Raw genomic sequence first — 104,894 nt, forward strand, 5'->3', positions numbered from 1 at the left:
GAAAAGGTTAAAAAAGAACCCGAACTAGGATTGCACTGAAACTGCAGCGAACGGTGGTGGGTTTGAGGATGGGGACGAGAGGAATGTGCTGAAAATTCTGCTTCTGTGAAGCATTTTTAGCACAAGAGCCTGCTGTGTCAGGATTTCAATACAGACAGCTTGGGCAGAGTTGGATTTAGCCGGCCTGCTGCTTATGTGAGGAGGAGCTAGCACGGTCCGGGGAAGATGTTACTTTTCCCTCACTGCCAGGTATCTAAGGAAACTTCGGTGGCACCTAAATAATAACTGTGGTATTTGTAAGGTGGCTACTATGTGCCAGGCACCGTGCTAAGCGCTGGGGCGGGGGCCGGGGGGAGATACAAGTAAATCGGGTTGGACCCGTGGGGCTCGTAGTCTTAGTCCCCATTTTCCAGATGAGGGAACTGAAGCACAGAGAAGTGAAGTGACTTGCCCGAGGTCACGCAGCAGACAAGCGACGGAGCCAGGATTAGAACCCATGACCTTTTGTCTCCCAGGCCCGGGCTCTAGCCACCCCAACTTAGCTCACTTTTTGACCCCTATGCCCCAGTAGAAGTGAACCAGATCACACCCTAACAATCAATCAATCAATGGTATTTATTGAGAGTTTACTGTGTGCATAGTACTGTACTAAGCCTTAGAAAGTACAATTTGGCAACAGAGACAATAATCCAGCACTTAGAACAGTGCTTTGCACATAGTAAGCGCTTAATAAATGCCATTATTATTATTATTACTATTATGGCATTTATTAAGTGCTTACTATGTGCAAAGCACTGTTCTAAGCGCCGGGGAGGTCACAATCCCTACCCAACAACAGGCTCATAGTCTAGAAGGGGAAGACAGACAACAAAATAAAACTAGTAGACAGGCCTGAGTTCTAACCTCAGCTCCACCACAGTGTCTGGCACATAGTAAGTGCTTAACAAATACCAATATTATCATTATTATTATTATTATTATTGTCTGCTGTGTGCTCTTGAGCAGGTCACTTTGCTTCTCTCTGCTTCCATTCCCTCATCTGTAAAATGGGGATCCAGAATTCATTCATTCTTTCAATCGTATTTATGGAGCGCTTACTGGGTGCAGAGCACTGTACTAAGCACTTGGGAAGTACAAGTTGGCAAAATATAGAGACGGTCCCTATCCAACAGCGGGCTCGCAGTCTAGAAAGGGGAGACAGACAACAAAACAAAACATGTAAACCAAATAAAATAAATAGAGTAATAAATTCATTCATTCATTCAATAGTATTTATTGAGCACTTACTGGGTGCAGAGCACTGTACTAAGCGCTTGGGAAGTACAAGTTGGCAACATATAGAGATGGTCCCTACCCAACAGTGGGCTCACAGTCTAGACAGGGGAGATGGACAACAAAACAAAACATATAAACCAAATAAAATAAATAGAATAAATATGTACAAGTAAAATAAATAGAGTAATAAATTCATTCATTCATTCACTCAATCGTATTTATTGAGCACTTACTGGGTGCAGAGCACTGTACTAAGTGCTTGGGAAGTCCAAGTTGGCAACATGTAGAGACGGTCCCTACCCAACAGCGGGCTCACAGTCTAGACGGGGGAGACGGACAACAAGAAAAACATATAAACCAAATAAAATAGATAGAATAAATATGTACAAGTAAAATAAATAGAGTAATAAATTCATTCATTCATTCAATCGTATTTATTGAGCACTTACCGAGTGCAGAGCACTGTACTAAGTGCTTGGGAAGTCCAAGTTGGCAACATCTAGAGACGGTCCCTACCCAACAGCGGGCTCACAGTCTAGACGGGGGAGACGGACGACAAAACAAAACATATAAACCAAATAAAATAAATAGATATGTACAAGGAAAATAAATGGAGTAATAAATATGTACAAACAACATAACCTCCTACGTGGGACATGGGCGGAGTACAGCGCTTAGTACAGTGTCTGCTACATAGTAAGCACTTACCAAACACCATCCAAAAAATAAACAGAGTTGGTAGGCAAGTTCCCAGTCCACGAGGGACGAATCCGGGCCCCTCGTGGCTGCTTCCGACTCCCTCCTGAGCCAGGCCAGATCAAAGTCCCCTCGCCCAAGCCGGGGCCGGCAGCCAGCACAGCGCAAAAACATTTCTCATCCTCTGATCTCACCCCCAGAGCTCGGGCAGGAAAGGCAGCCAAGAAGCGTGAGGCCCTCACGGAAGAAAGTCGCTCACCGGTGGCTCTCCAGGGGGGCCACGGGAGTTCAAGAGATTCCTGGAGTTGAGGGACGCCCCCAATCCAGCAGAAGAGGACTGGGGGAGACGGGGGTGGACCCCAAGTTGTGCAGTTCAGTCTCCCACTCCCTTCTGCGTTGCCCTAACACGCTCCCTTTCCTATTTTATTCCGTTAGTATGTTTGGTTTTGTTCTCTGTCCCCCCCCTTCTAGACTGTGAGCCCACTGTTGGGTAGGGACCGTCTCTCTATGTCGCCAGCTTGTACTTCCCAAGCGCTTAGTACAGTGCTCTGCACACAGTAAGCGCTCAATAAATCCCTTCAAGGCCCTACTGAGAGCTCACCTCCTCCAGGAGGCCTTCCCAGACTGAGCCCCTTCCTTCCTCTCCCCCTCGTCCCCCTCTCCCTCCCTTCCCCACAGCACCTGTACATGTGTATATATGTTTGTACATATTTATTACTCTATTTATTTATTTATTTATTTTACTTGTACACATTGATTCTATTTATTTTATTTTGTTAGTATGTTTGGTTTTGTTCTCTGTCTCCCCCTTATAGACTGTGAGCCCACTGCTGGGTAGGGACTGTCTCTATATGTTGCCAATTTGTACTACCCAAGCGCTTAGTACAGTGCTCTGCACATAGTAAGCGCTCAATAAATACGATTGATGATGATGATGATGATGACGATGATTGATTGATTCCCCGCCTCCCAGCCCCAAAGCACTTGAGTCCATATCTGTCATTTTATATATCTGTATTGATGTCTACCTCCCCTCCAGACTGTGATCTCATTGTGGGCAGGAAATGTCACTGTTTATTGTTGTATTGTGCTTTTCCAAGCGCTTAGGACAATGCTCTGCACACAGTAAGCGCTCAATAAATACGATTGAATGAATGAATAATGGGGCTTGGTACTTTCGCCTTTCACTAGACAAATGAGGTAGGTGTTTGGATCTTCTAGACTGTAAGCCTGGCGGGGGAAGGGATTGTCTCTTTTTATTGCTACATTGTACTTTCCAAGCGCTTAGTACAGTGCTCTTTACACAGTAAAAACTCAATAAATAATAATAATAATAATGATAATAATAATAATAATAATAATAATAATAATAATAATAATAATAACATTTGGAAGCAGCGTGGCTCAGTGGAAGGAGCCCAGGCTTTGGAGTCAGAGGTTATGGGTTCAAATCCCGGCTCCACCACTTGTCAGCTGGGTGACTTTGGGCAAGTCACTTCACTTCTCTGGGCCTCAGTTACCTCAACTGTAAAATGGGGATGAAGACTGTGAGCCCCTAGTGGGACAACCTGATCACATTGTAACCTCCCCAGTGCTTAGAACAGTGCTTTGCAGATAGTAAGCGCTTAATAAATGTCATTATTATTATTATTATTATTATTATTATTATTATTTGTTAAGCGCTTACTATGTGCCGAGCACTGTTCTAAGCGCTAGGGTAGATACAAGGTAATCGGGTTGTTCCACGTGGGGCTCACAGTCTTCATCCCTGTTTTACAGATGAGGTAACTGAGGCACAGAGAAGTTAAGTGACTTGCCCAAAGTCACACAGCTGATAAGTGGAGGAGCCGGGATTAGAACCCACACCCTCTGACTCCCAAACCTGTGCTCTTTCCACTAAGCCACGCTGCTTGAATGAATGAATGAATGATCTGGGAGTACAGAAAAAGACAATCAATCAATCTGTGGTGTTTACTGAGCACTCACTATGTGCAGAACACTGTACTAAGCACTTGGGAAAGTATTATTACTATAGTATTATGGTATAGAGAAGCAGCAAGGTGTAATGGATAGAGCATGGGCCTCAGAGTCAGAAGGTCATGGGTTCTAATCCCACTCCGCCACTTGTCTGCTGTGTGGCCTTGGGCAAGTCACTTCACTTCTCTGGGCCTCAGTTATCTCATCTGTAAAAAGGGGATTGAGACTATGAGCCCCACGCAGGACAACCTGATTGCCTTTTAGACTGTGAGCCCACTGTTGGGTAGGGACTGTCTCTATATGTTGCCAATTTGTACTTCCCAAGCGCTTAGTACAGTGCTCTGCACATAGTAGGCGCTCAATAAATACGATTGATGATGATTGCCTTTTATCTATCCCAGCACTTAGAACAGTGCTTGGCACATAGTAAGCGCTTAACAAATACCATAATAACAATAATAATAATAATAGTGGTATTTGTTGAGTGCTTACTTTGTGCCAGGCACTGTACTAAACACTGAGGTGGATACAAGCAAATCTGGTTGAACATAGTCCCTGTTCAATGTGGGACTTAGGGTCTTGATCCCCATTTTACAGATGAGGTCACTGAGGCCCAGGGAAGTGAAGTGACTTGCCCAAGGCCACACAGCAGACAAGTGGCGGGGCCGGGATTAGAACCCATAACCCTCCAACTCCCAGGCCCAGGCTCTGTCCACTATGTCATGCTGCTTCTCCTAGAAGTTAGAGATAGGGTAAGGCCATAGAGATATGGGGCCAGGGTTGTTCCTTCAGGCCTTTCCCTTCCTTGTGCCCCAGGCCTGTTCACTGATCAATCAACTCCTTACTACTAATAATAATAATTAATAATGGTATTTGTTAAGTGCTTACTATGTGAGACACACTGTTCTAAGTGCTGGTGGGGGGATACAAGGTGATTAGGTTGTCCCACGAGGGGCCCACAGTCTTAATTCCCATTTTCCAGATGAGGTAACTGAGGCCCAGAGAAGTTAAGTGACTTTCCCAAAGTCACACAGCTAAGTGGTGACAAGTCCCCTCCTCCCCCTCTCCATCCCCCCGCCTTACCTCCTTCCCTTCCCCACAGCACCTGTATATATGTATATATGTTTGTACGCATTTATTACTCTATTTATTGATTTATTTTACTTGTACATATTTATTCTATTTATTTTATTCTGTTAATATGTTTTGTTTTGTGTCTCCCCCTTCTAGACTGTGAGCCCACTGTTGGGTAGAGACCGTCTATATGTGTTGCCAACTTGTACTTCCCAAGCGCTTAGTACAGTGCTCTGCACACAGTAAGCGCTCAATAAATACGATTGAATGAATAAATGAATGAATGAAGTGGTGGAGTGAGAATTCGAACCCACAGCCTCTGACTCCCAAACCCGGGCTCTTTCCACTGAGCCACGCTGCTTCTACTAGTCTTTTGTAGACTATAAGAGATCGTTTTAGGCAGTGCTTGGCACAGACTAAGTGCTTAACAAATGTCATTATTATTATTAGTAGTAGTAGTAATAATAATAATAATAATAATAACAATAATAATAATAATAATAAACATAGCAGTGTGTTCTCCCTGCTGCCACCTAGTGGCAAGACAATAGGAACTCAGATGAGTCTCAATAATGTCACCTAGAGACCAGGATAAAATTCAGTCATTCCATCGTATTTATCATCATCATCATCATCAATCGTATTTATTGAGCGCTTACTGTGTGCAGAGCACTGTACTAAGCGCTTGGGAAGTACAAGTTGGCAACATATAGAGACAGTCCCTACCCATTTATTGAGCGCTTACTGTGTGCAGAGCACTGTACTAAACGCTTGGAAAGTACATTTCGGGAACAGACGGAGACCATCCCTACCCAACAATGAGCTCACAGTCTAGAAGGGGGCGACAGACAACAAAACAAATCAAATAGACAGGCATCAATAGCATCAAAAATAGATAAATAGAATTATAGATCTATGCGCATCATTAATAAAAGTCTTAAGGATAAACAGGGAATGGGGTTTTTTCCTCTTCAATCAGTCAGTCAATCAATCACTAAAATAGTGGTATTTACTGAGCGCTTACTATGGGCAGAACACTGTACTAAGCGCTTGGGAGAGTATCGTACAAGTGAATTAGCAGACGTTCCCTGCCCATAGTGAGCTTACATTCTGGAGGACAACAAGCTAATCATGTTGGACACAGTCTTCCCAGTATCTTCCCAACACTGTCCCAACATCCATCACTTCGGCCGCCAATGGGCTCTGTGAGGAAACAGGCTTTCTATGCATTTTTTAAAATGGCATTTGTTCAGTGCTTCCTATGCCCTACTGAAAGCTCACCTCCTCCAGGAGGCTTTCCCACATCAATCCCCCCTTTTCCTCTGCTCCTCCTTCCCTCCCCATCGCTCCAACTCCCTCCCTCTGCTCTACCTCCCTCCCTGCCCCACAGCACTTGTGTCTATATGTACATATTTATAACTCTATTTTATTAATGAGGTGTATATATCTATAATTCTATTTATTTCCATTGATGCTATACTTGTTTTGTTTTGTTGTCTGTCTCCCCCTTTCTAGACCGTGAGCCCTTCAGGGAGGGATTGTCTCTATTGCCGAATGGAACTTTCCAAGCGCTTAGTACAGTGTTCTGCACACAGTAAGTGCTCAATAAATATGATCGAATGAATGAATATGTGGCAGGCACTGTTTTAAACTCTGGGGTAGATACAAGGCAATCAGATTGGACACAGTCCAAGTCCCATGTGGGACTCACCGACTTATTCCCTACTTTACAGATGAGGGGAACGAAGCACAGAGAAGTGAAGTGTCTTGCCCACAGTCACACAGCAGACGAGTGGCGGAGCCGGGATTAGAACCCAGGTCCTTTGACTCTCAGGCCCGTGGTCTTTCCACTAGCCATGATGGGTAGCCAAGTGCTGCACCCCTGCCCATCTCGTTTCACTCCGTGCCCAGCGGGAACACAACTGGCAGAGACTAGAGAATGTGAATGACGCTCCAACAAATCTCTAGCACTATAATCAGCAATTACAGCACACAGCTTCTCAACTCTTAAATTCCTGCGCTTAGAATAGCCCATAGTAGGCACTTAACAAATACTATTATTATTATTATTATTATTATTATTATTATTATTATTGTTATTATTAAATCTCAAGGCCAAGGTCAACGTTGCCTAGTGGAAAATGCCTAGTCCCCGGAGTCGGGAGATCCCCATTTCTAATCTCAGATCTGCCCCTGACCTGCTGTGTGTCCTGGGGCAAATCACTTAAGCTCTCTGTGCCTCAGTTCTGGATATGCCAAATAGTACTGTATGGGGGTGTTGGATGGGCTTTAGGTGCCCTGTACAGAGAGCTGAGGCGAGCTAACCACACTCGTTGGAGGTAATCCCATCCAGGGGACATCGTTGGGCTGCTTGGGCAAATTGGAAAAGGAGCTAGACAAAGTAGAGACAGGAAAAGAAGGTGAAGGTAAATTCTTTAGGATAAAAACCTATTCGAAGGGTGACACGCAGCCTAAAAACTAGTACAGTGCTCTGCGCACTGTAGAAGCTTAATAAGTACGATTGATTGAATACATTAATGAATGAATGAGAGAATGAATGAATCCTCACCGTACCTCGTTCTCGCCTGTCCCGCCATCGACCCCCGGCCCACGTCCTCCCCCGGGCCCGGAATGCCCTCCCTCTGCCCCTCCGCCAAGCTAGCTCTCTTCCTCCCTTCAAGGCCCTACTGAGAGCTCACCTCCTCCAGGAGGCCTTCCCAGACTGAGCCCCTTCCTTCCTCTCCCCCTCGTCCCCCTCTCCATCCCCCCATCTTACCTCCTTCCCTTCCCCACAGCCCCTGTATATATGTATATATGTTTGTACATATTTGTTACTTTATTTATTTATTTTACTTGTTCATATCTATTCTATTTATTTTATTTTGTTAGTATGTTTGGTTTTGTTCTCTGGCTCCCCCTTTTAGACTGTGAGCCCACTGTTGGGTAGGGACTGTCTCTATATGTTGCCAACTTGTACTTCCCAAGCGCTTAGTACAGTGCTCTGCACACAGTAAGCGCTCAATAAATACGATTGATGATGATGATGATGAATGAGAAACAGAGCAGCTTCCGAATGAGGCCCATCTGCTCCGAGGCCTTCTCTGGTGGTCCTCATTTTCTCTTCTCCCACTCCCTTCTGCATTCCCCTTGCCCTCGGATTTGCATCCATTACTCACCCCTCCCTCAGCCCCACAGCACTTTTGACTGTTTATTAATTTACATGAATGTCTGTTTCCCTCTCTAGACTGTAAGCTCGTTGTGGGCAGAGAATACGTCTGTTTACTGTTGCATTGTCCTCTCCCAAGCGCTTAATACCATGCTCTGCACACAATATGTGCTCAATAAATACGATTGACTGACTGACTGATTGATATATCCGTCACTTATTTATATTAATGTCTGTCTCTCCCTCTAGACTGTAAACTCCTTTTGGCAGGGAATGCTGTGGGCAAGGAGGGTTTAGTACAGTGCTCTGCACACAGTAAGTTCTCAATAAATACGATTGACTGATTGACTGATTGACATATCCGTCATTTATTTATATTTATGTCTGTCTCCCCCTCTAGACTGTAAACTCGTTTTGGCAGGGAATGCTGTGGGCAAGGGGCATTTAGTACAGTGCTCTGCACCCAGTAAGTGCTCAATAAATATGACTAATTGTCATTTATTTATATTGATGTCTTTCTTCCCCTCTGGACTGTAAACTAGTTTTGGCAGGGAACATTGTGGGCAAGGAGCATTTGGTACAGTGCTCTGCACACAGTAAGTGCTCAATAAATACGATTGACTGACTGACTGATTGACATATCCGTCATTTATATTTATGTCTGTCTCCCCCTCTAGACTGTAAACTCATTTTGGCAGGGAATGCTGTGGGCAAGGAGCGTTTAGTACAGTGCTCTGCACCCAGTAAGTGCTCAATAAATATGACTGACTGTGTCATTTATTTATATTGATGTCTTTCTTCCCCTCTAGACTGTAAACTCGTTTTGGCAGGGAACGCTGTGGGCAAGGGGCGTTTAGTACAGTGCTCTGCACCCAGTAAGTGCTCAATAAATACGACTAAGTGTCATTTATTTATATTGATGTCTTTCTTCCCCTCTAGACTGTAAACTCGTTTTGGCAGGGAACACTGTGGGCAGGGAGCGTTCAGTACAGTGCTCTGCACCCAGTAAGAGCTCAATAAAGACCACTGATTGTCTCTGCCGCTTCTCTGCTGTGTGACCTTGGGCAAGTGGGTAGGGATTGTCTCTGTGACCAAATTGTACTTTCCAAGCGCTTAGTACAGTGCTCTGCACAGAGTAAGAGCTCAACAAATACAACTGAATGAATGAATGAAGTCACTTCACTTCTCTGGGCCTCAGTGACGTCATAATAACAACAACAATAATAATAATAATGGCATTTATTAAGCGCTTACTATGTGCAAAGCACTGTTCTAAGTGCTGGGGAGGTTACAAGGGGATCAGGTTGAACCATGGGGGGCTCACCGTCTTAATCCATTTTACAGATGTGGTAACTGAGGCCCAGAGAAGTTAAGTGACTTGCCCAGAGTCACACAGCTGAGAAGCGGCGGAGTCAGGATTTGAACCCATGACCTCTGACTCCAAAGCCCCTGCTCTTTCCACTGAGTCATGTTGCTTCTCACATCTTGAGACCATGAACCCCAACTGGAGCAGGGACTGTGTCCAGCCCGATTTGCTTGCATCCACCCCGGCACTTAGTTCAGTGCGCCACACATAGTAAGCGCTTCACAAATACCATCATTATTAAGAGGAAGGGTACAAATGACTTCTGAGAGATTCACGGATCCCGGGTAAGCGCTTACTACAGTGCTCTGCACATAGTAAGCGCTTCACAAATACCACAATTGTTAAGTGGAAGGGTACAGATGACTTCAGAGAGATTCACGGATCTCGGGTAAGCGCTTACTACAGTGCTCTGCATATAGTAAGTGCTTCACAGATACCATAATTGTTAAGTGGAAGGGTACAGATGACTTCAGAGAGATTCATGGATCCCGGGTAAGCGCTTACTACAGTGCTCTGCACATAGTAAGCGCTTCACAAATACCATAATTGTTAAGTGGAAGGGTACAGATGACTTCAGAGAGATTCATGGATCCCGGGTAAGCGCTTACTACAGTGCTCTGCACATAGTAAGTGCTTCACAAATACCATAATTGTTAAGTGGAAGGGTACAGATGACTTCAGAGAGATTCATGGATCCCGGGTAAGCGCTTACTACAGTGCTCTGCACATAGTAAGCGCTTCACAAATACCACAATTGTTAAGTGGAAGGGTACAGATGACTTCAGAGAGATTCATGGATCCCGGGTAAGCGCTTACTACAGTGCTCTGCATATAGTAAGTGCTTCACAGATACCATAATTGTTAAGTGGAAGGGTACAGATGACTTCAGAGAGATTCATGGATCCCGGGTAAGCGCTTACTACAGTGCTCTGCACATAGTAAGCGCTTCACAAATACCATAATTGTTAAGTGGAAGGGTACAGATGACTTCAGAGAGATTCACAGATCCCGGGTAAGCGCTTACTACAGTGCTCTGCACATAGTAAGCGCTTCACAAATACCACAATTGTTAAGTGGAAGGGTACAGATGACTTCAGAGAGATTCATGGATCCCGGGTAAGCACTTACTACAGTGCTCTGCACATAGTAAGCGCTTCACAGATACCACAATTGTTAAGTGGAAGGGTACAGATGACTTCAGAGAGATTCACGGATCCCGGGTAAGCGCTTACTACAGTGCTCTGCACATAGTAAGTGCTTCAGAAACACCATAATTATTATTATTAAGAGGAAGGGTACAGATGACTTCAGAAAGATTCATAGACAATAATAATGATGGTATTTATTAAGCGCTTACTATGTGCAAAACACTGTTCTAAGCTCTGGGGAGGTTACAAGGTGATCAGATTGGCCCACAGGGGGCTCACAGTCTTAATCCCCATTTTACAGATGAGGGAACTGAGGCCCAGAGAAGTGAAGTGACTTGCCCAAAGTCACACAGCTGACAGCTGGCGGAGCCGGGATTTGAACCCCTGACCTCTGACTCCAAAGCCCGTGTTCTTTCCACTGAGCCACGCTGCTTCTCAGTGCTTAGTCCAGTGCTATGCACAAAGTAAGCACTCAATAAATACAACTGAAGAATAATAAGCGCTCAATAAAAACGATCGAATGAAGCGCCCACTATGTGCCAGGAGATGCACCGTGGCTCAGAGGAAAGAGCCCGAGCTTGGGAATCAGAGGTCATGGGTTCTAATTCTGACTCTGCCACTTGTCAGCTGTGTGACTTTGGGCAAGTCACTTAACTTCTCTGGGCCTCAGTTACCTCATCTGTAAAATAGGGATTAATTAAGATTATGAGCCCCCCGTGGGACAACCTGATCACCTTGTAACCTCCCCGGCGCTTAGAACAGTGCTTTGCACATAGTAAGTGCTTAATAAATGCCATTATTATTATTATTATTATTTTAGACTGTGAGCCCACTGTTGGGTAGGGACTGTCTCTATATGTTGCCAACTTGTACTTCCCAAGCGCTTCGTACAGTGCTCTGCACACAGTAAGCGCTCAATAAATACGACATTATTATTATTATCATTATTATTATTATTATTATTGTTATTTTCACTTCTCTGGGCCTCAGTGACCTCATCTGTCTAATGGAGATTTAGACCGTGAACCCTAAATGGGGCAGGGACCGTGTCCAGCCTGATTTGCTTGCTTCCACCCCAGCGCTTAGTCCAGTGCCTGGCACATAGTAAGCGCTTCAGTTCCCTCATCTGGAAAATGGGGATGTAGACTGTGGTCACCTTGTATCCCCCCTCAGTGCTTAGAACAGTGCTTGGAACATAGTAAGAGCTTAATAAATGTCATCATTATTATTATTATTATTAGAGAAGGCTCCGCAGGGCGCCACGCCTCTCTGAGGTAAATCTGGGCCGCCCCAAGATGGCGGAGGCCCCCCGGCCTTGGCGCACGTGCCTTCCCCCGCCACCCCCCCGCCGTCCCCGTGCGCGCGACCCCTCGACGCCTCCCGATTGGTGGAGCGCCCGGGGATTCCGCCGTTGCTAGGCGACGGGGCAGGCGTCGGGCCGCGTGCCGCGCGCGGAGGGCGGGGCGGGGCGGCGGGGCCTGAGGCGAAGCGCGCAGTTGAGGCCTGCGGCGGGCCGCGCCTCCTGAGGGAGGGAGAGGAGCTGGTCGCCATGCCGAACCGCCGGCCCACCCGCAACGCCTACTACTTCTTCGTGTTGGAGAAGATGCCCGAGCTGCGAAGGCAGGGCCTGGCCGTGTCCCGCGTGGTGGACGCCATCCCGCTCTGCTCCGCAGACTGGGGGGTGAGGGACGGGCCGGGCCGGGCCGGGCCGGGACCCCCGGAGGGCGGCTCAGAGGGGTCGGGGCCACTGACGCCGCCTCAGGCCCCGTGGCCTCCATCCCTGGCCCCCCGACATCCCGGCCCCCCGACATCCCAACTCCATCCATCCCACCCCCTTCCCTCCCACCTCCCTCCCTGCCCCCCTCCATCCCTGGCCTCTCCAACCCACCTCCCTCCATCCCTGGCCCCCTCCATCCCACCTTCCTTCCTCTTCCTTCCACCTTCCTCCATCCCACCTCCCTCCCTGCCCCCCTCCATCCCTGGCCCCTCCAGCCCACCTCCCTCCATCCCTGGCCCCTCCATCCCCACCTCCCTCCATCCCACCTCCCTCCCTGCCCCCCCTCCATCCCTGGCCCCTCCAGCCCACCTCCCTCCATCCCTGGCCCCTCCATCCCACATTCCTTCCTCTTCCTTCCACCTTCCTCCATCCCATCTCCCTCCCTGCCCCCCTCCATCCCTGGCCCCTCCAACCCACCTCCCTCCATCCCTGGCCCCTCCATCCCACCTTCCTTCCTCTTCCTTCCACCTTCCTCCATCCCAACCTCCTCCATCCCAATCCTGTCCATCCCCCCTCCATCCCACCTCCCTCCATCCCACCTCCCTCCATCCCAACCCACTCCATCCCACCTCCCTCCATCCCAGCCCCCTCCCATCCTTGCCCCCTTCCATCCCCGGCCCCTCCATCACATCATCATCATCAATCATATTTATTGAGCGCTTACTATGTGCAGAGCACTGTACTAAGCGCTTGGGAAGTACAAATTGGCAACATATAGAGACAGGCCCTACCCAACAGTGGGCTCACAGGCTAAAAGAGTGGGCTCACAGTCTAAAAGACTGTGTAAAACTGTAAAAGATCACAAGTCCCTCCATTCATTCATTCAGTCGTATTTATTGAGCGCTTACTGTGTGCAGAGCACTGTACTAAGCGCTTGGGAAGTACAAGTCAGCAACATTCCGAGACAGTTCCTACCCAACAACGGGCTCATCCCACCTCCACCCATAACCCCCATCCTCCTAGCAACCTCCCCTTCCTCATCATCAATCGTATTTATTGAGCGCTTACTATGTGCAGAGCACTGTACTAACGCTTCCTCAGCACCAACGCCCCCTCCCCTCCAATCCAGGGTTCCTCCATGCCCCCCTCCGCGGTCCCTGTGCCCTCTATCCCAGCCTCTGGCTTTTAGGGGAGGAATAGGATCACCTGGGAATCAAGGCTCATGTGTCTTTCCAATTTGGCCTGTTTAAACATTTTTTCCGTCTTCACCTTGGTTTTTTTTTTTTTGTTATTTTCACCTCTCCCTTTTCTCTTCACCCCTGCCCTTCGCCTCCCCTCTCCCGAAGTTGCTAACGGAGGAGGAAAGGGAGAAATACGTGGAGATGGCGCGTCAGTGGAAGGCGAATCTGGGAAAGTCCCCAGAGAAGCAGGTAATAATAACAGTAATGTGTTTTAACTGGTTACTCTGTGCCAAGCACTGGGGTAGATACAATACAATCAGATCGGAGCACAGTTCCTGCCACCCATGGGGCTCGTAATCTAACAGGAAGGGAGAACAAGTGTTTAGAGGAGAAAGCCGAGGCCCAGAGATGTTGCGACACAACCAAGATCACACAGCAGGTCAGTGGGAGAGCCGAGGTTAGAATCCAGGTCCTTCCACTCCTGGACAGATGCCGTTGCTAACTGTTTTTGAACCATAATAATAGATCCCTTCACTGAGTTCGGTGGAAGTGGAATTTTGGGCCTGGACTGTTGAAGCGTACACGGTTCTCCTCAGTTTTGAAAGTAAACAGAAACCATCTGGAATTCAGCTTCGGTGTTTTAAAAATAAAATAGTTCTAGGACAGTTTTTCTGGGGTGGTCTTGCCCCTACCCACGTTGGGGCCTTGCTATCTCTGGTGACTAGTAGCCACAGCCTCACCCCAAGGCCCTTTGCTGTGTGCCCAGTATCTTCACTTGCTGCCAGGCCACCACATCATCGCCCCCAGAAAATCTGCTTTCTGGTCACTGGACTGTGACTGCTGGCCTTCCTGTTAGGGTTTTTTTATTTCCTTTTATCCCTGGTTCTCCCAAAACGGGGTTGCAATCTTGCTAAGCCCCACATTAAGGACAACTCGCATTAAAGTAAGAACCGCCTGAATGTGCACAACCATTTCATCCGGCTTCGCGTTTTATGCCAATTGTGTGTGTTTTTGCAAGAACAGTCCCTAATTCCCTGACAGCATTCTGTCCAAAATGCCTTTTGATAACACACGTTATAGAAGAGCTGAGTCTAGTTAGGTTTGAATCTTGCAAAAGTAGCAGATAACAAGGATGTCAAACCCAGAAGATTTTGGAAAGGTGGGTGTGTGTGTGTGTATCTATACACAGGAGAGGCACGTACATATAGAAGAAAAATAAAACTTGTGCTCCTTTGGCTTAAATTTCATTATGCCACATTTCCTCCCACTTGCCCCTCCCCTCCAAGTAACAAAATTCCATTTCTAGATCTTAAGGAACTGCTAAAACACAGTGCACAAATACAGCAGTACTATGGGAGGGAGAGTGGTGGCTACATTCTAGTCCTCGAGTCCTCTAGTCTTCAGGATACTTTTTGGAAATGTTAAACTAGTTAAGAAAAATTGAGTCTCCAGGAGATTTTTGATTTTGCAAAGGCCTTTGGCTTAGTAAGGCAGGTGAGTTTGTTTGGCACATTATTCATTCATTCATTCATTCATTCAAGCATATTTGTTGAGCACTCACTGTGTGCAGAGCACTGTACTAAGCGCTTGGGAAGTACAAGTTGGCAACGTATAGAGACGGTCCCTACCCAACAGTGGGCTCACAGTCTAAAAGGGGGAGACAGAGAACAAAACCAAACATACTAACAAAATAAAATAAATAGAATAGATATATACAAGTAAAATAGAGTAATAAACATATCAACAAAATAAAATAAATAGAATATGTACAAGTAAAATAAATAGAGTATTAAATACGTAAAAACATATACATATGTATATACATATACATACATATTATACATATATATACATTATGGCAACCCTGCCAAAACACCCTGATTGGAATTGATTAAAAAATGATGTGGGACAGTTGAAGGTGTAGAGGAGAGTTTGTGCTCTTCAGGCTCTATATTTCATAAATTTATTTATATTCAATCATTTATTGAGCCCTTACTATGTGCAGAGCACTGTACTAAGTGCTTGGGAAGTACAAGTTGGCAACATATAGAGACAGTCGCTACCCAACAGCGGGCTCACAGTCTAGATTTATTTATTTATTCATATGGTCTTTATATTGTCTTAGGGGATGCCAGGATCCCACCATCAAGCCTTCCATGACTAATTCCCTACTTTCCCGGTTTTACAAATCCACCCTCAATCTCCGGCACTTGTTCACTTAGACCCATCCTGAGCACTTTTATGTATATGCTTAGTCTGTTGTTCACTCAGTTATTTTCTTTGCTTACTTTTGATCATCAGCCAGTCAGTCAGTGGTATTTATTGAGCGCATGCTGTGTGCAGAGCGTTGCCCTCAGTGCTTGTGAGAGTACAGTACACGGAATTGGTAAACAAGTTTACCAACAGAGAAGCAGCGTGGCTCAGTGGAAAGAGCCCGGTCTTTGGAGTCAGAGGTCATGGGTTCGAATCCCGGCACTGCCACTTGTCAGCTGTGTGACTTTGGGCAAGTCACTTAACTTTTCTGTGCCTCAGTTACCTCATCTGGAAAATGAGGATGAAGACTGTGAGCCCCCCGTGGGACAACCTAATCACCTTGTAACCTCCCCAGTGCTTAGAACAGTGCTTTGCACATAGTAAGCGCTTAGTAAATGCCATCATTATTATTATTATTACCCCACTAGGATGTAAGGTTGGTGAGGAGAGGGAACAAGTCACCTTCTCTGTTTTGTTTTCCCATTGGGTACTCATTAAGTACAGTGCCACTACTGAAACACAGTGGTTCTAAAGGCAGACTTAGAGTTGGTAGTAAGAATGAGGAATATAAATGGTTTAAGTTTTTTTAAATTGCTTTTTTCCAGGTTGATTCATTTAAGTGAACTACACCTCTTTTTGTGGAAAATTTTGTGTTTGCAGATTAGACTCTGTCTTATATTCTGGGTCCTAGGTATTGTTCTGTGGTTGTCAACTACCCACTGTGGCTGTCCAAGCAAGACGGTAAATGTGGAGACGTGCAGCAGTCAGTTGTATTTATTGAACGCCTACTGTGTACAGAGCACTTGGGAGAGAACAACACAGCAATTCATTCATTCATTCAATTGTATTTATTGAGCACTTACCGTGTGCAATGCACTCTACCAAGTGCTTGGGAGAGTACAATATAACAACAGACACATTTCTGCCCACAACGAGCTCACAGTCTACAGGGGGAGACAGGCGTTAATAGAAATAAATTAAATATTAAATATATTGCTGTATTTTATATAAATTATTTTTTAAAAGTATATAACAGACACATTCCCTACCCACAACAAGCTTCAGCAGCCATCGCGAATGGGTATCGATTCTTGAGCAAAAAGAGGCAAAGGTAAATCAGTAGGCTAAATAAAGAAGGGAAATTTGAGACGTTCCAATCTTTTCTGCCCTCAAGATTCACTGGATTACTCTTGAGCTGTGCATTAAGCACATTCTTGTTACCGGGAGAGAGGATGAGACAGCGGCTTATTGTAGTCTCTGACAAGATTTGGTGATTAACTGTCTTTCTCTCTTTTTTTTTTTTCCTCCCGGCCCTAGAAATGTGCTACAACATCCTCGGAGAAACCTGGGCCAGCCTATCTGCCCACACCTGCTCGGCAGAATTTGCTTCCCGATATGGACAGTCTGTCTCTGAAGACTGATGAGGGTACAGTCACCCAAAGGGAAATTGCGTTGTTGAGTTTGGATGCCCCCCGGGAACCCTAGTGTGTTAAATAAAACGCTACCTAACATATTAAAGTCCTTGGGTCGAAGGGTATGAAGAAATGCCAAGATGATCCAAGTGGCAAATAGTATTTCCCGAACTCTGCAAGTTGAGAAACTGAGGAATGAAAAGTTCGGTGACTTGCTCTGGGGTCAGCAACCTCATCAATGGTAGTTATTGAGCGCTTACTGTGTGGAGAGCATTGTACTAAGCGATTGGAAGAATACAGTGCAGCAGAGTTGGTAGACACATTCCCTGCCCACAACGAACTTACAGTCTAGACATTATACTATGCTGGCAGAGCTTGGAACAGAAATCTGACAACCAATCTGTCTAGTTCTTAAAGTACTCAAACTAGTTGTCGTTGCAGTTATCCTGTAGGCCAGTGCGAAAGAGGAAAGTGGGAGAAAATGAGACTTTGGGAGATTACGTCACAGATATTATACGTTAGAGCTGTCCAGTCCACAGTCTAGCTGTGATGGGTCGTATTTCCGAAGTCGTCATGCAGATAATGGAGTAGGAATAGTATTTATTAAGCGCTAACTGTGGGCAGAACACTGAGCTGAGCGCTGGGAGAGAATCCACAAGTGGGAATCTGAGTCCCTGTCCTCTCTTGGGCAGTGTAATTTCAAGATTTGCCTGCTGTTGCCACCGCTCATTTAGTGGATAGAGCTTGGGCCCGAGAGTCACAGGGTCATGGGTTCTATTCCCGGCTCCATCACTTGTCTGCTGTGTGGCCTTGGGCAAGTCACTTAACTTCTCTGGGCCTCAGTCACCTTATCTGTAAAAACTGGGGGTTAGGGGTGTGAGCCCAGTGTGGGACAGGGACTGTGTCCAGCCTGGTTAACGTGTATCCACTCCAGTGTTGCTTGCACATAGTAAGTGCTTAATAAGTGCCAAAATTATTGTTGCCTACCCAGTCCTCCTTCAGCTCATCCGGTTGGAGTTCCTAATACGTTGTCTCCTCTAATACCAGGAGGTGGATAAGTAGCAATATGTCGCTTGGCAATTTTAACTAAATTTTATATGGGGCATTGAAATTTCAGTCTTCACATTACGCTGTTCATCCATGTCCTCAGTAACTACTGTGTAGGGAATGATGTTATTAGGGAGGCACTTGATGGCCGAGAAAAGGAGCAAGATGTGCTCCTTTCATTCATTCAGTTGTATTTATTGAGCACTTACTGTGTGCAGAGCACTGTGCTAAGCACTTGGAAGAGGACAGCATAACAGTAAACACCATTGAGGCGTGGATAATCCAGTGGGGGAGACCAAAGCGATAAATTGACAAAGTGGTTAAGCCTGAGGGAGTAGAAGCTAGCCTTGAGCAGATGGTTAAAAGCAGCACCAAAATGTGGATTGTATATAACTTTTTATTTTTTAAGTCAAAGACCCAAAAGAGGGATTTGAGGGATGGTACAGACTTAGGAAATGATCTGATTCCAGTCCCTTGACTTGCCTATTTATTCTTTCAGATGTGCTTGAAAGAACATTTTATTTCTTGAATATATTTAGTCACGGTGAGCTGCCTCCTCACTGTACAGAGCGCTTCCTCCCGTGTGAGATTGGCTGCGTTAAATATTCCCTAAAGGAGGGAATTATGGAGCAGTTCCATAGCTTTATAAACCCTGGTAAGCCATCAGGAAGAGAAAGGTTTTGGAGGGGAAGGAGGGGAGGGAAAGGAGGGGTGTGTCGGGCTGGTTTCCAGGCATGGACCTCAGTTTCCACACCTGTTAAATGGGGATTAAGACTGTGAGCCCCACGTGGGACGTGGACCGGGTCCAACCTGATCATCTCGTATTCATTCATTCAATCGTATTTATTAAGCGCTTACTGTATGCAGAGCACCCGTATCTACCCCAGCGCTTAGTACAGTGAGTGGCACATAGTAAGCGCTTAACATACCCTAAAAAAAGCAATGGGTTTGGGAGAGGAAGTGTTTCTGGCCTAGTAATCCTGCCTATGTTTGGTTTATTCTAGGTGAGGTGCCTCGAGGCTTCCGGTTTCATTGCCAGGCGGCAAGTGAGTATGAAAGAACGGATGGGTCTTAGGGCCCAGGTGATGCTGCTGGTCATTAAAGCTGACCCTTAGTCGACTAAGGGCAGCAGATTGAGTAGTGGGAACTATGCATCAGCGGAGACAGACGTTTCAGCCTGGAAAATCTCCCAAGAATTTACTTGGGTTTCCTCACATAAGAAGCCAAACTGGGTCTGGTTTCTGCACAGCCCATTATGTCTTCCCAAACTATCAAAACTGCATCTCCCCTTGCCTCCTCACCCCTCCGTGCTCAAGTGTCCCAACGAGCCTAACCAGTGGAGGCCGCATCATGTGGGCACATGAACATCCTAAAGGAACCAGGGGGGTTCCAGCCTATGGAAACGCAGGGTAGTGAGGTGGGAGAGCGTTGCGAGGGTCGGAAGCCTGATAAAAGCAATCCTGGAGCATCAGAAACGAAGGAGAAGTTAGGGCCCCGCTCTTCCTGGGAAAAACATGCTTGGGGGATAGAGAGCAGGGGGTTAAAACTTGGCAAGACGGGAGAGGGAGGTTACAGCGGCTTATAATTTGGTCGGGGCCAAAGAAAGTGATTTTCTTAGCAACTACGATGCATTAAGATTGGCGAAACTCGCCGTCATAGTCTTTTGCCGTTCCTCGTTCCGTGGAAAGTCATTTTAATGATAAAATCCCGTTTTCAGCCCCAAGTGAAAAAGTAAAACCTTGTTAAAACCAAATTAGTTAATTCCCAACAGTGTAAAAGACAATGTTTAAATTGGGAGAAGCAGCATGGCTTAGTGGAAAGGGCACGGACTTGGGAGTCAGAGGTCGTGGGTTCTAATCCCGGCTCTCCCACTCGTTAGTTGTGTGACCTTGGGCAAGTCACTTAACTTCTCTGTACCTCAGTTGCCTCATCTGTAAAATGGGGATTAAAACTGTGAGCCCCCCGTGGGACAACCTGATTGCCTTGTATCTCCCCCAGAGCTTAGAACAGTGCTTGGCACAAAGTAAGCACTTAACAGGTACCATTAAAAAAAAAAGTAAGGGCCCTCCTCTGATTGAAGAGTATCACTCTGCTGGATTTGGGGGTTAGATGATGTCCAAATATTGCTCTGAGGGGGGACTGTCCCTAAGAGCCAGGCCCCCTTTCATTCATTCAATCGTATTTATTGAGCGCTTACTGCGTGCAGAGCACTGTACTAAGCACTGGGGGAGATACAAGGTAATCAGGTTGTCCCACGTGGGGCTCACGGTCTTAATCTCCATTTTACAGATGAGGTAATTTAGGCCCAGAGAAGTGAAGTGACTTACCCATGGTCACACAGCAGGCGTATGATGGAGTCGAGATTAGAACCCAGGACCTCTGGCTCCCAGGCCTGTGCTCTTTCCACCAGGCCAGGCTGCCACGGTCACTGCTGGCCCGTGGCAGGGAGATGGCCACCAAGCGTCTGCGGTGACCCCGGGGACGGTCCTTGCTGCTGAAAATTTGGTCACCCGAGCACTTTGTGTTCACCAGTTCAGTGGTCAGTCTGAGGTCAGTCCTCAGCCAACTAGGGAATTTGAACGCTGTGAGGTCAGTTGTGTCTATACTACGACACAACGGAGGAGCAACGTGGCTCAGTGGAAAGAGCCCGGGCTTTGGAGTCAGAGGTCATGGGTTCAAATCCCGGCTCTGCCGACTGTCAGCCGTGTGACTTAGGGCAAGTCACTTCACTTCTCTGGGCCTCAGTCACCTCATCTGTAAAATGGGGATTAAAACTGTGAGTCCCCTGTGGGACAACCTGATCACCGTGTAACCTCCCCAGCGCTTAGAACAGTGCTTTGCACATAGTGAGCACTCAACAAACACCATTATTATTATTATTATAAGACCCTTTGATGCAATAAAATAGGCCTTGATTTGGCAGCCTTATCTCACTTTTAAGTAGCTCTGACAGATGCTCATTTGACCCACCGTTCCCCATCCAACACGGTGGCGGCCTGGTGGTCCGGACGGGGCTGAGGTAGCCGTGAGGTCCCAAGGCCCCCTGGGGGGATCCCTTCTGGGTCAAGGGGGTCCTCAGCCTGGGGAGTCACCAAGGATCGGGGCCGCGGAACAGGTGAAACAGGAGGGTTTACCCGGCCCACCGTAGATTGGAATAGCTGTGGCCCAGAGCGGGTCCCTCGGGGGCCGGACCTGGTAACCCAAAACTGCCCCCGGGTGAACCGCCAGCCCGCGGCTTCTAGCAGTGCAGTGGTGTCGTGCCCTGTGACCCATCCGTCAATGCTCACCCCTTTGAGCGTGTACGTAAATCTCCCCACAGCACTAAGGTCCAGAGCCGTAATTTATTGTAATGCCTGTCTCCCCCCGGACCGTATGCTCGCTGGGGGCAGGGAATGTGTCTGTCGTATTGTTGTGTTGTCCTCTCCAAGCTCTTGGTACAGTGCCCTGCACACAGTGAGCGCTCAATAAATACGACTGACTGACTCTTCCAAGCGCTTGGTACGGTACTCTGCACACAGTTGGTGCTCAATAAATACAATTTGATCAATTAATCCAGTCGGCAAAAGACAGAGGAAAGGGAGATCAGAGGTTATCAAAGAGTCGGGGAAGGGAGTCATGAATTATTCAATCAATCAATTGATCGATCTGGGGAGGAGTTCGGTCAGATCAGCTCCTGGCCTTCAGAGTGAAATGACCAAAAACATGTCTCTTCTAAATTGGTTAGAACAATCACTATCCAGTCTATTCAACCTCTATTTTTTAGTTCCTTTTTATTGTGAAAATAACCCTACGTCTTATTGAAGAAGAAGCAGCACTTACAGAGAAGCAGCGTGGCTCAGTGGAAAGAGCCCGGGCTTGGGAGTCAGAGGTCATGGGTTCTTATCCTGCCTCTGCCACTTGTCTGCTGTGTGACTTTGGGCAAGTCACTTAACTGCTCTGTACCTCAGTTACCTCATCTGTAAAATGGGGATGAAGACTGTGAGCCCCACTTGGGACAACCTGATTACCTTGTATCTACCCCAGTGCTTAGAACAGTGCTTTGCACTTAGTAAGTGCTTAAAAAATACCAACATTATTATTATTATTACTGCAAAGGGGGAAACAAAGACTCCAGTTCTTTGAATTAGAATTTAAGCAAATTGCTTCACTGTCTTAAAAATTAAACGGCAATTAAGACTTTCTTATTTGAAAAGATTGAAAATCTCCAGAATATGCCATGGAGGGCACATGTTATTAAAAACTGTCAATTTGTGTTGTCACACTGGGGAAACACACCACCCAAGTAGGTGAAGGGAATGAACTCGAATATCGTCGGTCTTCATGGCAACCGAAATCCTGTCCAATCCAGCATCCCTCCCCCCAACCCCCGTCTGATTAGCAGAAGAAGTTTCAGATATTTCTAGCGCGTTGGGCAAATTAGCATTTGGAAGAGCGGTAAAAGACTTGTACTTGAGTAGTTAGTTGAATTACTTTACTTCTGGGAAGGCCTGCCAAGCGCTGCGAGAACGCCATCTGACCTACCTCCGCGTTTTGGAACGTGTGTGCTTCCTAGAAATACCCTCGAGGTACGTCACTCCAGCACTCTCGCAGCGCGGAGCCTGCAACCAAATCTTTCTGTGGCGCTGCCAGCTAAGAAACGGAAGCCTATGGCTTTTCTGTAGGCTTGGTGTCCTGCTGGATTTACAGCTGAAATGAAAAGCCCAGGAGGAGGTTTTCCTAGCAGTTATAAAGCACCTCTTTCTCACAGGCTAGCTCCCAAGGACAGAAGTCGCATAATTCAATCAATCAGTGGCGTTTATTGAGCGCTAACTGGACAGAGCACTGTACTAAGTGCTTGGGAGAGTCCAATACATCAGAGTTGGTAGACTCATTGGTAAAAAGTGAATTGTGTAGCTGGGACATTACCTCCATTTCATTCAGTCCTATTTATTGAGCGCTTACCGTGTGCAGAGCAGTACTAAGTACTTGGGAGAGTTCAATATAACAATAAACAGGCATATTCCCTGCCCACAATGAGTTTACAGCCTAGAGGGGGAGAAGATTCAAAAAGAGTCTCCATTTCAAACTACTTTGTCAGGGTCATGGCCATTATGTTTACCACTAATGGTGGTTATAACTTTGTATTTTCAACGGTCATTTGTGAGAAAGGGATAGCCTTTTTTGAAAGTGCTTTGGAATTTCTCAGGTGCATATGTTAATGGAGACCCTAACTGGTTGTTTGAGGAGAAGGCTGTTAGAAATTTTTCAGAATTAGAGGTGGTACGGAGGGATTGGAACTATGATTTGAAAAAGTCAGTTTGGGGCATTCTGGAAAGGGGTGGAGAGTTTTGGAGGAGACGCATTATCTGTGAATTCAATCACTGGTATTTTTTTTTCCTGACCTCGTAAATATCTGCAAAAAACGTCGAAGAGGCTGTTCAACCAATCAATCAATCGTATTTATTGAGTGCTTACTGTTTGCAGAGCACTGTACTAAGCGCTTGGAAAGTACAAGTTGGCAACATATAGAGACAGTCCCTACCCAACAGTGGGCTCACAGTCTAAAAATGTTCGTGCAATAGCCAAACCTAAAACGGAACACCAAAATGAAATGCTTGCTCTTTCAGTATGACTGAGATTCTTTCCCGTTGTCTCTTTCTTCCCACAAGGTGATACTACTCATAAGATTCCCATTTCTAACTTTCATATGCCTGGAGGTGACTTCAAAACTGTGCTACGCAACCTGTATGAATTTATTCACCCAAATGAAGGCGACTGGCCGCTTATATATTGCAAGGTAAACCTAAGCAGTTACAAAACGGTTTTCTGGAAAACAAACGAAAAACACTACACCCATAAAAACAATCGTTCAGTGGTATTTATTGATGTGTGCAGAGCACCATGCTAAGAACTTGGGAGAGGACAATAGAACAGAGTTGGTAGGCAATGTTCCCTGCCCATAAGGAGCTTACAGTCTAGAGAGGTAGAGTCAGACATTAAAATAAGAATATCTACATAAGGGCTCTGGGGCTGAAGGTGGGGTGAATATCAAGTGCAGGCTACGGATCCAAGGGCCAGGGAGTAGGGAAAATGAGGGTTTAGTCACGGAAGGCCGCTTGGAGGAGAAGCAATTTCTGGGAAAAGCCCAGAAAAGTGAAAATTACTTGCCCACGGTCACACAGCGGACAAGTGGGAGAGCCGGGATTAGAACCCAGTTCCTTCTGACTCCCAGTCCTGTGCTCCGCAGACCTTCATCTATATAGAATTTGGAGACCTGAAAAAGGAGGCATGTCTGCTGAAATGGAGCGCTAACCCAACAACTCCAATTTTTAATTTCTACCGGCCATTCGCTTTACGAATCCTGAAAGACCATCTCTCAGATCTTGAGGTTCTTCAGATCATGAGCAGGAGGACCGTCAGAGAAAGAGGGCAGCCAATGCCCAGGAGCGAAATTAACCTCTCTCTCTTCCCCCTCCTACAGTCTGACGATTGGTTTCGAGTCAACTGGTGTCTGAAGCGTATGAGAAAGGAAGCAGGTGAGACATCCTAACAATCCCGTCAGTCTTGCGGTTGCTTCCTGCGGCTCCTGCGGGTGATGGTGGGTTTTTGGAGTCCGCCCCACCCGTGATTGCTTGCTCTTTTCCCACCGTAGAATCCACACCCCCACTAGAGCTTCTTCTCGTTGAGGATTTGGTACTGATGATGTATCAGAAAAAGCTTCAGAAGGAAGCCTCCAAGACCTGGGTGCAGAATCTTCTGGAGGTGTCCCTGTGGGATTATTCCAGCAACACGAGGTACTGTCGCAGCTTTCCCGCCCCGTCTTGCCTGCTGGGGTAGATAGGGTCGGTGTCTCTGCTCATCCTGTCACTCGTCATCCTATCCGTCCCTGTAATAAGTCCCCGTAGGAAGTGACAGCATTTCTTGAGCTGACTAAAATTTTCTACTGGGCTCAGAGGGGAAAATTGCGATAGCCCAGCTGCAACAGGAAGAGAGGAAAGGTCCGCCAACACGGTGAAATTCCAATTTTTGTGGGAGGACAAAAGTTTAAGACAGTACCTTCTCAGTGGTTTAGGAGTTACTCCCGATTTTGCTTCTCCATCGACACGTTAAATGGTGTGACGGTTTAGGGAATTCAAACACTTCAGGTATAATGATAATAATAATGATGGTATTTGTTAAGGGCTTGCTGTGGGTCAAGCACTGTCTAAAGTGCTGGGGTTGATACAGGAGAATCATGTCAGATACAATCCCTGCCCCACAGGGGACTCACAGTCTAAGGAGGAGGAAGAATATGTATGGAATACCCATTTTTCATTTGAGGAAACCTGCACCGAGACGTGAAGTAAATTGCCCAAGGTCACCCAGCACGGGAGTGGCAGAGCCAGGATTAGAATCCAGGTCCTCTGACTCCCAGGCCCGAAATATTTTCATTTTTCACAATATTTTCACAATGTGTGGCCTACTCATAAGGTGATACTACTCATAAGATTCCCATTTCTAACTTAGAAAAACAATGGTCATAAGCTTTGAACACCCTGGGATCTGCCAAATAGTGCCATATGTCCACGGGTCAGTGGAGTTGTGTAAAATAGCTTCTACCCTTGTGTTTTTAAAAATACAAAACAAATTTAGGCCACAAGAGGAAACAGGAACAAATGGTCCTTGGAATTAGTGTATACATTACTATCTTAGGAGGGCAGTTAGACAATAGAAAACATTATACAAGTTCTTGGTTTCAAGTTGTAGATAAGAAATAGTCAGGCTTCACCTTTGGAGAGTTATCAGAATCCTCTGCATTTGCTTTTGATTTCAAAATATTTGGAAATTGAGTTTCTGCAGTGATGTATTAGCCTGGTTCTAAAATGTGCAGATTGGATCAACTCCAAGTTCTAAACTTGGCCTTCCTGTTAGGGTCAGTGAATCAGTGTCATTTATTGAGCACTTACTGTATGCAGAGCACTGTACTAAGCACTTGGGAGAGTACAATATAACGGAGTTGGTAGACTCGTTCCCTGTTCACAAGAGCCTGAAGTCTAGAGATTTGGGTTTCATCATTCCTCATCGAACAGATGCGCCGCACTACAGTTAAGTTCAACTCGCTTATCTTTCGTTGAATTTTGAATCCACCCAGGCAAATCGGCACACTTGAAGAAAGTAGTTCAGTCAATTGGTCCCTTAATCAAGATTTTCTCCCAAAGTTATGCTGCCAAGCTGTGTTTTAACACTTGACGTTGTTTGTGTTTTGATTAGCCACCTACCTCTTTTCCTTTTGAAACAACCTTTGCCTACAAATAAAATGAAGGTTTTTTATTTTGGTTTTTACAATGTAGGATAAATCCCACCTAAACCCGGGGTCATATGGTCTCCTGGCATAGCAGCAAAAATATGCAAAGAGAAGATAAGCCAATGAGTGTGTAAAAGCTTAAATTATCCGGTCAAAACAAATATTTTGGCACCAAAAATCTTGCTTGTGGTAGCCCAGTCATAAAGCTATCTGAGCTCCCCAAATCTCTCCTTTCTCCTTTTCCCTTATCCCTTCTTTTCGTCTAAACTCTTGGGCCCACTCTTCTTCCCTTTCCAACTGGCATCTTCAACTGCTCACTCCTCCCCCCTCAAATTACGGATCACAGCTCTCCTTATTGTCAAAACCGTTCTGAAATCACACTTCCCCCAGGAGGCCATCCCTGGTTAATTTTGAATCTCACCTGTTTTTATCCCTCTGCTGTCTGTTCGGCACTTCTGTGCCACCTGTAGCGTTTTTGAACATAGTTTGAACTCCCTGTTTCTTAAGCATAAACTCACATTTTTAATCACTTTTTATTCTCTTTTCTTAATTCTTTTGTACTCTCCCAGCGTCTTGCGTTAGTGCTCTGCACACACTCAATAAATACCACTGTCTCCAGTTTCAGAGATGTTCTAAAATACAAGATATTTCATTTACAGGTGTAAGTGGCATGAAGAAAACGATATCCTGTTCTGTGCTCTAGCAGTTTGCAAGAAGACTGCGTAAGTTTGAAGGGAAGAGGAAATAACATATGTACGGATAGCACAGAGTTTTCTAGCTATATTGTTCATATGTATCTTTCACTGGATTCATACATTTTTTCCCCACGATCCTTTATTTTTAATGGTATTTAAGCACATATTATGTGTCAGGCACTAACACTGACACATCCTAAACACTAAATAATCCTTTATTTTTAATGGTATTTAAGCACATATTATGTGTCAGGTACTAAGCACTGGAGTAGATAAGAGCTAATCAAGTCAGACTCAACCCATGCCCCATGTGGGGCCTCATAGTCTTAATCCCCATTTTAAAGATTAACTGAGATAAAAGATTAACTGAGACCCAGAGAAGTGAAGTGATTTGCCCAAGGTCCTCCAGCAGACAAGTGGAGGAGTCAGGATTAGAACACAGGGCTTTCTTACCCCCAGGCCCGAGCTGTATCCACTAGGCCATGCTGTTTTCTGATTTCATTTTTTTAGACGTTTATTTTGGCATTTTCCTGTTTTTGCTCTGATTTTTCAATACCCTCCTGGTGTGGGTTTATATTTTACAGAAACATTGTTCTGGGTGGGATTCAAATCCTTCCAGGCACTTCTTTAATTTGTGGAGGCCCCTAGTATCTAAACGTTCTTCCTTAAGCCTCTTTGACTTTTTCTTCCTGGGCAAAAATGGAGCAAAGCCAGTTCTGACTGGTTTCTGCGATATATTCTTCTAATTAGGTAAATCGTAATGATAATTATGGTATTTGCTGTGCACTTACTAGGTATCAAGCACTGTACTAAGTGCTGGGGTACATACAGATTAATCACGTCAGACATAGTCCCTTGTCTCACGGGCTCACAGTCTACATACGGGGAAGGACAGGTATTGAATCCCCGTTTTAAAGTGGAGAAAACAGAGGCACAGAGAAGTGAAGTAACTTGCCCAAGGTCCCACAGAGTCAGGATTAGAACCCAGGCCTGAAATATTTTCACTAGGTCATGCTGTACCTAGAAAGAACATTATATTTGCCTCAGCATAATAGTGTGTGTTTAATCTTTTCACTGTCTTGGAAACCAGAGGCTGGCCACCTGAATTCCGTTGTCTCTAAGTGGCGGTCAGCTCAGGGGGGAAAAAAACATGTGTTTTTGGTTTGGTTTTTTTTTTTTCCCTTTGGTTTCAGTTTGCTCCTTTTCTTGAGGATTTTCCCCGAAGACTCTCCATCCTCCCATCCTCCCCCTCTGACGGCAGCTCGGTCCAGGATACCTCGAGTCTGCGAGGCCTAGTGGAGAAAGCACGGGTTTGGGAGTCGGAAGACCTGGGTTCTAATCCCGGCTCTGCCCCCTTGCCTGCTGCGAGATCTTGGAAAAGTCACTTCACTTCTCCAGGCCTCAGTTTTCTCAATTGCAAGATGGGGATTCAGTAACTGTTCTCCCTCCTACTTAGACCATGAGCCCCTTGTGAGAGAGGGTCTTTATCAACCCTGATTAACTTGTATCCATTCATTCAGTCATGTTTATTGAGCGCCTGCTGTGTGCAGAGCACTGTACTAAGCACTTCGGAAGTACAGTTGGCAACATACAGAGACGGTACTTAACAACGGGCTCACAGTATCTACCCCAGCGCTTAGAGCAGTGCTTGACTTACAGTAGCGATTATTAAATTCCCTAGTAAATACCATAATAATTATATTCCAAATTTTAGGGCAGAAAGCAGACTTTCTCCCACCTGAGCCAGCTCCCATATGGCCAATGAAGTGCAGGTTGCCATCTCTGGGCGACGACTTGTCGGAGCCCCTAATGGAAGAGAAAAATCTGTTAGCAATTTACAGGGTTTAGGTAGAGGTTGCAGAAAATATGCTAGGGACGGTAACCTCCCTGCCCTGCAGAGCCACAGAAGGCAGGAGCAGCACGGGCCTGGGAATCAGAAGGTCATGGGTTCTAATCCCGGCTCCACCACTTGTCTGCTGTATGACCTAGGGCAAGTCATTTCACATCCTTGAGCCTTAGTTCCTTCATCTGACAAAGGGGGATTGAGACTGTCAGCCCCACGTGGGACGGGGACTGTGTCCAACCCTATTTCTTCTATCCACCCCAGTTCTCGGTTCAGTGCTTGGCACATAGTAAGTGATTAACAAATACCACAAATATTATCACTCATTCATTCATATTTACTGCGTTTACTGTATGCAGAGCACTGCACTAAGTGCTTGGGAGAGTAAAATATAACAATAAGCAGGCACGTTCCCTTTCCACAGTGAGCTTACAGTCTAGAGGGGGAGACAGTGATAGAAACAAATGAATGAATAAATAAATAGATTGCAGGTGTGGGCATAATTACAGGTATGAGGGAGGTCCCGGTCGAAGTAATCTTGTATCGGGTCTCTGGCCGTCCCCAGGTACTGCATCAGCAACTCTCTGGCCACGCTGTTCGGCATCACCCTGACCCACGCTCACGTGCCGCTCCAGGATTACGAGCCGAGCGGGTACCTCAATCCCAAGATGGTGGTGCTGGATGCCAGACGTTTCCAGGTGAGCCCGTGGCGGGATGCCGTGGCCCGGGGGTCTGGCATTCTCCGGGACCTCTTGCTGCTGAGCGCAGCTGAGGTGGCAGGGAGGCAGAGATCCAGTATTCATCCATTCAGCCGTATTTGTTGATCGCTTACCGTGCGCAGATCACTTTACTAAGCATCTGGGAGAGGACAGTCGAACAGTATAACAGACACGGTCTCGATCTTTCCATCCATCCATCAGTGGGATTTATTTGCTGCGAGTAGAGCACCGTAGGAAGCACTCGGGCGGGGACAGCGCAACAGAATTAGCAGGCCCTTCCTCTGCCCGTAGCGAGCCGACAGTCTAGAGGATCCACGGGAGGGAGAGAGTGACCGGGTGTCACTGGATTCATGGGGGTAGCTCCGGAATCGCTCAACGAAAATCCCCGCTGGCCTCCGCGCGGAAGATTGGCCTCCTCTCCCCTTTCGGTCTGAATTTGGCCACCCGAAGGGGAGGACGGACCAGTAGCCTGGGTTCCCCGGGCCTCAGGCCTCCTGCCGGCTTCCGTGTGTCGCTGGCTGAGCAAGCAGCCAAGGGGGAGACGGACCTCTAAGGAGGGACCCGAGGAGGAATGTGTGGCATAGGGAGGTCCTCCCGGGAAGAAGCGATGGCCTCCCCAAGGCATTTCCTTAAGCCGAGAGCCCTCCACCCCGAAACAGCAAGGCGGTGCTGAATTTGTATCCCTTCTCTTTATAGAAACAGGGAACCAAGAGTCCCAATTTTCACAATTCTGCCCGGGAACAGACTGTGCCCACTTCCACTGGTAAGTCACGCCGCCTTCAATTACAAAAGAATCCGCTGTTTCTATCGGTTCTCACCCCACGTAGACCCCTAGGTCTTTCCGATCCTGGCTGTGCCACATACCTGCTGTGTGACCCTGGGCAAATCACTTCTCTGCGCCTGAATTCCCTCGTCTCCCTCTTACATAAACTGTGAGCCCCATGTGGGATCTGATCATCTTGAATCTTCCCCAGTGCTTAGTACAGGGCTTGGCACATAGACACTTAACAAATACTACAGTTATTATTATCCCGGGGTCTAGGAGTCAGAGGACCTGGATTCTAATCACGGCTCCACATTTGTCTGATCTGTGAACTCGGCCAAGTCACTGCTCATCTCTGTGCCTCAGTTTCCCTCACCTGTAAGATGGGGATCCAGTCCTCCCTTTTTTCTAATGGCATTTATGAAGCGCTTACTATGTGCAAAGCACTGTTCTAAGCACTGGGGAGGTTACAAGGTGGTGAGGTTGTCCCACTGGGGGCTCACAATCTTCATCCCCGTTTTACAGATGAGGTAACTGAGGCACAGAGAAGTTAAGTGACTTGCCCAAAGTGACACAGCTGACAGTTGGCGGAGCCGGGATTTGAACCCATGACCTCCGACTCCAAAGCCCGTGCTCTTTCCACTGAGCCCCGCTGCGTCCCTCCTCCTTGAGACTGAGCCCCCTGAGGGACAAAGACTGTGTCCAACCTGATTAACTTGTGTCTACTCCAGCGCTTAAGAAAGTTCTTGTCACAGAACAAATACCATAATAATAGTAATCCCAAGCGCTCTCACAGAGTAAGCGCTCTAACAAATACCGGCCTCACCCATGATAGCCATCAGCTGGCCACCTTCCTGAAGGGCAGTTCCTCAATGCCATTTCCCGTCGATGGCTCCTCTTGGCCTGTACGGTCCCTCTGGGTATCCGGTGCCTTCTCTTTTCTTCCCAGAGCCCTGACCCGCTGTCAATCAATCTAACTGTGGTACTTATTGAGTGCTTACTTTGTGCCAAACACTACAGTGAGCCCTTGGGAGACCAGCAGGCCGGGGTTCTAACCCTGACTCCGCCAGCTAACTGCTGTGTGACCTTGGACAAGTCACTTCCCTTCTCTGGGGCTGGGATTCAGTCCCCGTCCTCCCTCCCAATTAGACTGAGCCCCATGTGGGATCCTGTCTATGAGCATAGAGGTAGACCTAAGCCCTGCTCTCGAGGAGCTGACGCTTGGGAGAGGACAGTATAATCGAGTTGGTAGAGAAGATCCCTGCCCTCAAGAAGCTTCCAGTCTAGTATGGGACAATCTGTGTAGCGATTGGCACCCTCCACCAACCTCCCCTCTCCGGCCATCCCTGGGAGGGAGGAAGGGAGGGAGAGTCCAGCCAGTCAATCCAGCAGTCAATCCATCACAGCACTTACTGTCTGCGGAGCATTGTACTAAGCGTTTGGGAGAGTCCAGTATAACAGATTTGGTAGACACACTCCCTGCCCACCATGAGCTTACAGTCCAGTCACCGTGGGGCTGTCTGGATTAAACATGGATTCCACCGGGAGCCAGGAGTCTGGTTTCGGTCTCCTGACCTCTCCCAGACATCCTCTCACCTTTCCCTCTTCACTTTATGTAGAATTCCTCAAAATAGGAGTGATTTTTTCTCCTCCTCCCCTCAGTGGATCCGGGCCAAGTTACCCCTGCAGAACTCATGAGCCTTATGGGGTGGGTGGAGCTGGGAAGGGAGAACCCTGCTTCCGGGGGAGGGGGGAGGTTTAAAAATTGGGCAGTAGGGGTGGAGGTGGGGAGCGGAAGACCAGGAAAGACCCCCACCCTACCCTCCCTGAGCCGGACCGACCCAAGAGAGGCAGACCGCACAGTTCCACCCAGCGCCCAGATTACTCAAGTAGATGAGCCAGCGGCCTCTGACGATTTTTCACCAACCCACCCCAACCGTTCGGTCGAGGCCCTCGCTTCTGGTGTAACGTTAGGTCCCAAAACCTCACGTCTAACAGTCCAAAAAGAGTCCGAAGGTCTCTGAAGCTTGTAGGAGGGGAAACAGGAGGCATCCTCGGTCCAACGAGACCGGTTGGCCGATCGAGGCGCCCGCTCGGGGCAAGATTGTAACCGTTTCTGCCGTTCGTGTCAGCCTTCCCAGGGGACGCTCTGTTGGCGGCGAAACCGAAGAGCAAGCTGGGCCGAGGGAGAGGACGGGGCGTCACTCGCCTGATGGAAAGCAGGCCCGGCTTCTCGCTGACCAGCTTCTCCAAGCCCTCTGGCGACCAGGCCTCCTCACTCTCCAGGAAGGCAGACCAAGGCGAGCAGCCCCCGTCACCACATTCCGAGCGGACCGGCCTCGGGACCCCCGGCCTCCCCGCCGCCACCGGGAAAACCGTTTAATTGAGGAGGAAATCCTGTTTCAAAGACGAGGGTGTTGTGGGGAGTTCCCTCAAGAACTTAAAAGTGGCATTTTGTCGGGGGGGGGGGGGGTGTTTTTTCAAGGAGTCGGTTTCTCATCCTGGCTGAAGGACGGGAGTCGGGAGAGGAATAAAGAAATCGGAGAAGGCTCCCAAAAAGATGTGATCTTTCAAGGGACTGCATGATGAGAGCTCTGTTAGGTGACTTCCTAGAGCAATAAAATAGGTGGTCCATTTCTATAGCATGGGCTGGTCTGGGGGGAGTGAGGGTCTGCCACTTCCTCCCCCGCCCCTTCCCATCTGCCCCAAAGGCTGGGCATCCTTTTGGCACTGCCAGGGGCTAATCAGTCAATCAGTTGTATTTACCGAGCACATACCCTGTGCAGAGCACTATGCTGACCGGTTGGGAGAGTGCAGTATTAACGGAGTTGGTAAACACATGCCCTTCCCACAACGAGCTGACAGTCTAGATGGGGAGACAGACGTTAATATAAATAGATGTAATATGCAGATACGTAGGTAAGTGCCGTGGGGCTGAGGGAGGGGTGAATAAAGGGGGCAAATCCAAGCGCAAGGGTGGCGTAGAAGGGAATGAGGAAGGCTTAGTCAGGGAAGGCTTCTTGGAGATGTACCTTTTAATAAGGCTCTGAAGGTGGGGAGAGCGATGGTCCTTCGGATAAGAAGAGGGAGGGCATTCCAGGCCAGAGGCAGGATGTGGGTAAGACGTTGGTGGTGAGATAGAGACTGAGGGGTATAGTGAGAAGGTTAACATCGGGGTTACGGGAAATTACCACCACCGGACTGCAGAGATGGTACAGAGTACTAGCCCTTAAAGGTACTTAACTGGTTTGGGCAGTTGGGCATTAATGGAAGAGAACATTTGGCTCATTCCCCCCCCCCCCCCAAAAAAAAAAAGTTTTACAAATTGACAGTGTAAAAATCATCATAAGTTCCTTCCACAGCGGACTACCTGATGAATTACAGGTCTTAGTCTTAATGTGATCCGCAATATGATTTTCACGTATTTCAGTCAGAAATCCAGTAGAACGCTAAGGGTCACCAACTGAATTTGCCATCAATATTTAGATTATAAATTGGTCTAGACTTTTTAGATCCCGGTCCTAAGTGCTTGTGAGAGCACAATACGACAATATGCAGACACATTCCCTGCCCACAACGAGCTTATAGTCTAGAGGGGGAGACCGACATTAATAGAAATCAATAAATGACAGATATGGAAATAAGTGCTGTGGGGCTGGGAGAGGAGAAGAATAAAGGGAATAAGGCAGGGTGACGTGGAAGAGAGTTGGGAGAGGTGGCAGAGCCGGGATGAGTATCCAGGTTCTCTGATCAAGGCCTGTGCTCTTTGCCGCGCTGCTCGTTTCTCCCGTTGGCCCCAGGGCATCCTTCCTCACCCCGGGCCGCATCGTTTCTCACAGCATTGGGCACAGCCGTGGCCGGTCCTTGGCGGCCAGCCTGTCTGCCTCTCCCTCCGGCAGCCCACCTGCTTTAGCCACAGGGGAAGTCGGTCCTGCCGCTAAGATCAGTCTAGAGGCTTGGGAGGGCTTCCACCCCACCATCCCGTCCCGCTCGACGCCCCACGGGCCTTCGGGGTGACTGGGATCAGGGTCACCCGTGCAGGAAGGGGCGGTGGCCCCGTTTGGACCCGCTGCGGCCGGCTGGCTGCATGCCCAGGGTTGAGCGGGAGCGTCCCGCTGGGCGGCGGAAAGGGCTCAAGGCTCCCGCAGGAAGTTTGGCTCCGAACGTGGCGGTGTTGTGGTTTGGGCCCCAAACACAATGGAGAGCAGGCGGAGGAAAAGCACCACCTTTCCCGGAGTGAAGGAAGGCCTGCGCTCGGCCGATAACCCAAAAGGATTGTCCCTAAGAAGGGGAAAATCCCGCAGGGGGAAAGGGAGGAAGATTTGTTCAAACGTGTGTCTTTGTTCCTACTCATCGGCGTAGGCTTTCCAACACTTTGCCATCGACCCTACATAGAACCTCCCTAAAAAACAGGCCACCTCCCGTGCCGGAGTGGGATGAGACGGACATCCTTTCCCTGCCTCACCGGACCCACTCCCATCCCCACGAGCAGCTGCGGCCGGAATCGTCTCTAGGATGTGAGAGAGAACCGCCCGCTGGCACGATGTTTGGGGGACAAACAAGAAATCCAAAAGGGCGTCTCCCGGCTTGATGATGGCCGCATGTGGGAGAAAAGGGAAAAAAAAACCATGTGATCCGTCCGGGTGTCTGGATCTCTGCAACCGAATTCCGGGAGAGGAGGTCGGGGGGGGGTCTTCGGACATCCCCTCTGACCCCACGTGCCTAGAGGACGTGAGGCTCGAGCTGGCTGAGAGTAGAGGATACCTGGGTTCTAATCCCAGCTGCCACTCACCTGCCGTGTGACCTTGGGTGAGTCATTTCATCTTTCTGAGTCTCAGTTTCCTCAGCTGTAAAATCAGTCAATCAATGATATTTACTGAGCACTTACCATGTACTCCCCCCTTCTTAGGCATTTCTGATCGGATTAGCTTGGATCTACGTGGTGCTTGGCACATGGTAAGCTCCTAATGAATAGCATTGTTATTACGATTCCCCCACGTGTGGGAATACGAGAAGCCGCGCGGCTCAATGGATAGAGCACGGGCTTGGGAGTCAGAGGTCATGGGTTCGAATCCCCACTCCACCAATTAGCTGTGTGACCTTGGGCAAGTCACTTAACTTCTCTGTGCCTCAGTTACCTCATCTGTAAAAGGAGGATTAAGACTGTGAGCTCCACGTGGGACCACCTGATCACCTTGTATCCTCCCCCGTGCTTAAAACAGTTCTTTGCCCATAGTAAGCGCTTAGTAAATGCCATTATTATTTATTATTGTTATTAATACAAAGGCCTGTGTCCGCATGATAGAACCCGGGCTTGGGAATCAGAAGGTCACAGGTTCTAATCCCGGCTCCGCCACTTGTCTGCTGTGTGACCTTGGGGAAGTTACTTAAGTTCTCCGGGCCTCAGTTACCTCATCTGGAAAATGGAGATGGAGACGAGGAGCCCCGCGTGGGACAGGGACTGTATCCAACCTGACTTGCTTGTATCCACCCCGGTCCTTAGCACAGTGCCTGGCACATAGTTAAGCACTTAACAAATACCATAATTATTATTATCGGCCAAAGCCTGCCCTGTTGGTGAATGGACCGGCCTCTGGGGTCCAGGCCAAGACGGCCCAGCCTAACCACCGCACGGCCCCGGCGCTCAGGGGGACGAAACGACGCCGTGGCCGCAAAGCCAGGTCAACTTGAAGTGGGAACGAGACAATGGGTAGAAACTTTTAATGTCTCCCGGCAGGCATTAGTGCCTTGAAAATGGAGAGAACTGAGCAGGCTTTACAAAAATATCTCTCATTTTTTAAAAAAAACACCCGTCGTCCTTGGCTCCCGGCTGCTGCCGGCCCATCTAACCTCCACCCGTATCCCCCGCGGCCGTCCTTCTGAGGCTGGCGGGTCCGGGGGGTGGGGGTGGCGCTTGGTTATTAATCCCTAGAGCGCCTCTGCTCCTCTTCATCATCATCTCTGCCCTCTTCATCCCTCCTCCGCATTGGCTCAAACTGCTGCGGCGGCTGCCGGTAGCCTTCTCGAGCTCTGGAATTGAGCAAGGGATGGAAGGGGGAGAGGTCACCCTGGCTTCCCGCTCTCCCCCTCCCTCCACTCTTCCGGCTTCTTCCATTGCTCTTCATTCATTCATTCATTCATTCATTCAATCGTATTTATTGAGCGCTTACTGTGTGCAGAGCACTGGACTAAGCACTTGGGAAGAGAAGCAGCGTGGCTCAGTGGAAAGGGCCCGGGCTTGGGAGCCAGAGGTCACAGGTTCTAATCCCAGCTCCGCCACATGTCTGCTGCGTGACCCTGGGCCAGTCACTTAACTTCTCTGAGCCTCAGTTCCCTCATCTGTAAAATGGGGATGAAGACTGTGAGTCCCACGTGGGACAACCTGATCACCTTGTATCCCCCCCCAGCACTTAGAACAGTGCTTTGCACATAGTAAGCGCTTAACAAATGCCATCATTATTATTATTATTCATTCATTCATTCGATTGTATTTATTGAGCACTTACTGTGTGCAGAGCACTGGATTAAATGCTTGGGAAAGTATAATGCAACAATAAACAGACACATTCCCTGCCCACAACGAGCGGAGGGGCCAGGACTGAAGCTAGGCTCCTCCCGTCTCTCACACAGCGGGCATGTGGCATCGAGGACGCCTCTCTGCTTCTCAGCAGACCCCTTGTTGTTAATAATAATAATAATAATGATGATGATGGTATTTGTTAAGCGCTTATTATGTGCCAAGCACTGTTCAGTGCACTGTGATAGATACAAGGTAATCAGGTTGTCCCACGTGGGGCTCACAGTCTTCATCCCCATTTTACAAATGAGGTAACTGAGGCCCAGAGAAGCTAAGTGACTTGCCCAAAGTCACACAGCTGACAAGTGGCGGAGCCGGGATTGGAACCCACAACCTCTGACTCCCAAGCCCAGGCTCTTTCCACTTTGTTCGCGGATAAGGCCTCGTCGTGGGCTTGGGGACAAGCCTGGAGGCTCTGGAGGGAGGTGGCCGGCCAGGGAGAGGGGCAGGCCAGCCGGGGATGGGTCTGGCTGATGGCTACTTGCTGGACTCCACCTCCCACCTAGTCCCCGGCTGCTGGTCCCAGGCAGAACGACTATAATTTAGAAGCAGTTTTGCCTAGTGTCAAGAGCACAGGCTTGTGAGTCAGAGGACATGGGTTCTAATCCCAGCTCTGCCGCTTGTCTGCTCTGTGACCTTGGGCGAGTCACTTAACTTCTCGGTGCCTCAGTTCCCTCATCTGTAAAATGGACATTAAGACTGAGCCCCACATGAGACAACCTGCTTAGCTTGTATCTACCCCAGCGCTTAGAACAGTGCCTCAGTTCCCTCATCTGTAAAATGGCGATTAAGACTGAGCCCCACATGGGACAACCTGATTAGCTTATATCTACCCCAGCGCTTAGAACAGTGCTTGGCACATAGTAAGCACTTAACAAATGCCATCATTATTATTATTATCTATTAATGTCTGTCTCCTCCTCTAAGCCATAAGTTCATTGTGGGAAGGGAATGTGTCTGCTTATGGTTTGCACTGTACTCTCCCAAGTGCTCAGCAGCGTGGCTCAATGGAAAGAGCACGGGCTTGGGAGTCAGAGGTCATGGGTTCAAATCCCAGCTCCGCCAGTCGTCAGCTGGGTGACTTTGGGCAAGTCGCTTCACTTCTCTGGGCCTCATCTGTAAAATGGGGATTAAGACTCTGAGCCCACGTGGGACAACCCGATCACCTTGTATCCTCCCCATCGCTTAGAACAGTGCTTTGCGTATAGTAAGTGCTTAACAAATCAATCAATCGTATTTATTGAGTGCTTACTGTGTGCAAAGCACTGTACTAAGCGCTTGACAAATGCCATCATTATTATTAGTACGGTGCTCCGCACACAGTAAGTGCTCAATAAATACGATTGAATGAATGAATGAACAAATGGCCAGGCCCTTTATCATCCCCCGATCCACAGAGTGCAGAGACCATCCACGAAGGGGGCACGGGTCTTCCCAGACCCCCCGCTCACCCCGCCCCAATCAATCAATCAATCAATCGTATTTATTGAGCGCTTACTATGTGCAGAGCACTGTACTAAGCGCTTGGGAAGTACTCACGGCTTCTGCTCCTCCTCCTTCTTGCCGTCCCGGCAGCAGCAGCAGTAGATTATGATGCCCAAGATGATCAGGGCGGCCACCACGCCTCCCGCGATGCCCGCATACAAGGCGATGTTCATGGAGGCTGCAGGGGGGCAAGGCCACCTCAGGCCCGCGCTCCAGTTTGCCCACCCCTTCCCGGGCCTCCGAGTTGGGTGCCCTGCCTCCCCTCAGACGCGGTCCCGGAAGCAGCCCATCGGATGCCCTCGGCCGGGGCAAGGGTGCGAGAGCGAATGGCGGGGGTGACCTTCAAGCCCCAAGCCTCTCCCCGCTCCTCCCAGGATCCGGGGGGAAACGGGGTCTGCCCCAGCTCTGGGGAGGGAGGAGTCTCCCCCAGCCCCGGCCCCGGCCCCCCGCTTCCCGGACGCTTACGAGGGTGGACGGCCAGGGTGATGTTGCAGGACCTCTCCCCCACCTCGTTGGTGGCCGTGCAGATGAAGTAGCCGGAGGTTTCGGTGGAGATGTTCTTCAGGGAAACGCTCTGGCCCGTGGCTGCGTGGGGAGATACGGAACTCAAGACTCCCAGGAGGGCACTCCTTCAACAGTACTGACCGCGGAGCACTGTACTGAGCGCTTGGGAGCACTAACAGTGGAGTTGGGAGACTCAGGACCGACACTGAAGCAGGGGAGGAGATACAAGGTAATCAGGTTGTCCTACGTGGGGCTCACATCTTCATCCCCGTTTTATAAATTCATTCAATCGCATTTATTGAGCGCTTACTGTGTGCAGAGCACTGTACTAAGCACTTGGGAAGTCCAAGTTGGCAACATATAGAGACGGTCCCTACCCAACAGTGGGCTCGCAGTCTAGAAGCTAATGATGGCATTTATTAAGCGCTTAGTATGTGCAAAGCACTGTTCTAAGCGCTGGGGAGGTTACAAGGTGATCAGGTTGTCCCATCGGGGGCTCACAGTCTTCACCCCCATTTTACAGATGAGGGAACTGAGGCACAGAGAAGTGAAGTGACTTGCCCAAAGTCACACAGCCGACAGTTGGCGGAGTTGGGATTTGAGGCCCAGAGAAGCTAAGTGACTTGCCCAAAATCACACAGCTGACAAGTGGTGGTCACTTCCCCCTCAAAGGTTAGAACCCGTGACCTTCTCATTCCCAGGCCAGCGCGCTGCCCACTATCCCGCACCGCTTGGCACGTAGTAAGTGCTTAACAAATACCACAGGCATTATGATTATTAGCCCCCAGCCTGAGGTGATACTATTCCCGTGGCCACGGTGGGTTCCCCGGCTTGGGGGTCACCCCGTCTCCACGGACACGGCCGGTCCCCCAGGGCCTGGGTTCACCCCGTCCCAGGGGCCGGGGCGGGGGCCTGGACAGTGGCGGTAAGTGGGACCGGGATTTGGGCTATTTGCAGGCCCGGCCCTTGGAATGTCGTTCCCGAATCCCACACGTGGAAGCGAATCCCGCCTTTCCTGTGGCCGTGGTGACACCTGGTGGCTCCTGCGGAGAATCATCCATCCCGGCCTGCTTCCCGCCAATCGCTCTTTCCTCCTCCACAAGGAGAAAATTATCCCCAACTTGTTCCGGGAAGTGGGCACCCCAGGACACCCGAGAAGACCTTCCTGAACCCCTAGGCCCCGGAGCCGGTGACTCGAGGCAGACAAGATGCCCCCCGCCCATCAACCCGGTTATCATTAGGCGCCGTCAGGTCATTTCCCATTCGTTGCGACTCCAAGGATCCATTTTCTCCAGAGCGTCCCGTCTTCGGCCGTGATCCGGAACCTTTCTAACGGTTCTTCTGTTACGGTCTCCGTCCGGCTAGCTGCCGGTCTGCGTCTTCCGCCCCGTCCCCGAACTTTTCCTGGCATTAGCGGCTTCTCCGGAGAATGAGTCCTCCGGAGATGTGTCCAAAATACGCTAATCTAAGTCGAGTCGTTATCGAGTCATCACCTCGGTATTTTTAAATGGTATTTAATAATTATGGTATTTCTTAATAACTATGGTACTTCTTAAACACTTTCTATGTGCCAAGTGCTGTTCTCAGCATTGGAGTTGATCATCAATCAGATTTATTGAGCGCTTACTGTGTGCAGAGCACACAGTTGATGCAAGATAATCAGGTTGGGTATAGTCCCTGCCCCACGTGGGGCTCACGGTCTCCATCCCCATTTTACAGATGAAGCAACTGAGGCACAGAGAAGTTAAGGGACTTGCCCAAGGTCACACAGCAAACAAGTGGCGGGACCGGGATTAGAACGCATTACCTCCGACTCCCAAGCCTACACTCGTGCCACGAGGCCCTGCTGCTTCCCCTTAAGCACTCACTATGTGCCAGACACTGTACTGAGCGCTGGATTGGAACCAAACAAATCAGACTGGACACAGTCCATATCCCACATGGGCTCACAGTCTTAATTAACCATTTTACAGATGAGGGAACTGAGACACAGAGAATTGAAGTGACTTGCCCAGGGGCACACAGCAAACAAGTGGAGGAGCTGGGATTGGCACCCAGGCCCTGCTCTACCCATTAGACCACACTGCCTCTCACTTCCGCCCTCAGTCACTTTCCAGCCCACGGTTGGGTAGGGACTGTCTCTATATAATAATAATAATAATAATAATAATGGCATTTATTAAGCGCTTACTATGTGCAAAGCACTGTTCTAAGCGCTGGGGAGGTTACAAGGTGATCAGGCTGTCCCACGGGGGGCTCACAGTCTTAAGCCCTATTTTACAGATGAGGTAACTGAGGCACAGAGAAGTGAAGTGACTTGCCCAAAGTCACACAGCTGACAATTGGCGGAGCCGGGCTTTGAACCCATGACCTCTGACTCCAAAGCCCGTGCTCTTTGCCACTGAGCCACGCTGCTAGATGTTGCCAACTTGTACTTCCCAAGCGCTTAGTACAGTGCTCTGCACACAGTAAGCGCTCAATAAATACGCTTGATTGATTGATTGATTTCCTGAAGATCTCCTTTCTTCTCAGGTGCTCACCCTACGACCTGAGCAATCATCCACGTACATAGCCACCTTTCCATCTTCCTTCTTCATGTCTGTTTCCCTATCTAGACCGTAAACTCCTTGAGGGGAGCGATCATGTCTTCCAACTCTTATTTTACTCTTCAAGCTCGCGGTTCAGTGCTCTGTACGCAGTAGACTGTAAGCTCCTCGAGGGTACAGCCTACAGGGTGACTGCCACTGCCCTGGCTGACGGGTGGCCAACGGGGCCGGACCGTGGTGGCCTTTAGCTCGTTGTGGACAGGGAATTCATTCATTCACTCAATTGTATTTACCGAGCGTTTACTATGTGCAGAGCATTGTACTAAGCGCTTGGAAAGTACGACTTGGCAACAGAGACAATCCCTACCCTAAAACAGGCTCACAGTCTAGAAGGGGGAGACATTCAACAAAATCAAAAGGAATGTGTCCATTGATTATTATTATGGTATTTGTTAAGCGCTACTATGTGCCGAGCACTGTACTAAGCGCTGGGATAGATACGATCAAATCGGGTTGGACACAGTCCCCGTCCCACGTGGGATTCACAGTCTCAATCCCCGTTTTAGAGATGAGCGCTCAGCGCTTAGAACAGTGCTTTGCACATAGTAAGCGCTTAATAAATGCCATTATTATTATTATTATTATGAGGTAACCGAGGCCTGGGGAAGTGAAGTGACTTGCCCAAGGTCACCCAGCAGACAAGTGGCAGAGCCAGGATTAGAACCCATGACCTTCTGACTCCTAGGTTCCGGCTCTATCCACTGCACCATGCTGCTTATTGTTCTATTGTCCTCTCCCAAGTGCTTAGCACAGTGCTCTCCACACAGTAAGCGCTCAGTAAATAGGAAGGAATGAAGGAAGTCCTTTTTGCGTAGAAGCTTGGGAAGGGAAGGGAAGGGAAGGGAAGGGAAGGGAAGGGAAGGGAAGGGAAGGAGGAAGGAAGGAAGTCCTTTTTGAGCAGAAGGGAAGGGAAGGGAAGGGAAGGGAAGGGAAGGGAAGGGAAGGGAAGGGAAGGGAAGGGAAGGGAAGGGAAGGGAAGGGAAGGGAAGGGAAGGGAAGGAGTAAGGAAGGAAGTCCTTTTTGAGCAGAAGGAAGGGAAGGGAAGGGAAGGGAAGGGAAGGAGTAAGGAAGGAAGTCCTTTTTGAGCAGAAGGAAGGGAGGGGAAGGGAAGGGAAGAGAAGGAGGAAGGAAGGAAGTCCTTTTTGAGCAGAAGGAAGGGAGGGGAAGGGAAGGGAAGGGAAGAGAAGGAGGAAGGAAGGAAGTCCTTTTTGAGCAGAAGGAAGGGAAGGGAAGGGAAGGGAAGGGAAGGAAAAAGAAAAGGAAAAGGAAAAGGGAAGAAGGAATGGATGGTGGCTGACTGGGGACTAGGAAGAAGAGGAGGCTGGGCAGGTCCACCTTCCTCCACCAACAGCCAGAAGCAGGCCCTGACCTTCCTGCCTTCCTGCTGGGCTCCCGGCGGTCAGTGGGGACGGACCCCCCCACGGGGTGCCGGACGGACCCCCGCTGTCTCCCCTGAGATGGGGAGACGTCCCCGAGGCCCCGCCGCGCCCCTGTCCCCCTCCCGCAGGTCGCTTACCTGGGCCGGCGAGGGGCCGGGCCTCGTTCAGGATGTTGAAACTCTTCCAGCTGTACTTGGGGGCCGGAGAGCCCTCCCTGGAGTGGCAGGTCAGCTCCACGTCGTTTCCGAGCACGGCCTCCCCCTGGATGGCGCAGTCCGGCACGGAGGGCGGCACTGGGGGCGGATGGGGCACAGAAGAACCGGATTAGGTGTGCCCCGCCCGTGACCCTTCCCGAATCCGCTACCCTCTACCCCTTACCCAGGTGGCGAGGGGCTTGCTCTCCACCTGCCAAGCTTCCACCTCACACCCTCCCTCCTCAGATCCGGCAGACCATGACTGTCCCACCCACCTCCTCCAAGAGGCCTTCCCTAATTAAGCCCTCCTTTCCCCCCTTCTCCCACTCCCTTCCGCGTCACTCTGACTTGCCCCCTTTATTCACCTCCCTTCCCAGCCCCAGGGCACCTATGTCCGTATCTGTCATTTATTCATTTATCTTAATAGAATATATAGATCAGAAGCAGCGCGGCTCGGTGGAAAGAGCACGGGCTTGGGAGTCAGAGGTCATGGGTTCCAATCCCAGCTCCGCCACTTAGCTGTGTGACTTTGGGCAAGCCACTTGACTTCTCCGTGCCTCAGTTACCTCATCTGTAAAATGGGGGTTAAGACTGGGAGCCCCCAGTGGGACAACCTGATCACCTGGTAACCTCCTCAGCGCTTAGAACAGTGCTTCTCGTGTAGAAAGCACTTAACAAATATCAAAATTATTATTATTAATAATATTATAAATTATCGTTAATTTTATACCGTGGACACCAGCCCGGTTCTGCGTATTTCTTCCAGGGAGCCGTGGTTCCGGGTCGGCCCCAGAGTATCGGGGATCGTCCGGGACCACGGGTGGGCATCACTGACCCCTCGGAGAGCGTGACGCCCCACCAGCCTGGGCAACCCTAGCTGTGCCCCCCGCCCTCCGGCCCTTGGGCATCCTCACCCAGGACGATCAGCTCCATCTTGGCCTGATCCACCCCGTCTAAGTCTCCGTGCACGGACAGGGCGCACTCATAGGTGCCGTTGTCCTCCATGTTGAGGGGACCGATGCGGATGGACGCGTCGTCCCGCAAGTTGCCGGTGAAGTTGACACGGTCCAGGTACCTGGGGCCGAAGCTGCTCGTCTGTGGGCTGAAGGTCCAGGTGGCCACCTTCTCCTGGAGGGGGCAGGGAGGCGGAATGGCGTTCAACGGCCCAGCCGACCCCTGTCCCGGCCCCCCGCTGCCGCGATTCTCCTGCCGTCGGCGGGACGACAGCAGGGAGCCGGGCTAGGGCCAGACACTCCCACTCCGCTCCCCAAAAATCCCGTCCGGAGAGCTCCATCCCAGCGCCCGGCCCCCCAACCCTGCTGCTCAGGTGCCAGTGGAGCTTCTTCCTTGGGCAACTTTGCCACTCTAGGCCTCAGTTTCCCCCCATGCAAAACGGAGTTGATCTCATTATCTCACATCCACCGCCGCGTGGCCTAGTGGCAAGACCCTGGGCTTGGGAGTCAGAGCTCTGCACGCAGTAAGCGCTCAATAAATACGATTGAATGAATGAATGAATGAATGAATGAATGAATGAATGACTGTGAGCCCACTGTTGGGTAGGGACTGTCTCTCTATGTTGCCAACTTGTACTTCCCAAGCGCTTAGTACAGTGCTCTGCACACAGTAAGCGCTCAATAAATACGATTGATGATGATGATGATGAATGACGTGGGTTACAATCCCGACCCTGCCACTTGTCTGCTATGTGACCTTGGGCAAGTCGCGTCACTTCTCTGGGCCTGAGTGACCTCATCTGGAAAACGGGGATTGAGATTGTGAGCCCCAGATTGTGTCCAACCTGATTACCTAGTGTCTACCCCAGCGCTTGGAACAGTGCTTGGGACATGGTTGTACATATTTATTACTCTATTTATTTTACTTGTACATATCTATCCTATTTATTTTATTTTGTTGGTATGTTTGGTTTTGTTCTCCGTCTCCCCCTTTTAGACTGTGAGGCCGCTGTTGGGTAGGGCCTGTCTCTACGTGTTGCCAATTTGTACTTCCCAAGCGCTTAGTACAGTGCTCTGCACACAGTAAGCGCTCAATAAATACGATTGATGATGATGATGACATAGTAAGTGCCTAACAAGCACCATAATTAGGTATTATTAGCACAGCACTTGACGTATTGGAAGAACTTGATAACCGTAAGAATTAGGGCCTTGGTGATTCAGCAGCCCGAATCTCCAGAGCTGGGAAGGATCCGGAGATTTCCTCTAACTTTCCCTGGAAGTGATACAGGGAGGATCCCTGGACTTCAGCGAGGTCAAGTGGGGGGCCCTTGCCACCGCCACTTTCCCGGCTTCCACACACCGTAATCGGGGATGGGGGCATTCGCCCGCCCCAACCTTCCGCGGGGGCGACCCGAGCCGCCCCATCCGGAGAGCGACGTATCCCCGTCCCCTTCTGTCCCCAGGCCCCCCCTCCTCTTGCCCCATCCTGCCTGTCAGTTGTCCCTCACCGAAGGGTTTTGGAGGGGCTTGTCCCACTTAATGAATCCGTACAGCTTCTCCACGTTGGTCCGGAAGGAGCACTGGAGGTCGGCACTGCCCCCGCGTGCGGCCTTGACCAGCTTGACGGGGGTGTCCACGTGGATGGCCTGGGCGGATCTGCAGGCTGACGCGGACAGGCAGGTACGGCGACCGGGAAATGAGATGCGACACGGCCCCTGTCCCCCACTGCCCCCCGCCTCACCCCCCTCTCCCGCCCAGGGGCTGGCCACGGTGGGACACTGAACTTCTCCGTGCCTCAGTTTCCTCAACTGCAAAAAATAGGGATTCATACAGTCGTATTTATTGAGCGCTTACTGTGTGCAGAGCACTGCACTAGACACTCGGGAAGTACAAGTTGGCACCATATAGAGACGGTCCCTACCCAACAGTGGGCTCACGGTCTAGAAGAAAATAAAACCACAGGGCTCGCGATACCTACTTGGACCGCGAGCCCCACGTGGGACGGGGACAGTGTCCGATCCGATGAATTTATATCTGCCTCAGTGCTTAGAGTAGTGCTTGACACATAATAAGCGCTTAACAAAACAGCCAAAAAACAGCTAGCCCCGGTGACACCGGTCCCCCTGCAGGAAGCCTTCCCAGATTTCACACACTTCCGGACACGCCACTGCCCTCAAGGAACTTATGAAAAAACGAAAATCATTTTCAAATAGGGGGAAGAAAAAGCGGCGAAGTAAGAAAGTGCTTGATTATATTAATGGTCTGTCTCCCCTTCTAGACTGTAAACTCGTTACGGGCAGGGATTGTGTCTGTTTATTGTTTTATTGAGCTCACCCAAGAGCTTAGTGCACACCATAAGCTGTATATATATATATATATATATATATATATATATATATATATATATATATATATATATATATGTATATATATACATATATGTATATATGTACACATATATATGAATGTGTATATATGTATTTGTATATATATGCATATATTTGTGTATATATCTACACATATATGTATATATGCATACATATATATGTATGTGCATGTATGTATATGTGTGTATATGCATATATATACATATACATGCATATGTATGTGTATATGCATGCATATATATGTATACATACATGTGTATGCATATGTGTGCACATATATGTATATGCATACATATGTATGCATATACACATATATGCATATATATGTATGTATATGTATGCATATGTATATATGTTTGTACATGTTTATTACTCTATTCATTTATTTATTTATTTTACTTGTACATATCTATTCTATTTATTTTATTTTGTTAATACATTTGGTTTTGTTCTCTGTCTCCCCCTTCTAGACTGGGAGCCCACTGTTGGGTAGGGACTGTCTCCATATGTTGCCAACTTGTACTTCCCAAGCGCTTAGTACAGTGCTGTGCACACAGTAAGCGCTCAATAAATACGATTGATTGATTGATGAGCACTCAATAAATAGAATTGACTGACTACGAGGATATAGCTGCTGGTGGCTGTGTAGAGATGTAGTAGGATTCTGAGAGTTGGGGAAAATAACTTGGGAAGGAGAGGAAATTAATCATCATCATCATCATCAATCGTATTTATTGAGCACTTACTGTGTGCAGAGCACTGTACGAAGCGCTTGGGAAGTCCAAGTTGGCAACATCTAGAGACGGTCCCTACCCAACAGTGGGCTCACAGTCTAAAAGGGGGAGACAGAGAACAAAACCGAACATACTAACAAAATAAAATAAATAGAATAGATATGTATTCCCTGAGAGGAGATGGGATTTCAGGGGGACTCTGAAGCCCTGGGAGAGCTGGGCCATGAGACGGAGAGGGGAGACGCGTTTCCACGCGGGAGGAAGGGCCGGCTGTGGGAGAGGGGAGGAAGAGACCCCCACGGATAGGTTAGCCTGAGGAGAAACCAAGAGCGTGAGCTGGGGTGTGGTGGGCCCGTTGTTGGGTAGGGACCGTCTCTATATGTTGCCGACTTGTACTTCCCAAGCGCTTAGTCCAGTGCTCTGCACACAGTAAGCGCTCAATAAATACGACTGATTGATTGATTGATTAGTCCAGTGCTCTGGACTAATTTTATTTTGTTAGTATGTTTGGTTTTGTTCTCTATCTCCCCCTTTTAGACTGTGAGCCCACTGTTGGGTAGGGACCGTCTCTCTATATGTTGCCAATTTGTACTTCCCGAGCGCTTAGTACAGTGGTCTGCACATAGTAAGCGCTCAATAAATACGATTGATGATGATGATGATGATGCTCTGCACACAGGAAGCGCTCAATAAACACGATGGAATGGACGAGTGGATCAGTAGGAGGGAGAGAGCTGAGGGACAGCCCTAAAGCTAATAATAATAATAATGTTGGTATTTGTTAAGCGCTTACTATGTGCCAAGCACTGTTCTAAGCGCTGGGGGGGATGCAAGGTAATCAAGGTTGTCTCACGTGGGGCTCACAGTCTTAATCCCCATTTTATAGGTGAAGGAACTGAGGCCCAGAGAAGTGAAGTGGCTTGCCCAAAGTCATACAGCTGACAAGTGGCGGAGCCGGGATTAGAACCCATGACCTCTGACTCCCAAGCCCGGGCTCTTTCCACTGAGCCACGCTGCTTCTCTAATAATAATAATAATAATGATGGCATCTGTTAAGAGCTTACTATGTGCAGAGCACTGTTCTAAGCGCTGGGGGGGATACAAGGTGATCAAGTTGTCCCACGTGGGGCTCACAGTCTTAATCCCCATTTTACAGATGAGGGAACTGAGGCACAGAGAAGTTAAATGACTTGCCCAAAGTCACACAGCTGACAAGTGGCGGAGCCGGGATTAGAACCCATGACCTCTGACTCCCAAACCCGGGCTCTTTCCACTGAGCCACGCTGCTTCTCTAATAATAATAATAATAATGATGGCATTTGTTAAGAGCTTACTATGTGCAGAGCACTGTTCTAAGCGCTGGGGGGGGATACAAGGTGATCAAGTTGTCCCATGTGGGGCTCACAGTCTTAATCCCCATTTTACAGATGAGGTAACGGAGGCTCAGAGAAGTGAAGTGACTTGCCCAAAGTCACCCAGCTGACAAGGGGCGGAGCCGGGATTAGAACCCATGACCTCTGACTCCCAAACCCGGGCTCTTTCCACTGAGCCACGCTGCTTCTCTAATGGCCCGCATGCTTTCAGCCTGTGGGGTCTGAAGGCCAAGGTGAGAGGCAGCATGGCCTAGTGGTTAGAGCCCAGGCCTGGGCGTCAGAAGGACATGGAGTTTAATCCCAGCCCCGCCACTTGTTTGTTAATTGACCTTAGGAAGTCGCTTCATTTCTCCGGGGCCTCAGTTTCCTCACCTGTAAAATGGGGATTAAGTCTGTGAAGCCCCATGGTGGACAGGGACTGTGTCCAATCCAATTTGCTTAGGGGAAGTACTTAACAAATACCACAGTTATCATTTTGTTCATGATGTGCATTTAGCTTTAATTCTATTTGTTCTGACGACTAGCTCTCTTCCTTCCTTCAAGGCCCTGCTGAGAGCTCACCTCCTCCAGGAGGCCTTCCCAGACTGAGCCCCTTCTTTCCTCTCCCCCTCGTCTCCCTCTCCATCCCCCCGTCTTACCTCCTTCCCTTCCCCACAGCACCTGTATATATGTATATATGGTTGTACATATTTATTACTCTATTTATTTATTTATTTATTTATTTTACTTGTACATTTCTATCCTACTTATTTTATTTTGTTGGTACGTTTGGTTCTGTTCTCTGTCTCCCCCTTTTAGACTGTGAGCCCACTGTTGGGTAGGGACTGTCTCTATGTGATGCCGATTTGTACTTCCCAAGCGCTTAGTACAGTGCTCTGCACATAGTAAGCGCTCAATAAATACGATTGATTGATTGATTGATTGACTTGACAGCCGTCCACATGTTTTGTTTTTTTGCCGGTCTCCCCCTTCTAGACCGTGAGCCCGTCGTTGGGTAGGGACCGTCTCTAGATGTTGCCGACTTGGACTTCCCAAGCGCTTAGTCCAGTGCTCTGCACACAGTAAGTGCTCAATAAATACGATTGAATGAATAAATGAATTATTAAGAACAGTGGGCGAGGGGGACACTGAGGGAGCCCGAGGAGGCTTCCAGAGCCTCGGTGGATTCCCCGGCCGCCCCCGCAGCGGGACAGGAACGCCTTCCATTAGACCACACTGCCCACCTCCAGCCGGCCGCAGGGTGGGCGAGTGGTAGGGCCCGGTCCCCCGGCGTGGCAGAGAAGCAGCGTGGCTCGGTGGAAATATATATGTTGCCAATTTGTACTTCCCAAGCGCTTAGTACAGTGCTCTGCACATAGTAAGCGCTCAATAAATACGATTGATGATGAAAGAGCCAGGGCTTTGGAGTCAGAGGTCATGGGTTCGAATCCCCGACCCCGCCACACGTCAGCTGTGTGATCTGGGGCAAGTCACTTCATCATCATCATCATCGTCAATCGTATTTATTGAGCGCTTACTATGTGCAGAGCACTGTACTAAGCGCTTGGGAAGTACAAATTGGCAACATCTAGAGACAGTCCCTACCCAACAGTGGGCTCACAGTCTAAAAGGGGGGAGACAGAGAACAAAACCAAACATACTAACAAAATAAAATAAATAGAATAGATATGTACAAATAAATTAAATAAATAGAGTAAAAAAAAAAAAATCTTCACTTCTCTGGGCCTCAGTTCCCTCACCTGTCAAATGGGGATGAAGACTGTGAGCCCCACGTGGGCCAACCTGATCGCCCTGTGTCCTCCCCAGCGCTTAGAACAGTGCTTTGCACATAGTAAGCGCTTAACAAATGCCAGTTATTCTTATGGGGGCTGGAAGCCAGGCCGGTGGCGGGGGGCTGCAAGGCTGTCGGCTCGTTATGGCCAGGGATCGTGTCAGTTTATTGCTATAGCTTACTCTCCTAAGCGCTTAGTACAGGGCTCTGCACACAGTAGGCGCTCAGTAAATACAACTGAATGAATGAATGAACAGAAGGAGGAAGTGAGGGCCTTGCCCTGCTCCATCGGCTCATTTCCCCATCAGGCAGTGAGGTGGGGTGCGGTGTGGGGGGGCCTGAGCGCTCACCATCACCCCACCCTATCTGCCTCCATCGCCCAGCAACCTTTGACCCAACCTATGGATCCGCCCTTACCCCTCCCCTGCAATCCCTACCCGACTTTTCATTCATTCATTCATTCATTCATTCATTCAGCATGGCTTAGTGGCTAGAGCTCAGGCCCTGTAGTCAGAAAGACCTGGGTTCTAATTCCGGCTCTGCCACATTCCTGCCGTGTGACTTGGGGAAAGTCACTTAACCTATCTGGCCTCAGTTCCCTCATTTGTAAAATGGGGATTAAGACCGTGAGCCCCAGGGGGGATAGGGACTGTGTCCGTCTCTAGATGTTGCCAACTTGTACTTCCCAAGCGCTTAGTACAGTGCTCTGTACACAGTAAGCGCTCAATAAATATGATTGATTGGTTGGTTGATTGATTGAAGCAGCATGGCTCAGGGGAAAGAGCCCGGGGTTTGGAGTCAGAGGTCATGGGTTCGAATCCCGGCTCCGCCACAAGTCTGTTGTGTAACCTTGGGCAAGTCACTTTTAACTCCTCTGAGCCTCGGTTCCCTCATCTGTAAAATGGGGATTAAGATTGTGAGCCCCACATGGGACAACCTGATCACCTTGTATCCTCCCCAGCGCTTAGTACAGTACTTTGCATATAGTAAGTGCTTAACAAATGCCATTTTATTATTATTATTATTATTATTATTATTATTACCTACCCCAGTGCTTAGAACAGTGCTTGTCACATAGTAAGCACTGAACGAGTACTATCATTATTATTATTATTCATTCAATCATATTTATTCACTCATTCATTCATTCCGTTGTATTTATTGAGCACCTACTGTGTGCAGAGCACCAGACTAAGATCTTGGGAAGTACAAATCGGCAACATATAGAGACACTCCCTATCCAACTACAGGCTCGCAGAGCACTTACTGTGTGCAGAGCACTGTACTAAGTGCTTACCTCCTTCCCCTCCCCACAGCACCTATATATATGTTTGTACAGATTTATTACTCTATTTTACTTGTACATATTTACTATTCTATTTATTTTGCTAATGATGTGCAAAGTGCTCTGCACACAGTAAGCCCTCAATAAATACGATTGATTGATTGATTTAGCTTTAATTCTATTTGTTCTGACAACTTGACACCCGTCCACATGTTTTGTTTTGTCGTCCGTCTCCCCCTTCTAGACTGTGAGCCCGTTGTTGGGTAGGGACCGTCTCTAGATGTTGCCGACTTGGACTTCCCAAGCGCTTAGTACAGTGCTCTGCACACAATAAGCGCTCAGTAAGTACGAGTGAATGAATGAATGAATGGGAGAGTCCAGTACAACAACAAATACAGTCACTGTCCACAATGAGTTTACAGTCTAGAGGGCGAGGAGGCAGACATTAACAAAAAGAAATAAACGACAGATATGGACATAAGTGGGCCCGGCCCAGCTGACTCACTGGGTGTGACTGGCCCAGTGGCTACAGCCCGGGCATTGGAGTCAGAAAGTCATGGGTTCGAGTCCTGGCTCTGCCACTTGTCTGCTGGGTGACTTTGGACAAGTCACTTCACTTCTCTGGGCCTCAGTTACCTCACCTGTAAAATGGGGATTAAGACTGTGAGCCTCAAGTGGGACAAACTGATCCCCCCCAGCGCTTAGAACAGTGCTTTGCACATAGTAAGTGCTTAACAAATACCACCATTATTATTATTATTATTATTGTCTGCTGGGTGACTTTGGACAAGTCACTTCACTTCCCTGGGCCTCAGCTACCTCCTTGATAAAACGGGGCTGGGAGGAAACAGCTAAATCAGAGAAGCAGCGTGTCTCAGTGGAAAGAGCCCGGGCTTGGGAGTCAGAGGTCATGGGTTCAAATCCCAGCTCCGCCACTTGTCAGCTGTGTGACTTTGGGCAAGTCACTTCACTTCTCTGGGCCTCAGTTACCTCACCTGTAAAATGGGGATTAAGACTGTGAGCCTCAAGTGGGACAAACTGATCCCCCCCAGCGCTTAGAACAGTGCTTTGCACATAGTAAGTGCTTAACAAATACCACCATTATTATTATTATTATTATTGTCTGCTGGGTGACTTTGGACAAGTCACTTCACTTCCCTGGGCCTCAGCTACCTCCTTGATAAAACGGGGCTGGGAGGAAACAGCTAAATCAGAGAAGCAGCGTGGCTCAGTGGAAAGAGCCCGGGCTTGGGAGTCAGAGGTCATGGGTTCAAATCCCAGCTCCGCCACTTGTCAGCCGTGTGACTTTGGGCAAGTCACTTCACTTCTCTGGGCCTTAGTTACCTCATCCATAAAATGGGGATTAAGACTGTGAGCCCCCAGTGGGACAACCTGATCGCCTTGTAACCTCCCCAGCGCTTAGAACAGTGCTTTGCACATAGTACGCGCTTAATAAATGCCATTATTATTATTACTTATTACTAAAGAGCATGGGCTTGGAAATCAGAGGTCGTGGGTTCTAATCCCCGCTCTGCCACTTATCAGCTGTGTGACTTTGAGCAAGTCTCGTAACTTCTCTGGGCCTCAGTTATCTTATCTGGAAAATGGGGATTAAGCCTGTACTTGGCACATAATAAGCGCTTAACAATTACCATAATCATCATCATCATCTGGTTGCATGGGATCTATCCCAGCAGTCATTACAGGACTTGAAGCCCAATAAGTGCTTAACAAATAATCCAGTGATTATTATACATACCTAAATTATGAGGGCAGGGGCAAGTGCCACCGTGGTAAGGGGGGATGTGGGTTGATAAAACTTGGGGTTTTTGTGGCTAATCAGGGAAGACTTCCTGGAGCATTTGCAGTTCTCAGGCTTCTTCCTGTTTATCTTCCCCAGCTCCCAGGAGGCACAAAGATGTGGGGGGCGGGGGGCTGTTAGAGGGGTCCAGCCCCCCTTTTCATCCCTCTTTGTTGGACACCAACCGGACCCCCCCCCCCAGCCCTGCCCATTCCCCCGGGCACCAGAGTGGGGCTCGTGATTGCCCCCGTCAAGGGCACCACCGGGAACAGGTCCGCCCCTCGGCCTACCTCCTCCCTGGCTTTTCCCAGTTACCCGCACCTGTGGGCACCTCTTCACCCCACCCCACCCACCTCCCAGGAATTAACGAGGCGGATCCTCCACCCCAACATCATCCCCCCAGCACAGGAGCGGGGGGCGGAGGCTGGAGAGCGCCACTAGCCCTTACAGACACCTTCCATGCCAGGTGCCCGTGCAGGGAGTTAGGCTGGAGGCCCCCCGCCCCCATCCTCTGCAGACCCCGGGGTCTTTGGGGCCTGCCCACCTTCATCCCAGCACCTCTGCCCCCGTCCCCAGCCCCAGAAGCCCATTCCTACCCGCAGTGAGCACGATCAGCAGGGACCACCACATAGCTCCCGTGTCCTCTGACCCAGGTGTCGCCCAGCCCCGGAGATGCCCGGCAAAGACTCTTCTTGGTGCCACCATGGACCCCATTGCTCTCCCTCCGGCTGGACTGACAGGTGAGCTCACCTCTGGGGCGGGCGTCCCCTTTCCCCCACCCCACCCCCAAGGGGTGGCTCCAGGACCTCTCCTGCCAACCCCAGCTCCATGATGGATTGGCACATTTTGCAATACCACATGGTGATTGGGTGAAACCCTTGGGAACCACCTGATAACCGGACAGTTAACAACGGCTTCCGGTCTGTAGTCTAAATGACAAGGTCACCCGATCTTCCGGGTTCAGGGAAGAGGGAGGTGGGGCCTTTCGGTGAAACCCTGTGGGAAGAAGGGACCCTGGCCGACCAGGGGCTCCCACATGGGGAAGAGCTGTAAAGGGGATGGGGACTATCCTTGAGTGCCTGGTTTCTGATAGGTAGATTTCTTGGGGCTCCAGCAGAACATCTCTTCCACTAATTGCCCCATAATTTCCTGGTAGAGTCTCCTTTCCTCCCTCCCCATGGGGCCTCTGCTGATTAGCTGGATGCTCAAAGGTCAATCCTGGAACTCCAAGGAAGGTAGAGGCTCTGATGATAGCAGGGACCTGGGAAATGGGTGAGTGAGGGAAGAAGTTCATAGAGAGAGTGTGTGTGTTTGTGTGTCGGGGGGGGGGGGGGGTTGTTAGGTGTTCTGAGGCACCAGACTTCAGCCTCCCGATGAGCCACAGAAACTCTGGAGACCACAGGGTCCCGTCAAGGGCCAAGCAAGTAAAGGGGAATGCCTGCCCCCAGCTATCTTTAGGGCTGTGGAAACGGGACTTCCTTCCTTTTTACCAGCAAACAGAAGCCCCCGAGTCTCCCCGTGACCCTCCGGGATCCCCGACGCTTCTCAGACTGAAGGTCATTGAAGGCGCCCGTGCTACTCTTTTTCCAGCATCCTTAATCCCACAGGCTCCCTTTGGTTCCGGAATGTTTTTGGAAGACACAAGTCCGGGCAGGGACATTAGAGTCTGAGGGGTGGGTGGATGTAAGGAGAGGCAGAAGGTGATACAGAGAGAGATGGAGGGGGTGATGGAGAGAGGAGGAGAAAGAGGGAGGGAGAGAGAGGAGAGCGAGGGAGAGGAAGAGAGCGAGAGAGAAGGGGGAAAGAAAGGGAAAGAGAGCGATGGCTCCATGAATGACAGGGACTGTGTTCGACTTGATTAACATATATATCTATTCCAGCCGTTAGAACAGTGCTTAACACGTAGTAAGCCCTTAACCAATGCCATAATTAAATACCATAGTTGCTACTAATAAAAGAGAAAGGGAGGTGGGGGGAGAAAGAGAGGGAGGGAGGGGGAGAGAGAGAGAGAGCGCACCACCAGTCTGGTCTCCCCCAGTTTGCCTCATATCTCTCTTCCCCCCCATTCATTAATTCATTCATTCGATCATATTTATTGAGCGTTTCTTTCATTCAATCGTATTTATTGAGTACTTAATCAATCAATCAATCAATCGTATTTATCGAGCGCTTACTGTGTGCAGAGCACTGTCCTAAGTGCTTGGGAAGTACAAGTCGGCAACATATAGAGACGGTCCCTACCCAACAACGGGCTCACAGTCTAGAAGGGAGAGACAAGACAACAAAACATGTGGACAGGTGTCAGGTCATCGGAACAAACAGAATTAAAGCTAAATGCACATCACTAACAATATAAATAGAATCGTAAATATGTACAAGTAAAATCAATAGAGTAATAAATCTGTACCAACGTATATACAGGTGCTGCGGGGAGGGGAAGGAGGTAGGGCATTTAATGTGTGCAGAGCACTGTACTTAGCGCTTGGAAAGTACAATTCACTTCTCCGACCCCCCACCCCGAGGAACCTAACACAAATAGCGAGAGGGTCCTCCGGCAGGGAGAGAGTTAAGCTGGTCGTGCCCAGAATTCCTTCCCCAGGGTGGTGGTGGGCCACCAGCTAAATTTAGAGAGTTGCTAAGACCCGCTGATGACAGCTGTCCTGTCTGTGACAGAAGGGGTCCGGAGAGGGAGGGGACGGGACGGGATCGGCCTCCCTCTCCCCCTGCCCGGACCCCTCCGAGCGTCTTCCCAACGGTCTCCCTAGGCCTGTCCCCACCCGCCCGCTCGCCTGTCCGTCCGAGAGCTGTGCGGCCGGGAGGCCTCGGCCCAACAGGAGGTGAGTGGAGAGGGCTCTTCCCCGATGGCTCCAACCCCCCAGGGAAGGAGGAGTGTAGCAGCAGGGCAGATGTTTTGTCTCCGGGGGTCTGGGTGGCCCACCGTACACCCCCAGTGTCGAAGACTGGCTGTCCTTGGATTTCAGACACTCCCCGCGCTCCTTGGGCCCACTCAGCCCCGCACTGGCCGGTTGAAGGTGGTGAGACGGAGTTGGGCACCTCAGGGGGCTTCTGGGCCGGAGCGGATGTCCGCTTCCTTCATGGATGGGGTTTGGGGGCCCAGGGAAGAGCCGGGGATCTCCTGGAATCCCCTCTGAGGGGGTCCCCGGGGCTCTGCCCCTCCACCGAGGAAGAGGGCCGGATTCCGGGATCCGAGAAGCCGGAGGAGAGACAGAGGAGGAACTGAGGACTTCCCCGGGTGTCCAGAGCCCTCCTCCACCATGGCCTCCGGTCACCACCACGTGGGCGGCTCCCACACCCGGGCCCCGGCGGCGCCCTTCCCTTCAGCGCCCTTAGTACAGTGCTTTGCACATAGTGAGTGCTTAATAAATGCCATTATTATTATTATTCCCCAATTGTGGGTGTGACCCCTGACACGATTTGGAGGGGCAGCCTGCGGCCCCGGCCCCCAGACTGCCCGGGCCTAGCTAGGCCAAGATGGAGGCCTGTTTGCTGACCACTGCTTTGCGCCCGCCCCCACCTCCCTCCCCGGGCAGGTTGTCATGGCGACCAACGGAGACCCAGAGGAGGAGGAGGAGGAGCAGGTGGTGCCCGGAGCAGAGGACGCGGCCAAAGACGTGAAGGCTGTGCAGGCCCGCTACCTACGGAGCCCCACCCCCAGCCAGTAAGTGGACACTCGCACGCGGGCCAGTGGGGTGAGAAGAAACCATTTCTCCCGGGCAGTGGCGGGGAGAGGTCGACAAAGGAGCGTCCAGTGCTCTTATGTATCATCAATGCTCACTCCTTGCCACACGGTGCCCAAAGTGTTTTTTCACAGGGCTGGAGTCTCTTATTTATTTGTTTTTTCTGGTATTTGTTAAGCGCTTATTAGGTACTAATAAGCTGTACTAAGCTGTAGGGTAATAATAATAGTATTTGTTAAGCACTTACAATGTGCCAAGCACTGTTCGTTCATTCATTCACTCAATCGTATTTATTGAGCACTTACGATGTGCAGAGCACTGTACCAAGCGCTTGGGAAGTACAAGTTGGTAACATATAGAGACGGTCCCTACCCAACAGCGAGCGCTGGAGGAGATACAAAGTAATCTGGTTGTCCCACATGGGGCCCACAGTCTTCATCCCCATTTTACAGATGAGGGAACTGAGGCACAGAGAGGTTAAGAAGTGACTTGCCCAAAGTCACGCAGCTGAGAAGTGGCGGAGTCGGGATTAGAACCCACGACCTCTGGCTCCCAAGCCCGGGCTCTTGCCATTAAGCCACGCTGCTTCTCTGGGTACATACAAGCTAATTAAATTGGGCACAGTCCCTGTCCCATATGGGACTCACATTTTACAGATGGGGGAACTGAGGCACAGAGAAGTTGATTGACTTTCCTCAGAGCATGTAATGAGTCACTTCTCTGACTCCCCCTTTTAGACTGTGAGCCCACTGTTGGGTAGGGACTGTCTCTATATGTTGCCAACTTGTACTTCCCAAGCGCTTAGTACAGTGCTCTGCACACAGTAAGCGCTCAATAAATACGATTGATTGATTGATTGATTGATTAACATCTCTGTGCCTCAGTTACCTCAACTATACAATGGGGATTAAGACTGTGAGCTGTTGCCAATTAACAATTGAGATTGCTAAGTGCTTATGAGGTGCCAGGCACTATAATTATGATAATAATAATAATAGTAATGATGATGGTATTTGTTAAATACTTACTGTGTGTCAAGCACTGTACTAAACACTGGTATTGTACCATTGTAGAACTGTACATCGTATGAGCTAATCATGACCAACAGAGTCCATGTCCGACACGGGGCTCTCAGCCTGAATCCCCGTTTTACAGATGGAGTAACTGAGGCCCACAGAAATGAAGCAACCTGCCCAAAGTCACACAGCAGGCAACTGGAGGAGGCAGGATTAGAACTCGGGTCCTCTGGCTCCCAGTACCAGGCTTCATCTCTATGTGGCAGAGCCGGGACTAGAGCCCAGGTCCTCTGACTCCGAGGCCTGGGCTCTATCCACTAGGCCACACTGCTGCCCTGAGGTCAACGGCGGCGGCTCCCCGAGCCGACTGAGGGGAGCGGGCCGGGGGCCGGGAGTCCCCGCGGGGCTGCCCCCGCCCTCCGGGCCCCTCCCGGGGTCGGGACTCACTTCTCAGCCAAGTAGACGTTGGGCCAAACTTCATCCACCTCAGTATAGCTCAGTAATAATAATAATAATGGTGGTATTTGTTAAGCGCTTAGTATGTGCCAAGCACTGTTCTAAGCACTGAGATAGATACAAGGTGATCAGGTTGTCCCACATAGGGCTCACAGTCTTCATCCCCATTTTACAGATGAGGTAACTGAGGTACAGAGAATAATAGTAATAATAATGTTGGGTATTTGTTAAGCGCTTACTATGTGCAAAGCACTCTTCTAAGTGTTGGGGAGGATAAAAGGTGATCAGGTTGTCCCGCATAGGGCTCACCATCTTAATCCCCATTTTACAGATGAGGTAACTGAGGCACAAAGAAGTCAAGTGACTTACCCACAGTCACTCAGTGGACAAGTGGCAGAGCCGGGATTAGAACCCTTGACCTCTGATTCCCAAGCCCGGGCTCTTTCCACGAAACCCCGCTACTTCTCTAAGCGCCTGTGATGGTAAATGTGGCAAGGCCCTACTGAGAGCTCACCTCCTCCAGGAGGCCTTCCCAGACTGAGCCCCTTCCTTCCTCTCCCCCTCATCCCCCTCTCCATCCCCCCATCTTACCTCCTTCCCTTCCCCACAGCACCTGTATATATGTATATATGTTAGTACATATTTATTACTCTATTTATTTTACTCGTACCTATCTATTCTATTTATTTTATTTTGTTAGTATGTTTGGTTTTGTTCTCTGTCTCCCCCTTCTAGACTGTGAGCCCACTGTTGGGTAGGGACCGTCTCTCTATGTTGCCAACTTGTACTTCCCAAGCGCTCAGTCCACTGCTCCGCACACAGTAAGCGCTCAATAAATACGATTGATTGATAACTTCAGGTGGCGTCTCTCCTCCCGTCCTCTCTCCACGGTCTTCCCTCCCCCGTCTCCCCCGGCAGGTACTCCACAGTCTCGGACGCAGAGACGGAGAGCATCTTCATGGAGCCCATCCACCTCTCGTCCTCCGTGGCCGCCAAGCAGATCATCAGTGAAGGTAATGGGCACCATCCAAGGCGAGGGGGGTGGTGGCGGCCTCTGGGAGACCCCACGCCGCATCGGAGGGGCTGCTGGAGGGAAGGGAGGGTCCCGCGGGGGTCCCACAATACTTCGGACCTATCCGTAATTTATTCATTTCATCATCATCAATCGTATTTATTGAGCGCTTACTGTGTGCAGAGCACTGGACTAAGCGCTTGGGAAGTACAAGTTGGCAACATATAGAGACAGTCCCTACGCAACTTAGACTGTGAGCCCACTGTCGGGTAGGGACTGTCTCTATGTGTTGCCAATTTGTACTTCCCAAGCGCTTAGTACAGTGCTCTGCACATAGTAAGCGCTCAATAAATACGATTGATTGATTGATTGATAAAAGGGGGAGACAGAGAACAAAACCAAACATACTAACAAAATAAAATAAATAGAATAGATATGTACAAGTAAAATAAATAAATAGAGTCATAAATAAGTACAAACATATATACATATATATATACAGGTGGTGTGGGGAAGGGAAGGGGGTAAGATGGGGGATGGAGAGGGGGACAAGGGGGAGATCGTCTTCAAAAGATCCGCCGTAAATACGATGGAATGAATGGACAAAGGGCTTGGGAAGTACCAATCAATCAATCAATCAATCAATCAATCAGGACTCACCCCCAACCGTCCCCCCCTTCCCCGTGAGGCCAAAAGATCCGGAGAAAACCAACAACCGCCACAGCAGGCCCCGGCCTTGAGGAGAACCGCCCCGCCACGGTTCGAACCAATTTCCCATCCTGCTGCGCGGCCGGAACTACTGTTGGTCTCCCCCTCTATAAGAATAATAATAATAATAACGATGGCATTTATTAAGCGCTTACTATGTGCAAAGCACCGTTCTAAGCACTGGGGAGGATACAAGGTGATCAGGTTGTCCCACGTGGAGCTCACAGTCATCATCATCATCATCAATCATATTTATTGAGAGCTTACTATGTGCAGTGCGCTGTACTAAGCACTTGGGAAGTACAAATTGGCAACATATAGAGACAGTCCCTACCCAACAGTGGGCTCACAGTCTTCCTCCCCATTTTACAGATGTGGTAACTGAGGCCCAGAGAAGTGAAGTGACTTGCCCAAAGTCACCCAGCTGACAATTGGCAGAGCGGGGATTTGAACCCATGACCTCTGACTCCAAAGTCCATGCTCTTTCCACGGAGCCACGCTGCTTCTCGTCCGTGCTTCTCTAGACCGTCAGCTCGTGGTGGGCGGGAAATGTGTCTCCTTAGTGTTCCAAGTGCTTAGTACAGTGCTCTGCACACAGTAAGTGCTTGGAGAACCAGCATGGTTTAGTGGAGAGAGCACAACGGCCCTGGGAGTCAGAGGGTCTGGGGTTCTAATTCTGGCCACGTGACCTTGGGTAAGTCTCTTCACTTCTCCGGGCCTCAGTTCCCTCATCTGTAAAGCAGGGATTAAAAGTGTGAGCCCTGTGTGGGACAGGGACTGTGTCCAACCTGACTAACTTGAATCATCATCATCATCATCAATCGTATTTATTGAGCGCTTACTATGTGCAGAGCACTGTACTAAGCGCTTGGGAAGTACAGATTGGCAACATATAGAGACAGTCCCTACCCAACTGGTGCTTAGAACTGTGCTTGCCACATAGTAAGCACTTAATAATAATAATAATAATAATAATAATAATAATAATGGTATTTGTTAAGTGCTTACTATGTGCCAGGATACCAGCTAATCAGGTTGGACACAGTCCCTGTCCCCCACAGGGCTCACAGTCTTAATCCCCGTTTTACAGATGAGGGAACTGAGGCACAGAGAAGTGAAGTCATTTGCCCAAGGTCACCCAGCAGACAAGTGGTGGAGCCAAGATTAGAACTCATGACCTTCTGACTTCCAGCCCCGGGCTCTAGCTGCTTCGCTTAACAAGTATAATAATAATAATAATGGCATTTATTAAGCGCTTACTATGTGCAAAGCACTGTTCTAAGCACTGGGAGGATACAAGGTGATCAGGTTGTCCCACGTGGGGCTCTCAGTCTTCATCCCCATTTTCCAGATGAGGGAACGGAGGCCCAGAGAGGTGAAGTGACTTGCCCAAAGTCACCCAGCTGACAAGTGGCGGAGCCGGGATTAGAACCCATGACCTCTGACTCCAAAGCCCGGGCTCGTTCCACCGAGCCACACTGCTTCTAAGTAACGTGATCGATTATAGGATCAATAAATATGATTGAGTGACTGACTGAGTGGGCCGGTGTCCCCCCGGGGGGTGGTCCCCCTTTTAGACTGTGAGCCCACTTTTGGGTTGGGACTGGCTCTATATGTTGCCAATTTGTACTTCCCAAGCGCTTAGTCCAGTGCTCTGCGCACAGTAAGCGCTCAATAAATACAGTCGATGATGATGATGATCCCCATTTTCCAGATGAGGGAACTGAGTCCCAGAGAAGCTAAGTGACTTGCCCAAAGTCACCCAGCTGACAAGTGGCGGAGCCGGGATTAGAACCCATGACCTCTGACTCCAAAGCCCGGGCTCTTGCCACCGAGCCACGCTGCTTCTAAGTAACGTGATCGATTATAGGATCAGGGAAGCAGCGTGGCTCGGTGGAAAGAGCCTGGGCTTTGGAGTCAGAGGTCATGGGTTCAAATCCCGGCTCCACCACTTGTCAGCTGTGTGACTTTGGGCAAGTCACTTAACTTCTCTGGGCCTCAGTTACCTCATCTGGAAAATGGAGATTAACACTGTGAGCCCCACGGGGGACAACCTATTCACCTTGTAAATTCCCCAGCGCTTAGAACAGTGCTCTGCACATAGTAAGTGCTTAATAAATGCCATTATTATTATTATTATTATTAAATATGATTGAGTGACTGACTGAGCGGGCCAGTGTCCCCCCGGGGGGTGGTCCCCCTTTTAGACTGTGAGCCCACTTTTGGGTAGGGACCGGCTCTAGATGTTGCCAATTTGTACCTCCCAAGCGCTTAGTCCAGTGCTCTGCGCACAGTAAGCGCTCAATAAATACGATTGATGATGATGATGATGATGATGATGATGGTCCCAGAGCTGAAGACGCGGGAGTTGCGGTTGGAGGCTCCGGGCGCGGGGCTGCTGGAGTCGGCGGAGCAGCTGCTGGTGGAGGACCTGTACAACCGAGTCAAGGACAAGCTGGACGACAGCAGCCCCTACAACACGCCCTGCGTCCTCGACCTGCAGCGCGCCCTGCTTCGGGACCGCCTGCAGGCCCCCTGGAATGAGGTGGACGAAGTTTGGCCCAACGTCTACATCGCCGAGAAGTGAGTCCCGACCCCGGGAGGGCCCCGGGAGGCGGGGGCGGCCCGGCACGGGGACTCCAGGGCCCGGGCCCGCTCCCCTGGGTCACCTCGGGGGGGTCGCCGCCGTTGGCCACTGGAAGCAGACCTGATGGATTGGGCCTGGGAGCCGGAAGGACCTGGGTTCTAATCCTGGCTCCGCCACTTGTCTGTTGTGTGACCTTGGGTAAGCCATTTCATTTCTCTGTGCCTCAGTGACCTCATCTGTAAAAGGGGAATGAAGACTCTGAGCCCCCAGTCTGAGCCCCTTCCTTCCTCTCCCCCTCGTCCCCCTCTCCATCCCCCCATCTTACCTCCTTCCCTTCCCCACAGCACCTGTATCTATGGATATATGTTTGAACATATTTATTCCTCTATTTATTTATGATGATGATGATGATGATGATGATGATGGCATTTGTTAAGCGCTTACTATGTGCAAAGCACTGTTCTAAGCGCTGGGGGAGGTTACAAGGTGATCAAGTTGTCCCACAGGGGGCTCACAGTTTTAATCCCCATTTCACAGATGAGGTAACTGAGGCACAGAGAAGTGAAGTGACTTGCCCAAAGTCACACAGCTGACAGTTGGCAGAGCCGGGATTTGAACCCATGATCTCTGACTCCAAAGCCCGTGCTCTTTCCACTGAGCCACGCTTCTTTATTTATTTTTTTTACTTGTACATATCTATTCTATTTTATTTTATAGTATGTTTGGTTTTGTCTCCCCCTTTTAGACTGTGAGCCCACTGTTGGGTAGGGACTGTCTCTATATGTTGCCAATTTGTACTTCCCAAGCACTTAGCACAGTGCTCTGCACACAGTAAGCGCTCAATAAATACGATTGATGATGGTGATGATGACAGGGACGGTGCCCAATCTGATTAGCAGAGAAGCAGCATGGCTCAGTGGAAAGAGCCCGGGCTTTGGAGTCAGAGGTCATGGGTTCAAATCCCGGCTCCGCCAACTGTCAGCTGGGTGACTTTGGGCAAGTCACTTCACTTCTCTGTGCCTCAGTTCCCTCATCTGCAAAATGGGGTTTGAGACTGTGAGCCCCCCGTGGGACACCCTGATCACCTTGTAACCTCCCCAGCACTTAGAACAGTGCTTTGCACTTAATAAATGCTATCATTATTATTATTATTATTAGCTTGTATCCACCCCAGCACTTAGAACACATAATAAGCGCTTAATAAATACAATAATATTAGTAATATCAATTGCGGTATTTATGATGGTATTTAAGTGCTCACTATGTGCCAGACACTGTACTAAGTGCTGGGGCTCATACAAGATAGGTTGGACACAGTCCTTGCCCCACATGGGGCTCACAGTCTCAATCCCCATTTTCCAGATGAGGTCTCTGAGGCCTAGAGAAGTGAACTGACTTGCCCACAGTCACCCAGCTGACAACTGGAGGAGCCGGAATTTGAACCCATGACCTCTGACTCCAAAGCCCGGGCTCTTTCCACTGAGCCACGCTTAGGCGCTTACTATGTGCAAAGCACTGTTCTAAGCGCTGGGGAGGTTACAAGGCGATCAGGTTGCCCAAGTCACTTCGCTTCTCTGGGCCTCAGTGACCTCCTCTGCAAAATGGGAATAAAGCCCGGAAACCCCATGTGGGACACGGATCGTGTCCAGTCTGATTAGCTCGTATCTACCCCAGCACTTAGACATAGTAAGAGCTTAAAGAACTACCAGAAAAATGACCCATCAGCGTAGTCGCCAATCGCACCAGCTGTTAGTCGAGCTTCAGGAAATCCCCCTTTTCCCTGCAGAGGATGGTTGGGGGGCCTCTTGCCCGTGGATGCCAGGTCGGGGGGATGATGCAGAGAAGCAGCGTGGCTCAGTGGAAAGAGCCTGGGCTCTGGAGTCATAGGTCATGGGTTCAAATCCCTGCTCCACCGCTTGTCAGCTGTGTGACTTTGGGCCAGTCACTTCACTTCTCTGGGCCTCAGTCCCCTCATCTGTTAAATAGGGATGAAGACTGTGAGCCCCCCATGGGACAACCTGATCACCTTGTAACCTCCCCAGTGCTTAGAACAGTGCTTTGCGCATAGTAAGCGCCTAAGCGTGGCTCAGTGGAAAGAGCCCGGGCTTTGGAGTCAGAGGTCATGGGTTCAAATCCCGGCTCCTCCAGTTGTCAGCTGGGTGACTGTGAGCAAGTCAATTCATATAGTAAGTGCTTAAAAAATGCCATTATTATTATTGTGATGATGATAATGGGGGGTGGCTTCCCCTGGCACATACACCCTCCCCACCCTCAGTGCCACATGGGCATTGCTGCCTTTTCACCCCAGTGCTGGCCAACCTAGAGGAAGGGCGAGGAGGGTGCTGGGCCCCCAGACGACTACCAGACACTCAGCTCGCCCACCCCTCTCTGCCAGTGGCCCCTCGGGCAGGCTGGCATGCGAGACACGCCCGAGCGCCCAGATTGAAAGGCCCCAGCCGGGGCGTCCACCCCAACCCCCGCCCCAGAAAGGCGCTGGGCCTCCACGTCGGCCTGCCCCCCGACCACAGCCCCTCCTGCCCCGTCCGACGCCTCCCCCGCCTGCTTCCCCCTCAGGAGCGTGGCCGTGAACAAGAGCCGGCTGAAGAGGCTGGGAATCACCCACATCCTCAACGCCGCACACGGAGCCGGCGTCTACACAGGCCCCGAGTTCTACGCGGGGCTGGAAGTCCAGTACCTGGGGATCGAGGTGGACGACTTCCCCGAGGTGGACATCGCCCAGCACTTCCGCAGGGCCGCAGAGTTCCTGGATGAAGCCCTGCTGACGTACAGAGGTGAAACCCAGCCCGGGCGGGGGGACCCCTGGACGATCAATCAGTTCCTGCTCTGTTTGAGCAACTCGTATTCAGAATGTCATCATTGCTATCCCTCTCTCCTTGTTCCTGGTCACCAGTGCTTAACACATAGCGCTTAAAAAATACAATTACAAAAAAAAAGCGTGAAAAAGAAACGAGGCTCAACTACCACAGCGATGATCAGTCCATTATTAGCATTCCCATCCGTGTTCCCGGTCAGCTGGGAGATGGGGATCTTAACACACAGTCTAGCGCTGAACAAATACCGTTAAAAAAAAAGGCACGAAAACAAAAAAGACACAAGTACCCTAAGGATAATGGGTTCCCAATTGGTGTTCCGTGTTCCAGGGAAAGTCCTGGTGAGCAGCGAGATGGGGGTGAGCCGTTCGGCGGCGCTGGTAGTGGCCTACCTGATGATCTTTCACCACATGGCGGTCCTGGACGCCCTGATGACGGTGCGCGGGAAGCGGGCCGTCTGCCCCAACGACGGCTTCTTGAAGCAGCTGCGGGAACTCAACGAGAAGCTGATGGAGGAGCGGGACGAGGATCCGTCCGGGGAGGAAGGCGAGGACCGGGAGCCGGGCCCCGTGGTCGAGGCGGGCGAGGACGCCGGGAGCCTGCTGGGGGCCAGGGTCCACTCCATCACCGTGGAGGAGGAGGAGGACGGCGCCAGCCTCTTGGGCAGCGAGCTGGGCGGCCGACGCCGGGCCCACCCCGAAGAGGAGTCGCTGGTCGCGGACGGGGCGTGGGGGCAGAGGAGCCAGGTGGGGAGGAGGGAGCAGAGGATGCCAGCGCAAGGGAGCACGGAGGAGGAGCCCGGGGAGGATGTGCACAGGATCGTCCGGGAGTGGCAGAGCAGGAATGAGGAGTACCAGGCGGAGGGGGCTTGGAGGTGGTCCCGGGAGGAGGAGGAGGGGGAGGAAGGGACCACCCCGGTGCCAGGGCTCGGCAGGAGGCGTGCTTCCAGCGTGGGCAGCTCCTCGCAGGGCACGGCCAGCAGCTGGGGCGCGTGGAGCCAGCGGCTGAGGGAGATTGAGCAGGAGGCGGCACGTAAGTACCGTGCCCGGGGCCGGGATGGGGAGGCCGACCCGGGCCCAGAGGGCGACCAGGGTGACGACGACGATGACGACAAGGAGAGCGTGACTTCGGACACCAGCTCCTTCTTCAACTTCTGCAAGCGGAACAAGGACAAGCTGACGGCCCTGGAGAGGTGGAAGGTCAAGAGGATCCAGTTCGGCTTCCACAGGCGGGACTCGGAGGCCGAGGAGGGCGGCGGGCCGGAGGCGCAGGCCCGGCCGGCCTCCGGGGGCCCCCCGGACGTCGACCTGACAGCCTACCAGGCCTGGAAGCTCCGGCACCAGAAGAAGGTGGGGGGCGACGAGAACAAGGACGAGGTGGTGGAGCTGGGCAAGGGCGAGGGCGAGGTCTCGGCCAAAAAGAAGCAGCGGAGGCTGGAGTTGCTGGAGAGGACCCGCCAGACCCTGGAGGAGAGCCAGGCCCTGGGCCAAGGCGGGCCGGACGGCTCGGACGCCGCCGGTGGGAGCCTCCCCTTCCCCCTCTCCGCCCTCTGGGCCGCGACCGCCCAACGGGCCGACGACGCGGGCTCCGAGCTGAGCGGGCTGAGCGCCCGCTCGCTGGAGGCCCCCAGCGAGGCCGTCTCCTTGGCCAGCCTCCAGAGCTGGATCGTCAGCGTGGTCAGCGAGACCCTGGCCCAGAAGCAGCGCGAGCTGCTGCCGTTGGCGCAGCCCCCGGCCTCCCTGGGCACCCGGCCCACGGGCCTCAGCCACCACCCGGATGGGGACGGCGGTGCCGCCCGTGAGGCCGACGCGCTCTCCGTGCTGTCCTGCTCTTCGACGGCCGGCGGCGGGGCCGGGGCCTCCGGGACGAGCAAGCCCGTGTACAGCCTGTTCGCGGACACCGTGGACCTGCGGGAACTCAGCCGGAAGGAAAAGGAGCAGCAGAGGGGCCTGCGGGACAAGATGGCCGAGTGTCGCGCCCAGAAGCTCACCTCAGACCACAAGCGCAGCTCCCTGTTCAGGAGGAAGAAGGCGACGGCCGCGGAAGAGGACGACGAGGGAGGCCGGGGGGACGAGGAGGCCGACAGCGCCATCGGCAGCTTTCGGGTCTCCTCCCGCGGGGGCTCCCGGCCGGCCGGCTCGGCCGCCCCCTCCTCCTCGGCCGCCTCCTCCACCGTCTCCGGCCTCGGGGGCCGGCCCGCCGCGTCCCATGTGGACGCGCATCAGGCCGTAGACCGGTGGCTCCGGGGTCTGGGCGGGGAAGAGGAGGCTGACCCCGGGTACCCGGGGGAGAGGGTCAGACGGTCGTCCACCGTCAGGGAGGCCGAGACCTGCAGCTTCCGGGCCTCCAGGGCCCGGTGCGAGGAGCGGGCCAGCTCCTCCTCCCAGTGGGACTCCCGGGGCCGCTCCGCCTCACACTTCTCCGCCACGTCCAGCCGAGAGGACGCGGAGATGTTCCGCTTCTCCCGGTCCACCTACAGCCAGAGGACCGGTTCGGAGGCCGGGGGCCCCGCCTTCCGGCGGACCCCCGAGTCCCAGCGCCACACCTGGGGAGACAAGGGGGCCCACGAGGAGGAGGAAGAAGAGGGGGAGGAAGAAGAAGAGGCCGGCGGTTCGGACTTCTCCGAGTTCGGGGCCAAGAGGAAGTTCACGCAGAGTTTCATGAGGTGCGAAGAGGAGGATGAGGAGGAAGAGGAGCGAGCAGAGCGCAGCGAGGAGGGTCGGATGTCCTGGAGGAGACGCTCCCAGCACCGGCGCGGTGGCGGGGAGGAGGATGAAGAGGAGCAGGTGGATGACGAGGCCATCATTGCGGCCTGGAGGCGCCGGCAGGAGGAGACCAGGACCAAGCTGCAGAGGCGGAGAGAGGAGTGAGGGGGAGGACGTCCCCTGGGTCACTGGCCCCCCGACGGGCCCTCTCCCTCCTGCGCCCAGATGCCCAGGGAGTTGTGGCAGTAGCCACTTGGGCTGGAGTCAGCCCTGCAGGGAGCCATGGGCGGGGAAGCGTTTTAGAGTGAGAGAGACACACAGAGAGAGTCAGAGACGGAGGCAGAGAGACAGGGAGAGTCATTGTCCCTCTAACCACTCCGAGTGCTGAGTGTATTTCATTTAAGAATTCTTGATCTGCATTAAAGGGTCATTTCCAAACTCCTCTCAGTTTGGCTTTTACTTTTACCCCCAGTTGACTCCCTGGGGAAAGACGGTGAGTCCTGAAAATTATTTTTTTTTATGATGTTTGTTAAGCACTTAGAATGTACCGGGCACCGTACTAAGCGCTGGGGTAGATACAAGTTCATCAGGTTGGATGCTGTCCCTGTTCCGCATAGAGCTTATAGTCTCAATCCCCATTTTACAGATGAAGTAACTGAGGCCCGGAGAAATGAAATGACAATAATAATGATGGCATTTATTAAGCACTTACTATGTGCAAAGCACTGTTCTAAGCACTGGGGAGGTTACAAGGTGATCAGGTTGTCCCACGGGGGGCTCCCAGTCTTAATCCCCAGTTTACAGATGAGGTAACTGAGGCACAGAGAAGTTAAGGGACTTGCCTGAAGTCACACAGCTGACAAGTGGCGGACCTGGGATTTGGACCCCTGACCAACCCCTGACTTGCCCAAGGTCACGTAGCAGACAATTGGCAGAGCCGGGATTAGAACCCAGGCCCAGGCTCTAGCCACTAGGCCATGCTGCTCTTCTGGCAGGTTCACTGTGGCCACCAAGCTGTTTTGCCCAACACCGTTCTAGACTGTGAGCCCACTCTTGGGTAGGGACTGTCTCTATATGTTGCCAACTTGTACTTCCCAAGCGCTTAGTACAGTGCTCTGCACACAGTAAGCGCTCAATAAATATGATTGATTGATTGATGAGAGACAGACGTGTGAGGAGGCAGCAGGGCCAAGAACGTTTCAATCGATCCATCAGTCACTGCAGGTACTGAGCACTTACTGTGCGCAGAGCACTGGACTAAGCACTTGGGAGAGTATCACACAACAGAATCGGTAGACACATTCCCTGCCCACGAGGAGCTTACAATCTAGAGGGGAAGACAGACGTTAAGTACAAGTAAATAAGTCCTGTGAGGCTGAGGGAGGGCTGCAAATCCGAGTGCAAGGGTGACACCGGAGGGAATGGGAAAAGAGGAAATGAGGGCTTAGTCAAGGAGTTGAGCCTTCATCTTTGAAAGAGGAGGGAGAGTTGTTTGGATGGAGCCAAAGCATCGGCATAAATCCAGTGAGACAGTGACAGAGATGCACAGAGACAAATGCAAAGAGACAGGGGAGTGACAGAGGGGAAAGAAATGGATGTAGAGAGCCAGGGGGGTTCTCTGATGAGGCTGACCAGGCGGGGAGAAAAATAATTGGGATATTTGTTAAGTGCCTACTAAGTGCCAAGAAGCAAGATCATTCATTCATTCATTCAATCGTAGTTATTGAGCGCTTACTGTGTGCAGAGCACTGTACGAAGCGCTTGGGAAGTCCAAGTCGGCAACATATAGAGACGGTCCCTACCCACCAACGGGCTCACAGTCTAGAAGGGGGAGACAGACAGCAGAACAAAACACGTAGACAGGTGTCAAAATCGACAGAACAAATAGAATTAAAGCTATATGCACATCATTAACAAAATAAATAGTAAATATGTACAAGTAAAATAGAGTAATAAAGCTGTCCAAACATATATACAGGTGCTGTGGGGAGGGGCAGGAGGTAGGGTGGGGGAGATGGGGAGGGGGAGAGGAAAAAGGGAAGGCTTCCTGGAGGAGGTGAGCTCTCAATAGGGCTTTGAAGGGGGAAGACAGTTAGCTTGGCAGATGTGTGGAGGGAGGGCGTTCAGGATAATCAGGCCAGATACGGTCCCTGTCCCACATAGGGCTTACAATCATCATCATCGTCATCAATCGTATTTATTGAGCGCTTACTATGTGCAGAGCACTGTACTAAGCTCTTGGGAAGTACAAATTGGCAACATCTAGAGACAGTCCCTACCCAACAGTGGGCTCACAGTCTAAAAGGGGAAGACAGAGAACAAACCAAACATACTAACAAAATAAAATAAATAGAATAGATATGTACAAGTAAAATAAATAAATAAATAAATAGAGTAATAAATATGTACAAACATATATACATATATACAGGTGCTGTGGGGAAGGGAAGGAGGTAAGAAGGGGGGGATGGAGAGGGGGATGAGGGGGAGAGGAAGGAAGGGGCTCAGTGTCGGAAGGCCTCCTGGAGGAGGTGAGCTCTCAATAGGGCCTTGAAGGGAGGAAGAGAGCTAGCTTGGCGGATAGGCAGAGGGAGGGCATTCCAGGCCCGGGGGATGACGTGGGCCGGGGGATCTTACAATCTAAGTAGGAGGGAGAAGAGGGGGTAAACTAGGAGTAGAAAAGTTAAATGACTTGCCCAAGGTCGCACACAGAATGAATGCAATGGAGGGGAGAAGAGGGAGACTTGATATGTGAGAGATGACTCCGGAGGGAAAAGCAGAGAGGAACAGTCAGGGAGAGTAGTACCGAAAATTCAAAGTGACAATGAACTCTTGCCTACTGGCTCCCCTTGCTGGAGGGATTCAAAAGCTCCTTCTTCATTGCTTCCTTCCTTCCTTCCTTCCTTCCTTCCTTCCTTCCTTCCTTCCTTCCTTCCTTCCTTCATTCATTCACTCAATCGTATTTATTGAGCGCTTACTGTGTGCAGAGCACTGTACTAAGCGCTTGGGAAGTCCAAGTTGGCAACGTATAGAGATGGTCCCTACCCAACAGCGGGCTCGCAGTCTAGAAGGGGGAGACTGTCTCCTCCCCAATAGCCGTTGGTCTTCACATTCGTTAATTCATTAATGAATTAATTTGCTGATTCAATCATATTTATTGAGCGCTTACTGTGTGCAAAGCACTGTACTAAGTGCATAGGAGAGTGCAATATAACAACCAACAGACAAATTCCTGCCCACAACGAGCTCACGGTCTAGAGGGAGAGACAGACATTAATAGGTCTAGACTGGGAGCCCACTGTTGGGTAGGGACCGTCTCTGTGTGTTGCCAACTTGTACTTCCCAAGCACTTAGTACAGTGCTCTGCACGCAGTAAGTGCTCAATAAATATGATTGAATGAATAAATAAATAAAATACAGATCTATACAGATATATATGTACATAAATACATTCACAGATGTTCCCTTTCCCAGGAAGGATTTCCCCAAGGCAAAAACATCCCGCCCCTGAATCCCATAATAATGGGATTCTAGACTGTGAGCCCATTGTTGGGTAGGGACCGTCTCTATATGTTGCCAACTTGTACTTCCCAAGCGCTTAGTACAGTGCTCTGCACACAGTAAGCACTCAATAAATACGATTGATTGATTGGGGAGGTTACAAGGTGATCAGGTTGTCCCACATGGGGCTCACAGTCTTAATCCCCATTTTACAGATGAGGTAACTGAGGCCCAGAGAAGTGAAGTGACTTGACCAAAGTCACCCAGCTGACAATTGGTGGAGCCGGGATTTGAACCCATGCCCTCTGACTCCAAAGCCCATGCTCTTTCCACTGAGCCACGTTGCTTCTTGTGGGATGGGTACAAGCAAATCGGGTTGGACATAATCCCTGTCCCACATGGGGCTCACAGTCCCTATTTTACAGAGGAGGTAACTGAGGCACAGAGAAGTGAACTGACTTGCCCAAGGTCACATAGCTGACAAGTGGCAGAGCCGGGATTAGAATCCAAGGCCTCCGACTCCCAAGTCTGGGCTCTTTCCAGTAGGCCACGCTGCTTCTTGGGGAAAATGCTCCCTAAAGGGTTCAGTTCAGTCATATTTATTGAGCGCTTACTGTGTGCAGAGCACTGTAGTAAGCACTTGGAAGCAGCGTGGCTCAGTGGAAAGAGCCCGGGCTTTGGAGTCAGAGGTCATGGGTTCTAATCCCGGCTCCGCCACTTGTCAGCTGTGTGACTTTGGGCAAGTCACTTCACTTCTCTGGGCCTCTCATCTGTAAAATGGGGGTGAAGAGTGTGAGCCCCCAGGGGGACAACCTGATCGCCTTGTAACCTCCCCAGCACTTAGAACAGTGCTTTCACAGAGTAAGTGCCAAATAAATGCCATTATTATTATTATTATTATTATTATTATTATTATTATTATATTATTATTATTATTATAGAATAACAAACACAGCCCACAACGAGCACACAAGTCTAGAGGGACCAGACACACTCTAACTCCCAGCCGCTCTCAACCCACCATCTCTGCACCCCTAAAACCAGCAGAGAGAAGCCTTCAATAAAGCTTTGAAGGTGGGGAGAGTAATTGTCTGTCATATAATAATAATAGTAATAATAATAATAATAATAATTGCATTTGTTAAGCGCTTGCTATATGCAAAGCACTGTTCTAAGCGCTGGGGGGATACAAGGTGATCTGGTTGTCCCGCGTGGGGCTCACAGTCATCATCCCCATTTTACAGATGCGGTAACTGGGGCTCCGAGAAGATAAGTGACTTGCCCAAGGTCACACAGCAGACATGTGGCGGAGCCGGGATTCGAACCCACGACCTCTGACTCCAAAGCCTGGGCTCTTTCCACTGAGCCACGCTGCTTCTCTTCCTCATATATGAGGAAGGAGGGTGTTCCCGGCCAGAGGCAGGACGTGGGTGAGAGTTCAGCAGAGAGATAGACAAGGTGGAGGGACAGTGAGTCGGTTGGCACCAGAGGAGCGAAGTGTGCCCATGCCCAGAGGAATATTGGAAGGGAAATGATGGGAATGACGGATGGAGGGCTTAGGGGGGGCTCATCCATGGGTTCGGGCTTGCAGCGCCAAATTTGGGAACTCCAGGGAGTGGGGAAACAGAGTCAGCTCACTCCAGGGCTTAGCACAGTGCTTGCCCCACGGTAAGGGAGAAGGGGGGTTAAGATAGAGCCGGAGCCTAGGCCCGGGTGCCCCTCCGAGATAATGATAATGTTGGCATTAAGCGCTTACTATGTGCAAAGCACTGTTCTGAGCGCTGGGGAGGTAACAAGGTGATCAGGTTGCCCCGCAGGGGGCTCACAGTCTTCATCCCCATTTTCCAGATGAGGGAACTGAGGCCCAGAGAAGTGAAGTGACTTGCCCAAAGTCACACAGCTGATAAGTGGCGGAGTCGGCACTTGAACCCATGACCTCTGACTCCCCAGGGCCCGGTCTTCACTGCAGCGAGTCACAATATTTGCCGGTGCCGTTTCATGACCGATTTCTCTTCCTTTTTTTAAATTTTCTTTCCTTCGCTGAACGGCACTTGGTAGCTAAAGAGCTATCAGCCTGTTTCAGAGAAGGAGGGGACCGTTTGGGGAGGGAAAGGAAAACCGGACACGTCCATGGGGGGAGACAAGATCAGTCAATCAATCAGTCATATTTATTGAGCGCTTGCTGTGTGCAGAACACTGTACTAAGCATTTGGGAAAGTACAAGATCATGGAGGGGTTTTTTTTTAATGCTATTCGTTCAGCGCTGTGCCAGGCACTGTACTAAGCGCTGGGATGGATACATGTTAATCAGGTTGGACACAATCCCTGTGCCACTAAGTTAGTATGCTTTGCACATAGTAAGCGCTTAACAAATGCCGTCATTATATTAACTTACTAACATAGTAAGTTAAGCATTTACTACGTGCCAACCACTGTTCTAAGTGCTTTGGTTGATACAGGGTAATTGGCTGGACACGGTCCCTGCCCCAGTTGGGGCTCACAGTCTTATGCCCATTTTACAGATGAGGGAACTGAAGCACTGAGAAGCAAAGTGACTTGTCCCAGGTCACCCAGCAGACAAGTGGCGGAGCCAGGATTAGAACCTGTATATATGTATATATGTTTGTATACTCTATTTATTTATTTATTTTGTACATATTTATTCTATTTATTCTATTATTCTATTTATTTTATTTTGTTAATATGTTTTGTTTTGTTGTCTGTCTCCCCCTTCTAGACTGGGAGCCCGCTGTTGGGTAGGGACCGTCTCTAGATGTTGCCAACTTGTACTTCCCAAGCGCTTAGTCCAGTGCTCTGCACACAGTAAGCGCTCAATAAATACGATTGAATGAATGAATGAATGAATGAATGAATGAGTGAGTGAATGAACGCAGGTCCTTCTGATTCTATCCTAGACCTGTAGACACATTCCCTGCCCACAGTGAGCTTACAGTCGAGAGGTGGAATCTCCCGCTGGATAAAGATGGGACTCGGAGTCGGAAGTAGGCGGAAAGTCCCGGAATCACCCAACGGGCAGGCTGGGCTGCCGGACCTCCAGTTCGGTTCCCCAAACGTGACCTAGTGGAAACTGTGTGATTTGGGAAAGTCACATCACTTTTCTGGACTTTGGTTTCCTCAGCTGCCAAATGTTCTGGCGTTCAGCGTGGCCAAGCGGCAAGAGAATCAGAGGACGTGGGTTCTAATCCCGGCTCCGCCACTTCGCTGCTGTGTGACCTTGGGTAAGTCACTTAACGTCTCGGTGCTTCAGTTCCCTCATCTGTAAAATGGGGGGTTAAGACTGTGAGCCCCATCTGGGACCGTGTCCAGCCGATTACCCTGTATCAACCCAAGCGCTTAGAACAGCAGTTGGCACATAGTAAGCGCTTGACAAATACCAGAATTATTATTACATAGACTGTGATCCCGGGGTGGGACAAGGTCTGGATCCAACCCGATGAAATTGCATCTACCCCGATGTTTAGATCAGTACTTGACACATAAAAAGCGCTTAACAAATACCATAAAAAAAAAAAGCTTCTCAGTGAAGCTGGGGCAGAGTCTCCCAGCACGGACAGGACGTCCCCGTGGGCTAGTTTTCCAGGGGACCGGATGTGGGTATGGCCGAACTTTGTGCTCTTTCAAATCTGCTCTGGAATTAAGACACTCCTTTGGAGCTGGGTGGTGAAATGGGCAGGACCTTCAATTTGGAACGGATTGAAACCACATAAGGAAGCGAGTCGAGACACAATAAAGGTCGCTCCGTCAATCGTATTTATTGAGCGCGTCCTGTGTGCAGAACACCGTACTCAGCGCTTGGGAAAGTACAACACAACAATAAACGGTGACACTCCCTGCCCACAACGAAGCTCGTAGAGAAGCAGCGTGGCTCAGTGGAAAGAGCCCGGGCTTTGGAGTCAGGGGTCATGGGTTCAAATCCCGGCTCCGCTGTGTCACTTTGGGCAAGTCACATAACTTCTCTGGGCCTCAGTTACCTCATCTGTAAAATGAGGGACAACCTGATCACCTTGTAACCTCCCCAGTGCTTAGAACAGTGCTTTGCACATAGTAAGCTCTTAATAAATGCCATTATGACTATTATTATTATCACAGTCTAGAGGTGGGGAGGCGTACATCAATACAAATAAATAAAATGACAGGTGTGTACGTAAGTGCAGAGGGACTGGGGGAGAGCAAAGTCAGGGTGATACAGAAGGGAGTGGGAGATGAGGAAAGGGAAGGCTTAGTCTGGGAAGGCCTCTTGGAGGAGATGGGCTTTCAATAAGGATTGCTGTTTCAAATGCCAGTTGAAAACAGCTTGTGACTCTCTATGCCAAATGCCCGGCACCAGATCCCCACCCTGCCTCCCCTGGAAGGGATTTGTTTATTTATACATCTATTTATTTATTCACTTCTCCATTTATTTATTAGTTTGTTTATTCCTATTTATGGTGGTCTCCCCCTCTAGATCGTAAGGTCGTTGTGGGCAGGGAGCGTGTCTATCAACTCTTGTTCTATTGTCCTCTCCCAAGCGTTTATTACAGTGCCCGGCACACAGAAGGCTTTCAATAAATCCTACCGATGGGTATCTGGTGAGGCGCCTTCCCTGGCTCTGCTCCTCACTCAGAGAATTTGGGGACACCTCTCCTCGGCCTCCGGGTTTCTCGGCAAAATCCCCCAGCCCCTTATTTCCTCCAGGATCTTGTCATCCTCTCTTGGGAAATTTATCTCCTTTCCTGACCTGTGTCTCCCTCCATCCTCTCCCCTTCCTATCCTCCCTGCCCCTTGGAACCCAAGAGGAGAGGAAAAAAAAATCCATTTCATTTTTCCAGAAGGGTCGGCCTCGTCTATCAATAAATTACCCTTGGCCATCTTAAGAAGAATGGAGCATTCCACCTTATTCTGGCTAGGCGGTGTGGACGAGGACGGTTTTTTCCTTTTTAATTTTATTTTAAGAGCAGTTGCGATATCCCCAGGCTGTCCATGTTTGAAGGACAGCTCTCTCCCCTGTCTGCGTATTAAAGCGGCGGAGGCAGAGGGGCCCAGGAAGCTCTGAGTCCCCCACGGCTAATTTCCTTGCTCTCAGCTGGTGTGTGTAGGGGGCAACTTCCTGACATCTTCAGAGGGGAGCAGGGCAATTTCTGGTTCTTGGGCAGGGTCAGAACCTTAGAGCCAGGTTGGGATTATAGGAATGGTACTTATTGGTCACCCCCTGGATGGAAGGCACTGGATTAAGTGCTTGGGAAAGTCCAATACAAAGTTGAGACTTGGGCTCTGTCCACAGAGGAATTCCCTCACTGATGGGGGCAAGACAGTCATAAAATAATTTTCCAGAGTCCTCTGGCATTGCCCACTCCGGACTGAGCACATGGGAAAATTCAGTATGCTGGGGGCCCCCTGCATCATTCCTGTCACAAGCCCATGTAATAATAATGATGATGATAATAATAATAAATTGTGGCAGTTCTTAAGCACTTACTATGTGCCAACCACTGTACCAAACCCTGGGGTAGATACAAGATAATCAGGTTGGACACAGTCCCTGTCCCACATAGGGCTCACTGTCTTAATCCTCATTTTACAGATGAGGAAACTGAGGCCCAGAGAACTGAAGTGACTTGCCTAAGGTCACACAGCAGACAGGTGGTGGAGCTGGGATTAAAGCTCAGGGCCTCCTGTGTCCCAGACCCAGCCTCTTTCCTGAGGCCTAGAGGAGACAACGCAGGCTCGGGAGTCAGGAGACCTGGGTTCTAATCATGTCTCTGCCACTTGCTTACCGTGTGATCTTGGCCAAGTCACCTCACTTCTCTGGGCCTCAGTTACCAGCCTGTAAAATGAGGATTAAATTCTCTCTCTCTCTCTGAGCCCCACGGGGGACAGGGACTGTGTTCAACCTTGTATTTACCCCATTCATTCATTCAATCGTATTTATTGAGCGCTTACTGTGTGCAGAGCACTGTCCTAAGCGCTTATAATGATGATATTTGTTAAGCGCTTACTATGTGCAAAGCCCTGTTCTAAGCACTGGGGGGATACAAGGTGATCAGGGTGTCCCACATGGGGCTCACAGTCTTAATCCCCATTTTACAGATGAGGTCACTGAGGCACAGAGAAGTTAAGTGACTTGCCCAAAGTCACACAGCTGACAATTGGCGGAGCAGGGATTTGAACCCATGACTTCTGACTCCAAAGCCCAGGCTCTTTCCACTGAGCCACCCTGCTTCAGAACCCCAGCTCTTAGAACCAGCTCTTAGAACCCCAGCTCTTAGAACCAGTGCTTGACACATAGTAAGCGCTTAACAAATACCATCAGCATCATCATCATCACAGTGCTGGGCCATGTGGTAAGCGCCTCTCCCTTCCCCGCCCTCCCCCGTCTTCAGGTTTCCGCCTTCTGATGGTTCACTTGGCTGCCTCGAGGTCGTTCAGAAGGGAGGGAGAGATGGGAGAAGCAGCGTGGCTCAGTGGAAAGAGCCCGGGCTTTGGAGTCAGAGCTCATGGGTTCAAATTCCGGTTCCACCACTCGTCAGCTGTGTGACTTTGGGCAAGTCACTTCACTTCTCTGGGCCTCAGTTCCCTCATCTGTAAAATGGGGATTAAGACTGTGAGCCCCCCGTGGGACAACCTGATCACCTTGTAGCCTCCCCAGCGCTTAGAACAGTGCCTTGAACATAGCAAGTGCTTAATAAATGCTATTAGTATTATTATTATTATCATTACGGGATTGTGTCAGCTGATCTGAAGGAAGCGACAGCCTGCCGAGCCTTGTGGCATGCACGGCGGGTGAAAACAGAGGGATGGTAAAACCGCTCGGAGCCACTCAGAAAGAAAATGCCCGATAAATACAGGGAGGGGGCTGTTGGTATTGTTGTTGCTGTTAATACAACAGGTGTTTCGAAGTGTTGCCCCAGCTAGGGATGACCTTGAAAATTACCGGGGCTTTATTGGCTGCCGAAGCCAAATAAAAATCCAATTAAAGTTTAATTCACCTCGTAATTTTCTTCGCCGCAGCTCGGCATTTCCTGCCTCGAAGGAGGCTTTGGCTTTCTCTAGGCGGGCGGGTGGTCCTGCGCTGCCTCTGCCCCCCTGCCCCTGTCCCGGTCCCCAAGGGTCAGGGGCTCCGTTAGTATGTTTGGTTTTGTTCTCTGTCTCCCTCTTTTAGACTGTGAGCCCACTGTTGGGTAGGGACTGTCTCTATATGTTGCCGACTTGGACTTCCCAAGCGCTTAGTCCAGTGCTCTGCACACAGTAAGCGCTCAATAAATCCGATTGATTGATTGATTGAGCCACTTGGGAGCTGGGCAAAAGGGTGGCGGTCACCTCTGGCACAGCTGGGCAAAAAATAGTGGCAATCTGCAGTAGCCTTGGACACGGACGGTCCAAATTGAGCCCCGTGGGAGAGAGGGACTGGATCCCATCTGATTCCTTTGTAGGGAAGCAGCAGCATGGCCTAATGGATAGATCCCAGGCCTGGGAATCTTGTACTTCCCAAGCGCTTAGTCCAGTGCTCTGCACACAGTAAGCGCTCAATAAATACGATTGAACGAATGAATGGGAGTCAGAAGGACTTCTCATTCATTCAATCGTATTTATTGAGCGCTGAGCACTGTACCAAGAGCTTGGGAAGTACAAGTTGGCAACTTCTAGAGACAGTCCCTACCCAACAGCGGGCTCGCAGACTAGAAGGGGGAGACAGATGACAAAACAAACTATATTAACAAAAGAAAATAAATAGAATAGTAAATACGTACAAGTAAAATAGAATAATAAACCTGTACAAACGTATATACAGGTGCTGTGGGGAGGGGAAGGGGGTAGGGCGGGGGGGGATGGGGAGGGGGAGAGGAATCAATCAATCATCAATCATATTTATTGAGCACTTACTGTGTGCAGAGCACTGTACTAAGCGCTTGGGAAGTACAAGTTGGCAACATCTAGAGACAGTCCCTACCCAACAGTGGGCTCACAGTCTAAAAGGGGGAGACAGAGAACAAAACCAAACATACTAACAAAATAAAATCAAGAGAATAGATATGTACAAGTAAAATAAATAAATAATTAGAGTAATAAATATGTACAAACATATATACATATATACAGAGGAAGGAGGGGGCTCGGTGTGGGAAGGCCTCCTGGAGGAGGTGAGCTCTCAGTAGGGCTTTGAAGGGAGGACGAGAGCTAGCTTGGCGGATGTGTGAACTTGCGTTCTAATTCTGGCTCCTCCACTGGTCTGCTGGGTGACCTTGAGCAAGTCACTTCACTTCTCTGGGCCTCAGTTCCCTCGTCTGTAAAATGGGGATTAAGACTGTGTGCCCCATATTGCACGGGGACTGTGTTATCGACCAGTAGGGTGCAAAATAGGTTAACTCGGTGTAAATCAGCCGCAGGGTTCTTGTACCCAGGGTGGTACAAGATGATAGGAAAAATGCAGATGATAGGAAAAATGACTCGGAGACCTGAGTTCAGATAGAGCAGCAAAGAAGGAAAGTGGCTACCTGCCCGTTCACCTCCTGGGAGAGGGACGAGTGACAAGCAGCCCCGATCCCATGCTCACTGTGTCTTTTATTGAGTTACAGCAACATGGGAGTGGGGCATTTGGAAATTTCAGGAATTCAATCGGACTGGCAGGATGTTACAAATTCTCTTTGTTCTCCATTCCCACAGCCTTGTGCAGGATGTTGTTATTTGCCCTATGGCCTTGCATAGATAGGTATGTACATTCTCGTTAATAGGGATGTAAATTCTCATTAATAGGGATGTAAATTATCTTATTTCTCTTAAGAAATGTTCTCTTAAGAAATTCTCTTAAGAAATGTTATCTTCGGATAGGTGTTACTTGTTGATGGCCTTGAAGGCATCTGTTGCAGACTTGTTCTCTCAGCCTGCACAAATGGAGGGCTACTGTCAGCATACACAAAATGGAGTCAGTCATGTCAAGTCCGCTAGTGGACAACAGACTGTGTCATTCATTCATTCATTCAATCGTATTTATTCATTCATTCATTCAATCATATTTATTGAGCGCTTACTGTGCACAGAGCACTGTACTAAGAGCTTGGGAAGTCCAAGTTGGCAACATCTAGAGACGGTCCCTACCCAACAGCGGGCTCGCAGTCTACAAGGGGGAGACAGACAATGAAAGAAAATATATTAACAAAATAAAATAAATAGAATAGTAAATACGTACAAGTAAAATAAATAGAGTAATAAACCTGTACAAACATATATGCAGGTGCTGTGGGGAGGGGAAGGAGGTAGGACTGGGGGTTGGGGAGGGGGAGAGGAAGGAGGGGACTCAGTGTGGGAAGGCCTCCTGGAGGAGGTGAGCTCTCAGTAGGGCTTTGAAGGGAGGAAGAGAGCTAGCTTGGTGGATGTGCGGACTTGGGTTCTAATTCCGGCTCCTCCACTGGTCTGCTGGGTGACCTTGAGCAAGTCACTTCACTTCTCTGGGCCTCAGTTCCCTCATTTGTAAAATGGGGATTAAAACTGTGTGCCCCATATTGCACAGGGACTGTGTCCAACTTGATTAGCTTGTGTCTCCCCCAGTGCTTAGAACAGTGCTTGACAAATAGTAAACACAAATATTATTATTAGTAGTAGTAGTATTTTTATAAGCGCTTAGTACAGTGCTCTGCACACAGTAAGCGCTCAGTAAATACGATTGAATGAATGAATGAATTTTTAATACGTCTCGTTTTGCCCGTCCTCTCCACCCCATCCAGCAGCGACCCAAGGACTCCAGATCGTTGACCCTGAGAGACTCCTCCGCAAGGTGAGCCCTGAAATCTTTATCTGGCTCCAGTTGACTTTTTCTGGCCTTGGGGGGAGATGGGCAGAAAGGCGAGAATTTCATTCAATCGTATTTATTGAGCGCTTACTGTGTGCAGAGCACTGTACAATTCGAGAATGTCATTCAGACATTTCTTTCCTCTCCCCCTCCTTCCCCTCTCCATCCCCCCTGCCTTACCTCCTTCCCTTCCCCACAGCACCTGTATATATGTATATATGTTTGTACACATTTATTACTCTATTTATTTATTTTACTTGTACATATCTATTCTATTTATTTTATTTTGTTAATATGTTTTGTTTTGTTCTTTGTCTCCCCCTTCTAGACTGTGAGCCCACTGTTGGGTAGGGACCGTCTCTATATGTTGCCAACTTGTACTTCCCAAGCACTTAGTACAGTGCTCTGCACACAGTAAGCGCTCAATAAATACGATTGATTGATTGATTCAGAACTGTGGATTGAGGGCCAATATTGTCCTAGGCACCTAATATAACCTCTGCTAGACCAGGGAGCTTATAAGCAGCGTGGCGCAGTGGAAAGAGCACAGGCTTTGGAGTCAGAGGTCATGGGTTCAAATCCCCGCTCCGCCACTTGTCAGCTGTGTGACTTTGGGCAAGTCACTTCACTTCTCTGGGCCTCAGTTCCCTCATCTGTAAAATGGGGATGAAGACTGCGAGCCCCCCATGGGACAACCTGATCACCTTGTAACCTCCCCAGGGCTTAGAATCAATCAATCAATCAATCAATCAATCAATCAATCGTATTTATTGAGCACTTACTGTGTGCAGAGCACTGTACTAAGCGCTTGGGAAGTACAAGCTGGCAACATATAGAGACAGTCCCTACCCAACAGTAGGCTCACAGTCTAGAAGGGGGAGACAGAGAATAAAACAAAACATACTAACAAAATAAAATAAATAGAATAGATATGTACAAGTAAAATAAATAAATAGAGTAATAAATATGTACAAACATATATACATATATACAGATAGAACAGTTCTTTACACATAGTAAGCGCTTAATAAATGCCATCATTATTATAATCCCCATCAGCCCGAAAGAGGGGAGGAAAAATGGGAAAGGGAGGAAGGGAAGGGAGAGGAGAGTCCCTGAGAAAGAGATGGGGAGAGGGAGACACTCAGAGAGAGACCAAAAGAGGAGACAGAGATGGGGGAAGAGAGAGGGAGAAAAAGAGAGGTACAGGGAAGACAGAGAGAGAGGGAGAAGGAAGAGAGAAAGACAGAGAGTCAGAGAGGTCAGGTTCGAATCTAGATTCACACATTTTTCTTGTCAATACAGTCCAGTTCAGCTTGACATCCCTCACAGAAAGCATGGCTCCCATCCCAAAACAACAGAAGGTGTGGTGAAAGCATCAACGCCAACAGGCAACCGTTTCCGTGGGAAGGAGAAGTGGGGGCTGGGGGTGGGGGGGACTGGAGGGATGGAAAGGGTGAAGGCAGGGGACTGCGGAAGAGGAACAGGGTCAATCAATCAATTAATCAATCAATCAATCGTATTTATTGAGCACTTACTGTGTGCAGAGCACTGGACTAAGCGCTTGGGAAGTACAAGTTGGCAACATATAGAGACGGTCCCTACCCAACAGTGGGCTCACAGTCTAGAAGGGGGAGACAGAAAACAAAACCAAACATACTAACAAAATAAAATAAATAGAATAGATATGTACAAGTAAAATAAATAAATAGAGTAATAAATATGTACAGATATATATACACATATACAGGTGCTGTGGGGAGGTAAAATGGGGGGGATGGAGAGGGGGACGAGGGGGAGAAACGCTCCCAAAATGCTCCCATCCCCTGGAGCCGGGCCCAAGCGTGCGCCTTCCCGTTTTATCGTTGTGTCATCCTCTCCTGAGCTCTTAGTACAGCGCTCTGCACACAGTAAGAGCTCGATAAATCCGACTGACCGACAAAAATGCAATTCACTGCAATTAAATATGTACAAACATATATACATATATACAGGTGCTGTGGGGAAGGGAAGGAGGTAAGATGGGGGGATGCAGAGGGGGACGAGGGGGAGAGGAAGGAAGGGGCTCAGTCTGGGAAGGCCTCCTGGAGGAGGTGAGCTCTCAGTAGGGCCTTGAAGGGAGGAAGGGAGCTAGCTTGGCGGATGGTCAGAGAAGAGGGGGACTGGGGAGAGGCAGCTGAGGTCAGAGAAGAGGGTGAGAATTGACTTGCCATCAATCTGGATAAAAATCCACCCTCCCCAGCCCCAGGGCCTGTCACTGGGGGTGGCAAACCCATCTCTTCGGACTGGAATCTCCTGGAGGGCAGGGAGAGTGTCTTTTATCTCTCTTGTGCTTTCCCCAGCTTTTAACACTGTCCTCTGCACACAATAGGCATTCAGTATTTACCACTGTATCAGTATTTACCACTGTAAGCTCCTTGAGGGTGGGGTATGTGTGCTCTTTTTTTTTTTTAAAAAAAAAAGGGAAATGTTAAGGGTTTACTAAGGTGCACTGTTCTAAGAACTGGAGTAGATACCACGTTATCATTTTCAACACAGTCCCTGTCCCGCACTGTGAGCAGGATTCCTAGATGGTGAGCCCCTTGAGGGACAGTGTTTTGCACAAAGTATTCATTCATTCATTCATTCATTCATTCAATCGTATTTATTGAGCGCTTACTGTGTGCAGAGCACTGTACCAAGTGCTTGGGAAGTACAAGTTGGCCACACATAGAGACGGTCCCTACCCAACAGCGGGCTCACAGTCTAGAAGGGGGAGACAGACAACAAAACAAAACACATTAACAAAATAAAATAGAATAGTAAATACGTACAGGTAAAATAGAGTACCCTTAATAATAATAATAATGATAACAATAATAATAATAATAATAATGCTGGTATTTGTTAAGGGCTTACTATGTGCCAAGCACTGTTCTGAGCACTGGGGTAGATACAAGGTCATCAGGTTGTCCCACTTGGGGTTCACTGTCTTAATCCCCATTTTAAAAGATAAGGTAATTGAGGCACAGAGAAGTGAAGTGACCTGCCCAAAGTCACACAGCTGAGAAGTGGCAGAGCCAGGATTATAACCCACGACCTCTGAATCCCAAGCCAGTGCTCTTTCCACTAAGCCACACTGCTTCTCTTATTAAGCACTATTTACCCCCCCACACACATTCATTCAATCATGTTTATTGAGTGCTTACTGTGCAGAGCACTGTACTGAGCGCTTGGGAGAGTATAATACAACAGAAGTGGCAGGCACGTTCCCTGCCAACCTGGAAGTGCTTGTAAACACCATAAATTCATTCATTCAATCATACTTATTAAGTGCTTACTGTGTGCAGAGCACTGTACTAAATATTTGGGAAGGTGCAAATTAAAAATAAATGGTGACATTCCCTGTCCACAACGAGCTCACAGTTTAGAGGGGGGAGACAGCCATCAATAGAAATAAATAAAATAACAGGCATATGCGTAAATGCTGTGGGGCTGGGGAGGTTGGGGGGAAGAGAGCAAGTGGGGATGACGTCGAAGGGAGTGGGAGATGAGGAAAAGTGGGGCTTAGTCTGGGAAGGCCCCTTGGAGGAGATGGGCCTTCAATAAGGCTTTGAAGGTGGGGGAGAGTCATTGTCCGGTGGATTTGAGGAAGGAGGGCATTCCAGGCCATTCCAGGACATGGGCCATTTTATTAGTTATTAGTGGAAACCAGATTGGGCCGTCTTGTTGTTCAGAGAGCGGGGAAGGATGGAGCGAAACAACATCGTGTCTTCCTTTTGGAATGCAGCCACTTTTGGGGTGGTGCTGGAGAGGGAGACCAGACCCGGCTCATTAATCCCCCACGGCAGCCCCGTGTGAACAGGGCGAGAGGGAAAACCACATCCGGCCGGAGACCCCGGCCCCGCTCAGGGAGACCTAATGCAATTACCCATTTGGAATTTCGCCTGGGAAATGAAAAGGAAAATGTCAAGGATGAAGAGTGAGAAAATTTTATTTCCAATCTCCCTCCGGCTTGGGGCGTGGAGTGGGGAGGAAGTAGAAAGAGAAAATATGAGGTTGGGTGGGGGGAGAGCGCGAGAGAAAGAGAGAGAGAGAGACCCTGAGGGAGGGAGAGGGTAGAGAGAGAATGAAAATGTGTACGGGAAAAGGAAGATATTTCTGAGAAAAAGAAAGGGGGCACAAGAGAGAGAAAAAGAGAAATCAATCAATCATATTTATTGAGCACTTACTGGGTGAGGAGCACTGTACAAGTGCTTGGGAGAGTACACTGTAATAGAGTTGGTAGACGTGATCGCTGCCCACAAGGAGCTTACAGTCTAGAGGGGGAGACAGATATTAAAATCGATTATGGAGATGTATCTAAGTGTAGTGGGGCTGAGGGTGGGATGACTACCAAGTATTTAAAAGGGGATGGATCCAGGTGCATAGGGGATGCAGAAGGGACAAGGATTAGGGGAAATGAGGGCTCAGTCAAGGAAGGCCTCTTGGAGCGGATGGAGTTTTTAGAAAGGTTTTGATATCAAGTATTTAAAAGGGGATAGATCCAGGTACATAGGGGATGCAGAAGGGAGAAGGATTAAGGGAAATGAGGGCTCAGTCAAGGAAGGCCTCTTGGAGCGGATGGAGTTTTTAGAAAGGTTTTGAAGGTAGGGAGAGTGGTACTCTGTTGGATATAATAATGGCATTTATTAAGGCTTACTATGTGCAAAGCACTGTTCTAAGCGCTGGGGAGGTTACAAGGTGATCAGGTTGTCCCACGGGGGGCTCACAGTCTTAATTCCCATTTTACAGATGAGGGAACTGAGGCACAGAGAAGTTAAGTGACTTGTCCAAGGTCACACAGCTGACAAGTGGCGGAGCCGGGATTTGAACCCATGACCTCTGACTCCAAAGCCCGGGCTCTTTTCCACTGAGCCACGCTGCTTCTCTATGGAAATGAAAGGATATGGATATGGATATCTATGGATATGAAAGGGGAGGCAGGACATGGGCACGTACTAAGCAGTGGGGAAGTACAATATAACAGACATATTCCCTGCCCGCAACGAGCTTAAAGTCTAGAGGGGGAGACAGGCATTAATAGAAATAAAAAAATGACAGATATAGGCGTGAGTGCTGTGGGGCTGGGAGGGGAGATGAATAAAGGGAGCAAGTTGGGGCGCCACAGAAGGGAGTTGGGGAAGAGGAAAGGAGGGCTTAGTCAGGGAAGGCCTTTTGGAGTGGCTTGGAGAGTAGACTTTTAGACTTTTAGACTGTGAGCCCACTGTTGGATAGGGACTGTCTCTATATGTTGCCAATTTGTACTTCCCAAGTGCTTAGTACAGTGCTCTGCACATAGTAAGCGCTCAATAAATACGATTGATGATGATGAGTACTTCCCAATGAGTACTTCCGGGTTCCAAAGGTCGTGAGGCCCTCAGGGGTGGAGGCTAGAATTTCTTTCCTGGGATAAAGGCCGAAGTGAAGTAAGAGGATTGCACCAAACCCCCATCTTTCCCCCCCACTCAAACCCCAATAAAAACATACCTCTTACATGAAGCCCTCTTGGATTTAGCATTCCCCACCAATGTAGTCAGGCTACCGAATACTCCAATGCTTTAAATCTCGCCAAACCTTTGATTTCTTTTGTCAATCAATGATATTCTGCATCATCGCGGTCAATTGTATTGATTGAACACTTGCTGTGTACAGAGGACTGGACTAAGCCCTTGGAAGAGTAAAATATAATAATATAACAGACACATTCCCTGCCCACAGTGAGCTTACGGACTTGAGGGGGAGATAGAGCATTAATATAAAATAAATAAATTAGAGAAGAGGAAAGGAGGGTAAGGTATGGTCCCCTCTAACTCTGCTAATTCTGTTGTATCTTCCTCTCCCAAGCGCTTAGTACAGTGCTCTGCACATAGTTAGAGCTCAATAAATACCAGGGATCGATTGATTGAACTCTTTGTGCAGAGCTTGGAGGAGTACAACAGAGATGGTTGACTCAATCTCTACCCGCAAGTATCTTACAGTCTACAGGGGAGACAGACATTAAAATAGATTACAGATGGGGGGAATTGTCATTTTCAATGTTATGTCTCTGGCTTTTGCTTTTTTTCTGGGCTTCGGAGTCAGAGGTCATGGGTTCAAATCTCGCCTCTGCCACGTAGCTGTGTGACTTTGGGCAAGTCGCTTCACTTCTCTGGGCCTCAGTTCCCTCATCTGTAAAATGGGGGTGAAGACTGTGAGCCCCCTGTGGGACAACCTGATCACCTTGTAACCTCCCTAGTGCTTAGAACAGTGCTTTGCACGTAGTAAGTGCTTAATAAATGCCATTATTATTATTATTATTACTTGTAAGTTTTAAGTTTGTCTAGATCGGAAGCTCTAGAAGGGCAGGGCCCTGCTTTTTTTCTTGCTGTGTCATTTCCCACCAAATCCAGAGCTCTGCGCTCCGTGGAATTTTTGTCGAAATAGATGATGATGAGAGGGGAAAGGCAGACCGACGGACGGAGAGGAGACGGAGATGAGACAGGAAAGTGAAGTGACCAAAGCAAGAGGAATGAAAGAGGGAGTCATAGGTTTAAAATAACTCTGCAGACGTGCAAGGGCAACTCGGTAGAGGAATGTGTATCTAGCATAGTGATGGAGAGATAAATTAGGTCAGAGGGATAATTGGGTAAAAGACATGAATATGCAAAAGTCTGGATTTTCAACATAAATCCAGGGTTTAATGGGCCAAGATACCCCTGTGCTTCCAAATCTAATGTTCCCCAGTTAGTGGTGTGAAGGGTCCTAGCCCCAAGGGCAGGGTGAGGGGAAGTCTCTAGGAAATAATTGAGCCAAACTCCAACCTCTGGAGCTGAAGACCTTCTATTCACCCCATGCGCAAAGAGGAATTTTTGTCTCTCCAGGTAGAGTATAAGCTCCTTGAGGACAGAGTATGTTTTCCTCTAACTCCGTTGTACTTTCCCAAGTGCCCTGCTCAGAGACAGACATAAAACTCTTCGTTACCAAAGCAATCCCAATTAAAAATAACAATGTATGACTGAATCGCTAAATCATATTCCCTTCTCCTCCTTCAGAGCTCTTTTAAAAAGCCGCCTCCTCCAGGAAGCATTCCTCCATTAACCCTCCACCATCTTGTTCATACCATTCCTTCAGCCCCGTGAGTACTCATGGCCAACCTACATATTTACGTTTTTTTCAGCTGGGACTGATTTATTCATCCACTTGTGTTTATCGTTGTTTTTTTCTATCGTCACAATGTTTTAGCGATTGTTCACTTCCCAATTTCTGGCTGTTTGCTTCTCCTTAGATTGTAAACCTCTGGAGGGCAGGGATGGAATCCTACCTTTCCCCTTTCTTTATGTTTGCCAAGGACGGAGTACAGGGCTCTAAACTCAAGTGAATGCTCAATCAATGCTATTGATGATTGGGTGATGGTAGTGATTCATTCATTCACTCATTCAATCGTATTTATTGAGTGCTTACTGTGTGCACAGCACTGTACTAAGCGCTTGGGAAGTACAAGTCGTCAACATATAGAGACAGTCCCTACCCAACAGTGGGCTCACAGTCTAGAAGGGGGAGACAGAGAACAAAACAAAACATATTAACAAAATAAAATAAATAGAATATGTGCAAGTAAAATGAATAGAGTAATAAATACATGCAAACATATATACATATATGTTTGATTTACCCCAGGTCACACAGCAGTTGGAGGGAACAGAGAAAGGGACAATATGAGCTCTGAGGCTGTGGGGAGTAGGAGAAAGAAGCAGAGAAGCATCACGGTCTCGTGGCTAGAGCCCAGGCCCGGGAATCGGAAGGTCACTGGTTCGAATCCCGGCTCCACAACTTGTCTTCTGGGTGGCCTTGGGCAAGTCACTTCACTGGGCCTCAGTTGCCTCATCTGTAAATTGGGGATTGAGACTGTGAGCTCCACGTGGGACAGGGACCGTGTCCAACCCGATTTGTATCCACCCCAGGGTTTAGTACGGTGCCTGGCACATAGTAAGGGCTTAACAAATATCACAATTATTATTATTATTATCTGCTGGGTGGCCCTAGTCCCCTCTCACGATGGCATCTGGAGAGTTTCCAGTCTTGGCTACGGGAGGGAGAGTGAAGCAGAGGCCTACCCATTCCATTCCTTCCCAGACTGAGCCCCCTCCTTCCTCTCCCCCTCCCCATCCCCCTCGCCCTACCTCCTTCCCCTCCCCACAGCACCTGTATATATATTTGTACAGATTTATTACTCTATTTCTTTTACTTGTACATATTTACTGTTCTATTTATTTTATTTTGTTAATATGTTTTGTTTTGTCGTCTGTCTCCCCCTTCCAGACTGCGAGCCCGCTGTTGGGTAGGGACCGTCTCTAGATGCTGCCAACTTGGGTTTCCCAAGCGCTTCGTACAGCGCTCTGCACACAGTAAGCGCTCAATAAGTACGACTGAATGAATGAATTCCTAGCTTGGCGAGTGAAAGGCAATCTGCTACAAGTCAAAACTCCGCCGTGCTGGGCAGCGGCGGCCTGGGAGAGAGTCAAGGGCGGTGGCTCAAGTGGACCGCGCGGAAGTAGGCAATGGTCAACCACTTCGGGATTTTTACCAAGAAATAATAATAATAATAATAGTAATTGGCATTTGTTAAGCGCTTACTATGTGCAAAGCACTGTTCTAAGCGCTGGGGAGGATACAGGGTGATCAGGTTGTCCCACGTGGGGCTCACTTTAATCCCCTTTTTACAGATGAGGTAACTGAGGCACAGAGAAGTTAAGTGACTTGCCCAAGATCACACAGCAGACATGTGGTGGAGACGGAATTCGAACCCATGACCTCTGGCTCCAAAGCCCGTGCTCTTTCCACTAAGCCACACTGCTTCTGCTGCTTCTGCTTCACGCTGCTCCCTAAGAAAACTTAGGGATCCACTCCCAGAATGATTGCAGATGGAGGTGGGGCGTCCTGGGAGGGATCAATCAATCAATCAATCATATTTATTGAGCGTCTACTGTGTGCAGAGCACTGTACTAAGCGCTTGGGAAGGACAAGGTGGCAACATATAGAGACAGTCCCTACCCAACAGAGAGATGTGTCCATGGAGTCGCTATGGGTCGGAGGCGACTCGACAGCATAAGACAAGGGGGGCTCGGGTGGGAGACGGGAGAAAGTCCACTGGAGGCTGGGAATCCAGAGACCCGGGACCTGTGCCCCGGGCACCCGCCTACAAAAACAGTTAATAGTTCACCAGAATCGTCTGGACAATTTTTGTACATATTTATTACTCTATTTATTTATTTATTTTACTTGTACATATCTATTCTATTTATTTTATTTTGTTAGTATGTTTGGTTTTGTTCTCTGTCTCCCCCCTTTTAGACTGTGAGCCCACTGTTGGGTAGGGACTGTCTCTAGATGTTGCCAATTTGTACTTCCCAAGCGCTTAGTACGGTGCTCTGCACATAGTAAGCGCTCAATAAATGCGATTGATGATGATGATGACAAAGCGGCAGCCCAGAGAGGCAAGCCCTAGTGTGAAAACACAGTGGGGAAAGTGATTGATTTAAGACTTGGGGCTCTTGGCTAGTGAGCTGAGTCAACTCATCTCCAAGGCGTAATTTAAAACTCCACGTTTCTATGACCCCCAAATAATATTCATAAAGCAAACACATGCCCCGTACGCGTACACCAGCCCATCACTCCGTGTGCCCTACCCGCAGGGCAGCTAATCCCCCGAGCTGAGACCTTCATCTTCTCACAAATCTGCCAGAACATGGAGCCTCCCCCTCCTATGAATTACCAAGCAGGCTGGCCCAGTGGATACAGCATTCATTCATTCATTCATTCATTCATTCATTCAATGGTATTTATTGAGCGCTGACTGTGTGCAGGGCACTGTACTAAGCGCTTGGGAAGTACAAGTTGGCAACGTACAGAGACGGCCCCTACCCGACAGTCTAGAAGGGTTCCAATCCCAGCTCCGCCACTTGTCTGCCGTGGGACCTTGGGCAAGTCGCTTCACTTCTCCGAGCCTCAGTTACCTCATCTGTAAAATGGGGATTAAGACTGGGAGCCCCACGTGGGACAGGGACTGTACCCAACCGGACATATCTACCCCAGTGCTTAGAACGGCGCTTGGCACATAGTAAACGCTTATCAAGTACCATAATACTTGATAATGGGGCAGCAGCGTGGCTCATCGGAAAGAGCCCGGGCTTTGGAGTCAGAGGTCATGGGTTCAAATCCCGGCTCCGCCACATGTCTGCTGTGTGACCTTGGGCAAGTCACTTCACTTCTCTGAGCCTCAGTTCCCTCATCTGTAAAATGGGGATTAAGACTGTGAGCCCCACGTGGGACAACTTGATCACCTTGTATCCCCCCCAGCACTTAGAACAGTGCTCTGCACATAGTAAGCGCTTAACAAATGCCATCATTATTATTTTATAATTTTTTTTTTTGAGAGGCCAGAGGACAACTCCTCAGAGAAAGTCCAATGAGGGCGTTCAGACACCAAATTTGAAACTTCCACAATCAAAATGATTGTTTCCCCTCAATTTGGACTGATTTTTTCCCCTCCTTTGATATGGACTGTGACCCTGCCAAGTTTGAATATTGTGGTTTCAACCACATTTGTCTTCATGGGAGCGTAATAAGGTTGAAATTATATTTTTTTATTTGTGCAGCAAAATGCATCCCCCCCCCACCCTTTTACACAGCCTGAAACGTCTGAGAGACTTTGCTCAGACTTTCTAAAATAATTAAACCTTTGGGCTGAGGCCAAGGACAGTTTCAGCCACAGAAGGAAAAAAATTAACAAAATTACAAGCAACCGAAAAAGGAGTTTTATAAATAACTCTGAATCTTTCTCAAACGTAAACTAGCGTTGGTTCCAAAAGTCGTATTTATTGGCAGGAGGATGGAAATGCCTCGCTATTGGGTTACTTTAGATTTAGACAGTGTTTACATTTATTGGTCAATCAATTTCCAATTCACCAAACATTCTGGAGGATTTTTTTTTCTTATTATTCAGAAGGCCTCCCAGTCCTGTTCTCATTGCATGGAAGCAGTGTGGCTCAGTGGAAAGAGCACGGGCTTGAGAGTCAGAGGTCATGGGTTCTAATCCTGGCTCTGCCACTTGTCAGCTGTGTGACTTTGGGCAAGTCACTTCTTTTCTGTGCCTCAGTTCCCTCATCTGTAAAAGGGGGATTAAGACTGTGAGCCCCACGTGGGACAACCTGGTGACCTTCTAATAATGAAGGCATTTAATAATAATTTTGGTATTTGTTAAGCACTTACTATGTGCCAACCACTGTTCTAAGCGCTGGGGGGGATACAAGGTAATCAGGTTGTCCCACATGGGGCTCACAGTCTTAATCCCCATTTTCCAGATGAGGGAACTGAGGCCCAGAGAAGTTAAGTGACTTGCCCAAAGTCACACGGCTAAGTGGCAGAGCTGGGATTTGTTAAGCGTTTACCATGTCAAGCACTGTTCTAAGCGCTAGGGTAGATACAAGGTAATCAAGTTGTCCCTTGTGGGGCTCACAGTCTTTACCCCCATTTTACAGATGAGGGAACTGAGGCCCAGAGACGTTAAGTGACTTGCCCAAAGTCACACAGCTAAGCAGCAGAGCTACCTCAGCGCTTAGAACAGTGCTTGCCACAAAAGTGATGAACAAATACCATTATTATTATTATTATTATTATTTTTATTATTTCCCCTTGGGGGTTTATCTAGCTTCTCCGTTTCATCGGTCGTGAGGCGGCGAGGCCACGCTCACTGTTTCATTGCTTGTCTCCCCCTTCTAGACTGTGAGCCCACTGTTGGGTAGGGACCGTCTCTAGATGTTGCCAACTTGGACTTCCCAAGCGCTTAGTACAGTGCCCAGCACACAGTAAGCGCTCAATAAATACAATTGAATGAATGAATGAATGGCTGAGGGACGTGAAGCCGGTCCTTATCTAAAACTCTTCTTCTTCTTCTTCTTCAAAAAAAAGCCTGCCTTGTGGTATAAATAAACGGGAAGGAAGGATTTTAAAATCAAAACCTCCCCCAAAAAGGTTTCCTGGGACTTCCTCAGGTGGAGGGAGTGTTTTGGGCGGGGAAATCTGGGTTAACGCGCGATGGTGACCGGCTGCAGGTGCTTGTGGGCACGAGGGCCGACGGCGTTCGCTCTCCTGACAAGAGAGCATGCGCGGCCTCCTAATGAGAGAGCATGTGCGGGCCCCTGATGAGAGTCCTCCCCTCTGGCCTGGAATGCCCTCCCTCTGCCCATCCGCCAAGATAGCTCTCTTCCTCCCTTCAAGGCCCTACTGAGAACTCACCTCCTCCAGGAGGCCTTCCCACACTGAGCCCCTTCCTTCCTCTCCCCCTCGTCCTCCTCTCCGTCTCCCCATCTCACCTCCTTCCCTTCCCCACAGCACCTGTATATATGTATATATGCTTGTACTTATTTATTACTCTATTTATTTATTTATTTTACTTGTACATATCTATTCTATTTATTTTATTTTGTTAGTATGTTTGGTTTTGTTCTCTGTCTCCCCCTTTTAGACTGTGAGCCCACTGTTGGGTAGGGACCGTCTCTGTATGTTGCCAACTTGGACTTCCCAAGCGCTTAGTCCAGTGCTCTGCACACAGTAAGTGCTCAATAAATACGATTGATTGATTGATTGATTGATGTTGCCAACTTGTACTTCCCAAGCGCTTAGTCCAGTGCTCTGCACACAGTAAGCGCTCGATAAATACGACTGATTGATTGATTGATTGATGTTGCCAACTTGTACTTCCCAAGCGCTTAGTCCAGTGCTCTGCACACAGTAAGCGCTCAATAAATACGATTGATTGATTGAATGAATGAATGACCGTCTCTCTATGTTGCCAAGTTGTCCTTCCCAAGCGCTTAGCCCAGTGCTCTGCACACAGGAAGCGCTCAATAAATACGATTGATTGATTGATTGAATTAATGAATGAATGACCGTCTCTCTATGTTGCCAACTTGTCCTTCCCAAGCGCTTAGTCCGGTGCCCCGCACCCAGTAAGCGCTCAATTAATACGATTGAATGAATGAATGAATGAATGAATGACTAAGGCGGCCGCGCAGGCGCGCACGCTCGGCGAGCCCGCCCGAGGGCCCCGCGGGGGGGTGAAGAAAGGCCGCACGCGCGGCCTCCAGGCGCATGCGCGGGAGCGCGCGGGCAGGTGCCGAGGCCGCGAGGGGGGAAACGGCCGCGGCGGGGGCGCGCATGCGCGGCACAGGGCGGCGGCGGCGGCGAGCGGAGCGCCCCCTGGCGCCCGGCCGGAGCAGGGAGGAGGAGGGAGGAGGAGGGAGGAGGGATGATGGAGGAGAAGGAGGAGGAGGAGGAGGAGGAGGGATGATGGCGAGGGAGGGGGAGGGCTTATCGACCGGCCGATTTTGGTTAAAATATTCAAAATGGCGGACGGAGGAGCAGCGAGTCAAGATGAGAGTTCAGCGGCGGCGGCAGCAGCAGGTAATCATTACGGCATTTTACATATTCATATTCATACTCAAGCCCGGCTCCCGCCGCCCCGTGCTCCCCCCCACCCCCACCCCCACCCCCCACCCCCTCCGCCTCCCCACCCCTCCCCCCGACTTAGCATAATTTATTAGTAGTCCGGATTATTCTAATTAACGGGCGGCGGGGAGCCGGGGGGCCCGGGGAGCCCCCGCCGGGAGCCGGGCGGGCCAGGGGGACCGAAAAAAAAAGGGGGGGAAAAAGAGGCCTCCTCCTCTTCCTCCCCCTCCTCCTCCTCCTCTTCCTCCTCCTCCTCCTCCTCCTCGGGGAGCGGACACAATAAAGACATTTTCCACCTCCACATTGGACGCCCCCTCTCCCCTCCAGCCGCCCCCCCCGCCCCAGGCCTGGCCCAACGCCCAGGTGGGGGAGGGGGAAGAAGGGGGCGGCCCCCCCCATCTCCCCCCATCCCCCCCTCCCAACATGGGGAGTTAGGGTCACCCCTCTAGGACCCCCCCCCCCAAAAAAGCCCCCAACCCAACCGACCCCCAAACGACAGGGAGCGGACAAGGCCCCGGAGCGTAGAGGCCGCCACCCCTCTAGCGTAGAGGACGCCCCCCATCCATCCCCCACCCCTGACCTGGTGTGTGGGGGGGTCCCCCCTCTCCCCTGGAAGGGGGTCCGGGCCTCCCCGGGGCTCCCCCTCTCATTTGAATAATGTCTAATTCGGGGAGGTTTATATTATTGAAATGGCCGCCCGCCTTTCCCCGCCTCTCATGTTTAGTAATTCAGACCTTTAATAACAGCCACTCACAGCCCAACGCTCTGTTTATATTTTACATTCGCCCCATGTGCTTTTGTGGTTCAATATGATTCTCCCTCTCTCTCTCTCTCTCTCTCTCGGTTTTTTTCCTCCCTTTCCCTTCTTATTTTCTTGGCAGCCCACGGGGCCCCGAGATCAAACCCAGGCCCGGCCCGGGAACCAAAGAAAAAAAAGGGGTGGAGGGGGGGGAAGAAAAAGGCGAAGGCCTCCTGCAGAAGCCCAGGCCCTTCCACCCACTCTCTGCCCCTTGATTTATTTACTAATAAGGAAAATGACTCCCCCTCTCCCGCCCCCCTACCCCCATCACACACAGATACACACCCGCAGGCCAACACAAAACCCTCTGAGGGTCTGCTCAGCATCCAGCAGCCCCCACCGGGTTTTGTTTTCTTCTAAAAAAAGCCCTCCTCACAATCCCCAGAAGCAGCAGATTTTCCCTCCCCGCTTCGGGTCCTTCAGAAGGGCATCTTTCAAATCATTGCATCGCGTTTATTGAGCCGCGTGCCCAGCACTGCGCTAAGCGCTTGGTCCTGCGGCCTGTTGGAGGTGAGCGGGGTCGAAGACCCCTCATCTCCCCAGACAGGGCCGCTCGGGTGAATCCAAACCCAGTAAACCTCCCGGGACTGGGGGGGAAATTCCAAGATTTCCGAAGCATCGCGCCCTAGGCAGAGCGTAACGCTCGGGGAATGGCAGAGTCTTCCCTTCCTCTTCCCCGTCCTCTCCCTCCGACTTCAGACGGGTCCAACTTTCAGGAGAATGGGGCTTGCGAAGGTTGGCCGGATTAGCCGTCTTCAGTCAGAGAGGCCCGGCATCGCGCACTGAAAAGTACCTTGCAGAAAAATAGGGACGGGGATGTTTTTCTCAGCGTGTTTGGAATCACATGGTTGAATGAGTGTTTTCAACAAACATGGTTGAGTGAATGAAAATTGAACTATAAACACACGTGCTGTCCCCACTGGTTTCCTCCCCTCCCTCTTTATTCTTTCATCTCTTCCCCCCACCTCCACTCCCGGCTCTTAAGTTGTCAAAACTGATTAGATGGTGGAGCCAGATTTGGGGCAACCCGGTGGGGAAAAGGTAGATCGACCCCTTGGCCTTTGGGGGAGAGTGGGGTACGGGGGTCGTCCTGTTTCGGTTTTTCGTTTTTACTCCGTCGTCGATTAGCTTTGGGCTCCAACAGCCGGGCTTGTCGTTGGTGACCGCTCACCTTTGTCGGCGGCGGAGTAAAGTACGAGGCAACGTGAGCCCTGCCATTATCGATGCGTTAAAACATCTTGGAGAGCACCTTAAGAGATTTCCACTACGGCTCCTTGCACCATATTTTGCGGAGCGGGTCTCCCGCTTAATCTGTAACGAAAACCCGGGCTCGAATCGAGTAAAGGCGGTTCGGTTTCCAAATGGCCAGTTGGGCTATTTTTCCCCCCCTGCCTCCTGGTAGAGACAGGGCCCGGATGCTCACAAGGAGGGGGGAATAATATATATAAATCTAGAGCTTTAATGAGAGCGTTCAGGTAGGATGACCGTCTCAGAGGCCAGCAGCGTGAGGTCGGGCCGCACGGAAAGCCGTAATGAGATTTCGTGCCTTAAACGGCATATGTTTTTGCGCCCCCGCTCCCCGAGATGTGGTCAACCTGATGATGTCATCAGACAGAGGACAAGGTGCAGTTAATTTGATTTATTGGCCCGAGGTGAAGTGTAGCAGCGAAACCTCCTCGTAGGGAAACCATTTATCTCGGGACAATTTCCTTTATAGCTGCAATTTAACCACTGCCGAGGCCGAAGATATTTTATCCCGGCGGATAAAAGGGGGACGTCACCTCTCACAAACCACATCTCCCCCTCGCAGACAATTTCGCTAATCCCGACAAAGGAGGGATTGCCGAACTCTGGCCTCGCCCCTCCGTAAGACGGCAGGAGCGGGGTCGAGCCCGGTGGTCTTTCCCGCCGCGGTAGCTGGAGGTCGGCCCTGGGCCCGGTTGTCCGGAGGCCTGCGGTAGCTGTAGGTGACCCAAAAACCAGTCAGACGGCGGTCACGTCGGCCAGCCTCGACAACCGGCAACGGTTGCCGTCCGACTAGGATGAATAACGCCAGGGGTGACGACGGAGGGGTGGACGCTGCTTTGAGACGGGTTGAAATAATGGTTCACGGCCAGGTGGACTGTCCTGACAGTGGAATGGTTTTGTGGGTTTTGTTTGTTTTCCCTACAGATTTTTTTTTTGGCTTTTGTTTGCAATTTAGTCCTGGGTCCGTGTTCCTTCCCTAGACCCGAAGCTCGTTGTGGGCAGGGAATGTCGGTTTATTGTTTATACTCTACTGTCCCAAGCGCTTGGAACAGTGCTTTGCATGCAGTAAGCGCTCAATAAATACAATTGGATGAATGAATCTGGGTGCAAAAGCTCTTCGTCCTGCTACATCATCCTGCTACGTCAGCCCATTAGGGTACCAGTCAAAATTACTTTCAGGCATTCTCTCATAACATTATTGCCGCTGTTGAGTTCAAAGCGGTGATTAAAATCTTATTAGAGGCAGGGGGGCACTTTGTGGTCCAGGGTCATTCTGGGGCTCAGCTTTTGAGCGCCTCTCCCCTTGAGAGACACCCCACTGCTTTCTCCCCAGCCCCAATTCGTCTCCCTGACAAAGATGCGGAAAAATCTGAATTGGGCCCAAGTGGAGCGGCTGTCTGAATTTCCCAAAATCGTTGAAAGCGCCCAAGGAGGGGCTGGCTAAGGGGCCCCGGCCCCCGACATGCAGCAGTTTGGGTCCGAGGCTTAGCCGCCGCAGTGCAGATGGTGGTGATTGGCGATCTGCTCCATTCGTGTAGCGAACGGACTTGGGAAGCGTCGGAGCCGGGGCCGGCTGGTTGGGGAGGGGAACCGGCACCCACCGCCCCACCCGTCGTCACGTGGCACTAGAAAGGCCGAGGCCCGGCCCAACTGGAAATTCAAATTTTGGTTTGGATGAGCGTACCCAGGTTGGACACGGAGCATCGCGGAGTGGCTGGAGCTAGGGCCTGGGCGCCCTGAGGTCATGAATTCTAATCCCAGCTCCACCGCTTGTCTGCTGGGTGACTTATCAATCAATCCTATTTATTTATTTATTGAGCGCTTACTGTGTGCAGAGCACTGTACTAAGCGCTTGGGAAGTACAAGTTGGCAACATATAGAGACAGTCCCTACCCAACAGTGGGCTCACAGTCTACTTATTACTCAGTCGTATTTATTGAGTACTTACTATGTGCAAAGCACTGCACTAAGCACTTGGGAGGGTACGATAGAACGATAAACAGACTCATTTTGGCTTTGTCCATTTGCGGAGTGTTTTGGGCTTCTGCTCATTTTTAGAGAAGTTGATGAACCCAGTCAGAGGACCGAGGTTCTGATTCCAGCTCTGCCACTTGTCTGCTGTAATGGTAATGGTATCCGGTAAGCGCTTACTATGTGCCAGGCACAGTTCTACGAGCTGAGGTAATAATAATAATAATAATAGTGGTGTTTGCTAAGCATTACTATGTGCCAGGCACTGTTCTGGTATGAGGTATTCAGGTTGGACACAGTTCCTGTCCCATTTGGGGCCCCCAGTCTTCATCCCCATTTTACAGATGACGAAACTGAGGCCTGGAGAAGTGAAGCGACTTGCCCAAGGTGACGCAGCAGGCGAGTGGCAGATGGGAATTAGAATAATAATAATAAAAATAATAATAATGGCCTTCATTAAGCACTTACTATGGGCAAAGCACTGTTCTAAGCGCTGGGGTAGATATAAGGTAATCAAGTTGTCCCACCTGGGGCTCACAGACTTAATCCCCATTTTCCAGATGAGGGAACTGAGAAGTTAAGTGGCTTGCCCAAAGTCACACAGCTGACAAGTGGCGGAGCCAGGATTTGAACCCATGAGTTCTGACTCCAAACCCCGGGCTCTTTCCGGGCTTTCTCTAAAGAAGCTGCTTCATAGAACCCATGACCCTCCAACTCCCAGGCCTGTGCTGTATTCCACTATGCCAAGCTGCTTCGTTAAGCACTTATTGTGCGCCAGGCACTGTACTAAGCACTGGGTAAAGAGGCCTTTGAGCCAGACTAGAACCAGCGATCAAAGGCTGTCCGAGGATTCACTACTACAGTCCTACCTTTCGAGCTGAGCTCATGAAAGGCGATCATATCTCCCAGGGGAGAGACTAGGGGTAGCAAAGACCTGCCTAGAATTAGATTTTATATATATATATAAAATGTATAGCTATCCTCCACTCATTGCTGATAGCTGATGAATGAAAATAGTTTACCTTTTCATTCAACTCAACCAATGAATCGTATTTCTCGAGCAGAGCGCTGTACCAAGCGATTGGGAGAGGACAATCCAACAATAAACAGACTCACTCGCTGCCCACCACGAATTTACGGTCTAGAAGAAGGGGATGGGGAGTGTGTATGTGTGTGGGGGGGGAGACTCCAGCCACCCCAAGGTACCTCCAGGAAAGTAGTGTCGATTCAGGCATTTCCTCGTCTCTCGCTTCCCATTAGCTTAACCGTCTACTCAGGGAGAAATACGACTCGTGTTTCTTCCAGCGGCCTCGGGGCGGAACTCCCGCGGCGTGCGTTTTAGTCGTGGCTTTTTAACCAGTTTATTTTTTCAAGCGTTCATCAATAATTCATCAGTCGCCAGCCTTCCGTATTCCTTGTGGGGGCCGAGGCGTCTCTTTTTCGGATCTGTAGCCGTTTATAGTTAAAAAAAAAATTAAGGTGCCGTTCTTGTTCTTCAGGCATTGTCCCATTGCGGACTTCACGGGAGGTCGAGACTTTTGAGATCCTCTTGGAATCCCGGCCCTGCCCCTGACCCACGGCTTAATCTTTCTGCGTCTCTCGCTTCTTTCCGGTCAAGTAGGACGAAAGCTGACTCTGTAGTGGTCTTGGGAGGAATATCAAATACCTTGTGATTGGAAGAAAAAAAAAAGTCCTTGCAGGTAGCTGCTTGCTTCGTGATTTTCCTTGGGCAAATTGAAAAGAAATAGTCTTAGTTTACTTAGTGTTGCTAGAAAGGAGAACAGCTTTGGTAGCAAACCTCTAGTCTAGTTCCTTTTTTTTTTTTGTAGGAAAATGGTATTATCGTATTAAACCCTTGCTCTGGGCCCAAGCATTGCAACTCAGTCAGACACAGTCCCTGTCCCACTTGGGGTGCACAGTGTAAGCAGGTGTCTGAATTCCCCATTTTACAGATGAGGAAACGGAGGTCCAGAGAAGCTAAATGACTTGCCCAAGGTGACACAGCAGGCAAGGGGCAGAGTTAGGATTAGAACCCGGGTCCTATGATTCCCAGGCCTGTGCTTCTTGCCACTAGGCTCCATGAAGCGTCGCTCTTCAGGATTTTCCTGGGGGAGTAATTAGCATTTAGGCTTAGGTATTTTAGGGTTCCTGCACCCACTTAACCGTTCTTTGGTGTGCTTACTCCCTCTCAGCGATAGTCGGGGCAGGGGGAGTATCGGCAGGATGGGGAGGGGTGGGCGTGTGAAAAGGGACAAGAGAAAAATCAGTAATATTATAGTGGGGGGCGGGGGCGGAGATGGCACCCTAACTTGAGAAGTCCCTGAGAAAATAAAGGAAATGTATGACATCTGTAGAGGGGTCCCCCACCCTCCAAAGTCTGTAAGCTCATTGTGGGCAGGGAATGTGCCTGTTTATTGTTGAATTGTCCTCTCCCAAGCGCTCAGTATAGTGCTCTGTGCACGGTAAGCTCTCAGTAAGTACGGTCGAAAGAAGCGCTGTAGAGAACAGAGCTGGGTTTTGGCTCTCGCTCCTCGGATGCTTCCCAGCATCTGCCCGCATCCCATCCTGAGAATGCTTTTCCTGGTAAATAGTGAGTAATGAAGAAAGGAGCAAAAACCCAACAGCATCACGTGGCGGCATTCGGTCCGTCGCTCTTGTTAAATTCATTCAATCGTGTTTATCGAGCGCTCACTGCGTGCAGAGCATCGTACCAAGCACTTGGGAGAGGACAGTACAGCGATAAACGAGAACGTTCCCTGCCCACAACGAGCTTACAATCTAGAGCATGCTTACTTGATTTTGGTGGGGCTGAGGGGGTGGGTTTGCCTTCCCTTCGAAACTCTGTTTCGTCATAAAAACGGGCCCCATCTAGAATATATTGGTCCGCCAGTTGGAAACTCGGTGACTATTTTATCTCATTAAACATCTCGCGGGACCCTGGAAGAGCGAACGGAGCCGACCCCGGTTGGCTTGAGGTGCTGGAAGCCAGGCAAGATTTGAGATGAGTTTGGGCCTCGACTCACCAAATGGTGTAAACGGAGTCTAGCGTCGATGATCAGTAGCTTACTTGCTGAGGAGGGAATCCCAGGACGGAATTCGGACGTATTATAGTGTTGTTCACCAAGTACACATTCAGTAAATACCATCAACTGATGATCGATTACCCCTCCCTTTTTGCCAGGGAACCCTTTTTTAAAACTGTGATGTAATAATAATAATAATACTGCTACTACTAATCATGATAATTGTGCCATTTGTTAAGTTCTTACTATGTGCCAGACAGTGTACTAAGCGCGAAGGTAGAGTCAAGATAATCAGGACCCACGTGGGGCTCTAAGTAGGAGGGAGAACAGGGCAGTCGAGGCCCAGAGAAGTGAAGCGACTTGGCCAGGATTGCATAGCAGGAAAGCGGCGGAGCTGGGATTAGAACCCAGGTCTTCTGCCCCTCCAGGCCCAGGCTCTATCCACTAGGCCGTGCTGCTTCTTGGTAAGTGCTTACTACATGCCAGGCACTGTACAAAGCGCTGGGTCGATGCAAGCTAATCAGGTGGGACACAGTCCCTGCCCCACATGGGGCTCACAGTCTTACTCCCCATTTTACAGGTGAGGGAACTGAGGCTGGGAGAAGCGAAGCGACTTTCCCGAGGCCACCCAGCAGACAAGCGGCGAAGCCGGGATCAGAACCCAGGACCTTCTGAATCCCAGGCCTGTGCTCTTTTCCCTAGGCCACACTGCTTTTTCCCGCAGCCTCTTGTTGTCCCTGCATTCATTCATTCCATCGTACACAGTAAGCACTCAATAAATGCGATTGAATGGCTGAATTTATTGAGCATTTACCGTGTTTGGAGCACTGTACTAAGCGCTTGGGAGAGCACAATAGAACAACAAACAGGCACATTCACATTCTGTGCCCACAAGGAGCTTTCAGTCTGGAGGAGCTTGTTGTGGGCAGGGAACGTGTCTGTTAATTGTTTTATCGTGCTCTCTCAAGCGCTTAGTATGGTGCCTTGTACGTAGTACAGAGTATGGTGCTGTTTGTTCCAGGAAACTTTCTACCTCCCCGTTAACGCCCCGTGAGTTACTACTTTAATAAGCATTTGTCCAGTACTTTCCATCTTCAAAGCGGGCCTGTCTTAAACCCGGCTCTAGCCGTGTTTGGGAGCTGTTTCATTTTACGATCCCCTTATGGTCGCGCGGAGTGTGCTTTTAATAAGAATGCCCACGGAATATTTACACCTTCATGGCGAGGAACGTGGAGCCCCGTACCTCATCGTCCTCCTCGAGATAAGTAGCCGAGAGGGGTGGTCTCCAGAGTGGACGGAGAAGCCCAGGCAGAGACAAGTGAAGTTAATCTGAAGAGGAAAGGGGGCACCCCCAGCCTCCCTCTGTCATAATAATAATAACAAAAAAAATAATAATAATAACAGCATTTGTTAAGCACTTACTATGTGCAAAGAACATTCTAAGCGCTGAGGGGAATACAGTGTGATCAAGTTGTCCCGCGTGGGGCTCACAGTCTTAATCCCCATTTTTACAGATGAGGTAACTGAGGCTCAGAGAAGTTAAGTGACTTGCCCAAGGTCACACAGCAGACATGTGGCGGAGCCGGCATTCGAACCCATGACCTCGGACTCCAAAGCCCGTGCTCTTTCCACTGAGCCACGCTGCTTCATACCGTGCCACCGCTCACATGGCAGAAGAGCGAGCTTTCGGCGGCAAAGTGCCCCTTCACTTTGAGAATCCACCCCGGTCGGCCGTGTCCTCGGAGACTCCTGTCTTCCTACGTTCCCCGCGACGTTTGGCGGCGGACAAATGAGCCTTAAGGGCCACTGAGTCAGGGCGTCTGGTGGATGGTGGAGAATTTGTGGGTGCCTGGCTTCACGCAGGCATACTAAACACTTGGGAGAGCACACAATGTAACAGACACATTCCCTGTCCTAAACGAGCTTGCAGTCTAGAGAGAGCTATCCGAATCCTTCTTAATCCGAGGTGAACCTGTGTAGGAGTGAAAGCCTAAGGAGGGAAACCTTTTCTGGACATTTCAGGCCAGTAAATGGTCACAAGTTTCCATTTTTAAATGGTGTAGCACCGTCCCATTTTACGCATCCCCCCCGAGGATCTCAGCCACAATGTTCGGCTCTATCTTCTGGTCCTAAGGTTTAGAACTGTCTAGCTAGAACTTCGTAAAAGTAGAAGAACCGGCCGCGGCATCTCAAAAGAGTGTAATTTTCAGGGAATGGCTTTTAAAGTTTGACTCAATGGGAATTTACTGAGAGGCTGTTGGACACTTTCGTTTCCTGGGTAGGTTTGGAAGGTTGGCCTTAAGTGGGGATAAAATGAAAGTTCCAAAAAATTCACGTATGTGCGTGCATTCTCTCTCTCTTTCTCTCTCTCTCTCTCTCTCTCTCTCATATTAAGCGCTTAC

At 49.6% G+C, this 104,894-nt stretch overlaps 3 protein-coding genes across 3 annotated transcripts; 2 read left to right on the forward strand and 1 right to left on the reverse strand.

Annotated features, from left to right (window-relative positions):
- The first annotated feature begins 12,251 nt into the window (after positions 1–12,251).
- On the forward strand, positions 12,252–33,154 carry MAEL (maelstrom spermatogenic transposon silencer). The gene is made up of 12 exons (XM_038758067.1): positions 12,252–12,383; positions 13,766–13,849; positions 17,171–17,279; positions 18,812–18,967; positions 19,317–19,358; positions 23,961–24,088; positions 24,773–24,827; positions 24,944–25,085; positions 27,235–27,297; positions 29,679–29,811; positions 30,529–30,595; positions 32,728–33,154. Exons 1-12 carry the CDS (start codon positions 12,252–12,254, stop codon positions 32,976–32,978), a joined length of 1,362 nt encoding a protein of 453 aa, XP_038613995.1. The 3' UTR covers positions 32,979–33,154.
- Positions 33,155–36,516: 3,362 nt separating this feature from the next.
- GPA33 (glycoprotein A33) lies at positions 36,517–54,367 on the reverse strand. The gene is made up of 7 exons (XM_038757857.1): positions 54,244–54,367; positions 45,805–45,959; positions 44,255–44,468; positions 43,284–43,439; positions 39,123–39,242; positions 38,712–38,835; positions 36,517–36,625 (listed from the first exon to the last, which is right to left on the reverse strand). The coding sequence occupies exons 1-7, from the start codon at positions 54,359–54,361 to the stop codon at positions 36,517–36,519; spliced, it is 996 nt and encodes a 331-aa protein (XP_038613785.1). The 5' UTR covers positions 54,362–54,367.
- A 1,970-nt stretch (positions 54,368–56,337) lies between these two features.
- STYXL2 (serine/threonine/tyrosine interacting like 2) lies at positions 56,338–69,098 on the forward strand. Its single transcript, XM_038758131.1, has 6 exons — positions 56,338–56,484; positions 57,199–57,326; positions 59,736–59,830; positions 62,889–63,120; positions 65,699–65,916; positions 66,286–69,098. The coding sequence occupies exons 2-6, from the start codon at positions 57,205–57,207 to the stop codon at positions 68,823–68,825; spliced, it is 3,207 nt and encodes a 1,068-aa protein (XP_038614059.1). The 5' UTR covers positions 56,338–56,484; positions 57,199–57,204; the 3' UTR covers positions 68,826–69,098.
- The last annotated feature ends 35,796 nt before the right edge of the window (positions 69,099–104,894 follow it).

This window comes from Tachyglossus aculeatus, chromosome 16, assembly GCF_015852505.1.
Source record: "Tachyglossus aculeatus isolate mTacAcu1 chromosome 16, mTacAcu1.pri, whole genome shotgun sequence".
Lineage (NCBI taxonomy): Eukaryota > Metazoa > Chordata > Mammalia > Monotremata > Tachyglossidae > Tachyglossus > Tachyglossus aculeatus.

Coding starts and splice junctions, on each gene's coding strand:
- MAEL (XM_038758067.1), top strand. CDS start 12,252: ATGCCGAACCGCCGGCCCACCCGCAACGCCTACTACTTCTTCGTGTTG. Junction 25,086..27,234: donor GATTATTCCAGCAACACGAG/GTACTGTCGCAG, acceptor TTTCATTTACAG/GTGTAAGTGGCATGAAGAAA. Junction 30,596..32,727: donor GACTGTGCCCACTTCCACTG/GTAAGTCACGCC, acceptor CGTTCGTGTCAG/CCTTCCCAGGGGACGCTCTG.
- GPA33 (XM_038757857.1), bottom strand. CDS start 54,361: ATGGGGTCCATGGTGGCACCAAGAAGAGTCTTTGCCGGGCATCTCCGG. Junction 43,440..44,254: donor GATGGAGCTGATCGTCCTGG/GTGAGGATGCCC, acceptor ATCCGCCCCCAG/TGCCGCCCTCCGTGCCGGAC. Junction 36,626..38,711: donor AAGGAGGAGGAGCAGAAGCC/GTGAGTACTTCC, acceptor GCTCAATTCCAG/AGCTCGAGAAGGCTACCGGC.
- STYXL2 (XM_038758131.1), top strand. CDS start 57,205: ATGGCGACCAACGGAGACCCAGAGGAGGAGGAGGAGGAGCAGGTGGTG. Junction 63,121..65,698: donor AACGTCTACATCGCCGAGAA/GTGAGTCCCGAC, acceptor CTTCCCCCTCAG/GAGCGTGGCCGTGAACAAGA. Junction 65,917..66,285: donor AGCCCTGCTGACGTACAGAG/GTGAAACCCAGC, acceptor TCCGTGTTCCAG/GGAAAGTCCTGGTGAGCAGC.